General features: G+C 36.5%; 6 protein-coding genes and 3 long non-coding RNA genes across 10 annotated transcripts; 5 read left to right on the forward strand and 4 right to left on the reverse strand.

The window, feature by feature from the left end:
• Positions 1-770: 770 nt before the first annotated feature.
• LOC137410440 (collagen alpha-1(IV) chain-like) lies at positions 771-10,741 on the forward strand. Its single transcript, XM_068095857.1, has 7 exons — positions 771-791; positions 964-1,146; positions 2,632-2,713; positions 5,931-6,050; positions 6,255-6,401; positions 8,959-9,231; positions 10,394-10,741. Exons 2-7 carry the CDS (start codon positions 970-972, stop codon positions 10,594-10,596), a joined length of 1,002 nt encoding a protein of 333 aa, XP_067951958.1. The 5' UTR covers positions 771-791; positions 964-969; the 3' UTR covers positions 10,597-10,741.
• An 8,377-nt stretch (positions 10,742-19,118) lies between these two features.
• LOC137385409 (uncharacterized) lies at positions 19,119-32,740 on the reverse strand. The gene is made up of 7 exons (XM_068071861.1): positions 32,502-32,740; positions 30,902-31,095; positions 25,613-25,796; positions 24,069-24,211; positions 22,348-22,551; positions 21,167-21,287; positions 19,119-19,341 (listed from the first exon to the last, which is right to left on the reverse strand). The coding sequence occupies exons 1-7, from the start codon at positions 32,738-32,740 to the stop codon at positions 19,119-19,121; spliced, it is 1,308 nt and encodes a 435-aa protein (XP_067927962.1).
• Positions 32,741-34,716: 1,976 nt separating this feature from the next.
• LOC137408173 (uncharacterized) lies at positions 34,717-39,892 on the forward strand. The gene is made up of 4 exons (XM_068094576.1): positions 34,717-34,853; positions 37,653-37,898; positions 38,663-38,765; positions 39,508-39,892. Exons 1-4 carry the CDS (start codon positions 34,808-34,810, stop codon positions 39,623-39,625), a joined length of 513 nt encoding a protein of 170 aa, XP_067950677.1. The 5' UTR covers positions 34,717-34,807; the 3' UTR covers positions 39,626-39,892.
• A 9,148-nt stretch (positions 39,893-49,040) lies between these two features.
• On the reverse strand, positions 49,041-77,368 carry LOC137388743 (DNA replication factor Cdt1-like). Its single transcript, XM_068075201.1, has 12 exons — positions 77,231-77,368; positions 70,229-70,699; positions 66,855-67,094; positions 66,144-66,241; positions 64,532-64,726; positions 63,590-63,726; positions 61,131-61,258; positions 56,484-56,675; positions 52,849-53,037; positions 51,272-51,384; positions 51,072-51,160; positions 49,041-49,421 (listed from the first exon to the last, which is right to left on the reverse strand). The coding sequence occupies exons 1-12, from the start codon at positions 77,366-77,368 to the stop codon at positions 49,240-49,242; spliced, it is 2,172 nt and encodes a 723-aa protein (XP_067931302.1). The 3' UTR covers positions 49,041-49,239.
• A 1,288-nt stretch (positions 77,369-78,656) lies between these two features.
• Positions 78,657-86,137, reverse strand: LOC137410533 (uncharacterized). Its single transcript, XR_010981222.1, has 3 exons — positions 86,079-86,137; positions 80,087-80,206; positions 78,657-79,448 (listed from the first exon to the last, which is right to left on the reverse strand). It is a non-coding gene; the product is annotated as an uncharacterized lncRNA (long non-coding RNA).
• A 21,344-nt stretch (positions 86,138-107,481) lies between these two features.
• Positions 107,482-111,718, forward strand: LOC137410399 (uncharacterized). The gene is made up of 2 exons (XR_010981186.1): positions 107,482-107,597; positions 111,378-111,718. It is a non-coding gene; the product is annotated as an uncharacterized lncRNA (long non-coding RNA).
• A 350-nt stretch (positions 111,719-112,068) lies between these two features.
• Positions 112,069-113,831, reverse strand: LOC137410405 (uncharacterized). The gene is made up of 3 exons (XR_010981190.1): positions 113,700-113,831; positions 112,943-113,101; positions 112,069-112,244 (listed from the first exon to the last, which is right to left on the reverse strand). It is a non-coding gene; the product is annotated as an uncharacterized lncRNA (long non-coding RNA).
• A 138-nt stretch (positions 113,832-113,969) lies between these two features.
• LOC137402531 (uncharacterized) lies at positions 113,970-134,264 on the forward strand. 2 transcript variants are annotated; one of them, XM_068089040.1, is made up of 2 exons: positions 113,970-114,166; positions 132,719-134,264. In XM_068089040.1, exon 2 carries the CDS (start codon positions 132,719-132,721, stop codon positions 134,039-134,041), a length of 1,323 nt encoding a protein of 440 aa, XP_067945141.1. In that variant the 5' UTR covers positions 113,970-114,166; the 3' UTR covers positions 134,042-134,264. The 2 variants fall into 2 exon arrangements, with proteins under 2 accessions (XP_067945141.1, XP_067945133.1); XM_068089032.1 differs by lacking the exon at positions 113,970-114,166 and adding an exon at positions 125,283-125,421.
• LOC137410486 (uncharacterized) lies at positions 121,416-122,986 on the forward strand. The gene has a single exon (XM_068095909.1). The coding sequence runs from the start codon at positions 121,497-121,499 to the stop codon at positions 122,751-122,753; it is 1,257 nt and encodes a 418-aa protein (XP_067952010.1). The 5' UTR covers positions 121,416-121,496; the 3' UTR covers positions 122,754-122,986.
• Positions 134,265-144,179: the final 9,915 nt, after the last annotated feature.

A 144,179-nucleotide genomic window follows, 5' to 3' on the forward strand; every position in this document is an offset into this window, starting at 1 on the left:
ATGCCTAGTGATTAGTATTTAAAACAGCAGATCTCTGGTCATTGGTAGGTAAGACAGCAGATGTATTGTGATTGATAGGTAAAAATAAGATGTGTTTTAATGACTGATGTTTTCCGATCATCAAATTTCATCATTTCAGTTTTCCTTTTTAATTGTGTTGAAATGTCAAAAAATAAAGAACTATTTGGTAACAGTCAGGAGATGGAGAGAAATAAATTTAAGTTGAATATTGATTTTATGTAAAGTGTTGCAAATTGCAATATATGAATTGTACAAAATGTTTCATGTTTCCATCAAAACAGTAACAAATGTTTGACTGCTTTGTGATAGACTGTAACAGCTTGCTGTTATATAAATGCTCTAATAACTTACTCCAGAAACTAAATTGACAACTTTGATGAAATTGGGTTTTCTGAAATACTGTTTTTTTCTATATACTACCTCTTCATATTTATTTGTCTTTTATATTCAAGCCAGGTTTTATTACTGTAGTATCAGTAAATAAACACGCAGTTCTGAAAAAGATAACAGTTTTGTAAAGCCTCTAATTTTTATGAGAATTCTTCTAATTAAATTGTAGACTAGCTGACCTTGACAGGAAGTACAGCTAAGTAAACTCTAATCGGTCATATGATATCCTCTATGATCTGCTGACTTTAGTTAAGTAAAAGTAGGCGTGTCTATCTAACATCCCGTTGATGACGTAGTTAACACGCCAGTATAAATAACAGCAGCAAAGCAGAGCTTATCATTATCATCTGATAGAAAGTTTACAGACATTACACTATAAGGTAACAGTTTGTATTTCATATCTACTTGTATACAATGTTACTTTATTTATGTTCGTAGGAAATTCTCACCGGAAAAATACGGTTGAATTTTTGATATCAAAATTAGAGATTGCTATAATGTTAGTTTTAATGTATTAGTTTATGTGACTGTTCCTACATGAAACTGTTTCAGCAGAAAATGGTGGCACTGAAATTATTTTTACTGCTCTTCATGCTGAGCGCTGGTTGTCATGGCAACACTCTCAACAGTCTTGATAACAGGATGTTAGAACTAGAGGATCAGCTGAAGGTACACGAGGAGAACTGGAATAAAGCTTCAGCCCAACTTGTGTTACTAGAGAACTCTCTTGACACTGTAAGTTGTTCCTGATTTTCTCTAGACTCTGCAATCATGTCTGTTAGATATAACTTTTATCATGCTTCTCATAATTTTGAATTATAAAAGAATTTTAAGCTATGCTTTCACATAAATTTTTTTGAAGCAAACCAACTTATCATAGCTTTAAATCGGTTAATTAGAACCAGACAGTGGCACTAAGGCTAAAGAGACATAACATTAAAACCATATAAAGTTCTTTACTGAGCCAATGGAAAATTCCTTGGTATATATATCCTTGGAGAGTAGACTATAGAATCACCATGGTGATTATATGAAGATCCGTGTCGTAAATTAATTTCATAACTTCAATGTGTAATAGAGAACCTTTCTTTTTCTATTGTACACTAGAATAGCCTGTCTTGACAAGCTGTTGTTTTTGCGGAGTTGTCCCTCCGTCGAGCAACAACAGCTTGTCACAAGACATACTGCACCTGATGCATTGGCTGCCCTTATTGGGAGTTGTTCTCTTTTGTCTATGCGGCTTGGTCGCGATGTTATGGCGGTCGCTCCATTGGTAATCATAACGGATTTCACGCAAAAATTTATGTAGAAATACATAAAAGTACAACGTTTAACCAAAAACCAGTGTCTGTTTTAAACTTTAGCAAAACTTGAGAATAAAATAAATTGAAAATAAAATTCATAAGAACAAATAAAACTGACTGATACAAAAATAGAAATTAAACTGACTGAGCGCACTAATAACAACATTTTTAGTTGCTGTTGTTACCTAAGTTCTCAAGTTCTACTAAAGTTTACCGCAGAGACTGGTCGCTGGTTAAACGTTGTAATCTTATTTTTTTCTGCATACATTTTTGTGCAAAATTCGTTATGATTACCAATGGAGCGACCGACATAACATCGCAACCGAGCCGCATAGACAGAAGAGAACAACTCCCTATAAGTGCAGCTGATGCATCAGGTGCAGTACGTCTTGTGACAAGCTGTTGCTCGCCCGCTCGACGGAGGGACAACTCCGCAAAAACAACAGTTTGTCAAGACAGGCTAATTGTAAAGCTGTATTATTCTGTTTATGTACATGTATAGCTAATAGCTATCATAGCCCTTATCAGCATTTTTTGATAATTTCTATGTGTAGAATGTTGTTATCTTCTGTTATGAGTGTTAAGGCTATTTATCTTTTTGTTATAATAGCAGTTGTTTTGAATGTGCCAACTTTCACATGATAAAAAACTTATGTACATGTAAAAAACTATAGTATACATGTAAGTGCCTGTCAGTTTATAAGAGCCAGAAGAACAATATTATATATTGCCTTCTTTGTATGTTTCAACTCGTTATTTTTTATTATAAAATCATACAAACAAAATCGACACTGTTAAAGATTTATTTGTTAAAGTTGCTCAACTAAAATATTTATTTTAGTAAAACTCTGATTGACAACTAAGGAAATTTGCTTTTGTAAAAACTTGCTATTTAAAAGCCTACTAATAATTTTAGTACCTACATGGAGTTTCTGCGCATCCAAGTAATGAACTATCGGGTTCCGAAGGAGTTGATATCAACATAAATTTATCTAGAGGTGGGAACATGTCTTTATTTTTCTCTAGTTCCTACATAATTCTAACTTTAACTCATCCTATTTTTCATAGGTATTGTATTACTGAAAGATGAATAGCAGCAAAGAAACAAGCTGTAAATTATATACATTGTAACATACTATAATCTGCTATATTATAGCGATTATAGACAACTACACTATTTGATATTATATTGAACTATATGGCATAGTAAATAGAAAACATATTATACCATACTAAAGTATAATATAACAAGTTGTATGTATTCCCACAACCAAACACGAGCGAAGCGAGTGTTTGGGAGCTTCATGATAAATGCATATGTGCACACAACTCCTGAAAATTATTCATCAACGTCCATTCCAAACCCTTGTACCGAAATCTCATCAACCAATTTAACCATTTTTCTATGAAGTCGTTTAAGTATAATAACGATACAAATCACATATAAACCTATTTAAATATGTTACCAAGTCTTTGAAAAGTGTAGACCATATCCTAAAACTTACCCATCTGATTGGATAATACATAACTAAACAAATTAATTTGGCCTAAAATCACCATTAAAACCTGGCAAGCCTTCTTTAATCAAAATTAAGACTGGCCAACGAAACGCCGATAAAGTAATGCGACAAAGAGTAGAACCATTATGTCATGCGCATTTCACAAAAAAAACGTGCACATTTCATTAGTCTATGGCATTGTCCAACTGCCGGAGGTTTCTGTAATTAGTGTAGAAGTACCGAAAAATAATCATTTCTTTTTTGCTGCTTTTAAAGATAACTGACATTTTGGACATTTATAATGAGTACTTTAGTATTCCAAATGATGTTCAAAGCAGTGAAAGTAAAGGAAATGACGACTATATTTTTTTAACAATTCTTATAAGACTATTACAATAATTAATTATAAGAACAATTATTCGATTTTATAAGATTATTATGAGACTTAATTATAAGAACTAGAAATTCCCTGTCATACAGCTCACGACCAAAGTGATATTGGAAAAAAGAAAGGGTACTGATGGATGAGAAATCCAATATTATCAGTCAAATGGCACTGCAGCGCAATAGGATAACTGCAATGGTAGCTGTAACGTACTGGGTGTGGATGTTATTATATACAACAAACAGCAATAATGAAAGGAAAAGATTATAGGTTTATATTTTTCCCCCTGCAATAGGAGAAATGCAATATTGGCCAATATTAGAAGTAAAATGCACTTATATTATTAGAATAACCAATATTATTAATGCAGTAATAATAGAAAACCAATGCATAATTTTGTTTACATTTCAAAACGTTATAGCTAACGATATCAAGAAGTTGTGATATTTATATAGATTTTTAGAAAATCTATTTAACAAAACTATTTACAAACAATAATAACATTAACATATTACCTATCATCAATGTTGTTAGTGTGACTATTATGCTTCTATAGTCATCCAAACTTGTAATTAAATATTGTAATAATCTCATAAAAATTGTTAGATAAAAATATCTTTGTCATTTCGTTTACTTTCACTGCTTTAGACATCAGTTAGAATACCAAAGTACTCAAAAGTTTCCAAAGTGTCAGTTACTTTGAAATCGGCAAAAAAGAAATGATTTCTGTACTTCAACGTTAATTACAGAAACCTTCGACAATTCGACAATGCTATAGACTGGTGAAATGTGCCCGTTATTTTTCCTGAAATGCGCATGACTTAATGGTTCTATTTTCTGTCGCTCAGCGTTTCATTTGCCGGTCTTAACTTTTATTAAACCAAGCTTTTCAAGCGTTTTGTGATGAATTTCAGCCAAATTAATCTGTTTATTTGTGTATAATCCTATCAGATGGGTAAGTTTTAAAAGACTGTTGACAATTTACAGACTTGGTAACATATTTAACTAGGCTTATATGTGTTTTGTATCGTTATTGTACTTTAACGACTCTACGAAACGATGGTTAAGTTTGTTGACGAGATTTTGAAACAAGGGTTTGCGATGTTGTTGATGAATAATTTTCGTAAGTTGTGTGCACATGCATTTATCATAAAAACTCTCAAACTTCGCTCCGCTCGTTTGGTCATGGAATAATCATTCGAATTTACAAGATCGAACTCTATAGTGACCGATGGTGTGCAATATGTTACTGTTACTATTTTTTTAAATATTTTGTTGATGATACTATGGCTGTGCCTAATATCGCGGTACTGCCAAGCTGTTTTTAATATCTGTTTTTAAAATTAAGTAATAGGCCTTCATTTTCTTATAGATATACAGCTATTTTTTGACAACAAGCTAAAATCTGTTTAGATTTTTAAATTGAACATAATTTGTTTGCATATAAATACAAAAATCTAAATAAATATCACAACCTCTTGATATTGGTTGCTATGATGTTTTGCAATGTAAACTAAATTGTGCAATGGTTTTCGTTTCTCAAACTTTAACATCAGTTTTCTCATGACTATGTTTTCGCACTAATAGTAAACAAGCATTCAGTTTATTGACCATAAATCTGCTGTAATTAAGCTGGAACCAAACTTTTTTTGAAAATAACTGAGAATTTTCTCCTTCTGCTAATGTAGATAACTCTAAATCTCAGACACCCGACTTAAACATGGTTTTTTTGATCATGACCTATTTCTTCACCTTGGTTACAGATTGCTGTCAAAGCCATTCTACATTCAACACAACCAACTTTCAAACTGTGTATATTACACAGCAGCTTCCCATTTTACTTCTAATATTGCATTTCTCCTATTGCAGGGGAGAAATATAAACATATAATCTTTTCCTTTCATTATTGCTGTTTTTGTACATAATAACACCCAGTACATTACAGCTACTATTGCAGCTACCATTGCAGTTATCCTATTGCACCGCAGTGCCATTTGACTGCTAATATTGCATTTCTCAACCAGCAGTGCCCTTTATTTTTTCCAATATCACTTTGGTCATGGGCTGTATGACAGGGGAACTTTTAGCATATTGAATTATATTGCATAACTCCTAAGAAACCATGTATAAGCTATAGTTTTATAAAAATAGAATAATAGAAATTATCGACCAAAGATTATCTTTTTTACTTTTATTTTACCATTACTGTAGCCTTTTATTTCACAATTATCTTTTTTGAATCTCTTCAAATTATGAGATTTTTCTAATTGCACCAAATAAGACAACATAAATACATGTATATAACTATAATAATTAATATATAACCTGCAGAGAGTAAGAGTGGTGCTACCGGATCACCTGGACCTCAAGGGCTACCAGGACCTCAAGGACCACCAGGATCTCAAGGACCTACAGGTTTGCAAGGGTCACAGGGTCTTCCAGGAGAAGATGGTGAGACATAACAATTCTAAAACTAAAAGTAACTGACGATCTAAAAGAGCGGGCTAATTGATAGTGATTACTAAAGATGAAATGATGCATACTTCATTCATATTGATGTTCACTCTTAAGAATGTCCTGCAGTTGCTGTAGAACTATGGCTATACTGTAATTTTTCTAAATCTCCTACTACAGGTTTTAATCTTACTATTTAAGGTAAATCAGGAGCAGTAGGCGAACCTGGAGCAGCAGGACCACCAGGGACTCCTGGTATTAATGCCACTTCAGCTGAAAATGGAGGAGTCGTCTACACACGATGGGGAAGGACGACATGTGGTGACAATTCTACTCTTCTTTACAATGGTATGTTTTTTATTTATAGTCTTACCTCTCAAATGTAAAAACGCAATACACCAGTGTACATAATGTTGTTATATTTTATTGCAGATCATAACAACTAAATAGTTATGGTAGGTACTAATTTACAACAATTAAAAACACATTTTTTCATCGTGATATGCTGTTTAAGCGGTGTTTTTATAGCATCGTAACGAATTAATTTGTACTTATGGCTATAGTAGTTATATGGTAGCGGATTAACTTATACTTAGTGATTTTATATAAAAACTAGTGTCTTGAGATGCGAGTAAATTGACTTAAGAGCTCAGTCCCAGAACGCATCAAGCTCATATGTTGAGGTATGACTGTAATCTATAACAGTCAGAAGATAGTCTATTTGATGCAACTCCAGAGTAACACATAATTTCTTGTAATACCATCATGTTAAAAGTTCTGCCAGTAAAATGTATGAACTTGACAAACCACGTAAGCTGTTTAACACTAATAGAACAAAACATTATTGTTTAAATTTAATCCAACCATAATGCTCAAGTTAGCTATATGTAATGTAGAATTTCATAACATTCGGAAAAAACTCAAAGCCGAGTATTGTTAGAATTTTAAAGATGTTTAACAATACTTTATAAAAGTTATAGTAGTGATAGATGTTTATCAATACTTTATAATAGTTATAGTGGTGATAGATGTATATCAATACTTTATAATAGTTATAGTGGTGATAGATGTATATCAATACTTTATAATAGTTATAGTAGTGATAGTTGTATACCAATACTTTGTAATAGTTATAGTGGTGATAGATGTATAGCAATACTTTATAATAGTTATAGTGGTGATAGATGTATATCAAGACTTTATAATAGTTATAGTAGTGATAGTTGTATACCAATACTTTTGTAATATTTACAGTAGTGATAGATGTATATCAATACTTTATAATAGCTATAGTAGTGATAGTTGTATACCAATACTTTGTAATAGTTATAGTGGTGATAGTTGTATATCAATACTTTATAATAGGTATAGTAGTGACAGATGTATATCAACTCTTTATAATAGTTTTAGTGGTGATAGATGTATATCAATACTTTATAATATAGTCACTTTAGTCAAGCTATTAAAACAGTCGTTCACAATTTGTGAAGAATAATAACATATCTTCATAACCAAACTGTGTGAAAATTGGTGTTTCACAAGGTTTTAACATAAGCCCTCTGTTATTCATTATATTTATTTATGATCTGGTAAATTGTGCTCTATCACTAAACTGCTTGCTTTTTGATGGAGATACAACTGTTTTTAATACTGATTTTTTACGTTTTACAAACTGAATTAAAAGAAATTAAAGAATGGTGTTTGGCAAATAATCTTATTCTGAATAGTCAACAAATATTACTTGTAAAATTGAAAAATCTTCTGAAAAATTTGCTTGATTCATTTAGTTTAGTTTCTATATACAAAATGCTAATTTCTGTAAAAAGCCAGTCACAGTTTTTAGGAGTAGCAATTGATGATAACATATCAGTTCACAGCCATATAACAAAATTTAAAAGCAAATTACAATGTTTTACTTTTGATAATGTGAGAAGATACTTTGACACCAACACAATGGTTGACTGTATTATACATTTTTCTACCCTCACATGGATTATGGAATAGAGTTTTGAGGTCATGCTGGCTCAAAAATATTTGAAAAATTTTGGTTATTTCACAAGGAAGCTGGAAAGAGTATTTTTAAAAACGAACCAAAAGTATCAGTAATTAATAGCTTTTCTTCATTAAATATAATGCCTGTAAACATTTATTTAGAATTTCAGCTTGTTCTGCATTTCATGAAAATTTTAAAAAAAAAGTGGATTTTTAAAATATGTTAATTTATCACAGCTGCTGTACCAGATTAAAGACAAGCAGTGCTTTTAAGACACAATACATTAAAACTAGTAAAAGTCAAATATTTATGTTGTCCACTGCAGCTAAAATATTCAAGAAATACTTATTTGACTTTCATCACTTGGTTCGTAGCGTTATAAAAGTGAAGCTGGTGGAGTGCTTGTGGATGACCGGTGACAGTGGTGCTACTGGTGCTACTGGTGCTACTGGTGCTTGCTCATGACCGTGTCTGTTCTTCTGCAAACTGCTAGTTGGGCTGTCTTGCTGCTAGTCTTAAATTATCATACAGTCTCTTTTGCTATATGTTTGTATTTTGGTCTATTTCTATGTTTTATCTATGAATTACATGCAGTGAAACATCACATGCACACACGCTATCCTTGAGCAAAGATGACCAGATTTACTCATTCACAAAGGCTTAGATTTTGATCTAATCAATTTATGCGCTGATATACAACAGCTTCATTATGATTTACTTAGTATTCATGTATGATATTTTATACCATAGAATTATATTTTGGTCGGAGAGTCTGCCAACATCTGATCTTGTTGCTGACAGACTCTATGTGAACAGAAACATAGGAGGGAGAGGATTGATGAGTGTGGAGGTTCAGACTATTATTATTATTGCTATTATTGTTAATAATCTATAATATTGACTTCTGTTCAGGTTACACTGGAAATGGAAGGCATGACCAACCAGGAGGAGGAGTGAACTACCTGTGTATGCCCCACTCACCAGAGTACAACAGTCCAGGAACAGCCAGTGCTTCAGCGTTTATTGCTGGGGTAGAATATGAAACAGAATCATATGGTGTATTTCCCAGTAGCACAGATGATAAGGATGCTTCGTGTGCAAGATGCTACACTGGTAACCGACCCGCTCTGATGATGATCCCAGCCAAGAGAACCTGTCCTGATGACTGGACTACAGAATATGAAGGTATAGTTTAGTTATCTCTCTTGTACTTGTCATTTGTATTCTAATAATTTCTGCAACTGAGTGGATAACTCCTAATAATATCTTATTTAATAATTTGACAGTTTCATAATTTTTAGCATTATCATTTGTTTTCTGATAGAGCTGGCATTGTTAACTCGTCCGGTCTGGACCCACCGGGTCAGAAGTGCTCGGGTCGGGCCACCCAACCCGCGGGTCTTCTTATACGAAGACACGGGTAGGTTTATGGCTAAACGAGAGCGATTGTATATCGCTTTTTAAATGCGATTGAAGCAAAGTCGCTCTTAGTCCTAGCGCAGAACGACCAGGCAAAATAAGACAAGGTGAGTCAAGACTATGTTTTTACGTCTGCGACAATAGTATTTGGGCTATAGGTTTCGCAACGTTTTTCGGAAAGAAATAATCAACATGTCAACGGTCTATGAGTTAATGAATAAGCCAGTCACGAAAGGGAAATACCAAGTTATTTGTACAATATGCGAAAGCGAGTTGAGCTACAAAGACGGGTTTACCTCAATACTATTGAGGCATTTACAACAAAGGCATCCTGAGGAACTTAAAAGCGCGTCTAAGAACCTTCAATCCAGCAAATTTATTTTATTTTGGTTTTTCTCACTAATACCAGAAGTTTTAGGGAAGTGATGGATTTTTGCTTTCCAATATGCTGGGTTATCTATTTCTATATTTGTAAAGTATTTCATAACTAATCTCTTCTTGTTGATTATAACAGCAAAGTTGAAAATAAAATCTGGAATAAAAACACTCTAGCCAAAGTCATGCCATTAATCTATCACTCATTGAATAGCCTTGATCCACCAATGTCTAGCCATAAATTGTAGATTGCGTCTATAAACAAAACCACAAAATATAATGATTGATGTGATAATGGGTTCTTTTATCATAGGTTATTGATGTCACAACATTAGGCCGTAATAAAACTACATATTTCTTAACCTTAAATGAATAAAAAATCGCGGCGTGAGCTGACCCGACTCGATCTTGGCACTCAGTGCTGACCCTGAGTCTGGCCCGACCCTGCATTCCTTGATCTCGTTCCAGCTCTATTTTCTAAGCATCTCTAGCATAGATCATAGCAAAAACAGCCTGTTGTGACACATATGCATTGTCAATTCTTGTACCTCAGGCTACATCATGACTGATTACTTCAATCGAAACCACCAAACGACATTTGAATGTGTGGATGCTGAGCCTGAACATGAAGCAGGAGAAAGTGCTAACCGGCATGGTGGACACTTTTACTTTACCAGATCAGAATGTAGCAAAGGGTCCTACTGTCCACCATATGATGAGAATAAGGCTATTACTTGTGTTGTTTGTACCAAGTAACTGCTTTACACATTCTACATATGTAACAGCTCTATTAGATACACTTATTATAATCCTCACACATATTCTATCCTAGTAAATAATACTTTTATTGTTAACACTAATTTCAGTACAGTCAAATATAATAAAACAATATTTTGTCTCAGAGTCTTTTGTTTATTTGAAATGAAAGATTTAGTTAAAAACTAAAGTTGGTCAAAATGTGCCAAGCTATAGAGTAATACATTTAAACGTGTAAAGATCTTTTATAAATTTGCATTTATATAAAACTATAGGAACATGAAGAAATCTGAGGGTATGTCACATCTTTAATTCTATTCATATAAACACAAAACTTAAAATGTGAGCCGCAGAACTAAGTGCAAACATTTGTGTAAATATATTTACATACATATAATACATATACATGTATACAATTACAATACAGATTTGGCAGAACCATGTTGTAAGTTTATAAGCAAAGCAACCACCGAACATCAATTTTAAAAAACGACCTAAAAATATCATCAAATGATTATCCAACTCAGCCTCACATGAACTATGATTCAAAAGCTCAGCCAAACCATGCCAAAATGGCCTGGTGAATAAGTGGCCATAACTCCCAACTCGCAAACAATCATAGCAAAAACAACGATAGTGTAAATTTCAACTGACTCCAAAATTGCAACTGACTCCGTAATATCACATGGTACAAACCCTATTCAGCACCAATTTAATAAACAATTCTTAGCGTGGTTGAAAAGCCCTTTCCAACCAATCACCCTCTACACAAGTTGTTCAACAGAAACACTTTAAAGCATAGCTATTCATGCATGCAAAACATGATAGCTATTACAGATGTACGCAGTAAAAAACTCAACATGCAAAAACCCACAAATCAAAACACGAAAACACAATTGCAAAAAGCAAACTGCCGATATCAAGGAAATCATAATCTACCACACTACTGTGAACAACAAGCCACACAAATGTCAAAAATTTATATAGGCCTTTTCTCAACCGACTTCAAAACCAGATGCACTAATCACATGATTTAACCACAGAATTAAATAAAATCAAACAGAGCTACTCAAACAAATATGGAAGCTAAAAAACAAAAAAAAATATTAGCACTTGCTCAACTATACAACAACAAAACACGGCAAACTCTGAATATTTGAAAGTTCCTTGTAATATTGTAACAGTATTGTTGAATTTCAAAATTTTCAGAATTTTAAAATTATAATAGTTAAAAAAATAGGATGTAATGGTGAATGAAATCAGCTTTTAAACAAATTTGATTGATTAATCATAGGACCATAGCAGATTGGCTGAAGAGGCGCAAAGAAAACCACTAACACATTGTAGCACATCAAGGATCCATCAAGGACTCACCACCAGTGAAACAGATACCAATTGTAGAGTGCAGTTTATGAAGAACTGGGCAAGACTTAGACCTGAGATAATCCAAGTATTCTGGTTAAAGAAATTGACATTCTTGCGTGCTAGAATGAAAAAGCAGATTGAATGCCTGACAGAAGACTGTGACATCCAGAATAGCTGACAAACAGACAAACTATACTCGTGATGATGGACTCTAAGAACTACCGGAAAATAGCATGCTTGCCCACTACTTGCACACAGCTCAGGAGTGGTTGCAGACCAACTGGCAGAGCATATGAGTCAGCGTATGACCATTGCTCAGAACGGAATTGGACGCTGTAAAAAATGATAGCTGGACTTGCCTGTTTTATTACTAAAAACTGAACTGACTTGTCTGTAGCCAACAAGTGAGCAATATAGCAATATAACAGTTATTTAAACAAAAAAGCATAATAAACCATATAACAGCTATTTAAACTACAAACAGTTGAAAGAAAAATTCACACAATTACGTAAGGTCTAACTAGACAAAGCACACAGAAACTACTATGTAACCAACAGACGTGCCACCCAAGGAGCCAAGCACCAGTTGCTGGTAGATTAAACAGTCTGCCAAAGCAGCAGGAAAAAGCATACCGATGTGGCTCTGGTTTGCAATGACTGTAAAAAAAGCCTCTGAGTGCCTAAGTTTATACAAGTCTACCCTGCCCTTGTGTCATTCATCAAGATGGAAACCATCCCTTTTACATGGATCACATCAAGTAGTATGCAAAGAAAAAAAGGGACATTGACTTGAAATAACTAATAACTGCAACTAATAACTGCTGAGGCGTCTATGTCAGCCATGGAGGCTGCTTATCCTTTTATACTCTGTTCTTCTTTTTTCACTGTCTACTGTTGAGTTTTGAGCCCCACCTTCATCTTTCTTCCTAAGGTATAAAGTAGTCAGCAGCTTACTAGTTGCCATGTCTCTTTCCATGATGGCTTCCCCATTCTACTTTATTATGCCTGTTGGATACTTTGTCACCAGCATGCACAGAAACAAGTATTGACGGGATTTTGTTCCTGACATTAAGGTGGTTTCATAAGACCTGTCGAATGGGCTTCTTGTATTCGGTAATTACCTTGTGATGCCTTTCGGTTTCATGTTTGATGTTGCTTTGCAAAATCCCCAAGTACTCATGCCTTACTGCGATATATTTTATGGCACGGGTTGGCTTTTCTAAGCCAGCAGTGTGCGCAGTACAGCCTTTTTTGATGGTTAACTTTCCACATTTTTTAACATATATGTAGCTGAGGTGACACTTTCTCCGGACACCAAAACCTAACCAACATAATCAGCCGCGACCCAGACAAGAGCCATTAAATATATTTACAGAGTGACGAGAAAACTTGCAAAATTTATAAAAGTAGAGAACATGAAGTATAATAAAATCACTTGAAAATGGGTCAGTGTTGAAGACATCTTTGAAATTAACTAAATTTTTAGATCTTTGCAGCCATGTTAAACAGCTGTCGAATTTATTAATAACAGCGCTACAAAAACATTATACCTAGGTATCTGTTTATTTTGCTATCATATTCAGAGCAGCTTGTATCATTTTATTTACTTGTTATGGACTGGTGGGTGGTGACCAGCCAAGATTACAGAATGTTCCTCAACAATTCTTTCTAGTAAGCTTCCCATTAAGCTGACTGAGGATGGCTGACATACAGTAACACTTGAAGATATTCATCAGGTCAAGCAGGACCCGAGGTTCTACTATGATTGATACACTGATAGGAATATGCATTCATTCTAAAGATGGATAGTTTTAGTATAAAAAAGGAAAGCAGAGTAACCTGATAGAGAATACTGCTTCAACTGTTAGTTAACATTTAGCTAACATTTAAATAATATTTAGTTAACAGTCATTAGCATTTAGTTAACAGTTAGTTAACCTTTAGTTAACAGTTAGTTAACCTTTAGTTAACGGTTAGTGAACCATTAGTTGGCGGTTATTTAACATTTAGTTAACTTATAGTTCACAGTTAGTTAATATTTAGCTCACGATTATTTAACAGTTAGTTAAAAGTTAGTTAACAGCTAGTCAACAGTTGGTTAACAGTTAGTTAATCTTCAGTTAACAGTTAGTTAACAGAAGTAAATCAAACGTCATAAAAGTAAATTGAATCACAAACACAGTTATTATTGAGTTCTGCCTAATTTTTAGACATGCATTGCAGAGGAATTGGCATATTGCACTAACAACATCTGAAAAGTTACCAAAGTTTCCCATTAAATGAGTTTTTGTTTTGTTTTCATTAAGCAAGCTAGATGAACGCTTAGCGTTGCACGGGTTATAAAATAACTACCAGTGAATTTGGAAACTTACCTGGTAACATGATAACTTAACTAGTCTAATTATTTACGACTATGTAAGCAGCATATGAAGGCAGCTTAATAATCGTTACGGTGCGTGTAATGATCAAGCATGCTAGTTAATAACCAAAAGTATTTTTCCAAGCGCTTCAACCGTGAGTATTTAAGCAAAGTGTTGAATATGTGAACAATTATTCATATGGAAAAATAATAATATAGTTTAGCATGTCTGTCTGCAGACTTTAGGTTCCGAGTTCAAATTCAGTGCAAAGAACATTTCACTTTGCTAAAACCTTATCACTATAACTGGACACTCGACAGGCAGACCAACAGACAAATGACAAGCACTGATATAACATATATACAGTATACATAGATTTGACTATTGCAAGACTTGCACATGCAAACTTTACCCCTTTTACCTGCATTAAACACGAAAACAGCTCAACCTTTCAATTTTGCAACATTTGCATATGTGAAGCATTACATAATCAGCTATTAAGATGCCTAGTAGACAGCCTGTCAACATCCTATTGCACCAAGGGCAATCAAAAAGAACAACTCCCTAGGTGGTTTTGGCATAACTCCAATAATATTAGGGTATAATAGGTAGTATGTGTCACACCTCAACACAATAATATATAAAGTACTGCTAGTGAAATAGCCAACAACAACCAGACTGCAGCACACAAAGTCTGTACTCACGCTATTAATTGTCAACCCCTTTGAATATACAATGTACCTATAGTTCAACAGGCTCCAAACATGACACATTTAAAATGATATTATCAATTATTCATCAGATCAAAGGGTATTTATCTATGTATCCAATCAAACCTTACGAGACGATCTCTACGACGCTGCAACTCCATATTACACATTTAGTTTTCAATTTGCTGTGCTGGCAAGCCTACTCAAAGCCAAACTTTACCTTTGTTCTGTTCTCAACACCTTCTTGATTTTGGTAATAGGATTGTAGCAAACTCATGAAACGATATGAAGCTCCAAGTTAGACATCATGCAAGGCGTTGTGTAGACAGGGATGGAGTTTTATACATGCTTGCTGGCTATGAATAGGGCAAAACTCAGTCTTAATTTCACTTGATCTTCACCACTGAGTATGACTTGTAAAACATTAAAAAACTTGACGATGTGATTGCATCAAGTTGTAGTTTGTTTTAACAGAAGGCATCGATCTTTTCCTATCATTTGAAATTTTGTTTGTTGTTTTAAGTGATCTCACTGTCAAGATATTTGAAGATTAAAATCGACAAAAATTATTCGCGGTAAAAATGCTCAGAAAAAAGATGTACCCAGACTTTCCAAAAATAATGCATATAGTGAAACAGCTTGTCTCTATTTTTTCTATTCACATAAGCTATTGCCATAGAAGTCTAGTCCTACACGCCTCTATTGGCATATATTTTATTTTGTATTTGCTCATGATTGCTAGAATAAAACGTTAAATCTAGCTACAGGTACATTACTATAAATGTCACAAGCGCCTTAAATATGGGTAATTAAAAATTTGTCACATCAGTTTTCTCTAAATTTTTTGAAAGTGGAGCTGCTCTGTCCTGCAACTCATATATTTATATTTATTCACAATATAACTATTATCTACATGTAGAGCAATTAAAAGTATAACAAACTGGTTGAAATTTTTTGTGTGGCACACCATCATCATACTAATTTCAGAATGTCGCGCAGTACAGTGTTACGGTAATTTAAGACTGCGTGTTGACTGTATGTACACGCATTATTCCTCAGACTGTGTGACAGTGAATAATTGAACCTTCATCTTGGTGCAAAAATGTGCTTTTATTATATTGCAGTTTAGGTATGACTTACTGCAGGTACTTTTGGAGTTGATCCAATAGATTTCTTACAAATAATCTTTAAAAGCTCTCTTCGAAATGCGAATGTCTCTCCAGCATATACATTTCTTGTGCAAAAGCCTTGAGCTCCTTTAGAGTAATAGACTGTCATCTTCAGTTCCCCATCGCTATCTTTTATAAATAATTTTATAATAATTAAAATTTAAAGCCACTTATCAATTGTGTTATTCCAATTTCTGCATAAATTTAACTTTAATGTTGTACAAGCTGTAAAAGTTGTATCCCTGCTGAAGAGTAGTATGATTCATGCATAATTTTATTGTAGATACAGCTTGCCAGTCAGAACTTTTCTTCCCACATTCGTGTTGTGATCTATTACTGCTAGTTTGATTCTCGTAAAATATCCTGGGTACCAAAGTCTATTCGTTTTGGTGCATAACTTGATATGAAGCTGTGGAGGTTTTCTAAAGCACCAGTGTGTTGACCATGGTTCAACAGACGCAATGTGATTAGCAGTCTCGCTGGCCCTAACGTATCACAAAGAACTTTGTGCCCTGCACTTCTTTGAATCAACCATTTCACCTTTCTTTCCATTTCTCTGTAAACATATCAAACTATTCGTTGTTATTTTTCAGTATATTATAAATCTGCAAAGTTTTTGTTTATTCAAATGTCAACCAGCTGCAGAATATTTAACATTTGTGCAATCTCTGTTTAGTACTATGCAATAAATGACTACATCTTACTATGTCACAAACCAAAGGCATTGTAAGTAATATATAAAATATTATATTACAAATACAAAACAGCACAAATGCTAAAAATATAATGATGTAGGCTAATCACTTTAAGTGATCCGTAAATCCTATATTAGTAATGATAGCATGAATATAAAAATAATAATGCAATCCAAGTTTTATGATTATATTAGTCATATATTTTATGAACAATTAAGGCATTCCTGACAATTCAAACCAAACAGAAACTTCAAATTCTCTGACTAACTTTTACTCAGCTAGCCAAGTTAATTCAAGTGTCACCCAGTCATATCAAATCGTTGCTTTGTACTCATGTGCAGTAGTACATCTTTCTAATTATTATATTTATTAACTTATATTATAAAATAACTATATTTGTTATTAATATTCATTTAAAATTGTTTATTAATTACTTACAGTTGAAGTTTTCCTGCTTGATGATGCAATCTTGTTGTATGGTACAACGCCATTAGGGATAGAACTTTTCCCTCTTTCACCCTTAATCTTGTAGTTGTCCCAAAATGCTCCGAATAAAGCTGGCTCTCATGGAAGTGCCTAATGCACACGACCGCACTAGCAGGTAGTCTTCGAAAAGTTAAATTGGCATGCTTTGCCTTGGAAAGTCATAACTTTGCTAAATTTGGCGACTGAGACACAATAACTCTAAAAAGGGTTATGCCACGACTTGTAGTGTCAGATTCGTAACTAGCAAAGAAGCATCTACCCATTGTAATCAACTGATTGTGACTAAAAATATATCAAATGCGTTGGACGTTATTTTACTAAGGAATAGGTAAAAAAACTGTTACCGGAAACAGCTGCATTGAGAATCAGTGATGGTCTGAGGTGAATGGACCAAAATATATTTTCAACTTTGAACTTGCTAAACTAGTAAAAATATCTGCTAAAATTGTGTTTTCTTGTTCAATTAACATAGTATCATGTATTACCAATCATATAAAACAATCTTAAAACCACTGGTTCAGTTTCACTTTAAGTTACTAGCTTAAGTTACTCAAATTCATGAGGTAATTGTTTTTTTTACCTGTGCAGCGTTAGGCATTCAGCTAGTCCTCCTATATTTTGCAGTGTCTATTAAACCTAATATTTCAGAGACGGTGGGAGGTTTTTCAAAGTTTAATTTGTGCCCATCTCAGACGCACTTAACAGTCATCAAGAGGGTGCTTCACGAAGGGTCTTTCCAAGGATTTGGGTATTGTTTATCAGAAACAAGGCAAGCCTTTGTATGAATACACATATGCTGATTACACCAGTGATGGTGGTCGCCACTCAAAATCTGGAACTGCGTTCATACAGACTGATGGACCAGTCAGCTGGGGTAATAAGCGTCAGATGATCATAAACTCACTGACTGCTGAGTCTGAATGCATTGCTTTACTTGATGACGTGGTGGAGTGTGTATTGTTGCATCAGCTATTGGTGGATATCAGAGTTTGATCATGGATTGCCACAACCAATCTGCTCTCGTGATAGCAAGCAATGGTAAAACAAGTAAACATACCAAACACACTGAAGTGAAATACCATTATCTATAAGAGGCAATCATAAAAGATACCATTGTTATGAAATATTCCTGTTTTGTAAGAACTATAGCAAACATTCTCGTGAAACCGCTGTCCTGCGAGCGATTGGTATTTTTTAGATATATGTTAGGGCTAGCATAGTCTGGCCAAAATAGGTTAAATCTAGAGATGTGTTTTCTAATTTATGATCACTTGGTCGTTCTTTTTGTTTTGAATAAACATTTGAGCTGTGTGAGTATCGTACAAAGGCATTTTTATGTTTAGTCTGTTGAGATATTCTGAGTTGTCTACTCATGTATACAGTGTTTTACTTTTTTGTATCACACAATGCTTTGTGTGATGTTGTGCATTACTTTATGGCTAGAGGAGTTGCTTTAGAATAAAGTGCATCCAGCTCAAGGACAATGTAACAGGTATGTACCTACTGTATATGGCATGTTTGACACATTGATACTTGTGTGACAAGCTTAACAGGTGGACACACCGATAAACTGCATTAGGCGGGTTGTCTAAGAGCTCCTTCTTATTGCTATGTATGATTAAACTATTATTAATATGTTTTAGCTCTGATGTTATGAATCAAGAACTGATTAATTGGTTTAACAATATTATATTTTAATAAATTATATTGTATAGCAAAATCAGTAAAGCTTCAGTTTTACCAGAGTGGGTACTTGTACGCTGTAGTCATCACACGAAAGTTAGGGTTGGCATTTGGCAGCTGAAGCAAGTGCACATCTACTTCCCTGAATGACTCATTGTCAAATGTGCTCAAGTCAAAGGCAGTGAACCAGCGTTTCTTCTTAACATGGTAATATTCTACTCTCGGTACATAGAGGCGCTCATCTTCTAGTTGGTAGCCTCCAAACACATACACCCTTCTACCTGGAAGAGAGAGTGTTAATCTACATGCATCTCCTCAAATGCATTTAGTTCAGGAATTATCAACTGCTAAACTATTTTTAAGAGGACCTAAGGCTCGATCATGTTAACATTTTGAGTAAAAATTGAAGTTTAATCCGGTAAATAGATATAATATATCTATTTACCGGACTAAACCGGACTAAACTATTTACCGGACTAAACTGATCACAGCTCGTTTTTTCAATATTATTGAAAAAACAAGCTGTGATCATATGACATTTTTCAGTTAGCTTTCAATTACATGTATACACTTTCATTAGATGCGTCTATAAAGCATATTTATATCTATGTATTTGTACAAATTGCTCTACGAATATAAACTCTAACTTTTACAGAAACTTTTAAAAAGAAGAGAATTATATAGCAAAACCAAATACGGACTGAATATTATTGCAGCAAATCTTATTCTTTAGCCAAAAAAATAAATTACAGAATAATTGTTTAAAGTATGTTTAGCTCATAAAATGTGTGGATAAAAGTTTAAATAATACATGTATATTGCTACCATTTCTAATATGTATAATGGTGATGAATCTTTATACAGTTACTCGAAATATGCCCTCAAACACTTTATGGTAGGAGAATCATCTTAACTGACTTCTTGCTGTTCTGCATAAACTGGTTTGTTTAACAGACTTGCTGTGTGTATCTCATATTAGTCCTTCACTTAGTTTCAGTAAAAACTGTTCATTATGATTTTACCATTCAAAGTTTTATAAAAATTTAGTCTTTAGATTGGGTTTTTGTAACTAATAGGTAGGGCAGTCTAAAATAATCATTTTCACTTATTTTAAACAGAGAAATCTTATTGTTATCATAGTACCTCACAACTGACGTCATCAATACTAATAAGTGTGAATGCTTACAAAAATGATATTCAGTTCATAAAAACTATAATAGCATATTCAATAATTTTTAAATGTAGCAAATAAGAGAAGACAGCTACTGCGTTGAATAAAAACTTAGCTGAGGAACTTCCAATATGTATATAAGCTATAGGACCTGTTGTCTTTAGTAAAATTTAAATGCAGCAAAACTAAATTAAATTCAATTGTTTGAAGGCTCTAAAGGGAGCAGCAATATGTTAGCTGTCTAGTGCACAAAAATAGATTCAATTCTCAGGAAGGGCAGCATGTGATGACGGAAAAGATATCCAATCCTAAATTGCTCTCCCGTCTAAATCAACAAGGTAGGCTCGTCTGTACAGCCACCCAAACACAGGGTTAAAAAAGTCTATAAACTCTAATACTAAAGTAGAATGTAACAAAGAGAATAAATGTGTTGTATGAGAATTAGAGAGCTCTGCAGGAATTGATAGAGCTTCATGGCAGCATCAAAAAGTCTAAGTTCAAAAGATCAATGGCTGAAGCTTCAACTGCTTCCCTCTCCGAAAGTTCTTTTTATCAAAATCTTAAATTTTATATAACTTACAAAAATGAAGTCTAGTTTATTATTTATATTAATGAAAGCTTGGCAGAGATAAAAAAAAGTATTTTTATAAAAAATAGTACAAGTGAAAAAAGGTTAGATTTAACCTATCTTTTGCCTCAGCCTGAAGTTTGGTAAATAGAAGATACGGATGCTGATGACAAAAAATATGAATAAGAAGCTGCTTGTACTTCTTGTCATTTATAAATTTATGTTAGCATGAGAAAATAAATAGGTCATTATTGAAGCATGAACAATTTAGAGTTATCGTCTCATGAATACTTTATCCTAGCAATCTGGTAGCAGATAGTAATGCAACTGTAATACCAGTCATATTTTGCTATAATATTTGACTTACCAACATGTAGAGCCGTGGCACCTGCCCTTGCTCTCAACATTCTTTTTTCTGTAGCCATGGCCTTGTAGGGGTTTTTGTGTTTGAGGTAATTGTTGGCCACATCAATGCTGCATAGCCCTAGAGATTGTTCAGAAGAGTTGCTATAATAGTATATATCAGTAGCTAAAAAGTAACTTGACCAAGCCTGCCTATCTGTTTAGTAGTCTATAAGTATCTACTGAGTATTTACTGTATCTAATTTAGATAGAACATATGAAGCAAGTAGTAGTATGAAAATAATAATTCAATTAAATTCCTTAAATTAAATTGAATTAGATTCAATGATTCAAATCTTTTATAACAAGATTTAGCCAATGTAACAATAGACTGCAACAGACAACAATAGACCACAATAGACCACAATAGACCACAATAGACCACAATAGACCACAATAGACAACAATAGACAACAACAGACAACAATAGACAACAGTAGTCAACAATAGACCACAAATAGACCACAATAGACTTGAACTTAGTTCTTTTTACCGAAATAAAATCATTAAATAATTGTGAGTAAAAACTACATTCTTCCTGAAGTTACTTTTGGCAACCTTTCAACAGACTGACAATGTGTACAAAGAAAGAGATATACATGTTTATTTGTGTTTAAAATAGAATGCATAGTGGAAATTATAAAAACGTGTTATCAAAAACCAATCTCTGCTATCAACAGTTATTTAGTTGATATGCTAACAAACATAATTTATAGATAAATATCTTTAGCGATTCCTATTGGTAGGACATTTTATTATATATAGAGTCTAATTTTATATATAATACTATATTCTAACATATTATAGAGCTATCCTAAATTAGTTTGGAATTTTATTAGTTTTATTAGAGTTATTTTTGTTTAAAATGTAGAAAATTTTAAACAGAACTTATTCTAAATTATGATATTAACTTATTAATTATACTATATTCTAATTTTACTTTTTGATAAAAACGTTCTGTTTTTTGTTTAAAAATTGCATATTGCCACATTTTAAAACTTTATGAATGTCACAATCCTTTCTGAGTTTGTTTGTTCCTGTTATATGAGATTGTGATACAATGTCATGCGATAGTTACAGTTAATTACATAAGTTACTTTGTGATAAAATAATAAAAATGATTCAGTAATAATTTATTATACTTCTGGTAGTTCTTGTTATGTTCTTTGGTCCTTTCTTTTTGTGTTGTGAGTCTTCCGCTAACATCCTCAGATATGATGGTACAAATGGCTGCGTTTTACGTTGTTTCTTTTTCTCTTCCTCTTCTTCAACATCTGAATTGGGATCATCCAAGTCTAACTCATCAGTCAAAAGTTTTCCATCTTCAGTTGGTCCTTGCACTAAACCTGTACAGAGACTGTAGTTTATTATGTTCATACAGACATTTCTTATGTATGAGTGTAAATCTGTCTTATTTTTTTGTTCAATAATTTTGTAACTTTTTAGTTTTGATTATTATCATAAAGTATAAGCTGATAGATGAAGATACACTTGATATTGCTCTTCTACCGGTACCTTAACTAACACATGGCATAACTTTTTAACTCACAGCAAGTATCTGCAACAATTGCTATATTTCAAGGTTAACACGCTAACATTTCAAGGTTAACAAGTGGCTAATATTTCAACAAGTATAAAGAAAACCCTTACAATGAACATCAGTGATTATGACTAAGTGTTTTAACATAAGGTTTTGGCAAGCTTCGTGTTTGTATCAGTATTACTTAACATTTCCTAACGCCAGGCCTGTATTCCCTGTAGCGGCTGGGCGGCTGAGTCGCCCCATCTTTTTAGTAATTTTCGGCGGCTGAGTGTACTAAGAATCGCAGTCTAAGCTCATTCACTTGGAATTTCCAACTACTAATTATTAGCGCTAGAGCGCTAATTAGAGCGCTATTTTAGAAGGCTATTTGCGCTCTACCACAACTATGGATGCAGTGGAGAGGCTCGCTAATTAGAGCGCTATTTTAGAAGGCTATTTGCGCTCTACCACAACTATGGATGCAGTGGAGAGGCTCACTAATCTAGTAATGGTTTTGCCTGCCATTAATGCAGTGAGTGAGAGATCTTTTTCTGCATTGAAGCAAAACAAAACATTGATGAGGAGCACTATGGGGCAGGCTCGTCTAAATAATTTTCTAATACTACACATGTATAAATATGTTGACATAGATACAGAACCAGTTGTGAAAGATTTCTGCCATGGACACATTGACAGAACAAGAGCTATTGCAATAAAGAAGTAATATCTCTTGTTCTGTCAATGTCCCTAGCAGAAATCTGCAGTGTCATGAGTTTTATATCGTTCGTTGAATAAAGAAAAGGTTTTGCCAATCATGAACCATAAGCAATATATTTTTTTAGATTTTGATGCTTACAATTGATTGCATTTATGCATACTTTAAGGGTTGTTGATGCTTAAAAGATCCAGAGCTTCGAGACTGGGGGCTTACACCGCCCTCCCCCCCAACCTTCAGGTGTTCATAACTAGTCGCCTAACATTTGCGGCCCCAACTTGCAACCAGGGAATGCAGGCCTGCCTAAAGCTGCCTAATGCTACCTAACACTGCCAACACTATGTAACACTACCTAATACTTTCTAACATTGCCTAACATTACCTAACACTAACTAACACTACCTTTAAGTAGTGTTAGTTAGAACACAACCTAATACTACTCAACACTACGTAATATGGACTACCTAATACTCCTAACACCACCTGACATTACCTAACACTATCAAATATTACTTAACACTAGCTAACAACATCTAACAATACTCGATACTACCTAGAAAACTAACTTTTGTGCTTATAAGATAAGCAATTAATGTATAAGTTATGGTAGCACAAAGTAAATTTACCTCCAACAGTAAAGAGCTTTCCTTCAGCTGTAAACAAACAGGTCTGTTGAATTTTTCGGTTGAACACATGACCCCATTCATTGTACCAGTGGTGTTGAAATGTTTCCTTCTCTCCTACCATTCTGAACTCTCTTCTTAGTTCCCTAAGCATATACGTCTCTAAATGTATATTTCTCAAAGTTTGTCGTATGTAGGAATGTAGGATTGATTGTCTGGGGCTATAGATCTTCCTAAAGATCTTAAAATCTTGGAATAAATATTCCATACCAAAGAAGATTCGATTTCAGACCCTGCCGTTCACCAGTCTGACGCCTTACCCACTAGACTACAGAAATCAAATTGCTTGCTAGCCAATATAAGTCATTATATGAGAGCAAATACCTAACTGCTTTGCGCATGACACAGGTCATAGCATAGCGTCACGAGAAGCTGTTCGCTCACATTATTAAACTGGCTAATAGCGAGCAACTCTCACTACTTATCATTGTTTATAAAACAAAACACTTTTCTCATGATATGTAGTTTGAAAGTTAGAATGGCAAATGTTGTTATATGATAATTAAATGCAAATTAATTTTCTCTCTAAAGACTTTTCTATTACCGGGGCAACACCGGGTGGCACAGCTAGTCTTCTTATTAAAAGTTAAATAAATATAGTCAAAACCTGTTTAAGGTTTCAAATAAGCTACTGTAAATTGTGGTCAGTATCAAGTTCAACACAGATTGGTACAAAAGCCTTGCAGTCATATTGGCGCATTGTCTGTCACCTGAAAAGATGTATCAAATGTATTTCCTTATAGAAGTAGTTGCGGATGCATGAAAAGGCATTCCGATTCAATTACATATTATGAGCAGATAACTCTGCTTTACCTCATCTAATAAGAGTTATATGACTAGCACTACATACATCTTTGTCACTAATCATATCATCTTATGCTAGAGACATTGTTGACAAAGCCTTAATATTATAATCTAACTAATACTTTTATTTCAGTTTCATTGAGATAGATTTTTTGTTACATTGCTCTACGAAGAAAAAACATAAATATAATGATTGTAGTTTATTCACTCTTGAGTATGCAATGAACTGTTGATCTGAAAATCTTGCTTATACGGCTATTAGTTATGACCATATTTTACATAGAAACTGTACAGACTTGAACAAAGTTAGCAAAACAGAGTAATATTGTAATTGTGCAAATCTGTAATGTCTCTCTTGTAGCAATATACCAACAATATATTCTTCCAATTGTGAGTAGACATCGGTAAGGTGGAAGAACTCAAACTCTCTGCACTTTTATGATGTACTTAAACTTAATGGCTGTCCTTGACTAGGGGAGAACTGCCTTTAAAAAGGAACTAAACAATTCTGTAGCAGATGATGGATTAGGGCAAAATGGGTTCTTTAACGCCATCATTACCAGAATTTGTTTAATTAAAAGGAATTTCAATTTTATGTTTCATCTTTGCATAATAACCATCTACATGTATAATATTTGTAGGATCATCCCCGCTTTCAGTAGCTAGTAGCAACCAGTATTTACCATATGTTGTAATTATATGCAGAGTTGGGTCCATGTCCTCCACAGATGTAGAGCTTGTTGTTTAGAACTACGGAAGAGTGATGCTTGCGGGGCTCTGGTAGTCGCCCCTCAAAGGACCAAGTATCTATCAAGGGTTCATAGCTCTCTATCACATCTGTTGTTTCACCATCATTTGTTTCGCCACCTTTTAAATTATATGTCTATGTTTAATAAAGTCAATATTTTGTGTCAATTTATCAGCTCTTTGCTGCTTGTACCAGATTCATCAGTCATACAGTTATCAGTTTATACATCATTGGTCTTCGTTTATATGGCTATACTAGCGGAATACCCGATGTTGTTCGGGTATTAAAAATCTGCTTACAAAACAGTGACAGGTAATGTAGTTGTCTGCCACTTGCCATTAGCTTGGCACAATGCCAATGGATAATTTGAGTAAGCTAGTTAGTAAACTTATTAGTAAACTTACTAATAAGAGCCGTAAGAGCAAGCTTTAATGTAACATAGCGCGGTATGCCTATGTTCACCCACATAGCGACATACATTGCTTAATGTATCCATCAATCTCGCGTAGCTTAATTGGTAAGATATTTGTCAGGCGAACAAAACGTTTCGCGATGAAATCCAGCGTGAAATGGATATTTCATTCCTAAATTTTGATGGCTATAGCTGGACAAACCACAACACATACCCACAAACAGAGATTTATGTTTATAGATTCTGATAATCTCTGTATTGCAGTCTATTCTGTCTATCAATATTATTGTATACAGTGGAACCTCGGTTTTCAAATGACTTGCAGTTCGAACAAATCGGAGTCCGAACAAAAATTCAAGAAATTCTTGCTTCGCAGTTCGAACAAAAATCGGAGCTCGAATGCCGGTACGACGCATGAGTGCGTACGTGAGAGTGGGATGCTGAGCGGCGTACGGGTGTAGATCGCTCTCTCCGTGACCAACTGTTGTCGCATTGTCCGAGATTAAACAAGTGTGTAACAAATGGGCCGAGTTACAGAATTTCGTCGAACTCCATCACCCCGATAAAGCTGCAGCCACCAGAGTCATCAATGACTTTAACGACACTATCATGAACCACTTCCGAAAAGTGCTAAAAAGAAGGCAGAAGCAAGTGTCATTGGATAGATATTTTAAGAGAAAAGAACATCCTGTAGCCGAGTAAAAAATCCTATTCATAATTCTTTTCTTCATCCTTTTTTTATTTTTACATGTCCATGTTAGCGTAATATTTCGTATGGAAGATTACGACAACGCGAACGTATGATTAGCCTGGGTTACATTTATATTTATGTTATTTGTGTCTTTGCCATTTTGCTTAACATTTTCTGAGATATACATTGCTTTTTGTGTGTTGGTCAGCATTTTAATGTGCAATTTCATGCATAAAATAATGTATAAAATACTAAAAAGGTAAACATTCAGGGTGTTGGAACGGATTAAAACTTATATATATTAATTCTAATGGGAAAACCTGTTTCGGATCTCGAACAACTCGGTTTTCGACCAACCTTCTGGAACGGATTGTGTTCGAGAACCGAGGTTGCACTGTACTTGGTTATAATATCAGTTTTCTGATTCATCATTGCTAAGTACATAGTTCTAGACAGGCTGAAACAGTAGCTATCAGACAGCAAGTATAACTAACAAATGAACTTCACCGAGACTATAAGCATTCCCGTAGAATGTTGATATTAATGAGCGAAACAGAGACTCAGTGAAGATGTATGTGCAGTGCTTTAAAGTGATGAATTTTCAGGATATCATCTGAGTTGCAATGATCCCACTATCAAACACGAGCGAAGCGATTGTTTGGGAGATTTATAATAAATGCATATGCGCACAAAACTCCTGAAAAATTATCCGTCAACGGCAAATACCAAACCCTTGTACTTAAATCTAATCAACAAATTTAACCATTTTTGTGTAGAATCGTTTAAGTATAATAATGATACAAAACACATATAAACATATTTAAATATGTTACCATGTCTTTGAAAAGTTTCCGCAAAATCCTAAAACTAACTCATCTGATAGAATTATACATAAATAGACAGATTAATTTGGCCTAAAATACAATTAAAAATTTGACAAGCATTTTTTAATCAAAATTAGGACCGGCAAACGAAACGCCGATAAGGCTGTGTGACAGAGAGTAGAACTATTAAGTCGTCCGCATTTCACGAGAAAAACATGCACATTTCACCAGTCTATGACATTGTCCAATTGCTGAAGGTTTCTGTAATTAATGTAGAAGTACTGAAAAGTAATCGTTTCTTTTTTTGCCGATTCTACCGGACTCTGACATTTTGTACACTTATAATGAGTAATTTAGTATTCCAACTGATGTCCAAAGCAGTGAAAGTAAAGGAAATGACGATGATATTTTTCTAACGATTCTTATAAGATTATTACAATATTTAATTGTAAGAATCGTACACATTTCACCAATCTATGACATTGTCCAATTGACGAAGGTTTCTGTAATTAACGTAGAAGTACTGAAAAGTAATCGTTTCTTTTTTGCCGATTCTACCGGACTCTGATATTTTGGACACTTATAATGATTACTTTGGTATTCCAACTAATAACCAAAGCAGTGAAGTAAAGGAAATGACAATTATACTTTTCTAACGATTCTTATAAGATTATTGCAATATTTAATTGTAAGAATAATTATTCGATTTTATGAGATTATTATAATATTTAGTTATAAGAATAATCATTCGAATTTACAAGATCGAAGTATATAGTGACAATGCAATGTTTCTGTTATTATTTTTAGTTCTCCTACTGCACTACACTGCCATTTGACTGCTAATATTGCATTTCTCAACCGGCAGTACCCTTTCTTTTTCCATTATCACTTTGGTCGTGGGCTGTATGACAGGGGATTTTCTAGTAATATATATTTCAATGAGAGTCACGGACTCATGCCTTCATAAATAGCTGACACTCAAGAGAGCCTTTCTTCAGCTGTTACCATAATATATATATATTTATGTCTCTCACTGACAAGTATCTGAGGTTGGCAGCCTCCATCATGTGGCTGAGCAAAGGTAAGAAGAATCTAGTTTCTATCTACTAGAAGAAAGATCTATCAAACTACAGAAAAAATAATCTTAGATGCAGACTGTGTAAGGATGTACCAGATACCATCTAACACATCATCAGTGGATGCAAGCAGCTTGCCGGACATGCATACACTGAGCAGAATCACTATGTCACAGCTGCAGTGTACAGAAGTCTATGCGACGACTCTGGCCTCAATAAACCATATTTTTAGGCCATAATCATCGGCCTCTAGAGGTGGGAAGCACCAGAGAAGGTCAATGAAAATTACAGTGCTAAGCTTCTCTGGGACTTCCACAACCAGATCGACAAGCTGTCTTGGCAAACCAGCCAGATATTGTAGTGGCAGAAAAGGAGAACAAGAGAGTTACTATAATACATTTAGATATAGCAGTACCCAACGACTACAACATAGCCAGTAAAGAAATTCAAAAAGTAAAGTAATATCTCCCACTCAGAGCACGATTCTGGTAGTTGATGAACTCACAGAAAATTTTAAATGATTTTATCAGAAAGTGTCAGTAGTTTTTTATCATGTGTGGTTGTTTTTAATGTTTGAGGTGGTCTGATTGCCAAGATGTCTCAAGATTAAAATTGATCACGGTTAAAATGCTCAGACCAAACAAAAGTGCAATTATGATGTCTATAGTTGCAAGGAGGCAGACATAATAGTGATGCATATTGCAGTAACTTGCAACCGATATCAACCATTACAATGATAGACTAGTGACGTCATTTTGCTGGTATTTTTATTCTGAATACTTTAATCTCGAGCAAGTCTAGTTGATTTTAGTTTTGAAACATCTTGTCCATCAGATCACCTCAGGCGTCAAAAGCAATCTCTAATGATAGAAATATATTGATACCTTCTAATAAAAACTACAACAAACTTTGGTACGTTCATCTTTACCTGTTTAAAGTACAGTGGAACCTCAGTTCTCGAACATAATCCATTCCAGTTGTTCGAAATCCGAAACAAGTATTTCCATTAAAATTAATGTATGTAAAATTTAATCCGTTTCAAGCCAAGATAGTAACTTCGGTAAAGTATTTTTTTATCATTTTACACCATAAACTGCACTGTATATTTCATACTATAAATAAAAACGGGTAGATATAGATCGTGTTTATCTTTAATAAAAGATTTTCTATCTATGATGAAAACAGAGAGCAAAAAGTAAACATTTGGTATGTTTTGCTCTTAAAACATCGAAAACATTCTAGGTTAAGATACAATACCAAAAATTGCAGAAACTAATAATGACACAGCAAAAAATACAACAGATCAGTTACGTCAGCAATTGTGTGAAAAAGAAAATATAAACAGCAATGGCATGTTCACTTCACATCTTTGAAGGAGAATCCGCCTCCAAAACTATTTAAGGTAACTCGACTGAAAGAGTTGTCTCCTTAGCAAATCTTTTCGGTAGAGGGCCGTCGTCCCAAATGGTTCCTTCCTTTTTGTCAAGAACTTATGAAGTGTAACTTGCTTATCCCTTTGTTAACGAATAAAGAGATAAGCAAGTTCCCATGCTGTTTCCGGAGCTTTTCCAAACGTTTAATTCTAATGCGTATGCTCCGGTTTGGTCGAGAACCGAATTTATGTTCGAGATCCGAGACAAACAAATCTCAAAGTTTTTGCTCAAAAACCGAATTGGTCGAGAACCAAAGTGTTCGAGAATTGAGATTCCACTGTACTTATCATTATTTTTTTAGACGTAGTATGAGTTAAAGACAGCCCATTGTATTCTGATAGGAATGTCTGCCTCAGCATCTGACAGTTTCGATGTATGAGGTAAACATGGAAAAGTTTAGCCTCTTATGCCAGGGTTTAACTATAAAATACGTTCTCAATAAATTAATAAAATTGCTCTGCAGGTCATAAACATACAGCATGGTATTAAAAGTATTATTTTATACAGTACTATATGTATAAGAACCAAACTTCCATTCTACCTTCACCTCGTATTTTCCAATGATTTTGTGTCTCTAAAAACACCTTTACAGCTGCTTTTTTGAGCAGAAAATACCTTTAAAATAATTTTGACTGTTATTTTTAATGAAAACTTAGAATAATAGAGATTGATATCTGTTTCAAGTGTGTTGAAATCATTTGAGTTGAAGCTACTAAAATCACCCTTACAACTGATTTTGTGAGTAAAAAAGGTAATCTATAGCCTCTTCAAAGAGCTGTCCATCTCACCAGTAATTATGATGCGCCGATCCAGAATATTGATGGTAAAGAAAGCTTTTTGTCTTTTCATAAAGGAAAGATTACTCCACTTATCCTCTGTTGGATCATACTTCATCATCCTCGCTGTATACTTTCCTGTTTCCCTCTCTTTTCCACCCATTATGTACAATACATTTTTATACACGACAGCCCTGAAGTCCATCCTGAAAATACATGGTAAAACAATCAGCATGTTTAATATCTACTATCAATATCTGATAAAAAGCAGCTTGCTAATTTGATAAAAATGGTGTAGATAAGACAACTCATGGCTACTAATAAAGTTAAATGGTTATAAAACTAGAAGCTTTTTGTTACTTTTATGAGACTTCAACCTTGACCTACTGGTTGCAGACTAAAAGCTCTTACCTTGAGGCAGATTATTATAAGCTACATATTAGGATCTGCCTAAATAGCTGCATAATGTTCTCATTACATTGTAACAACTCTAGTTTCTGCTGCAGACCAGAATACTATGAAATAAATAATATTGATAGTAAAATAATTTCATTCCCAATATAAACATTCTATTAAACCTCCATTTTACAATAGGCCCTATTATACAAACCAACACCATTGTCTCAGAAGTTGTCCTCTCGCTGTATTTGCTGTTATTGTGTCATGATGCAAAATGCAAATAATTTTCAATAATTATTCCAAGGATATTAAAGCAGTAGACATGAGCTTTTGTTTGTATTTAGTCTACAACTTGATATATACTCTATTTAGTTTTATTTAATACCATCCCTTCTAGCAATGTTCCATTAATTTACATAACATCAATAATATCTGGTAAAAGATGTCTAGCAGCCATGTTAAACAGCTGTCAACTTTATTAATAAAAACGCTACAAAAAACATTATACTTAACATATCTGCCTGGTTTGTTTATCATATTTAGAGCAACTTGTATTCATTTATTAACTTGTTATGCACTGGTGGCTTGTGACCAGCCAAGATAACAGAAGGTTCCTCAGCAATTCCTTCTAGCACGCCTCCCACTAACCTGACTAAGGATGGCTGACACACTGGAACACTTGAAGATATTCGCCAGATCAAGCAGGACCCGGGGTGCTACTCTGATTGGTACACTAATATGAATATGGATTCATTTTAAAGATGGCTAGTTTTTAGTATAAGAAAAGAAAGCAGAGTAACCTGATAAAGAATACTGCTTCAACTGTTAGTTAACCTTTTGTTAACATTTAGTTAACAGTTAGTTAAGTTAGTTAATATTTAGTTAACAGTTAGTCAACAGTTAGTTTGTTTATGAATTACAAACTTTTGTATAGTTTGTTCTATAAATGCTATAATCTACTACTAGAATAGAAAACTGAAAACATTGCTGCCAGTCAATGGCTGTGTTTTAGATATTTTACAACAATGAGAGAAGCGAAAGTCTATTTTCATAAAAAGGCCTATACGGAAGTTATGTAGAGATTTTATAGCTGAAACGCTGCAGCTACTGTAACAGCTGTATATGTTGAGATTGAAAGCCTTTACTCTTTATATAATGCCAAACTAGGTCAAAGGTAGAATCACATTAGAAGTACAGCTGATAGGCAGCTTACCATCCTTTGAGTTTGGGCCACGTCACATGCTGTATGTGAGGCAGAATATACCCCTTGTACGGATGCAGAGAAAGGAAATGAGCTCGAATGCCTCCCGACTTCCTGTTTAATATAAATACATAACTTGTATCTCCTTCTTCTCCGGTCTCTTCCGGAATACGCGCAGTCTGTCGCAGCACCCGAGTACTTTCCAGCGTCTTTGCGAACATGCTCGCAAACTCTTTGTCACTGATATTCATAGCGAAGCTGTGATACGCTATACTAGACAGACACTTCAACTCACTGCACTGCTCACTTGCATCCTGTTGAGTCTCGGGTTCAAAGCCCTTCAATACTTTCAGTTCACACAGTTATTAACTCTATACTCGATATCTCTTCACGCACTCCGTGTTCAACCGATATCAAATGTTTTGTATTTTCTATTGAAGCTCTCATTTAGCTTTTTAGAAAAGGGTTTCAAATCATAGAGCATGCCAACCATTGACAGAGCTTTTGTTAAATGCATTGATTACACAGTTGAAGGAGTTTGAGATTGCGTACGATTGTGAAATGCCCTTGGAGACTGTTATGAACTGTTATGAACCGTTTGCTTTGAAGATATTAGGTCAGACAGGAGTGTAGTAAGGCATTGGCTGGCACTTCAGTTTAGTACACCAGTAGTTCTAGCAGTGTCTCAGTGAGTTGGTACTTCAGAGATTTTATATAAAGCAGTTATATACTAAACCACAAATAACTATGTCACTCAGCTCATCTTGTATCACTACTCTGATTGGTCCAGCAGGTGCCACTGTCATGCTACTCATATTGTATCACCAGGCTGATTGGTCCAGCAGGTGCCACTGTCACACTACTCATATTGTATCACCAGGCTGATTGGTCCAGCAGGTGCCACTGTCACACTACTCATATTGTATCAGTAGGCTGATTGGTACAGCAGGTGATGGGGTTGCATTCAACCAACTTTGTTTCACTAGCCTAGCTGGTTCAACAGGTGCTCATGTCAAACTGCAAATAGCAGCATTCGCTTGTCTACTAATAATTTTAAAAAGCTTTTAAACTTCTTTAATTGTTTGTTTTACAAACGTGCACATAGGTTTTTGATATTTACAGTGAAATCATAATAGCAATAATAATGACAGCTAAACTCAACTTGGAGCGTTTGTCTACCACAAAACCTTGAAGGTCTTATCTATAGCCTAGACACACACACCACAGCTATGTTAGGCATTACTATATTACACTTTTTTCCCTTCACTAGATCATTCCAATAGCTTGACTATAGTGAACCATAGATATAACAAACCATGGCTATAGCGAACCCGGGCTATAGTGGGCTATAGCTCTAGTAAACCAAAACTATGTTGAACTGATTTTAGACAATACGCTAGCATTTGATCTAGCCGAGCTCTACTGTATTCAGCCTCACAAAGCATTAAAAAATTTATTAAATCCTTTGGTCCAGCGACACAAGACGGTTGTTTACTGTTTGCGAAATAAGTTTCCCATGTCTATGCTCCTAGTAGCATATGAATGATAATTAAGCTATGATGCATAAAATTGATGTCTATGTTCCTGGCATAGCTCCTAGCTCGTCTCCACCTATCATACATAAATATCTCTATAGTTGATCCTGCTGTGTCTCAGCGTGTCATTGTCTCCACCTATCAGTCCACTGCTGATCAATATGATGTAATATCAAGACTATCAAACTGCTAGAGAGCCTTACAAATGCACTGAATCTCAGATGGTGTTAGTTGGTACTTACACTATATCAAATCAATTCATCTACTCAAAATAATACAAATAAGGTCTATGGACAGCAATTCATCTCCATTTATTCACTAGAGTTTATGTAGAGACTTACACATCATTAAAGGTTTGTATTCTTATGTGTTCAACTCTTAAATAGCCCAATAACAGTTTTTGCAGCTATAAATAAACCCTTATCTAATATCTAGTATCTTATATAATATTTGTATGATTAGGATTTAAATGAATTAAAAGCAAAATAAAATGACATGAATGATAGCTAGTAGTTTAACTAGAAGTGCTACAGACACAATTATAATGTATATGCAACAGTGATTCACCTGTTAAAATAATTGGAAACGATTCCCATTAGCATATATTTTAGCATAAGAGATTTTTCTGCAATTAATATTACTGCGTGACAACTCGAGCGAATTGATATATAATGTCATTTATGATCGTAGTGACATTTAGGAAGGATGGGCCAACATGTCAGAGTGATTGATGAAATCATTCGCATATAATAAATACTTTTACCAAAAGGAATAGATTCACTGATGAAAACCTGCAAGAAGATGGCTACAATTCTACAAGTGTATCTGGGTATGAATTTAAACTTGTTGACTTTACAGTGTTAAAATTATATTATACGGTATGTTTATTACTTTATTTATAGATGTATTATTCATTATTTATTACGTATTTAATTGACGGTAAGACAGATCAAATTTTTTCTGATATCGGCTCTGCAAAAAAGTAGTGGAATACTAGAACATACCTTTGTTCAATCAAACAACTGGAGTTATCTCCCATGTGTGTCACAACAGTCAGTTTGGTAAAAAATTTTCTGGAATTTGTTTGAAGTTAGCATTTATAAGAGAGCATTTATAAGAGAGCATGCAGTGAATTAATATTAATGGTAATTTAATAATATAATGCTATAATAACAATAATGCTATAATATTAATAGCAATATTTTTGCTGCTGTGTCTATAATCACTGACAGATAAAAGTATCCCTATTAGCTAAATATATAAAAATAATTAAATATTGTGCTGTCGTGTAACTGCCGTTAAAACCTAGCAAATTTATAGGTGAGCACTTACGATAAAAAAGTTTTTTCAAGTTAAAACCAAATTTACAGCCAAAGTCTAATATTTACAATAATATTTATTATAACAGAAATGTATTATGCTATGTGTTATAATGTTATGTGTTATGCTATGTGTTATAGTGTTATGTGTTATGCTATGCTACGTGTTATGTGTTATGCTATGCTTTAGATCTTTACTATAACACGTACGTGTTATGCTGTGTTATGTGTTATTCCGTTATGTGTTATGCTATGCTTTGTGTTATAGTAAAGACTGTAGTAATTAGTTTCACTGGAGTAATTATTTTACCCAATGTATTTTACTCAAATTCATTGATTAAAATAATTACCCAATAAATTTGAGTAACTTAAGCTAGTAAAGCTAGGAACATACATGTATTATAAAAAGAACCATGTCCTATATCTAAGGCCAGCTTGTGACATTACGTTACGCGTAATGGTCTATAACACAATCCTGAACTTACAGCGTGCTATTATTTTTGCAAACTATGCATAAGTATTTGCCCTACTATTCCATAGTATAGCAAGGAAAGAGTAGTGTTTTAGATTAGTTTGTCAAATGTACACTTAACGGTTACGAGTTTAAATGCAGTGTGAAGAGGATTTTTGCTCCTAGAACTTCATCTATAAGCTACAATTGGACAGACGAATGACAGACAGACAAACACTGAAATTTATGTACAGTCAAACATGGATAACTCGAACTTCACGGGACCGAGCAAGAGTGTTCGAATTATCAGAGCGTTCAAGTTATCAGAGCACTGTCACAAGTCCATGTATTTACTTATTTATTAGTAGATACATGTACATATACAAACTATAATATAAATCAAAAGCACAAATGGCTTGTTTCAAATTAAATGCTTCTAATGTAAAGTTTAAAACGTTTTTATCAAAAAGTATAGAGATTTTTCTATCACTTGAGATTGGTTTGTTGTTTGAGATGATGTTATTGCCAGGACGTTTTTCAGATTGACATTGGCAAAACTTGATCGTTGTTGAAATGCTCAAAAGAAAAGACATATTTTTCTTTTGAGCGTTTTACCCACGATCAATTTTGTCGATTTTTCTTGAAGTTTATGCAAAGATAACTTTACTTTACCTGGGATTCGTTAAGAGCAACACTCCGAGGCAGTTCAATTAAAAGTTTTACGAGGTTTTACGGTACATTCTATATCACTCACGCTTTTTGAATGGATACTTATTGAATGTACACACGTATTCTGTGTTTAGGTCAAATGATGAATAGTTTTTTTTAGCTAAGACAACGTATACGTTTAATTACCACAATTTTTAAGACGTTTTAAACATTCAACATTCCGACGTTGATTGAACACGGAATCAACGTCGGAAAACTATTCGTCACGGGCTAGCCGGGTCACGCACTCAAAGATTTTCGCCACGCACATACAAAACAGCATGCTGTTTTTGTTTTAAATGTGCGTGGCGAAAATCCTTGTGCGCGTGACCCGGCTAGCCCGTGCTACTCATCGTATAGCAGTATAAATCAAATTTCACCAAACCTTTAGAAAAGTCGTTGACAGAAATATTTTGCCGATGGTGGTAATAACGACGCTTATGAATTACGAAAAGATGAGGTTTACCTCTATGGCTTTGAAAAAAGTGATTTTCTAAAGCGATAACAACCGTTTCGGTATCCGTTGGGCAAAAAAACAGTTCGAATTAACAGTGTTGAGTTCGAGTTATCTATAGTAATTTATCATTACGTGGGAACGGACCAAAGAAACCGTTCGAATTAACCATGTGTTCGAGCTATCCGTGGGCGAGTTATCCATGTTTGACTGTATGTGGATAGCCGTGTCTGTCCATTTGTCTGCCTGAAGCCACAGTTGGATGTTGGCAAAAAAATATTGCTTTGCACGGGAATCGAACCTGGCCTAGCAGCCAAGCACACTATCATCTGCTCTACTGTACAGATACTTATTACACCTGCTGATCTCTCACTGCACACGGGACTTCTAGGGTACTAGTTGATATTACAGTTAGTTACCTCTAAGCATTGTATAATAATTATTTCTAATTGTAAACTCTGACAAAGAGTAAATATCAGGAGTAAATATTAATTATTAGTTGGCAAAATAATCAATTTTATCAGAATTATGGTTTTTAAAACTGGCAGCATTTATATGGCATATGCTGTCTTCTAGACAAACATTCATGAGTTGATTTCAGTTTCTTCTTAATACTATTAAACAAACAATTCAACATTTTCAGTTGTCAGAAAGTGCAAAAGTTGTTAAAATGTAATTATCGTCTTTTATTCTCAGTTATCCTATCATGTGTGGTGAGCTGCTCAGCCCAAGTAAGCAACAACGGGATGACATTCTTTGATGTGTTTCAATCATTTCTCATGTGTCCGGCTGGTTTGCCACAAGTTGCCTGCCTTGTCAACCCATGCCAAGTAGAAACCTGTGTTGACCACAAACAAGCCCGATGTAGGGATGACTCCTGCACTTCTTGTGAAAATCACTTCATTGACCCCTTTTCGAGACAAAGACTGCCGAGTTTTCAATGTGAGTAGGTCTTTATTACTTGTTTCTATGTTATCAACAACGAGTTTAATAGAAATAGTTTTAATAGAAATGTTTGTCTCAAAGAGTTTTTCTACAAGGTAAAACCTCCTAATGTTCTAGGAAGTATAGGCAAGATGTAAATTCATACCATTTTGATTGGCCAGCCTTATTTCCTTGTTATTACATTGTAAGGCATCACGATTTTTTTGGTTTACATTTTGAGCAAACCAAGTTGCTCTAAAAACATTTTTAGACTTTTTTGCTTTTTCAGTCCATCTGATAAAACAACAAAGTCTGATTTTCTTATAGTTTAAAAAATTGGATTTTCCGTCGCGTGTAGCTCAGCTAAAATGATAATTGCTACAACTGTTTGAAATTTCAGAACTTCTCATCTCATCATTTTATGCTGTAGGAATGACCATCCAAATAAATCAGAGCTAATATACAGAATTAGGCTCGAACCTTAGACTGATTTTGCCTTAATTGCCACACTTACAATGTCAGGCATCATGAAATTTATCCTTTTTACATTGCCTATATTTATATAGATAGAGTCTGACACTATGTGTACTTTTAGAGTTCCAAAAAATCTATAAAGCAATTTATAAATGGTTTATTTAATTATTTATTATAATCAGACGCAGCCAAAGCCTAATCAAGTTGCTAACGCCTAGAGGCGGACAACAACGCCTAATTTGTAAAATGTTTATACGTTGATCTGACATGTTGCTTTTTAAGGGTGACAAATTGACATCCTATTGCAGGTGATTGTCCAGTGGTGGATAGAGTACAGTGCTACATAAACCCATGCCAGAATTACCAATGCAAAAGCGGAGACCCTCTCGTTAGAGCCTTTGCTAGATGCGAGTAAGGACAACTCCTATAATTTGTAAAGAATATACCGTAAAGACTCTATTTGAATGCCACCTTTAATTGAATACCACTTCTAATAGAACACCACTATAAGAGAAAGGTGGAAAATACGGCAACAGGGCGCTCAATTAGAGGTTTTACCGTATCTACGTATTAATTAAGTTTCCTCTTTGTTTCAGCTCTGTACACAGCTATCACTGAGTTTCCATGCTTTGAATGGATTCGGAGTTTACCTCTGCCCATGAATTTAGACCTTACTTTTTTGATGATTCAGAGTTGCATTTTATCGATTTTTCTGAGACTAGTGATGAATTCCTCAAAACAGCTTTTTAAAGTAGATGCGCTTTAAGGCCATGGTCGCTTTTCAGCTCACGCTTCGAACACTTGTTGCGGTAACTCAGCCGCAATGCCTGATCAATTTTCATTTGTTCTCCTTTTTGCTGCCCTTTATATTACAGCACAGCAACAAAGTGTCAGGCAATAGCAAGTGGCAAGCAACTCTCGTAATTTCTCATTGTTTATAAGCTGATTTTTATTACCAGGGCAACGCTGGTAGCACAGCTAGTATATATATAAAGAAGATCAATAAAAATATATGTAAGGAAATTAATTGAAGGAAATAAATATAGGGAAAAAGTAAAAGAAATTAATAAAAAAGATAATAAAGCAAAGTAGTGCAACGGTAAAAACTGATAAAGTATGATACTTTATGATCTCCTATAAACAACTTTTACAGATCATATCCATGCCGTGAGTGCAACAGGAAATGGTTCATTGACAGACGACAAGGAAGTGCTGATGTCACTGTACTTTGTGAACCTGCCACATTCTCCCACATTCCCATCTTTGGTTAAACATCGAAGCTGTTGACTTGCTTACACAAATACTACAATAATTCTGTAGCAAAGATGACCTACTATACAGTAGTTATATTTCTAGCATGATTTTACTAAAGGATATCAACAGTTTGGTGCAACATTTCCTACAGAGTTGGTATACATTGCTTCATTTCACAAATATTAATTAGAGCTTAATGGTAGATCTGAACTTTTCATATTTTAAGTGTTGGTCATAAAAGTGTTTTTTAATACAGATAAGTAAATAAAAGACCATGTGACTTTATAATTCATTAGATTATAAAAGCATTTCATTACTTATCTTGCTAGTTCAATAATAATAATAGATACATGCAGATACATACAGATACATACAGCAGGTAGAAAGTACATACAACGAGTACATACAGCAGCAGGTGCATGCGCAGGTTTATTTACTTGCTGTTTGTACCTGTATATATATAGGTACAAACCTATATATACATGCATATAGGTATATATACATGCATATAGGTATATATACATGTATATACTTATATATCTATAGGTAAAAGGTTGTAAGGTATACATATATACCTTACAATATATATATATTGATCAAAGATATATATATCTAGATATAGACATATCTAGATATATATATATAGATATATATATTGGCCGTTAGGAAACCTAACGGCCAATACAGAGTCGCTAATCATGGCAGCCCAGGAGCAAGTGCTCCCAACAAGGCAACTCCAAACGAAAATCTATCACACTAGAGACGATCCTAGATGCAGACTGTGCAAAGATGCACCTGAGACCATCCAACACATCATCAGTGGATGCAAGCAGCTAGCAGGAAATGCATACACTGAGCGGCATAATCATCTCGCAGGTGTTGTGTATAAAAGTCTATGTGATGAGTATGGTCTTAATAAACCACAACACTGGTGGGAAACTCCTGGTAAGGTCAATGGAAATGATCACGCTAAGATCCTCTGGGACTTCTACATCCGGACTGACAAGCATGTCCTAGCAAACCAACCAGATATAGTGGTGGTGGACAAGGAGAACAAGAGAGCTACTATAATAGATATAGCAGTACTCAATGACTACAATATAGCCAGCAAAGAAAAAGAAAAGGTAGAGAAATATCTCCCTCTTGGAGAAGAGATTGAAAAATGCTGGGATGTAAGAACAACTGTAATCCCAGTAGTCATTGGGGCACTGGGCGCAATAACACCGGCACATAAAATGTGGCTTGCCCAAATACCAACAGCAATCAACTCAGGTGAGTTGCAGAAAAGTGCGCTACTGGGAACAGCTAAGATCTTGAGGCGAGTGCTCAGACCTCCAGATCTCTGGTAGGATAGGAGACCTGAGTTAGAGCAGAAATTACCACCCATATGGGTTAATCGGGGTGAGGAAACAATTTTTATACGTATATATTATATATATATATATATATTATATATGTATGTATATACATATGTATATGTATGTTTATATACGATGCTTATATACGATGCTTATAAAGAGTTAAGCATAGAAAATTGCCATTTTAGAGAGCTATAACGAGCTAGCTAAGATGGGGCAACAAGAGGTTGCTGTACAATGGCAAATGTCCCAGCCACTTCTCTGTGAAATTTTAAAAAATTGAACAAGTCTTGAGATGGAAATTCAAATTAAAAAAAAACCCAAATTAGTTGCACACAAGAATACTTATTGGAAAAGACACTGAAGTCGAATACGCTATGATATTGGGTTTTCTAATGTTTGAGAAGTTGATGCTCAAGTAAATGGACCCCTAATGTGCCTAAAAGCTAAAACATTTAGCCAAACAGATGAAAAAACGCACTTTGTAGCGACTGATGGTTGTTTTCATTGATAGAAGAAATGGGAAAATATTGTTTACAAACATGTACAGTACATAGGAAACATTGTTTACAAACATGTACAGTACATAGGAAACATTGTTTACAAACATGTACAGTACATAGGAAACATTGGTTACAAACATGTACAGTACATAGGAAACACTGTTTACAAACATGTACAGTACATAGGAAACATTGTTTACAAACATGTACAGTACATAGGAAACATTGTTTACAAACATGTACAGTACATAGGAAACACTGTTTACAAACATGTACAGTACATAAGAAACACTGTTTACAAACATGTACAGTACATAGGAAACACTGTTTACAAACATGTACAGTACATAGGAAACACTGTTTACAAACATGTACAGTACATAGGAAACATTGTTTACAAACATGTACAGTACATAAGAAACAGTTTACAAACATGTACAGTACATAGGAAAAATTGTTTACAAACATGTACAGTACATAGGAAACATTGTTTACAAACATGTACAGTACATAGGAAACACTGTTTACAAACATGTACAGTACATAGGAAACATTGTTTACAAACATGTACAGTACATAGGAAACATTGTTTACAAACATGTACAGTACATAGGAAACATTGTTTACAAACATGTACAGTACATAGGAAACATTGTTTACAAACATGTACAGTACATAGGAAACACTGTTTACAAACATGTACAGTACATGGGAAACATTGTTTACAAACATGTACAGTACATAGGAAACATTGTTTACAAACATGTACAGTACATAGGAAACATTGTTTACAAACATGTACAGTACATAAGAAACAGTTTACAAACATGTACAGTACATAGGAAAAATTGTTTACAAACATGTACAGTACATAGGAAACATTGTTTACAAACATGTACAGTACATAGGAAACACTGTTTACAAACATGTACAGTACATAGGAAACATTGTTTACAAACATGTACAGTACATAGGAAACATTGTTTACAAACATGTACAGTACATAGGAAACATTGTTTACAAACATGTACAGTACATAGGAAACATTGTTTACAAACATGTACAGTACATAGGAAACACTGTTTACAAACATGTACAGTACATAGGAAACATTGTTTACAAACATGTACAGTACATAGGAAACATTGTTTACAAACATGTACAGTACATAGGAAACATTGTTTACAAACATGTACAGTACACGGGAAACAGAACAATGCAGATATTCCAGCAGCAGCATCATGGCTGGAATTTTCAAAAATAATTGCGGATTATCCTCCTGATGATGTGTGCAATGCCGATGAAACTCATTTATTCTATCGAGCATTACCTGAGCATACAAATATTTTTAAAATGAGACTGTGCGTGGGTGCTAAGTGTCAAAGTATCATGTATCTGTACCTTGTTGTGTAAACATGTCAGGTGAGAAGCAGAGGCTTTTAGTGATAGGAAAAAGCCACAACCCAAAGGCATTAAGGCATTTGTTTCAAAGGCATTAAAAATTGCCTGTGGATTATTGCTCAAACATGTGGATGACCAGTGTCATATTCCAAGAGCGGTTCATGAAGTAGGATAATCAGCTGACAGAAAATATTGCTCTCCTTGTTGACAACTGCACAGCACATGCTGTTATTGTCACCTTAAATAACATGAAGTTGATCTTTCGGCCACCCAATGCAACATTTCTCTTACAGCCTTTGGACAAGGAATTATTTGGTCACTAAAAGCTCATTACAGAGAAAAATGGGTGCTACAGAGAAAAGTGGTAGTTGTGTACCACTACAACCACAACAATAGAAGACATCGTTGCTAAAAAAAGAAGTGCCATGACCCAAACCAACTTCTAGGAGTGGATGGCAATCTCCAGGTGGCTGCAGAGTTAACGGAGGCCACGTCTGCGAGGCAGTTACACAGGCTAAGGAAAATAAAGTAGGCACTGACTATGAAGTAGGAGGAAGATCAATCAGCAGTACACATTTCAACAAATAAGAAAATGTGGAAAGCTTTTCACATGTTATGGTTTGGAGTGCAAAACAAAGTATCTTTATTTGAACAGTTTTTTATTTGAACTGCACTACGAATATGAAATATTTATTGATGATTTGCTGCAAAAGACATGATGCAGCCAAAGCTGTGTCTGTTGTAAGTTTCATTGTTTATTAAACACATAATTTCATGTAACTTTATTTTTGCGACGCCTAATGAACGTTGAAATGGCAATTTTTATTTTTTGGTTCATGCTATAAATTGGTTATTGTTATCATTTTTGGTGTTCACAATAGTGATCACATTAAGCGGTGTCTACTGTAGCATGTTACTTGTTAGGCAGTCTAATGTCAACCATACGTATCTACTATAATTTACGAACTCAAGCTAACATGTCGTTCAATTAATTTGTTAGTTTAAAAAGCAACCGATGCCTATAATAGTCAATATTAACATTCATTCTAAATTTCTGGTCAAAATCGTTGAAGCCTGACAAGTGTTAAATCTCCTTAGTTCTTTGGAAGCTGCAACCCTCATTACCTCTTCTATATTTGCTTTTACAGACATCATGTAGGCTGGGTCAGTCACTACAATTCTTTACATCTGCTAGCGCAGTTGTCCCAGAAGCTATATGCAGATGTGGGGCACCATATTTAGCCATACAGAATACAAAGAATCCCATACACATGTATTACTCTAATGAGCAGTTGCCATTTTGTAACTGTCTTTGCAAATCATGCGAATATGAAACCATATTAAATATCATATCAAAACAACTTTAATGATGACATTGTTGTGATAAGACTAGTCCATTTCATTTTGCATGATTTTAATCTGCAATGTCTAACATGTTGACATGATTGTGTAATGAGCTGAAAACTCCTATTTGGGTTCACAGTATCTGACCTCATGTCAATTTGGGGCAATTTAAAAAAGAACTTTGATTTAACAGCAACATTAGGCGTTGTATCTTTTCACATGTTACTGTCCTCTGGCACATAGAAATCACTGTATCTTTGATCTTTGCCGGATACAATGATGTAGAGGCCTCTTGTAAGCTTTCCAACCGAGGGGTTATGGTCCTGAGTCAATCCTAACAACCAAGGGGTTATGGTCCTGAGTCAATTCTAACAACCAAAGGGTTATGGTCTTGAGTCAATTCTAATAACCAAAGGGTTATGGCCCTGAGTCAATCTTAACAACCAAGGGGTTATGGTCCTGAGTCAATTCTAATAACCAAAGGGTTATGGTCCTGAGTCAATCTTAACAAGCAAGGGGTTATGGTCCTGAGTCAATTCTAACAACCAAAGGGTTATGGTCCTGAGTCAATTCTAATAACCAAAGGGTTATGGTCCTGAGTCAATCTTAACAACCAAGGGGTTGTGGTCCTGAGTCAATCCTAACAACCAAGAGGTTATGGTCCTGAGTCAATCCTAACAACCAAGGGGTTATGGTCCTGAGTCAATCCTAACAACCAAATGGGTTATGGTCCTGAGTCAATCCTAACAACCAAAGGGTTATGGTCGTGAGTCAATCCTAACAACTAAAGGGTTATGGTCTTGAGTCAATCCTAACAACCAAGGGGTTATGGTCCTGAGTCAATCCTAACAACCAAGGGGTTATGGTCCTGAGTCAATCCTAACAACCAAGGGGTTTATGGTCCTGAGTCAATCCTAACAACCAAGGGGTTATGGTCCTGAGTCAATCCTAACAACCAAGGGGTTATGGTCCTGAGTCAATCCTAACAACCAAGGGGTTATGGTCCTGAGTCAATCCTAACAACCAAGGGGTTATGGTTCTGAGTCAATCCTAACAACCAAGGGGTTACGGTCCTGAGTCAATCCTAACAACCAAAGGGCTTATGGTCCTGAGTCAATCCTAACAACCAAGGGGTTATGGTCATAAGTCAATCCTAACAACCAAGGGGTTATGGTCCTGAGTCAATCCTAACAACCAAGAGGTTATGGTCCTGAGTAAACCCTAACAACCAAGGGGTTATGGTCCTGAGTCAATCCTAACAACCAAGGGGTTATGGTCCTGAGTCAATCCTAACAACCAAGGGGTTACGGTCCTGAGTCAATCCTAACAACCAAGGGGTTATGGTCCTGAGTCAATCCTAACAACCAAGGGGTTATGGTCCTGAGTCAATCCTAACAACCAAGAGGGTATGGTCCTGAGTCAATCCTAACAACCAAGGGGTTATGGTCCTGAGTCAATCCTAACAACCAAGGGGTTATGGTCCTGAGTCAATCCTAACAACCAAGAGGGTATGGTCCTGAGTCAATCCTAACAACCAAGGGGTTTATGGTCCTGAGTCAATCCTAACAACCAAGGGGTTATGGTCCTGAGTCAATCCTAACAACCAAGGGGTTATGGTCCTGAGTCAATCCTAACAACCAAGGGGTTTATGGTCCTGAGTCAATCCTAACAACCAAGGGGTTATGGTCCTGAGTCAATCCTAACAACCAAGGGGTTATGGTCCTGAGTCAATCCTAACAACCAAGGGGTTATGGTTCTGAGTCAATCCTAACAACCAAAGGGGTTATGGTCCTGAGTCAATCCTAACAACCAAGGGGTTATGGTCCTGAGTCAATCCTAACAACCAAGGGGTTTATGGTCCTGAGTCAATCCTAACAACCAAGGGGTTATGGTCCTGAGTCAATCCTAACAACCAAGGGGTTATGGTCCTGAGTCAATCCTAACAACCAAGGGGTTATGGTCCTGAGTTAATCCTAACAACCAAGGGGTTATGGTCCTGAGTCAATCCTAACAACCAAGGGGTTATGGTTCTGAGTCAATCCTAACAACCAAGGGGTTATGGTCCTGAGTCAATCCTAACAACCAAGGGGTTTATGGTCCTGAGTCAATCCTAACAACCAAGGGGTTATGGTCCTGAGTCAATCCTAACAACCAAGGGGTTATGGTCCTGAGTCAATCCTAACAACCAAAGGGGTTATGGTCCTGAGTCAATCCTAACAACCAAGGGGTTATGGTCATAAGTCAATCCTAACAACCAAGGGGTTATGGTCCTGAGTCAATCCTAACAACCGAGGGGTTATGGTCCTGAGTCAATCCTAACAACCAAGGGGTTATGGTCCTGAGTCAATCCTAACAACCAAAGGGCTTATGGTCCTGAGTCAATCCTAACAACCAAGGGGTTATGGTCATAAGTCAATCCTAACAACCAAGGGGTTATGGTCCTGAGTCAATCCTAACAACCAAGAGGTTATGGTCCTGAGTCAACCCTAACAACCAAGGGGTTATGGTCCTGAGTCAATCCTAACAATCAAGGGGTTATGGTCCTGAGTCAATCCTAACAACCAAGGGGTTACGGTCCTGAGTCAATCCTAACAACCAAGGGGTTATGGTCCTGAGTCAATCCTAACAACCAAGGGGTTATGGTCCTGAGTCAATCCTAACAACCAAGAGGGTATGGTCCTGAGTCAATCCTAACAACCAAGGGGTTTATGGTCCTGAGTCAATCCTAACAACCAAGGGGTTATGGTCCTGAGTCAATCCTAACAACCAAGGGGTTATGGTCCTGAGTCAATCCTAACAACCAAGGGGTTTATGGTCCTGAGTCAATCCTAACAACCAAGGGGTTATGGTCCTGAGTCAATCCTAACAACCAAGGGGTTTATGGTCCTGAGTCAATCCTAACAACCAAGGGGTTATGGTCCTGAGTCAATCCTAACAACCGAGGGGTTATGGTCCTGAGTCAATCCTAACAACCAAGGGGTTATGGTCCTGAGTTAATCCTAACAACCAAGGGGTTATGGTCCTGAGTCAATCCTAACAACCAAGGGGTTATGGTTCTGAGTCAATCCTAACAACCAAGGGGTTATGGTCCTGAGTCAATCCTAACAACCAAAGGGGTTATGGCCCTGAGTCAATCCTAACAACCAAGGGGTTATGGTCATAAGTCAATCCTAACAACCAAGGGGTTATGGTCCTGAGTCAATCCTAACAACCAAGGGGTTATGGTCCTGAGTCAATCCTAACAATCAAGGGGTTATGGTCCTGAGTCAATCCTAACAACCGAGGGGTTATGGTCCTGAGTCAATCCTAACAACCAAGGGGTTATGGTCCTGAGTTAATCCTAACAACCAAGGGGTTATGGTCCTGAGTCAATCCTAACAACCAAGGGGTTATGGTCCTGAGTCAATCCTAACAACCAAGAGGGTATGGTCCTGAGTCAATCCTAACAACCAAGGGGTTTATGGTCCTGAGTCAATCCTAACAACCAAGGGGTTATGGTCCTGAGTCAATCCTAACAACCAAAGGGTTATGGTCTTGAGTCAATTCTAATAACCAAGGGGTTATGGTCTTGAGTCAATCCTAACAACCAAGGGGTTATGGTCCTGAGTCAATCCTAACAACCAAGGGGTTATGGTCCTGAGTCAATCCTAACAACCAAGGGGTTATGGTCCTGAGTCAATCCTAACAACTAAGGGGTTATGGTCCTGAGTCAAACCTAACAACCAAGGGGTTATGGTCCTGAGTCGATTATAACCTTCTTTTGCCTTTAACTTAATTTCCATTAAATTCTCAAAGAACTTAGAAATTGCTCACTTCTTTTTTGCGAACGCTATTCACAACTTTTTTATTATCGTCTCCGGTCTTCTTTAAATTTTAGCAACTAAAACTTATGCAGGAAATGTGGGCAGACAATAAGCCTGACGCAAGTGATTGAATAAGCTGTAAAATGTCGATTACATACACTTTCTTTAGTGAGAAGGATGTGAATATTACGCTATCCACACTTGCTGTGCTAACCACACCGCAAATAAAGTTCTTATATATCGCTAAACAAGTAGTACTTCCTCTGTAAGCATTGCTATCTGATAGCACGGTTTTATGCTCGATCGTGTCAATTCCTCCATGCTACAGCACCTCTTCTCCCCGTCCTCCGATAAGGTGTAAGGTACCCAGCCAACCGACTGCTAATCTTGTTACATTGTTATTGATTAGCAACCAAACAATTGTGAGCAGAGGTAATAGGAGCACAACTCCAACTGAACATGGCCATTCTGGAGAATTAATTGCTATTTTGTAAAAATGTTACACTTACTCTCAAGGTGAACAGATGTTTTAAAGCAAGTGTGTAGCAGTTGATAAAACCATCCCCTAACAATATGTGTATAATATATAATGCTCTCTATTAATTTTATTGCAAGTGCTTAACAGTAAATAAAATCTGTCAAATAAAGTTGTCAGAGGATCACTATTTCCATTGAAATTTTATTAAAACAAAAATTACAGATATGAGCACTGCTTCACCTTCCTTAACAGTCACCCGATTACAGATACAAATACTGCTTCACCTTCCTTAACAGTCACCCGATTACAGATACAAATACTGCTTCACCTTCCTTAACAGTCACCCGATTACAGATACAAATACTGCTTCACCTTCCTTAACAGTCACCCGATTACAGGTACTGTGTCACCTTTCATATGACTCACCTCATTTTCCTTAGCGATTTCAAACACTACAATATATTTGCTAAGTTGTGATCTGACATGTTATATGCTTTGACTGCAGTAAATGGTTTGCTTTCATAATACTTGTATATAATTTAAAATGAAGTATATCTATTGAGATTATAAAACTTATAAAATGAATGTAATTGGGATGGTTTAAAATCATATTAAAGACCAAATATAAATACGCAGATGCTATAGATACAATTCTGTACATCGTAAACCAATCATTTTCAAGGTTAAAGATGAAAAGATTATAAAAAGGTGTGAAAGAGATACATACACTAGTGTGATATGAAATCACACCATCACATCAGGTATCAGATATTGTTTCTGCCTGAGCAGCTCCTTCAGTCTCTCATTCAACTGTGAAAGTTCAGTCTGTCGGTTTATTTTAATGTATTTACCTGTCGATATGGAAACACGAGATATCCAATCAGGAAGACACTCCAACAGATAGTCCACATGCTTCTCTACCGAACCTAAAGGACATCCTCATTGTTATAATTTACATGCAATTAATCCTGTCTTACAGCTCTGTAACTTACAAAATCGAATTTTTGTTCATGGAATTGAAAACAAAGCAAATCAGTGACTTTTAACAAAAAGACCCATGGACAACTTTGCCCTCTCCTACGGTTGGTCTCTAATCATAAAATACAAATTACCATAGCTAAACAACAATATCTCATAGCGTACTTTGTTAGCTGACAGACACATATCTGCTAACAATATTTAATCTAAGGACTTTATACCTCGCAGAATACAGAGAATGTACTGGCCTAAAGTTATTTACTTACGTGCCCTGCATCCATCTTATTCTCAAACATTGGCATTGCGAAAGCAAAACATCTTTTACTCAAGAATTATTTGCAATTCTATTGTTCATACTAGTATGTTTGCCAGTGCCATGCACTGTGAGAGATCGTAATGAGTAATCAGTACATGTATAATTATCCAATGACTGAGTATTAGCTAGAGTTGCCCCAATTTTGGTATCGGAATTGGTATCGGTGCCGATATGAGTGTTAAGTATTTGAATCGGTATCGGCCGATCTTTCCTTAAAAATCTGAAACTTCCGATATTTTTTACAGATCAACTATTTAGCATAAAACCGTATTTTAGCCTGCTACACTAATAAAAATCATCAGCTGCAAGTTCCTTACGTTTACCTAATGAATTTCAGGCCTGCCACACAATTTATTTCATGTCTATAGCCTGATCAACACAGCTGAGGAACCTTTTTGCTTTAGTCAGGACGTAATCATAAAGTGTGGTATTTCCCAATTACAGCGATAAGATTTATTGCAGCCAATCACGAACAAGATAACAAAGATGAGAGACAAGAATGCGGTGTAATATGTCTATTTACTAGCATTACGAAAAATCGTCGAGCGGGGCAAGCAAAACAACAGCTTGTCACAATACGCACTGCACCTGATGCATCAGCTGCACAGAAAGGGAGTTGTTCTCTCACGTCTATACGGCTTGGCTGCGATGTTGTCGGTCGCTTCATTGGTAATCAAAACGGATTTAGCGCAAAAATTTATGTAGAAAAATATAAAATAAAACCTCTTAACCAGAGCCCAGTCTCTGCGGTAAACTTTAGTAGAACCTAAGAACTTAGGCAACAACAGCAACTAAACATGTCGTTTTTGTGCGCTCAGTCAGTTTTATTTGTTCGTATTGATTTTATTTTTAATTTATTTTATTCTTAAGTTCTACTAAAGTTTACCGCAGAGACTGGTCTCTGGTTAAACGTCTCTATCTTATTTTTTAAAATAAATTTTTGCGCAAAATCCATTATGATTACCAATGGAGCCACCGACTTAACATCGCAGCCAAGTCGCATAGACGGAAGAGAACAACTCCCTTTCAGTGCAGCTGATGCATCAGGTGCAGTGCATATTGTGACAAGCTGTTGTTTTGCTCAGCCCGCTCGACAACTCCGCAAAAACAACAGTTTGTCAAGACAGGCTAGGGCATCTCTAGGGGTAGCACGCTTATTTTTTAATCCAACACCCCGAGTTCGATTCCCGTGTGGAGAAATCTTTTTCCCTAACACAGTTATTATTATAGTAAAGATTAGTCTAATATTTTAGCCGAAAAATAAAAGAAGAAAAATACCGACCTTGACTAATAGATGACTTATAGCTGTCGGTCAGTTTTACAATTACGCTATCTTCTCCTAGCGCTGCCTTCTTTTCAGTGATGAAATGTCTGTTTCAGGCTAAGGAGCAAACCAACTGAAGAACTAATTAAATTTAAATCAAACCAACAATACTAGTGCCTTCTCCCCAGTCATATAATAATGTACGACGTAAAGGATACGACCTGAGAATTTTAATCATTTCGGGAAGTCGACCCAATATTGCAATTTCTTGTTCTGTTGTCTCATCCCTCAACATTGCTGCCTTCGCCTTCAGAGATTCCTTGGCTCTGATCTAGACAGAATCAAAGAAAAATGGTTTTATAAAATTTAGTAGAAATTTTCAAAATAAAATTTTTCAGGCCTCATGGACACATGAAAACTGCCAACCATTTTCATAGGGTGCATCCCTACATTGGTACCTCAGGGTCAATCAAAGTCTCCATGATTCATCGATTGGTTTTTTTTATAGCAACACTCAAAATATGTGAAAATAGTAAAATTTGACCACAAAATTTGAAAACCTGGCCTTGCAAACAATTCACCAATGCACAAAATCAGAAGTCTTAGAAAAATTCAGCAACTATCAGATGTATCTGGTAATTCTCAACTAGAAGGGATTCAAGTCTTATAGCGAACTGTGAGGTAAAATCATTTAAATTCAAGTGCAAATGTAAGCAACTTATTAGCACAAGGTAATACCTTAAAAGAACATATCAATTACAATTCTGTAATAATACAATTCTATAATAATAAAATTTGATAATAATATAATTCTATAGTTGGTTTACAACTATATAATAAGAGCTTAAATTGTATGCAAACTTGCATATCTTCCTCTCTAATGTTAAGGAATTCGGTGGCATACAAATCTCTCTGTCAGTATAAAAACGCCTCTATGATTCCATCTTCAAAGGAATAATAACTCTCATAGTATCTTCAAAACATGAAAATACGGTAAATATTGTTATTAGTCAGCAGTCTGAAAGTAAGGAGATTACAAAACTAGTACTCAATAGGTATAATATTGAACAAGGAATACGAGATTAAAACTACCACAAAACCCATGCAGCCACCTTGCCATGGTTTGGAATATTTGTGCTTATATTTGTTGTGCGTCATGATCTCTCATGCAATCATGATGTTCAGGCACGCTAGTAGAAAGCAATAAAAGATTTGCCGGTTTAATAATTATGTCTACAACTATTCCATAGTATCTATCAGCAAAACTGGTTAGATAAAGTAGCGGTTCTATCAGCAAAACTGGAGTTTCCAAGCTTAATTCCAGCGTGGAGTGGTTTTTTATTAGCATATATGTCTCAGTTGCCATCATGCCTACAGGCAACAACAACTGATACATGTATGTCTCAGTTGCCATCATGCCTACTGGCAACAACAACTGATACATGTATGTCTCAGTTGCCATCATGCCTACAGGCAACAACAACTGATACATGTATGTCTCAGTTGCCATCATGCCTACAGGCAACAACAACTGATACATGTATGTCTCAGTTGCCATCATGCCTACTGGCAACAACAACTGATACATGTATGTCTCAGTTGCCATCATGCCTACAGGCAACAACAACTGATACATGTATGTCTCAGTTGCCATCATGCCTACAGGCAACAACAACTGAAACATATATGTCTCAGCTGCCATCATGCCTACAGGCAACAAAACTGATACATATATGTCTCAGTTGCCATGCCTACAGGCAACAACAACTGATACCAAAAAAGAGCAATGACTTACTCGGTCAAGCAAAGCTGATGAAATTCCTGCCGTCTTGTTCAAAGCAGAGGAATTCGCATCGAGAGTTGGCTTGATGCCAGCGGCAGCCTTCTTAACATTTAACTTGTTCTCTTCTGCTGTCTTTTTCAGATTTCGTAGATTATTTGCCTTTTCTGTGGCATCGGCCACCTTGAGCAGAGCCTGCTCCACCTAAATGAGACAAAATGCACCTGCAACAATAAACCCAGGTGATTCGGAAGAAAGTGCTCAATTTAGATTACCGGTATATCTACTCTGACACACGGACACACTACGTCTGACACACTAGGAGTTGCCTTATTACCTGTTAATAGGTTCTGTATACAGTTGAGCAGATACTAGTAGCAAATGTTCAGAACAAACAAATAATCATGATACCAAGGAAGTTCACTTTAGGGCAGACAACAAGTTTGTCTGCATAGGATGTAAAACCATGAGTGGTAGTGAGTCAATACTAGGGAGGACTAGATGGTGTAGCGATGAGTTCGCTGTCGACTGTGTGAGCGAATGTAAAACCAGAACTGTTAGTGGGACAGAACTAGTGATGACTAGTCATTTTAACAGACCGTGGTGTCGACAGTGACCTTTGTGTCAACAGTGACCGTGGTGTCTACAGTGACCGCGGTGTCGACAGTGACCTTAGTGTCAGCAGTGACTGTGGTATGGACAGTGACCTTGGTGTCAACAGTGACCGTGGTGTCGACAGTGACCAAGGTGTCTACAATGACCGTGGTGTCTACAGTGACCGTGGTGTCTACAGTGACCTGTGGTGTCTACAGTGACCCGTGGTGTCTACAGTGACCGTGGTGTCGACAGTGACCTTAGTTTCGACAGTGTCTGTGGTGTCGACAGTGACCTTGGTGTCAACAGTGACCTTGGTGTCCGCAGCGCAATAGAAAATATAAAACTTGAGCTATTTTCATGCCACTTTAAGAATACCAATGTGTCCAGTGATAGATCATCATGTGTGCCGATAAAGCACAGATATAACTACCTGCACATCTATTCTGAAACACCAGAAGGCGGTTGATCGGTGCAGGTGTTAGACTGTTAGTATTCGAGGCTAAATGCAGCGAGTTCGAATCCCACTTATAACAATCTTTTATCTCAACCTCCAACTGTGGCTTCAGACAAATGGACAGACAGACATGGCTCATTATAACAGAGCAGGTGAAAGCCCGGCGTTTCACGAGTAATAAATAAGTCTTCACACAGTAAATTTATTTTTATTTAACATGCAAAGCATTAACCATTCTAACTTTCCAATTTCATATCATGAGAAAAGTGTTTTATACAGTTTAAATAAATTATAAGAAAAATAAAAAACTGTAAAGGTTTTCAAATGTGAAATAATTAGCAATTACTGGCTGCATAAAGTCTGTTTTGCAATGATTACAATGAAAAGTGATTTGGTAATGATACAATTAATGCGAACTGAGAAAACCAAACAAACATCCTGAATATGTTGAATCAATGATAAAAAATTGTGCATAGAAGTGTGTGTATAGAAAAGGTTACTGTTCCAGCAGAAGCTATCCATCAAAACTTTGAATACGACGACAACGGTACCTCTCGACTCTGGTACAAACGAAAAAATGAGATACCGGACTGTCTTTGTCTGACAATACAGAAAGAGAATGTAGAGGCAATTCCTACTTGAGATAATACAACTGTCCACGTGAAAAGTATTTAGCCTTTACAGATTTAATGATCGAATCATAGGAAAAACCAGAAACAGGAGTGTAAAGGTTCGGCCACACGTAACGAATTATTCGTTCAATCTGACCGAATCCACGAATTTCACAGAATTCACAGATTTATTCTGCCGAATATCATAGATTCGTCTGAGCTGTGCATGCACACCGAATTCGTTAACGAAACGCTTTTAATTGGCTAACCAATTTTTTTAGCGAGCACAGTTCTAGTAGCTTTGACAAGTGGTATAGTCCAAGACACGTACGACGACCCACAATAAAAGTATGACCGCGATATGACTTGATACATATGATGCAACGATCTATATGCGCTATTGTTGGTTCTCTCTCGTTGGTTCACCATGACAGGAACTTCCCATCGTGTATCCAGAATTTTCTTTTAGATGTTTTAGAAACTATGAATTATTTCTTTTTCAATAATAATAATTTCTTTTTATGCAGCAAAAGCTCCGTCGCAAAAACAGTCGCTATCTCTAGCGCATATAGGCAGTTGCATCGTATGTTTCAAGCCATATCGCGGTCATACTTTTATTGTGTGTCGTCGTACGTGTCTTGGACTATACCACTTGTCAAAGCTACTAGAATCGTGCTCGCTAAAAAAAATTGGTTAGCCAATTAAACGCGTTTCGTTAACGAATTCGGTGTGCATGCGCAGCTCAGACGAATCTTTGATATTCGGCAGAATAAATCTGTGAATTCTGTGAAATTCGTGGATTCGGTCAGATTGAACGAATAATTCGTTACGTGTGGCCGGACCTTAACGGCACATTTGAAAATGACAAGCACACATTTAGCGTGAGCAATCGGGATAAGGATAAATAACGAGTTGAGAATGTTACAAATGGCTTAGCCTAGCATTTATAAGCAGACTGTGACTTGAATGCCACGAGTTAAACGAAATACATTGTTCATTAGATTTTAATAGCTATGCTGGACAGACCAATGACAACAAACTGAGATAATTATATATATGGATTAGCTTTAAGAGATAGACTTGTGTTGAATTGCTGCAGTGACATTTGCTTGCTTAACGATAACAAATGTTTGTCCAGACAAAACATGAGAGTATACAATGTAGGAATTGACACTGTCCAACAAAGCTAAATTTTATGAATATTTTCATGCTCATATAAGTGAAAGCAGTAACAACAAGCAGACAATCTCTTCAGCAATAATGCTTGTCTCTGTTTTTATAAACTGCATGAGAAATTAAGTTTTCAAGAATTATTAAATGAATGGATGTTTGACAATATATGAGAATGAGTGAAAGGAATCCTCATGGAACTTTAAAAAATAATCAAAGGTTTCATATTCTATGGTTTTAAATGAGTAAATATTAAACCTTTTTTATAGCATAGAAGCTCATTATCTTAATAAAAGATCGCTAGGAGTTATTCTACCTGAAGGACGTCTCTGTGTTTGTCAGCATCCATACTAATCCAATGTTATGAGGAGTTGTCCTATCTACGGGGTTACATGGCATCCCTACAACTCTAATTTAGTAACTACTAAGATGATAAGAATATTTCTGTAAGACACCTTAAAATAACCCAAAAGAAGTGGCGCCAATGTCAAGGCAGAACTCCGAGAGCCAACCTGCCTGCCTAGCACAGATCAACACAAGCCTATTTAATATTTCAAGTTGAAGAGAATGTTCATGTTTATTGCGCAATATTGTGTTGCAGTAAGTCATGAAGTTATTTAATTGCATAAAATTAGCTTCCTGAATTGTTGAAAACAATAATTCACCAGCTCTCTAAGAAGAATTCTCTGATAGAAAGTTCTTTGTTAGCTTACAGTTCCACGGTTTCTCGATAAGTCAAACAATTCAACTTTTTCTGTCCATATTATTTGAACTTTACCAACCATGGAAAGGGTCAAAAGGAAAAGTGAATCTCATACCTTGCGTGGAACTTTTCCCCGAGCTTTACTCAGCACATCTTTAGCTGTAATGAGCTCCTTCTCCGCCTCAGGTGCCTCTGGAAGAGGAGAAGGTTGCACCTCCGGCACCTCCTCCAGCAAGAACTTGGGATGCCACCGGGTCAGCTTCTGAGAATCGACTTTGACTGCTGGTTTTAGCTTCTCCAAAAAGCTCTGTAAACATTAAAGTTATTTAAAAAATCATATATAAACTGTAGTGATACATTTATTAGAGATAACAATGCACTTCTAAACATTGAGAATTCAACAATATCAACACATATCCTACACACCAGTTTCAGAAATATAAAATGCTGAGTATCACATTAAACTTTTTATTTGTTGTATTATGATTCCGCAATCCATAATTTTGATAACTTTCAACAAACGGCACCACCACCAAACATAGTAAAGACATACATTTAACATAAAACAAATGATTGAATTACCAAAAACCGTGGCAGTTAAATATGAGTTATTATCGCCGGAGCAACTCAATAAACAAAGGAAAGCCTTAAATATGCACCATACAACTACAGTGCACCCTCAAAATGCGATTACCCTGATATAAGATTTCTTTCTCTTACGAAGTGGAACATTATGATTTTTTACCTCACCATACAAATCTTAGTTCACCATACGAAATCAACAAAATTTTTTGGCCCAGCGCAAGTCTGGCAGTCGATATGCTTATTGCATGCGTCAAAATAACAAAGACACCGAAAAGCCGTTCGCCGAAAATATTTTCACAATGCTTGAAAAAGACACGATGATCGGTTTCTATCAATTTAGCAATCCTCGTGTCTAAAACGGTAATATTTTCCCTTGAAAAAGTAGCAAAGTTGGAGTTGCAATCCCTTCCTACAGAAGGTCTAGTGGTGAGACAACTTCCATTAACTTGCTAACAAAAACCCACATTACGAAAATAACATCGTTCGGGTTTTCTTGCCGAATTAGGTTGAAAAACGTTTTAAAGAGGCCCGCTAAAGGCTATAGTGAAAGCGAAGATAAAAACTGATGAGTGATAAAATTTCGTTGATAAAACATTGAAATTCAATGAAATAGTTAAAAATACATACTGAAACTTAGCCTTTAAGTGTGAGTGTTTTGTAAGCTGAACTTATTTGAAGTGAAATCAAAGGTTTTGTTATATGTACGTCTATCATGAAGGTAAGAAATCTCTACGGTACGCAATGCACAGCGCATTGCAACGTTACATTTAAATTCAGATCATAACCAATAAATACATTAAATACAATATAGTTACTTTAGGTAACTATAGTTGCTAAGGTTAACATACTATTTTGTCACTAACTTTTAATATGTACAGTACTTATATAAAACTTTGACGATTTTTCCCAGGGGATGTTTGCATTATATAATTACTATGGTTTTTATGCCCCTACATGCGATTTTTTCCCTTTACGATGCCAACCGTGGAACGGATCAAAATTGTATCCTGAGGGTGTATATCGTAATTGTCCAAATACAGTCATACCCCGACATATGAGTGTTCCAACAGACGAGGAATTTGAGATACGAGCAAAATTTTACCTTGAGATACGAGAAAAATTTGTGATACGAGCATAAAAGACAGTTTCTATGAGAGTATAAGAAACTTTACAAATACAAATAACGGCTTTACAAATACAGTAATGCTCTATGAGTCTGCAGTACTCGTAGAGCATTACTTATGTACGAGTGCAGGTCAGGTCCTTTACAAATACAGTAATGCTCTACGAGTCTGCAGTACTCGTAGAGCATTACTTATGTACGAGTGCAGGTCAGGTCCTTTAAAAATACAGTAATGCTCTATGAGTCTGCAGTACTCGTAGAGCATTACTTATGTACGAGTGCAGGTCAGGTCCTTTAAAAATACAGTAATGCTCTATGAGTCTGCAGTACTCGTAGAGCATTACTTATGTACGAGTGCAGGTCAGGTCCTTTTCGTCTGATCAAAAAGAATTTTAAAAAACCTGCTAAAGGTGAAGATGAAAGCGAGTTGAAACGCGAGGCACAAACACCCATGCCAGATATAGGTAACAAAAAATTAACAATAAGACAGAATTAGAATTAAGTTTAGCGTAAGACTAGATAAATGCCCGAGGTTGCACGGGTAATAAAAAGGTTTCTGCATAGAAAATTCATTTTTAATCAGGATATACATTTACTGTTCTAACTTTTAATTGAAGGTATATGTTTATTTCTGTGTGTTCCCGGGAAATGCATAATTCAAATATTCGAAAGCTCGAAGCATAGCTAAATCAGATTGTTGTAAAACATTTCTTACTTCTTATGCTACACATTTGCTCATGATTTAAAATAGCTTATAAACAGTGGCAGGTGATGTAGTTGCCATTGGCTAAGTTTCTTTACCCAATGAATTTGAGTAACTTAAGCTAGTAATTTAAGCTAATATTTTCATATTTACTATAATAACAGCCGTGTCTGTCTGAAGCAAGTTTAGAGCATTAGGAAAAAAGATTGCACCTCACAGGAATTGAACCTCACAGGAATTGAACCGCACATTTGGACGCACAGATGTGAAGCCAAGCGCACTACCAACCACTAAGCCATGCAACCACGCTTCGGAATAATTGTGCATATAATCATTAGACATCATGATCTCTCACGTGGCGCACTCGACTGCACGCCTGCGTATTTTAACCAAGCACTATTAAGTGGACACACAAACGATAACAGACAGACAAAAGGCCCTTACACACTATCGTTCAAATCAACGTTTAGCTGTGCGATGGACTACAACGATTAACTGTTTTTACGTCATCACCAACGATAAGGTGTACACACTATGAGCCGATAAGCTGTAGATGATCACTAAACAAGAACCAATTAGAAATTACGAAATTGCATTCGTGATTTCGTGGGTCCTTTTGTTATCGTTAATTATCTAATTATGCGATTCATCACGAGCATAGTTCTTTGCCATGCTTGCGATTATGAATTGGCACAAATCTTCATCAGACCTGTGTTCCCTGGGGCGGCTGGCCGACTGAGCCGCCCCAACTTTTTAAGATTTTTCGGCAGCTAAGTACAGTCAAACTCGAATAACTCGCCCTCGGAATAAATGTAAAATTTTATCTCGAACACTTGGTTAACTCGAACGGATTTGTTTGGTCCGTTCCCAAGCGAAAATAAATTGCTTTAGAATACTCGACCTCAACATCATTAACTCGAACAGATATATGCCCAACGGCTACGGGGACGGTTTTTATCGCTATCACTTTATTTCAAGCCATGGAGATAAACATCAACTTTTAGTAGTTCTTATGCGTCATTATCATCATCGGCAAAATGTTCTTGTTAACGACTTTTATAAAGGTTTGCAAAAGGTGAAGTTTTACCAAACATCCGCTTGGCAATGGCCCATCGAAAGCGTGGAAACCTTCAGATGAACTTAAAATAAAATTGGCAAAATTGATCTTTGTTGAAACGCTCAAAAGAAAAATGTTTTTTTTTTCTGAGCGTTTTCACTGCGGTCAAGTTTAGCATATTTTAATCTGAAAACGTCCTAGCAGTCACATCACCTAAAACAAACAAATCTCAAATACCGGTAATAAAAAAATATTTAAACTTTTCGATAAATTTTTTTAAAACTTTACATTAGAGGCCCGGTTGAGGCCCTACATGAAAGAAACCTGTTGAGGGGAGCTTACACCGCCCCCTCAAAACCCCCAGATGTTCATAACTAGTCGCCTAACATTTGCCGCCCCAACATGCAACTAGGGAATACAGGCCTGATCTTCATAACTGTTGAAATTGTATCCGATACAGTCAACAAACAGCCAATCAAGATGCTAATAATTGCGATCATTGGTGTCAAAGTTCAACACATTGAAGGTCCATCGCATCATCGCTAGCAACAATTGCGTTGGCCGCTCATCGCAAAATAACGTCATAGCAGTCCATCCAACGTTGCGGTCTATTGCATCGCTAATAATCAATTTGAGCGATTGTGTGTACGGGCCTAAACGCCTGTTTCAGAGGTAAGATCTCCATACAGTACTGCACATGTTACATTTTATTGGAGATAATCACTAGGTAGACATTTGCTACCTTGTGAGCGTAGGTGATGAATTAGAACAATTAAAAACGCGTTTTTAATTTTTTAATCCCGTTTTTTATATGTAAAAATAAATTTTCTGTCCAAAGACCTTTTTACTACCGGGCATTCAGCAGTATAACTACATTTATAATCAAACTATTATTTCTGACCTAACAGTAACAGTAGCAAAATTAACATGAATTAAAAACCTTAGAATGCATTCTAAACAAGTCTGACGCAACAATTGAAGCACTTCAGTTGCATTATTCAATGAGCCAATTATGTAAGCTCGGCGATCGCTGACATGTTTAACATGTAACCACATAATGTGAATAGAATCGGCAATATTAACCTTCAACCCATTTTATTAAAAACAATTTTGAGCCGAGTTATGATTTTAATTGGACTGTTCCTAAAAATATCAATTTTTCAGTTATAAAACAAATCAATTTGCCATTTTAATTAGTTTAAAATTCTAGGCTGATAGCTCTGCTAGTTTCAAATTTGTACACGCCTTATCAAAGTTGATAGCGCTCAAGTTACAAGCAGGCAACGCCGCTAACCTGGTGATGAGACTTCACGATGTCAAACAGACGTCTCCTGAAGCTCTCTTTTCTCCTTATAACTTCTCCGCTGCCAAAGACTGGCCGGCCATCTTTCCTCTTTGCCACCTGAACTGCCTTCTCTGGAACTGAAATTCATGTAAATTTCATTTGGTATTGTTTAGATCCAACAGCGCTGCTTCGAGTACAATCCTATGGAGTTGTGACATCTTAACTTGGAGCACTACCTTCCCTTGGTTAAAAGTTGACTTGCAACAAAATTCACATTACAGTTATTTGGTATCAAAATATTCACCATGCCTTAGTCTGCTGTAATATAGGTGCAAAATATGAGAAAATGTGATTACAAGCTCTTAAAAGCTCAAAAACGGACAATTAATCCCAGCCATCACGAAAACGCTATAGGTTGGAATCCCTTTCCAAAACGGCTCAAATGGGATGTAGTTTAACACGATGGCTTCTGTTTATACTTTCATGCAACCTCATTCGTCGAAATATTTTCACAAATATACACATTCACGGGTATATTCAATAAAACCATGTCTATTGTCCTTACGCGTCTATTTCATCATTATTGTAATACTGTCACTTTGAGCACTGATATTGTAAAACCTACCGCAAAAATACGTTTAATTTTTCAACCTTAGCTCAAAGGAGTCCATATCATCCTCTGATCAACATGACGAGCCTATTGGTCGCCTGTGATAGTCGAAAAAAGCTGCAGAAATTGTTCGTGCTATTTGGCAGGAAGTATGGGTCACATGATCAGATTACGACTAGATGATTAGACCAAACTGAAATGAAACTGTAAAGTAGCTAGCATCTATATTTGATAAGGGCTTTCCGGTAGAACACGAAAAGTTTGTCATTAACTAGTGCTACGAGACGTTTTATATATAGAGCCTTTTATTGGCCTTTCATTTTACGTGATAACAGCACATGTCAAAACAATAACCAAGTCGAGTTGAGTATGTCGTCGAAATAAAGGGATTCCAAACTACGACGTTTTCGTGATGGTTGGGATTAACTGTTCGTTTTTTAGCTTTTAAGAGCTTGTAATCACATTTCCACATATTTGGCACCTACAACACAACAGAGTAAGACATGGTGAGCCTTTTGTGATACCAAATAACTGTAATGTGAATTTTGTTGCAAGCCAACCTTTATGATGAGCAGAAACTGTACATGATAAAAGTACAATAGTGCTCTTTGAGCCCTGCAAAATTAGTGTCTTTGTGTCACTGAAGTTTTAAACCTGCAAGCTACCAAAAGCAAAAAATTTCATCTGGCTCTGCACACCGCCTTTTATCTCATGCATAAATAATTACCATTATTTTACATGGAAGAAAACTAAGTTTGATAATACAACCATAAACTGATCACGTCAGTTATTACATCATGTCGGTTATTACATCACGTCGGTTATTACATCACGTCGGTTATTACATCACGTCGGTTATTACATCACGTCGGTTATTACATCACGTCGGTTATTACATCACGTCAGTTATTACATCACGCCAGTTATTACATCACGTCGGTTATTACATCACGTCAGTCATTACATCACATCGGTTATTACATCACGTCGGTTATTACATCACGTCGGTTATTACATCACATCGGTTATTACATCACATCAGTTATTACATCATGTCAGTTATTACATCATGTCAGTTATTACATCATGTCAGTTATTACACCAAGTCAGTTATTACATCATGTTAGTTATTACATCATGTCAATTATCGCATCATGTCAGTTATTACATCATGCCAGTTATTACATCATGTCAGTTATTGCATCATGTCAGTTATTACATCACATCAGTTATTGCATCATGTCAGTTATTGCATCATGTCAGTTATTACATCACATCAGTTATTGCATCATGTCGGTTATTACACCATGTCAGTTATTGTCAATGTATTAGAGCAGAGGTTCTTTACCTTGTTGGAGGTACTGAGCCCTATAGCTGTCCTATGTACACTCATAGCGCTATTTATCATTGGAAAAATATAATTTATAATATCACTGTAATAATATTATACTATGATATATATTATCATAATATATATGATAATATAGCGATTGCTGGCTTCACCAAAGATCTAATAGTTGTGCCAAAACCCAAGGTTTCATTCGGACACAGGTTAAGAACAACTGCACTAGAGCAAATAGGATATGTTGCATGGTGTTTGGCAGTAAATCTGCCAAATCACAACAGCAATCTTCCCTTAGAACTACCTCTAAGCATGTTCACCGCAATCAACCGGAATTGTTACCTTTAACAAAAGTCGGTGACAGATGAATAAGAAAACATGCTTGATAAATGATACATTGACTACATGAAAGTCACAAAGTAAAAAAATGATGGCTTCACAACCTGAGACGTGAAACAGTCAGATAGAGGGATATCTTGAGGCGTGAAACAGTCAGACAGAAGGATATTGGATTACCTTCAAGAATGGGTTCGACTGTCAACTGATATTTCTTGCTCTTGAGTCCCGCCTCAACAATACCCACTTCCTGTCGCAGCTCGTACGACTCCGGGAAAACCGACTTGATTTGACCAAGATGCTTTGGCTCAAAATTTCTGAAAATTTCAGCAAAAAATCCAACCGGAACAAATAGTTAATGACATCAATACTGACTAATATGTCTTAGCTGATACCAGGGTAGCATTGACCATGATAATCACAAATATCATTGAAACACAGTATTACAATCAAAAGCATAAACTTTGGTCCGTACAGTTGTTATTTTTCATGGCATATGAAAATGAAGAGAAACATTGTTTTCCTTCCAACAGCAAATAAACTCATTCAAATAGCAAGTATAATTCGAAAGACTATAACTCAGCCTTGAATACGAACTATTGGCAGTATCTTCACAAAAAAGTCATTTGCCTTACCAGAGCATCAGATACCATGTGACAATACGTCTATATCATAACATTAGCCTAGAGCATCAGATACCATGTAACAATATGTCTATATCATAACATTAGCCTAGAGCATTCACATTGGATACCAAGTGACAATATGTCTATATCATAACATTAGCCGAGAGCATTCACATTGGATACCATGTGACAATATGTCTATATCATAACATTAGCCGAGAGCATTCACATTGGATACCATGTGACAATATGTCTATATCATAACATTAGCCGAGAGCATTCACATCAGATACCATGTAACAATATGTCTATAAATTGTCATATCATAAAATAAGTATGCTATTTTATAGGTACAAAATCTAAACTTTCTGTATGAATATATATATGCGAAGATCTCGCATCGTTCCAGAAAGTTCACATGGGCTGCGAGATAGGCCAGCTACCACACAAGCAAGGCATGCAAAATGAGTCATATAACTTGATAGAGCAAGCATACTTGCGTAGCATTTCCTGTACTGCTCTCTTCAGTTTGTCAAATGTGCATCGTTCCACCCGGTTGTACATTATACTGATGATTGTGTCGGTGCCTTTAAACATGTCCTCCAGAATTTTGTACTTGTATGGCAGAGTCAGCGTTGCCGGAATCTTTACTGATAAGTCTTTATACTTCACATAAGCTGGAGTGGAACAACTACAAACGTGCCAATAGGATTTCACCTGGTATTGTTAATACAGTCAAACTAGGATAACTCACCCTCGGATAGCTCGAACACATGGTTAACTCGAACGGATTTGTTTGATCCGTTCCCACGCAATGATAAATTGCTTTAGATAACTCAACCTCAACTTGGTTAACTCGAACAGTTTTTTTCCCAACGGCTACTGCGACGGTTGTTATCGATTTACAATATCACTTTATTCCAAGCCATAGAGATAAACCTAGTGCTGCATGATAGCGATATAATTCGATATGACGATATATTTCAGTGGATGATTTTATATTGGGTCAGTTTTCAAATCGATATGAATATCGAAGCCGATATTTTATCGAAATATCGGCTTAGTTTATTTTGCAAAACTGGAGTCGTCCATGCTCCTTATTGTAAAGAGGGGACAACTCTTGTTTTTCAACCGATATTAACCAATATCTTTTTATATCATTCGTGTTTAAGCCTAACACTATATATCGAAAGGAAACAACTCCAATGTTCGATATTTTTCGATATATTTAGAGACCGAATAATCAAATGTACATGCAAAGATATCGTGCAACACTAGATAAACCTCAACCTTTAGTAGTTTTTAGAAGTCGTTATTACCACCATCGGCAAAATATTTTTGTTAACGACTTTTCTAAAGGTTTGCAAAAATATCCAATTTTACCAAACATCCGCTTAGCAATGGCCCTCCGAAAGCAAGGAAAAGTGAGCTAACCTTCGAATAAACTTAAAGAAAAATCGGCAAACTTGATCTTGGTTAAAACACTCAAAAGAAAAAGATGTCTATTCTTCTGAGCATTTCAACAGCGATCAAGTTTTGTCAATTTTAATCTGAAAACGTCCTGGCAATCACATAACCTAAAACAACAAACCGATCTCAAGTGAAAGAAAAGTCTCTATGCTTTTTGATGAAATTTTTTTTAAACTTTACATTAGAAGCCTTTTAATTTGCAACAAGCCATCTATGCATTTGATTTATATATAGTTTGTATATGTACATTTATCTACTAATAAATACATGGACTTGTGACAGTGCTCTGATAACTTGAACGCTCTGATAACTCGAATACTTTCGTTCGGTCTCGTGAAGTTTGAGTTATCCGAGTTTGCCTGTACATGTATCTCACTCCACCATTTTCGACCCTACAAGTTCTCGTGTTATCCTACATAGCAATACTTGCTACTCAAGCTAGTTTTGCTCTATAATAGCAACACAGATAAGAAGATCTTTATGGTGCATAGGAGTGGATTCCAATTAATGCAGGTTGTATTGTCACCCCAACCTCAAATCCAAATCCTTCTCAACAACAACTTTTCACGCTGTTTAAATGAGGCAGCCATAAAATTAAACTATGAATTAATCTTCCCTCTTAGCATTAAAAACCAAACCTTTTATTTGATGCCTCTGCAGACTCACTGACCGGTGTGGAGTTGTTTTTCTTCTCCTTTATTTTGGCTTTTATATTTCGTACACTCCGGAGACAAGCCTGCAAAAATTAACTAAAACATAAAGAAGGATGCCAACAAATGTAAAACACGTGAAACTTTGAAGATTGTATTGGTTATACACTCTAAAAAAAGGTAATCAGCCAATGAAATATGCATGACGACAAGGTTCAAAAGGTCAAAGCGCATGGGTGGTTAACAGCGCCTACGAGGTTGTGAGCTAGAGGATGATAGAGCACCGGATAGTAGTCAAATGACCTTCCTAAAACCGCGCAGACTGACCATAAAACTTGGGATCCATTGTGCCATGAACACAACTTGGGCTGGGATGGCACACTTTAGTCTATTTACAATAGTGCAATATCCAAGTTGTCTTGACATGTACAAAAAGTGTTGCAAGTGCCTCAGCAATTCGCACAACCTCCCCAGTGTTTCTCAAAATAACAATAGCCATTGGTTACTTATGATATATTCAATATGTCAACAAAATCATGAGCTCATTATTCTAAAGCTATTAAACTGGTAGAAATATGGAATAGAGTTGACCTTTACATATTTTCCTCAATTCTAAATCAAGCCATTTCTACTCAAGCTCGTATTACAAGCACAGGGTTCATCAATGGCTCTGAACTAAGTAATGAAACGGAAGCCAACCTTGAGATCTGACAGTTTGCCACACTTGCTTAGTTTCGCTTTCAATTCTGCAGTATCTCGACAAGATGCATCAGGTTTGTTCACATCTGGTCTTGTCGTGTCAGATGTAATTACTTCAGCTTTGATTGCATTAGGTCTGATACTATCAGGTCCGGGTGTATTAGGAGTTACTGAGTTGTGTTCAGTTCTATCGGATTTGACTTTATGAGATTGCGATGTCGCCATCTTGCACGGCATATTCTACAGAAGCAAGTGCTACCTGGATGATATCAACAAAATTTCCTCATTTCATTGACCTATATATGCTATCACAGCCAAATTTTCTGTCAGTAGTGTACAAGGTATTAACATTATACATTAAACCACAATTATTTTCAAACACCATCGACTGTAGCTTACAGCACACAACTCATTAGCTGAAAGTAACACCCTGAGATAAGATAGTTGATTATATCATACAATGTAAATCATGGCCATAATGACACTGCTCAATTTAACTTTCATGTGGCAATCAATTTAATTTAATAAACTTTTACATAACCACAGCATCTGTAATTCTAAATAAAACAATATATATCATGACAAAATTGTTTGAAAACAGTTATAAAAACACATCTTCAAAAAACCATGGACCTTAAATGTACAAATTTGAATAAAACTGCCGTTAATTCAGTATTTTTATGTAATGTTTTGAGTTAAAAAATCGAACTTCTGCAAATTCACTTTTGTAGACGTTGGACTTCAGTTTTAGTTGTGTCCGAATACACCTATAATAGATATCTAAGTCTATGATAGATGTGTAAGGAAGGCTTGACCAGTCAAAGGATCTTTTTGAAACAAGTTCAAAATATTTGACCAGCATCTGGCAGGTAAAGCGGTGTTTAGACTAGCGTGATAAGTTCAAGAATGCATTTTTAAAGCATTATTAAAGGTAGGTAGCACTCTTGCGTTGAAGTGGTCTGTGTAAAAACTTTCTGCTGCTGAATTGTACATAATACAGAAATAATTATTTATTTTCATCCTCAAAACCAGTCTTTAATATATCGCTAATCAGGTCATCACAAACCTGTAGAAAGCATTTCAATAAAATAAACTTATGAACTTTACTTGTGTTGGCCTTATTGGTTGTCAAGAAGGTGCTATCATTCAACCCCCAAAAAAACACTCACAGAATGTAGCCTATTTTGCATTTGAGTTTATTAACTCTTTCGTTACCGTAAGCCGATGTATCGGCTTTCGCGGTAATATAAGTACAGACCACAAGCCGATGTATCGGCTTATCGATAGGGTTTCACTTTTCTTTTCATCACGAAGCCCACACATAAGCTAGACCAATCAAATTTTGTCTCCATTGAAACAACCTTGTTGCCAATCATTTACTATCCATAGAATATTTTTTTGGCTAGACATTTCCAACAATTTGCGGTGATAAAAGTACCAACTGTGAAACGATATATTGGCTTATCAATAGGGTTTCACTTTTCTTTTCATTACGAAACCCACACATTAGCTAGACCAATCAAGTTTTGTCTCCAGTGAAACAACCTTGTTGCCAATCACGTGCACCTGAAAGAAAGATTTTTGGTTCAACGATTCTATTTCTCATTATTGTTCAAGACGGGAAAACCAGATCGTTATTGTCATGACAAGGAAAAACACACCGCGTTCGTTCAACGCAAATAAAATGTTGGAGATTGTACGAGAGTGGAGTTCACTTTATACTTATCTTGTAGAGAATTTTGTTTTGAATAAAATGCATTTTACGGTAAAACGATATCTGTTTTTATTCTCGAGATCTTGCTTAAAGAGTAGAGAAAGCATAATATTATTGTGCTTTATTATTTATCTTGAGGTGTTGACTGATGTTCTAAAAAAAAGAATCAAGGAGATTGACCAACAATAAGCTGAGATATAGCCAGCCAAACACAGGTCTACCAAAAAACATAAGTGTTTTGGTAATCATCAATATATGACGTATGAAATCGACTTGTGTGCCATTGGTCAATTAAGCCAACTAATGCGCTCTCCTATAACAATCACGGCGTTTTAATTGGTTTAATCCCTGGAAGTATAGAACAATCAAATTGGGCCTAACAATCATTGCTCTGAGAATTCCGAACCAGTCCCTCTGAAGTGTAGATTAGTTTTAGAATAAAATAATTACACGCATCTATTATTTCGCAACATTCTGCTATCACTTTCTACAAATTATATTAGTTACATCATTTATTCTATACGCAATTATATTATTATTTTGTATAATATGCATTATGATTATTATATTAATCATAAAAAATAATCATAGATAAGATTATAGATCAATAGAAAAATCAAATCAAAAGTTATCGTTTTCTTTTCTTACAGCAAGAGCAGCATGATCAAGTTATACTTTTTAAGATTATGACTGTAGTGAACTTACAGTCTGTTAATAGTGACGATAATCATGAAAATCAACTGAATGCTGCAGTAGATACACAATAGAAAAATGATGAATGAACAAAAATTCACATTCCCATTTCTTATTCTAAATGAACTGCAATCCCGGATGTCGCATATAGACTATAAACGTGCCGTTCGTTGAACAGAGGATCTTCAGAGCATATCCGTGGCTATCGAGTTAAAATTTGAAGCACAATAGTCAAAGTCTGCTCTTCTGTTTTGAAAAATCACGGCGACAGGTTGTGGGCAAATGCCTTTACCACACAATGTTTGCTTGATTTTCCTGAGAAACCAGAGCCAGTCTGTAAATTATTTACTATAGCGAGAAGCGTTTCACATCTCGTAGCCTAAACAATCATTATATGTAACGGCGGTAAGGGTGCGCAACTCCGGCACATGAAGATTAAATCGATTTCATACGTCACAGTTTTCGGGATTTTCGAAGGGTTTTCCTCCGATTCTTTATTAGGTAGACCTGTGTTTGGCTGGCTATATCTCAGCTTCTAGTGGGTCAATCTCCTTGATTCTTTTTTAGAACATCAGTCAACACCTCAAGATAACTAATAAAGCATAATAATATTATGCTTTCTCTATTCTTTAAATACTAGCGGTATATTGGTTTTTTTTAAAACTCGTTTCAATTAATTCGGGCAGAATATTTCCTCAGTAAGATTTTAATGCTCACTGAAAGAGTTAAAGCTCACTGAAATCCATGCAAACATCGTTTCAATGCACAAAGACAAGCACAATGCATAAGTTGATAATTCATCATACCTACATTCCAGGAATTAGGAAGACTGCATGAAAAATCGCGAGAACCTTATTGAGATTCTCAAACATAAATGTAGTTCCTCGAATAATGATATTTGTGCGCTGTATTCCGCACCCAACATATTAAGTACAATAAATACCATGACATACATATATATACATACCTTTATTATAGGTGCGGAAGGTATTTCAACTCTAGGCTTCAATTGCTCTGAAGATGGCATGTCCAATTTTCTAAGCGCTACGATTTTCTTGTTTACATCAGAGCTAATTATTTCTGTTTCCGGAGTCCCATCACCTGGGGCTCGCTTTCTTTTTGTTGGAATTATTTGTTGTTTAGAGGAACGCTTGGTCGGTGTAGATCTAGGGCTTGCTTGAGTATCATAAGCTTTTACCATGGAGTCACAATCTGAAGGCACGATGGCATTTACTTTAAAGTCAAAGTGTGGCTCGGATAGATTTAAGCTTGAATCATCTTTGGGAGTAATGCTGCATTCACCTTTGTCGTTCAAGCATTGCAATGAATCAGAAAGAGTTAATTGTGTTCCAAAGTTTGTTTTCCGAGATTTTCGAGTTGAGGATTTGACTGCTGCTCTGGAACTCTTTTTTGGTCGTTTCGCACTGCTCGCCTCACTCTATGAACCAACAATAAGGAATTTGTAAGAACAATGCAAAAATAATCGGAGACTTTCTCTCATTTATGCGATTCATGCAATATGGTACAAAACATTTCTCCTCTTTTAGCTATTTTTTTTAGATAAATCATTGTACAAATAATAACTCTATCATTTGGCATGGCACTAGATACCACAGCATCAGAAATATTTTCACTTTTCTTGTAATTGTGGCATATAAATGGCACATGATCGCAGGGTTAATGCTATCAAGGGCGGCAACAATAATTTTTATTTAAATTAAAAAGAGACACATTGCTATGCGTTATTTAAATAAACTTAACTCAAGTATTCTATATAACAAACTGCACGGCATCTGTAAAAGATTGTAGTTAACATTATAGCTTTGTACAACAATTCGTGCACTTTCTATGGCTATTGATATCTGCGACCCCTCATGCAAAAGGAATGATAATATTTGGTGCTGATGTTTTGGCTACAATGTTTTTGCACATAAATTAAGCACCGTTTCTTAACCTGCACAGTCTCGTGTAATACTCCATGGCATCCCATGTTTCTTGAAAACTAGGGGCAACCTTTTATACATCGTCGTAATAAGATAAATGTAGATAAATGATAGATACTTCAATAAGCTCGTATTCTGAATGCTGAAGGCTTCTGGTTACTGATGAACAAATTTATAGATATTATGAAAACAAATTATAAATTATCAACTATTTTGAATTTTTATGTACACTTTTCCCCGAAAAGAAAAAATACTAAAAATGAGATTTACATTTTGTTTTCGGAATGTTCTTTAGTTTGTACTCCAGACTTGAACTGATTAACTCAATTTTTAAAAAAGTAGCAGCGCAGCACAACACAAACTATTAATAAAGAATGACTTTTAGTTAACTTTCTTAATAAAAAGGGAAAACTAGAAAGAGTTGGAAGCCATATGAGCAGCAAAAATAGTAAATAAACACCAGCATGAGGAGCATCATGTCCAGGAATAGCGACGCAAAATTTGTTTATAACATGTCACACAGTTGCATTGCTTGCGACCATCTAGTGCTTGCAACACACACGTTGAAGTTTTTTGTTGTCCTGAGTGCACATGGTGGTAGTAAAAACTTTTAACGACTCCTATGACTAAGCCCTGATAGGATAGTTGATGGTCCGATCATTTTGTTGTCAGAATTCATAGCTACCGTGATGACATAATCTCGACCTTCTGTTTCTGTAGAGGTAGGTGATAGTATCATAGACGTCAAAATCCTATGTAGCCTAATACCCTACAGGATGAATTTATTCAAATTAAATTTCGCGAAAATTGCCATTTCATGCATATTCGCGGATTAATTTATTTACGGTTGAAAACTGTCACTCTCTATGAAGAGTTAACTCTATTACGTCTACCAATAGAGTTAACCCTACGCATGCGTGCATTGCGTGTTTCGTTTTCTATTACCCTACAGGATGAATTTATTCGCTGAGTTATTTTTCGCGAAAATTGTCTTTTCATGCACATTCGCGGATGAATTTATTCGCGGCTGAAAACTGCCACTCTCTAGAAAAAGTTAACTCTATTGCGGCTAGCAATATATATTTCTACGCATGCGCACACCGCGTGTTCCGGTTTATATTTAGCTTACAACTGCGAGGCGATCATGCTATTCTACGGTAAACAATTTTTGCTGCGTCCAGAGGTTTTCACGAATATTCATCACTTCGGAGGCCTTTGATAAGCCAACAACTTGTGGTAAGTAATGAGTTTTTTACATTTACTAAATTAGTTCAATTTTAATTTGGTTTTTCGGTAAAACGCAATACTAATTTTTTCCATCCTACTGCTTCATTATTTGTTTTAGTGTGAGAGAGAGATTTTTCATCATACACCGAAGAACAATGATTGCAAGGGTGGTAGATGTCATTCTTAGAAGATCACCAATCATTCAGGGAGGTCTGGAAATTGAGGTAGAAGTGACCACAGCTACTTACGAGAAGAATATATCTGTTTTTAAAAAAGGAACGAAAACGCCTTTACGAGCACAAATCTTTGGCCAACCGGCAGAACTTTGCAATGGTAAGCCACGAGGAGAGTTCTGATGATAACTTCCTTACTAGCCATGTAGCAGCGAGAGAATCGCCTTCAACACATACCCAAGACAGTGACAGCGACAGAGTTGCTATTACCAAAATAACTAGTCAGAAAGCACCATTACACACTAGTATTCACATATCAAGAGTACCAGTTTAATTTTATTGCTAGACAACCGCTATATGGACTAAACTGTTTATATTTACTCCATTCATCGTTTGTAAAATTTTATGTATTTGAAATATTTTATTTGTACACTCAAGTTTGTAATAAATTATAATACATCTATACATGAAATAAAATATATAATTTAATCATGTTTGCTACAGCGATATCAAGGAGTTTTTGTCGATGAAGGGGTCTAGGTTGACTGGTTGCCTCTCTGCCAATATTCCTGCCTTGATGAATATTATTACTACTTGTCTCTAGTTTTTATAGTCAATCTGCAGTAAACACAAAAAAAAATATTAACGGGTGTTGAGGAAGTACAAAAACAATAGCTGAAGTATTTGATGAAAGCGATGAGTTTTTAAACAAAAGAATTAACTAATGCAGTTGATTATGGAAAAACGTATCTGCACTGCAAATCAAATACATACCATAATGTCCAGATCAGAATCATGATCGTCCTTAACTTCGGTATTAGATATTGATGGAGTTGATTCTAATGTAAAAAGACTAGGAGAGCTTTTTGGCTATGCTGAAGCCATGACGAATAACTTGTAAAAACCTTGAATAATTTTGTAAAGTTTGACACAATGGCAATAAAGCTCGAAGCCTGGCGATGATTTTAAAGAAGTTTTGGAACTCGGCTACGTTTAGTACTTTTGCCTTGCGGCTATTTTCGCGATGACGCCATTCTGCATATCTTGTGACAACCTCGAATAATTTTGTAAATAAATGTGATGCATTGCCAATGGTGTTAGCTCAAAGCTCAGACAATGATTTTAAAAATGTTTTGGAACTCAATTACGTTTATTATTTACATTAAAAACTAGGCTAGCGACTAGTTTTAAATGTGATGCAGTAGTTATTCTTTCTTGTGATTAAAAATAGAACTAATTATTCACTGAATTTAATAATTCGCAAGATTGACTGTTTGCGAAATCGCGAATTTTTATGACTAACGAATATTTTCATCCTGTAGGGTATAGCTTAGAACTACAGGTGGATCGTGCTAAGCTATAAATTTTTTGCTGCATTCAGAGGTTTTTACGAATATTCATCGATTTGGAGGCCTTTGATGAACCAACAATTTGTGGTAAATAATGAGTTTTTTCAAAACCATTTACTAAATTAGTTGAATTTTACTTTGGTTCTTCGGTAAAACGCAATATTTATTTTTCCATCCCTACCGCTTCATTATTTGTTTTAGTGTGAGAGAGAGATTTTTCATCATACACGCAAGCACAATGACTGCAAGGGTGGTATATGTCATTCTTAGAAGATCACCAATCATTCAGGGAGGTCTGGAAATTGAGGTAGAAGTGACCGCAGCTACTTACGAGGAGAATAAATCTGTTTTAAAAAAGGAACAAAAACGCCTTTACGAGCACAAATCTTTGGCCAACCGGCAGAACTTTGCAATGGTAAGCCACGAGGAGAGTTCTGATGATAACTTCCTTACCAGCCATGTAGTAGCGAGAGAATCGCCTTTAACATCTACCCAAAACAGTGACAGCGATATAGAGCTGCTATTACCAAAATAACTAGTCAGAAAGCATCATTACACGCTAGTATTCACTTATCAAAAGTATCAGTTTAATTTTATTGCTTTAGACAACCGCCATATAGACTAAACTGTTTGTATTTACTCCATTCATCATTTGTAAAATTTTATTTGAAATATTTTATTTGTACACTCAAGTTTGTAATAAATTATAATATATTTATACATGAAATAAAATATATAATTTAATCATGTTTGCTGTAGCGATATCAAGGAGTTGTTGTCAATGAAGGGGTCTAGGTTGACTGGTTGCTTCTCCGCCAATATTCCTGCCTTGATGAATATTACTACTTGTCTCTAGTTTTCGTAATCGGAGTAGGTTGTTTCATTCTCAATCTGCAGTAGACACAAAAAAGAAAAAATATTAATAAGTCTTAAGGAAGTACAAAAACAATAGCTGAAGTAGTTAATGAAAGCGATCAACTTTTAAACAAAATAATTAACTAATGCAGTTAATTATGGAAAAACGTATCTGCACTGCAAATCAAATACATACCATAATGTCCAGATCAGAATCATGATCGTCCTCAACATCGGTAGTAGAGATTGATAGAGTTGATTTCGATGTAAAAAGACAAGAGATTTTTTTGCGATGACGAAGCCATACCAAATAACTTGTGAAAACCTTGAATAATTTTGTAGTTTGATGCAATGGCAATAAAACTCGAAGCCGGCGATGATTTTAAAGAAGTTTTGGAACTCGGCTACGTTTAGTACTTCTGCCTAGCGGCTATTTTTGCGATGAAACCATTCTGCAGATCTTGTGACAACCTTGAATAATTTTGTAAAGAAATGTGATGCATTGGCAATGGTGTTAGCTGAAAGCCCAGGCAATGATTTTAAAAATGTTTTGGAACTCAACTACGTTTAGTATTTATATTAAAAACTAGCCTAGCAGCTAGTTTTTAATTTGATGCAGTAGTTATTCTCCCTTGTGATTACAAATAGAACTAATTATTCACGGAATTAAATAATTTGCAGAATTGACTGTTCGCGAAATCGCGAATTTTTATAACCAACGAATATTTTCATCCTGTAGGGTATATATACAGTGAAACTCCGCTAACTCGACCTTCACGGGACCGAGAGAAAGTGTTCGAGTTATCAGAGCGTTCAAGTTATGAGAACACTGTCACAAGTGCATGTATTATTGTATTTATCAGTACATATACAAACTATATATAAATCAAAAGCATTGATTGCTTGTTGCAAGTTAAGGGACCTCTCACGTAATGTTTTAACAATTTTTATCAGAAAGTGTAAATATTTTCCTTTTATTACTTGAGATTCGTTTGTTTGTTTTAGGTGATGTGACTGCCAGGACGTTTTCAGATTAAAATAGGCAAAACCTGATCACAGTTGAAACTCTCAGAAAAAAAGACATTTTTCTTTTGAGCGTTTTAACAAAAACCAGTTTTGCCGATTTTTCTTGAAGTTTATCTGAAGGTTACCTCGCTTCTCCTTGCTTGCGGATGGCTATCCTCAAGCGGATGTTTGGTAAAATTTGATTTTTTTGGTAACCTATAGAAAAGTTGTTAACGAAAACATTTTGCCGATAGTGGTAATAATGACGCCTAAGAACTACTAAAAGTTATTGTTTATCTCTATGGCATAGAATAAAGTGATATTATAAAGCGATAACAACCGTCTCGGTAGCTGTTGGGCAAAAAAACTGTTCGAGTTAACCAAGTTATGGTTGAGTTATCTAAAGCAATTTATCATTGCGTGGGAACGGACCAAACAAATCTATTCGAGTTAACCATGTGTTCGAGATATCCGAGGACGAGTTATCCGAGTTTCACTGTATATAAGTATATCAGTTTCAATTTAAAAAGCTACGAAGAATGTGCAGAAATGTCAAAAAATAACACGAACGCGATTCTAAAATGGGAAACGTTACAAGGCCAAGATATAACGCCATATACATCGTATGTAACAAAAGCTGTATTACTCCATGAAAACCATCAATCACCGCCTACCAACTTAATAACAAGCACTACTGCTGTTCTTGCCTTACCTAAGCTATCACAGTACTTTACCTGCCTCACTGCTCATTCAATACTCGGCGATAACTGCCCTAAATATCTCAGCTATAGCTTTCAAACTGTAAACCATGGTCACAAAACCAGGACCAGATTTAAATTACCTAGTGCCATAAACCACAACAAACTCAACAGTAACCTGCTAAATTCATTTAATAACTTCTGCACTCATTTAAGAACTCTTCCTCTGCAATATTTTAAAACAAAACTCAAACTACACCTACTATCCTCTGACCAATAATACCATTCACCATATAGCCTTACCTATTTTAACATTACACGTTGTTTGCATAACTAAAATTTTGTATTCTTAGGTATGCATAACTATTTTCACAGAGCTATTATCTAACCACTTTTTGTTTAAAAAATACTCATATCAATCCTCAAGCTTGCGTTTTGCATATTTTATGCATTCAGTTCCAACATTATAATATTAGTTAGACTATTCACTAGTTTTTTAGTTAGACTATAGTTTTTTGTGTTCGTTTTATTTTTTTGTTGTACACTGCTTTTTTAATTAGTTTACTTGCTGCGGTACCTTGTGGAAAACATATTGTAAAATATGACTATTGATTACCACAATAAAGATTGCTCATATATATATGTAGTCTGAAAATGTTTGGCCAAATGAGGCAAATCTAGTCTGAAACAAATTCAGTTCTAAAAAACAATCAGTTTACCACATTGGTGATAGTTTGATGAGGCTTTTTAAACACTTCAGTCAGATCTGAGAGTTTTTGGCGCTTCGATCGGTGGGCTTCGCTAACTCTTTTCCTACTGACAAAGAAATCCGTAACTTTCGTATTTAGCCCCGCCATAGCTGATCGACATTGGCGCCATAAGCACGTTGTTTTTAATCTAATGTTTTTTGGGAAGCCCGAAGTGAAGCCCTGTGTTGTTGTGCTCAAATGATACTCTCAAGCTACGAATAGTTTAATTATTGTCTTCACATTTTACGAATAACCAATGAGGTTTACGACATTTGCAGTTTTCCGTAAACGTACTAAAAGCTTTAGACAAAAAGACTGAAAATTGAATTAACTGGAAAGTACAGTCTAGTTCTCATCAGAAAAGTCTTGCGGTCGCAGAATGCGGTGTATACGGTATAAGCTGGTGTGTAATCGAGTTTTGAGATATTATGTAGCCTAATGATGTTTAAGGCAATGGTGAGACAAGTCAAGGAAAGTGATGCTTTTGCCATGGTATTAAAGCTATCAGATTAACAGCTTGATTGGCTTCTCGGTGCTATGCCATATAAGCTATACGGCAACTCACGGATCGGTTTATTCTACAGTGTCGTATCAAGGAATGTACCTGCACGTTATTTAACATGGCGTCGTAGGCAGGATACTGTGTTGTTACATTAATTAATTGAGGGGTGTTATTATACTGTGTTGTTCTAATATATCGTTGAGGGTTGGTAATATGGGTGCCAGAGATTACGCCTACAAGTGATTTTGCCTACAGGAGATTACGCCTACAAGTGATTTTGCCTACAGGAGATTACGTCTACAAGTGATTTTGCCTACAGGAGATTACGTCTACAAGTGATTTTGCCTACAGGAGATTACGTCTACAAGCTGATAGACTATGCCTACGATCCAGGATATTGCCCCTACTTTAATTCTGTGAATTGTGATGCAGAAAATTACGAATGGCACGATGAATGCATGTTTTGAACGTGTGTTGATGTATTTTATTATGTAAATTATTTTTTATATCAAATCCTTTAATCATCCATATATCAAATCCTTGCAAATATATACATTTAATTCGAGTTGATTATTGGAAACCATGGTGATTTAACAGCCGTTTATTTGCAACAAACCGTGTTATTGAAGTTAAAACCACATTTTTATTGAATTATTAAGCAAAAAACAAGCGTATGTATTTTTGAAGTTGTTACTCTTATACATACAGACACATGTCAATAACTGAGTATTTCTATGTTATCAGCAGCCCATCACTAAAAGTGATCAATGGTTGTTGGTCAATATATCATTTCATAACTTTGGAGTTGTTTTTTATCTCCTATTGCATACCATTATGTTTCACTTTTACATGGAGCCTCCCTCACAGCCAGTTGAGATCACCCTTGGGTACATATGCATATATACAGAGTAAATTACAAATACAAGTTATATGATTTACAATAGTGTCATCCATCATAAATGAGCAAAAGAAGGCTCTCATAAAAATTTGATTTTTCTGCATATAACCTGTTATTTCACTTTGATACAAAAGAAATTATTTACTAAACAATATTGTTTTAGCAAGAAAAAATATGACATATAAAGGAGCCAACTCTAAATTAACAAAAAGACCACAAAACAATTAAGCACGTTTGATAAAATTATGCTAAAGTGGCCATAGCTTCAACCACATTGTAATGCTGTAATAAATATCTTTGAAATGAAGTAAAAACCCATTTCTCAATCTCCTTGCATGGCTACTATAACTGCTCCTTCTCTTTAGCTTTGCTATATAATAAGCATACATTAAAAGACTATTTCGAAGTGAATATCATTTAGACTTATACAAAATTACTCACTTTTGTATAATTTGGAGGAATTGGGCTACTTTTGTACACACAACAGTTCATATGCTAAGTACACATTCTTGCAGTATTTTTACTTGCTGAAGTTTTCCTATTTCATCAATTGAATCAATAGATAGATTATAAGTTTAGGATTGATTCTGCAAAAAAATACAAACATCCAGTTACAGATTTATTTGCTCCATTTTCTCATTCATCACATATAAGCACCATCATGTCAGTGATACATCTTGAAATGGTAGTATCTGTACTTGTACTAGTATTTGTTCAATAACGTATGTATCGTCATATCACCCTATCTTCTGACTGTCATCATTCTTTCTCAATCGACTTTCAATGTTCTACAAAGTAGAGTAGAAGGTCATGAAAAAGCAATATGTTTTTTGAGAATATTAGAAAGTATGATAATGCAATTTACTTTCTCTAGCTCGATACATCAGAAACCCAACACTGAGCGGATAAGAAAATTTGCACAGAGAACAAATGCAAGATTTTGCAAGATTTTTGCAAGATACAGAACAAGTCAACTTAAGCTAGGTTATAGGTATAATATTCTAAAATGTTCAAACAGTAATATAATGATTAAACTTTTGCTTCATATTTTGTGAGCCAAAAGCCCTGCTAATCATTGTATGAGCTAGTTTAGCCTGTTTAGACTAGCTTTAAGAAAGGAGTCGAGTGTTCAACAACAGCAAAACTCTAACAGACAACTCCCAAATCGCTTGTTGAGAGAGTCTAGAGCTATTTTTGTGCCTGCTACATATTGCATAAAATGATGCTTGGTAGGCTAAGAAACGAGGTATTAAGGGACTCCATGCGAGTGCCGAGAAAGTGGCCGAAGATGAACTGACAACTTAGCTGATAACACAAAGCCTCAACAGCTACACAAGACAAAGCTCCCATGCTGCAACAAGATTTATGCTCTCTTGAATCTTGAGCCAAAATTTGGCACATGAAATTTAATCCACAAAAGTATTACCATCTCTCTATTGGCAAGTCGTCTTTGCCGATAGATACAAATAACTTTCTCATCTTATATGATCACCATCTTCAAAGTGTGACTTCTAATCCTTATTTTGTGGTAGAGCTGCAGAATGATCTGAAATTTAATCAACATATTTTTAAAATTGAATCCGAGGAAGAGCAATTAATCGGCATGCTTACAATGGTTCTGAAAGATGCAGATCAAAAGACAAGAAAGATAGCTGATACTTCACAAGTTAGACCTGGTCCTGAGTATGGCTGCATGGTTTGGGACCTTTACCTTACAAAGGATATTACTTTACTAAAGTGAACTCAAAACGCTGCACTGAGATTTTTGTATAGACAAAAAAGCAGAGTTAGTTTTCTTCAACTATGAGAAATTAATTATTTTGAAACCTTGAAAGACAGATGAGTTAACTTTGTCATAATGTTTTTAGTAAAATTCTGGGTGGTGATAGTGACTTATTGATCAGGACCAATATCAATATATCAATATTGACATTGGTCCCATTCGCTACCTGAGACTTGTAATTTAGATGTTGCGTACAAAGCTACATACATAGAAAATGGTAGCGTACAGCCTGCTACACGGTATTGGCGTTTCATAATTTACAGTTTTAGACTAATTGTACTGCTCAGAGGATGAAATTTTTAATGTAATGTTACTTATCACAATTAGCCATCCCAAGACAAACAGTTTTAACTCATGATTCAACCTTTTGATCAATCAACCTTGCTTGCAACACAAAATAATAAAACCACTACATAATTATATGTAATATATATTATGTATATGGTATAATATACCAAAGATATAATATTACTACTACTATGTATATATTAGCAATGCATAAGACATTGCTAAAACAATGTTTTACAAAGCAAGCTAAAACAAAGCAATGCGTAAAACATTAAAAGTGACCAGAAGAATGGAACAATTTAGTTATAAAACAACTATTTATTTTTTTGTTATTTATTCGCAAATAATCATATTATTCTGTCTCATTCATTTACCCACACTCGTTTGACTATTAAATTACTATAAGCAGACAGACCAATGCCCAATATATCGAAGTATTAATACTAGTTCACCGTTAGTTGCAGACTATTAATTAATTACAAACTATCAATAAATAATAATTCGTAGTACAACGAATGGTACTACCACCCTAAGGTGGTGATGATTTTATCAGACTCAAAGCATCTACCAAAGCTTTGAGATTTTAAGCACACATCTTAGCGTTCTTGTGGCTCCGAACAGCCACCAGTACTAATAGTAGCAGTGGTAGTAATCGTTAATGTTGTATCTTATTAGGATCTGAATTAGCTTTATGGTTTACACATGTTTATTGTTCCCTTCATGGACGAACACCGATCACCCTAAATCTCGTGATTAATGAGAACCAAACATTGAACAGATAGGGAAGATAACTCTAATATACAACAACTCTTCCCCATCTCAATAAAAATCTAGATACAGCTGATTACTTGATTGTCGAATTCGCAAAGAAAAAATAATACTCTATAATAATGAATATCTGGGTAATAGTAATATTAAACTTCTTCAATCAGTCTCTTAGGTGGCTGCCGCTCTCGGTTAGATTGTCGGATAGCTGTAGGCGTAGGTAGGGATATGCGAGGAGTGGTAGGAGAAATCGCGGATGCCGCGCCACCAACACCAGGCAGCGCCCCTCCAGGCGGGCCGGGCGCAGCCGGACATCCCACAGACTCGCCTCGATCCGACACACTTTCCGGATCTACAACAAGCGGCGGATTTGGGTCAATCACATTCAAAGGTGCCTGGAACTCTTCAAACTGAGTATCAACCAGCCTTGGTTTAAGCTGGTCAAAGTGTCTTTTCCATATTTTATTATTGACCTCTATACTATATAGTAATTGCCCTTCTCTTGACCTAACCCTGCCTTCTAGCCACTTTGTACTACCTACATAGCTACGTGCCCAGACTAATTCCCCGGTTTGAAATCTGATAGGTTTTCTACCTCCACCCCTTGTAACGTAATGATCTTCAAAGGTTGGTCTAATCATATTTAACTTGGTAGTGAGCTCCCTTCCCATGAATCGTAGAGCGGGCGACTCCCCGGTGCCTATGTGCGGACAATTTCTATAAGCTAGTAAGAATCTATCTAAACACAATTGTATACTATCAGTTGGATTCTCTTCCATACACAACTGTAAGCCATGTTTGATTGTTTTTACGAAACGCTCTGCCTGCCCATTCGTAGCTGGATGATAAGGAGCAGATCTAGTATGCTTGACCCCATTCGATTGTAAAAACTGTTGAAACTCATAAGACACAAACTGCGGCCCATTATCGGATACCAACTCTTGGATCAAACCGTATCTCGACATATAGTTAGCAAGCATTCCGATCGTACTAGTAGACGTAGTGCTAGTGGTTAAATATACTTCTGGCCATTTAGAGTACGCGTCTACTATTATCAGCAGCATTGTTCCTTTGATTGGTCCCGCATAGTCAATGTGAACTCTTTGCATAGCTTTTTTAGCTGGTAACCACGGGTGAACTTCAACTTTTGGCGGATCTCCCCCCAGTGACTGACAAAGTGGGCATGCTTTGCAACATAACTCTATGTCTCGATCAAAACCAGGCCACCATATAAACGAGCGTCCTAAAGCCTTCATTTTACTCATGCCTAAATGACCCTGATGGAGCTCCTCTAATAGTTTAGCCCTGAGCTTCTCTGGAACTATTACTCGTAACCCCCACATTAACACTCCTCCTACTAGAGACATTTCGCTTTTCTTAGCTATGAAAGGTTTCATTGATTCAGATGATGCTTTTTCTAAACCACCCTCCCGTAACCTACCTACTACTTCTGACAATACCACATCTGTACGAGTGGCTACTGCAACTTGTTCAGAATTAACCGGTAAACTTGCTGCTCGGAATACATAAGCTACTTCCTCCTTTTCAGACTGATCATTATCACCTTTCTCAGCTGGATATCTAGACAGAAAATCTGCTGGATTTTGTTCACTTCGACAACACTCAATCTGATAGTTAAACCCAGATAATTTTAAGGCCCATCGTTGTAATCTCTCTGCTGCCATGACTGGTATGCCAGCTTTGGATCCAAATATTATGCTTAATGGCTGGTTGTCAGTGACTAGTGTAAATGTACGCCCAAAGATAAAATAATAAAAGCGCTCAACTCCAAAAACTATGGCCAAAGCTTCCCTTTCTAGCTGAGGGTAGTTTCGCTCAGCTTTCGACAAAACTCTACTAGCAAACTGAATCGGCTGACACTGACCATCAGCTGACCTATGGGACAAAACCGCGGCTACTCCATCTCTAGAGGCATCACAAGTAAGTACAACCGGTTTGTTTGGATCAAAATGAATCAGAAACTCACTAGTAATCAACAACTTCTTAGACGTTTCAAACGCTTTCTGCGCTTCTAAACCCCAGACTGGCGAATCAACAGCGACCTTCAATAACTCTGTTAGCGGCTTCACCACTTCTGAAAATCTCGGAATGAATTTTCTATAGAAACCCAGCATGCCTAGATACGACCTCAACTTTTTGTCATCCTTAGGTACACTGGTATCAACGATACTTTCTACCTTACTAGGGACAGGCTTTACACCTTTCTCATCAATTATATGACCTAGGTATTGCACCGAAAGCTGCATGAACTTACACTTACGCTTGTTCAGTCTCAACCCAAACTGTTCTAGTCTATCCATTACGGCATCAAGGTTTATATTATGCTCAAGCTTAGAAGTACCGGAAACTAAAATGTCATCATAGTAGACTTGAACCCCTGGTAATCCATTTAAAACTTGCTCCATCGCATGCTGCCAGATAGCAGGAGCCGTCTTGATACCGAAGGCCAAACGTTTAAATCTAAACAAACCTTTGCATGTAGCTATAGTTAACAAGTCCCTGTACTGCTCATCTACTACCATCTGGTTGTAGGCAGCTGATAAATCTAGTGTTGTAAACAGCTTACTACCCGACAGTTTGGACAGAATGTCATCCATGTGTATCTGGGGAGGGGACAACTCTTGTAAACATGAGTTAATAGTGGGTTTAAAATTACCGCATAGCCTAAGACTACCATTTTCTTTCACTACTGGTACTACCCCTGACGCCCACTCACTAAATTCTACAGGCTCGACTATTCCTTCTTTTACTAGCCGGTCTAACTCGACTTCAACCGATTCTTTTAGTGCAAGTGGTATCCTATATGCTTTCTCCCTAACTGGCTTACTACCCTCTTTCAAATACAACTTAGCTGTTATGTTTTTCAGGGTCCCTAAACCAGGCTGGAATAACTCAGTGTGACGAGCCAACACCTCATCCAATGACAGACCGTCTCCACCACCTACCTTGCCAATCCCTCCAGCGTGTAAAACCGATGACCAGTCTATAGGAAGCCGTCGCATCCAGTCCCGCCCCAGAAGAACACATCTAGCACCAGTGACCACATACAACCACAGATTCCCCGACCATCCGGCATAGCGCACCTCTGCCCACAGCCTTCCTTTGCAGGCTACCGATTCACCTGTAAAACTATAAAAGTTCTTATTAGATGGTTGTAAAACTAAATGTTTAAATTTAGTGTCATACACATAATCAGGGATTAGAGTGGTAGAGCATCCGGTATCAACTTCCATGTTTAGCTCTACTTGATTTATTTCACAGGTAACAGTTATTGGATGGCCATGTTTAGGTAAGCTTTCAGTTGCGTGTACTACCTCCGAAGTAAGATATACAGGATTCTCTCCATCTTCATCATCTCCGGATTCTCCGCTTCGATGGTTGGACGGGCCAGTACTGTCTACGGTTTTTACACTGCTGCCGTTCTCCTGGTTAGGTTTCTTCTTCTGGTCATTCTGGCGGCATACGGGTTTTATATGACCTTTCTTATGGCATTGATGACATTCCGCGTCCTTAAAAGGGCAGTTATTGGCCAGATGGGTCCTTCGGCCACATCGGTAGCAGGACTTGTTACCTTGTGGTGAAAAGTTTCGTTGGACTACCTGCGCAACGACCTCTTTATTGGCACCCAGTTCGCGATGCTTTTCATTAGACCGAGTTTGGCTGGCCTGATTGAATATCATCATTTGTTCACGTGCCGCTTCGTGAGCTCTAGCATCAGCTTTGGCTTGATCAAATGTCAGCGCTGCATTTCGAAACAATTTCTCTCGCAACCGTTCATCATAACATCCATAGACCAGCTGATCTCTAAGATGTTCGTTGCGTGTATTGTCAGCAAAACCGCAATCTTGAATTAGTCCAGTGATTCGTACTAGATATGCATCAACAGACTCTTCCATTTCCTGTTTGGCTGATCGAAATTTGAAACGTTCTATAAGCACATTTGCTCGTGGTTGAAAGTGATTATCAAATCTCACTAAGATTTGATTAAGTGTTTCTCCGTGGTCCTCCGCCAAATCAAATGTATTATATATGCGAAGCAATTCAGGACCTCCCAGTGTCAGAAGGATTGCTTGCTTTCTAGCTTCAGCATCATCAGGAATACCTGATGCAATGAGGTACAGCTTCAGTTGCTGTTTAAAAGTTCTCCAGTTTTCCAGAGTGGGAGGTTTTCCCATTACACACAGTAGTGTAGGAGCTTTAATTCCCATCTCTGCCATTGTGCTATTACTGCTAATCCCATCCAATCGTCGCCAATTTGTTGTATCTTATTAGGATCTGAATTAGCTTTATGGTTTACACATGTTTATTGTTCCCTTCATGGACGAACACCGATCACCCTAAATCTCGTGATTAATGAGAACCAAACATTGAACAGATAGGGAAGATAACTCTAATATACAACAGTTAAGAAAGCCAATATAGGAAAGGAGATAATAAATTGTTAAATTGATAATAAATTGACACTTCCACGATTTTCGTTCTGATTGATAGATGACTTTAATCAATAGTATGTTTTTCAATCAATGTAAAGTGAAAACACTATTATTGCATTACTTTTTACCATGTTTTTTACATTTTTTCTTCAACAATCAATGGTATGCACCATCTCCATAATTGTAGACGTAATCTCCAGGAAGTGTAGACGTAACCTCCAGGAAGTGTAGACGTAACCTCCAGGAAGTGTAGGCGAAACCTCTTGTAGCCGAATCTTCTTGTAGGCGTAATCTCTGTAACCCGCTGTCTAGCAGCCATAATCGCACACAACTATGACAACCACTTTTGACACACCTAACAATTAACACCTCGAGGAATCACTATAGCACTACTACGATAATGCTACTTCACTACCTATACAACGTGGCAACCCAAATCTATAAATAACAATCACCTACCCGAACAACGCTACGACACAATAGCGTTAGTAATTAATATTACCGGGTTGCAACTAGACAGCTAGATGTTGGTGTTTTCCCTAAGTTGAGGCTAGATAGTGGAAACGTCTCTAGTTCTTTTAAGTCTTGGCTTAGTGGGTTTGCGGTTGCGTGGGAGCTTACTTCGTTCCGTATGGATAATACTGAAGGTGGGGTCCCAATCTTTGCGGGGAGGACTAAGCTGTTAGTTTTACTGGGCGCTATCGGTAGAAGAGGAATGAAGTTACTGAGAAGCTTAGGGTTTGATATTGTGAGCCAAGCAGCTGATGCTTATCAAACGGCTTTAAATCTTTTGAGATGTCATTATGAGAGGGAGGAAAGTGTGTTTGTGAGAACGATGAAGTTTGTTACTGTCTCACAGGCTTTAGGGGAAGAAGAGAGAGAATACTTGGTGAAAGTGGAAAAGTTGAGTATAGTTATGGATTTCGGTGATGGTAATGATGATTTAAGGCAGCGTTTTTGTGTAGCTTTAGCAGTGAATGGTTTGTGTGATTCCGGTGCCAGAAAAGGCCTAATGCAAGAGACTGACTTAATTTGGGAGCAGTTATCTAATAGATTGAAAGCTAGACATTTAGCTAGAGAATCAGAATCTATTATCAGTGGTGCTAAGAGAGATATCAAGGTGGAATCTAGTGACAGTAGTTTTCTTGCACCTGTTTGCCGCGTTTCTAGAAAGATTGAGAAATCTCATGATGAGCGTTCTAGTTATAGGCTGCCTAGGAGAGATAGTTCAGGTAGTGCTAGATCTGACACCTTTTCACCTGGGTGGAGAGGTAGGCAAAGTTATAAAAGGTCATCACCTAGACGATATAATTCCCCTGCTAGAAGTATTATTTGCTTTGCTTGTAACAGGGAAGGACATCAAGTTAGGGATTGCTCGAGTGCTAGGTGCTATGTTTTTTCAAAGAGGTCACATTTCTAAGGATTGTCCTCGCAACAAGTGTATTGAAAGACGAGAGTGTAGACGTGATTGTAAGAGATATAGCAGCAGTGGTAGTAGTAGAAGCCCATCAGGGGATAGGTACAAGTCTAGTAGACAAAGTAGGAGTTTTAGAAAAAGTCCACATAGAGTGAGATTCACCAAAAGCAATAAAGATGGGCTATGTAGTAGTGACATTAAACAAGTTTTAAAAGTAAATGGGAAAAATGTTGAGTTTACACTCGATACAGGAGCAGAAGTTTCTACGGTAACAGAAGAGACTAGTAAAATGCTTGGTCTGAGTTTGAGTAAACCTGAACGTAGTATATATAGCGCAGATGAATCTTCTCTATCTGTAGCTGGAATTTGTAAAGTTGAAATCAGAAGCACTTTTAGGTCAGTCGACAATTCCGTGTATGTTTTAACAGGTTCTAGGAAAAATCTTTTAGAATTACATGAGTTACATCAGCTAAAATTGCTTGACATTAATAGTATGTGCGAAGATGATTTTGACCAAAAGGAGTTTCCTGACGTTTTTCATGGTTTTAAAATGAACTTGAAGGAAAATATGGAACCTAAGCGTTTATTAACACCCAAACCAATGGTGTCTGGTCTTAAGGATCAAGCTGAAAGAGAATTAGACATAATGTCAGCTAGTGAATCAATTTCTCGTTCTGGTGCTAGTTATGCCGGTGTAGTAAAGAACAGTGGAAAAGTTCAGAAAGCCTCTATATTGAACAAAGTGAATGAGTTTTTAGACGAAATAGAAAGCGACAGCTTTTTGGATGAGAATAAATTTGAGGAGAAAAGGAAAAATATTAGGTTAAGGAGAGAGAGGTTACAGCGCAGGTTTGAGGAGCAGATTAGGGAGTTAGAGAAGGAGGAAATGGAATTGAGTGAGGAGTATGAGAGCTTTGTCGCCCTCCAAGGCGTCTTAGCTGAAATGGCCAAGGTGAAAGCCCATTTGCCCGCTAGATTTGCGAAGGCTAGGCCCGCGGTGGACAGCGTTTCTGCCGGCGCCCATGCTTAAGCAGAGAAGGCTGCTGGATTTGGCTCTTGTAATCCAAGCCTGGATGGCGATTCCAGGGAGGAAAGCTTGAGTGCGAAGAAGGCCAGGGTGGAACCTGTAGGCGTTGCTAAAAGCTCCCTAGAGGAGTCTTTTGAGACCCCAGGTTTATAAAAGCAGCAAGCCTGTCAGTACGACAGATGCCTGCACTGGTCAAGAGGAGTCCAAGACCCTTGACCTAGCTGCAGAGGAAGAGTCCTTGGGAAGCGAAGGAGATGATAGAGTATTTGGGATAAAAGGAAAATTGTAGTTTTGATCTTGGAAGTTTGTAACTTGATTGGAAAGAACAATATATGAAATTAGGATCTTCTGAGGTGGCTTTTTCCTAGGAAAGGGGGCATGGTGTGTAATCGAGTTTTGAGGTATTATGTAGCCTAATGATGTCTAAGGCAATGGTGAGACAAGTCAAGGTAAGTGATGCCTTTGCCATGGTATTAAAGCTATCAGATTAACAGCTTGATTGGCTTCTCGGTGCTATGACATATAAGCTATACTGCAACTCAAGGATCGGTTTATTCTACAGTGTCGTATTAAGGTATGTACCTGCACGTTATTTAACATAAGCAAAAATCCTTTCCAATCAGAAAAGTCTCGAAACAACCTGCTTTATTCTTTCTCATGATTTATGGACGGTTGGGCGACAGTCAATAGGGCGACAGACACTTAGGCGACACTTTCGGTTCGAAAGGCGACAACTTCAGACGGAAGGGCGACACAGCGGACACACAGGCGACAATTCTGGACATTGAGGCAACAATTCTGAGGGCAGGATTAATTCAAAATATCAAGTCCTGTTATGGCCTGTTATGTTGTTGTGAATTAGTAGTGAACACTAACAAGATGCCAACTTTATTGATGCCCAGATCGGAATTCTTGCATTAGTATATTTTTCACGCATTGCTCCACCTTATTTCCTTGGCATCTATTACCTGCTTATATCCTCATTAATCTGATTACATTATTCTTTTACACACAGTAGAATTTCATATTGTATTATTGAATGTACCCAATATTTATTCAATTGAGATGGTTATTATTAAAAAAAACTGCTGAGATTAATCTGTATTTAATCGTCCAACTATTCTTCTGTTCATCCTTTTCCACAAATTTAACTCTAGAGTTTGTCAACTCCACACACTCAGAAGTCATTTAGCCAGTCACTATTTTCTTTTTCACTTCCTTCCTTGAATGCTTGGAAAAACTGGCAAGTTGCTTATCAGTGTGGCAAGAGTCTGAGATTCTTTACCGCCTAATTTATAACATCATAGAGGTACCAACTTTTTTAACCCCTTTGAAGCGATGCATTCTTGAGTCACTAGCATACCGCTGTTGATGAGTCATTATACTATCTTTGGCTCATGTATCATGTATTAGGATCCTCAGTAGTAGCTCTCAAATTAATGTATATTCTTGTTCTGATTGCAGTATGAAAATAAATACATACATATGAGTTTAGCTTGATACATTTTAATAAATTTGCTTTTTGGTATATTTATACAAATAGTAAAGCTGATTTTTATCATATATAACTTTCAAAAATACGTATATCAATAGTTTGCAGCATTAATTTTTTTTACAATGCTTTTATTCTGATTGATACTATGTAGATAAACCCATCTAGCGATAGAACTTCTCTTTCCTATCTAGAATGACAAGATCAGGTTCACGGTTATAAATTGGCAACTGAATATTACTTTCTGCTAATTCTAAAACTTAAATGAAAAGATAATTTGAATTACAGGAGTATAATTATACACAGTGACTCGCAGGTACTCGAATGCACTTGCACTTCCAATCATACACAAAAATAATTGCAGGAAATTCCCTACACCACTATTTAATAAAGTTGTCATTAAAGTTCAAGCTGATGGCTGTCTATGTAATATTTTCCTATGTTTTCTGAAGTCTGTCCTTTGTTAAAATAGTCGTTTATAAAAAAGATTCACAGTGCGTGTTAAAATGCAAAATATAGTATATGATGTGGCACGTGGCAGCATTAACCTGCAACTGAGTATATATCACAAAGGTCTTTGAGGTGTTGATCACTCCTCATTATCTCAAACTACAGGTTGTGTGTGCCATCGGGATCTGTGACAAGAGTAAATCGGTCAAATATCTCAAGTGACTCTAAAGGTAACATGGCATCAGGACCGGTTGATTTCTATGCTTTAGAATGGATCATTTCTCCATAAGCTTTCTGTGATGCTGTTTAGTCTTCTTGCAACAAGCTGCAGAAGTTAGTAAAATATGGATATATCTTAGACACCTATGTCAGAAAAATCCTTCATTCTTCATACTCAAATAAAATCGTGACAAACATACATCAGTGTGAACCGCCTATTGAGTCTGCATTGTAATGACATTGAATTATTATCATAATTGTAAAGAAACAAGGATAAGGAAATCATTATTTCCACAAGTGAATGAGAAATCACAATAGGGAATTGTTTTTTCATCTCACACAAAGAGCAAACTTCTCCCAGCTACTGTGAATTTCGACGATCGAAACCATAAAACTATTTCTTCTCGAGGTAAGATAACTCTAAAGTTTCAACAATCAGAGACAAGATTGTCGACATTTCAGCCGAGAACGTGACTTTTCGAACAGTTTTGAACAAACGTTCTGATACAAAAACAAGTTTTGGTGTTTTAATTGAATAAGCTAGATGCATTTTTAGAAACAAAACCTTAATGTTTTGTTAACTGTCTAGGCTAGCATAATCAGAGAAATCTCACCAATGGCGTTTAAAAATTCATGTTGCTATTTCGATTTATAAAAACGTTTGTGAAAAAACAATAACACTGTTGTAGTAGATGTCTACCCTCGTTCACATATACACGTGTATTGTATCCGCATTATCACAGTAGGATTATATATTAGGTTATTTGGAAAAATATATCATTCACACTTGCTTCCGGGCAGAACAACACGAGGTTGTTAATGACTTAATAAGAAAATCTATCGAACGCATCTAGTCTAGTGGCCGTGCTAAATCAATCTTACTACATGGTGGCAGCGAGAGGAGGTCTTCAGCAATGTTATGGGAGACAGTGAGCATAGCGAAGAAGAAGATGCCGCTCCTGTGGTACATAAACATTACTCAATTCCAAGACTGAATCCACCGGACAAATTTGACTTCAGTGACCCAGGACAATGGACTAGGTGGAAAGCCAGATGGCTCAGGTATCGGGAGGCAAGTAGATTATGTGAGCAAAGGGACAGAAAACAGATTAACACCCTTGTTTACACGTTAGGTCCTCAAGCAAAAGATATCATCTTAGCCAAAGCTATCCCGGAGGATACACACGACAATCTAATTAATGCTTTCGATACATATTTTGGTGTTCGCACTAATACGATAGTAGAACGCGCGAAATTCAACAAGCTTGCTCAAGGCAACGATGGCATGGACGTATTTATCAATAAGCTGTATAGACAAGCTGAATATTGCAACTACGGTGCATTGAGAGAAGAACTCATCCGCGATAGATTGGTTGTTGGCGTTACTGATGATTCGCTGAGCAACAAACTACAATCAGAATTAGATTTGACTCTCAACGCTGCTGTAGACATTTGCAGAAGATATGAATCAGCAAAGCAGGCACAGACGGTAGTGAGACCTGGCATTGAAGGTTCATCGGCGTCAGTAGACAGCGTTAAACATTTGAAAAGCCGTAGATCTATGAAAGCGACTGTCAAGAATGCTAGGCCCATAACGACTGATGCTGCTAGTTATAGCCCTAATTCAGCCAGTAAACCGAAAGCCTGTCACAGGTGTGGAAAAGGCTTCCACCCGAAATCATCATGCCCAGCTATCAAATCTGTCTGTAACCACTGCCGGATGATCGGACATTGGAAATCGGTATGCAGACAATTATCTAAGGTTTCAGAAGTTCAAGTAGCTGAAAATATCTTGACACCACATTTCCTAGGTGAGGTCAAGCCGGTAAAAGTAGACAATCGCAGCTGGTCGGTGAGAATAAATATCACTTTCAACAACTGTCCCGAGGTCGTAAGTGTTTTTAAACTCGATACAGGTGCTGCTGTATCTGTATGCAGTGTAGATTCTTTCGGAGGTAACATTTATAAACTGTCTAAACCCGACAAGCAACTTGTAGGACCCGGTAACACTCACTTACCTGTACTAGGTTATGCCAATGCTAAGATGCGCATTGACAACCGACACATTGTTGAGAAAGTTTATATAGTTTCTGATCAGAACACTAACCTGTTAAGCAAGGATGCCTGTATTTCTTTAGGATTGGTTACTTGTGATGTAAATCATGTATTCAATGTTAACACTGTTTCTGGTGATGTTGTAGGAAAACATAATTTTAAATCTGAATACCCTGATGTTTTTTGTGGTTTAGGCAAGCTCGCAGATCCATACACGATACAGATACGAGACAATGCGAAACCAGTAGCGTTGCATATCCCGTACGAAGTATCGATGCCCCGTTTGCGGATCGTAAAGAAGCAGCTGGACGATATAGAACGAAAGGAGGTCATTTCAAAGGTGACCGTACCTACAGACTGGTGTGCGGGTATGGTCCAGGTTCCGAAGGCAGACCAAAATTAGATCCGAATTTGTGCCGACCTTACAAATTTAAACAAGGCCGTACGGCGTGACACATATCCAAGTACGTCAGTCGATAGCTCGCTTGCTAAGATATCAGGTGCAAAGTTAATGAGCAAGCTTGATGCAAACTCGGGCTATTATCAAATTCCGCTATCTGACGAATCCCGGCTACTTACGACATTCGTGACTCCTTTTGGGCGTTATTGCTACAATAGGGTTCCATTCGGACTAGTCAGCGCCGGCGACATCTTTTAACGGTGTATATATAACATTCTCGAAGGTCTTGACGGTGTTGTCTGTCACATGGACGACTTATTAGTATACAGCTCTGTCAGCGAACAGGAGCATGATGATCGTGTCTGCAAAGTGCTCCAACGCCTGAGGGCGGCCGGCATGACACTTAATGCAGAGAAATGTTGCTTCAGCCAACGCTCCACGAAATTTTTAGGTCATTTGGTAGATGCAGAAGGCGTGAGACCCGATCCCGATCGTATCAGAAATAATCAAAATCTCGCTGACCCAACAAATATAACTGAACTACAATCACTCTTAGGTACCGTGAATCAGTTGGAAAAGTTCTCGCCACGCATCACTGAATTGACGATACCACTTCGTGCTGTCCTCAAGTCGCCACATTGGGTCTGGGACGTTGCCCAAAAGCAAGCCGTGTCTGACATTAAGTGTGAATTGTCAAAGGCTCCGTGTTTAGCATGGTACAGCATCGACAAACCAATAATCGTAATGTGTGACGCTTCCAATCAGGGTCTAGGAGCAGTTTTGCTACAAGTGCAATCCGATGGCTCCCGAAGGCTAGTAGCATGTAAATTCCGATCTTTAACCGAAACCGAACAGCGCTGGTCACCTATAGAGAAAGAGGCACTAGGTATAGCGTGGTCATGTGCTAAGTTCGATAGATACATTCTTGGCCATCAGGACGTGACAGTCGAAACTGATCACAAGCCGCTAGTGCCCATATTTAATTCGAAGGCGGTAAACGATCTTACGATTCGCATTCAAAGACAAAGGTTACATGCAATTAAGTACACTTTTGTGACTAAAGACATACCGGGAAAGTCGAATTATGTGGCAGATCTGCTTTCACGCCGACCAGTAGGTAGACCAGACATCGAGGACAAGAAGCTCGCCGATGAAATTGAGGTGTACACTATATCGTTTCTATCGCAACTACCAGCGACGGACCGCAGGCTTAACGAGATTAAACACGCACAGCTGGAGGATACAACATGTAGGCAAATCAGGCAATACGTGCGACATGGTTGGCCATTTTACTTATCAGACTTGCAGACGAACCTGAAGCCATATTGGCAAGTTCAAGGAGATCTGAGTCTGGTGGACAATGTTCTCATGTATATGGACCGTTTGGTAATACCTCTTCCGATGCTCGCAGACATTCTTTCTAGATTGCATTGCGGCCATCAGGGCATCACAAAATGCAGAGAGAGAGCCCGCCAGTCAGTCTGGTGGCCAGGCATTTCTTCCGAGATTTCCGAAATGATAAAGTCATGTAGAACATGCCAAACATACTCTAGCAAAAGGACTGAACCGTTGCAACCGTCAATCTTCCCCGACCGCCCATGGCAGCGTGTAGCCACCGACATGTTTCATTGGCAAAGCAAAGACTATGTACTAGTTATAGACTATTATTCTAGGTACATAGAAGTGATAAAGCTAGATCGAACCGATAGCGACTCCGTGATCAACGCACTGAAGTCCGTATTCGCTCGTCACGGTATTCCACAGTCTGTCATATCTGACAATGGCCCGCAGTACGCTAGCCAACAGTTCAAGAGGTTTGCTGAAGAATACAATTTCGTCAGCATAACCAGCTCACCGAGATTTTCACAAGCTAATGGAGAAGCAGAGCGTGCCGTGCTCACTGTTAAAAATCTGTTACACAAATCATCCGACCCGTATAGAGCGCTACTAGCGTATAGGAACACGCCCATACAGAACGGTTATTCTCCTGCCGAACTACTTATGGGACGCCGTTTAAGATCGGACATACCCGTTGATCCGAAGTCACTCCTACCGAATCCTCCTGACATGGAGATAGTCAGGTCGAAAGAACAGGATTACAAATCCTGCATGAAGAGAAACTTTGACAGCCGCCACAGAGCGAAAGAGTTATCTCCGTTATCGCAAGGTGATGACGTGTACATTAGGGATCTCGACAGAGCAGGCGTTGTTACCAAAAACCTTCCAGGACGCTCGCATGAAGTACACACACCGAACGGCAGCGTACGTCACAACCGTCAAGCTCTCTGCCGATTGTCACCGAACAATCAGGACACTGTCGAACCGAGCACTCTCCCACTAGTCGAGCGTGAGGCCGGATCCAACACTGATGCAGTACGACAACCTATGTCAATTTCTGACAATCAGCCACCAGTACTACGCCGCAGCACTCGCATACGTAGACCTGTAAAGCGCATGGATCTGTGAGCAGCCGATAATTCATTCGTTGCTAGGTCTTGTACATTTATACTCACTCTTGTTATTTTTAGTTTACGGCTTATATGTTTGCTCCGTTCGGCATAGTTTGTAATGCCTTCTTTCTGTATGCCCAATCCACATATGCCTTACCTACTTCTTATTTTGTATTAAGGGAGATGTTGTAGTAGTTGTCTTCCCTCGTTCACATATACACGTGTATTGTATCCGCATTATCACAGTAGGATTATATATTAGGTTATGTGGAAAAATATATCATTCACTCTTGCTTTCGGGCAGAACAACACGAGATTGTTAATGACTTAATAAGAAAATCTATCGAACGCATCTAGTCTAGTGGCCGTGCTAAATCAATCTTACTACAAACACTGTCAAGGCTACATTTCAAAAATATACGTAAGCATTGCACACGATGACAGCTTGTCATAGTTTGTCAGTACATTACCTTGCCTTCAACCTAACAGCAAATTTGTCGCCTTTCAGTCTGGAATTGTCGCCGGTTTGTCTGCCGTGTCGCCTTTCCGTCTGAAGTTGTCGCCCTTCAAACCGAAAGTGTCGCCTAAGTGTCTGTCGCCCTAGTGACTGTCGACCAAAAGTCCAGTTACCTTTCTCACTCCCATCTTGCGTGTAGTTGATCGAGGAATTAATAAATAATCATGCTGTATTTAGAATATTGCATCATCTTCATATCGCCACAAGCTCAATGTTGAGGTGAGTAGACGCTGAGTGGAGCCTTGTTGTAAATTGATGAAACAACAACCAGTAAATCTCTAGCCTGTATAGAAACCTCGGTTTGGTTTGTGTACAGGCTAGTTTACTACAAAAAGAACACAAGGTTTAGCAACAGCTTTTATTGAATTATGTGTTATTTTCCGTGATGGGCTGATTTCGTTCTGGGTGCTCTACTTGTTTATTGGGCCTATTGATCAGGGGAATTATTTTATTACAAAATATTTGCATTAATATCCCAAACGCCCATCCTTCTTTTGCCTTATTAATATTATCACATGTTGTGTGACAAGCTGATTTTGGTGGCAAACTTTCAATTGTGACTGCTAACAGGTTGACTCGAATCCCAGCTAATCAATGATCAGGACACGCCTAGCCAAAAACAAGGAATAAGATTATTCCTAGCCAAAATGAGTAGGCCTACAATGTAACAGTATTTATACCCTTCACAACACTACTGATAGCATAGGTCAGCAGATATGAAGCGGTCTTGATGTTTCTTAGTAGTAGTCAGAGCCAATTACCGGTATTAGTTCCTAAACTACTCTTACAGTAACCTTATATTCCAAACTACGGCGTTTTCATGATGGTTGCAATTAACTGTTCGTTTTTGAGCTTTTAAGAGCTTGTAATCACATTTCCACAATTTTGCACCTACAACACAGCAGAGTGAGACATGGTGAACCTTTTGATACCAAATAACTGTAATGTGAATTTTGTTGCGAGTAAACCTTTAACGTCACAGGAAGCTGGTAGCTCTTTTTAGTACGCTTACTCAAATTATACATTGGCAATGTGCCAGGCTAAAAGCAAGTGGCGGGCAACTCTCATTACCTCTAATTGTTTATATATATGCTGTTTTTTAATACCCGGGCAACGCCGGATAGCACAGCTAGTAAATATATATATATAAACTAGCTATACTACCCGGTGTTGCCCGGGTAATAAAAAAGTCTTTGGACAGAAAATTTATTTGTATTTAATATATAATAGAGAACTTGTGAAATTTCTGAAAGCAAAAAATATTAACTTGCAACATATTCATTATGTAAGTGATGGATTTGCATCGCAAATCAAAAATCGGTTAACAGTGCAGAACTTGATTGGCCATAGGGAAGAAATTGGGTATGCCAGCTGACTGGAGTTTTTGTGAGACATCACATGGCAAAGGTGCAGTAGATGGTGTTGGGAAGCATCAAACAACAGGTTCTAATGACAGTGTATCGAGGATGCTACGTCGTAAACTCGGCAAAGTCATTTGCAGAAGCTGCAACAATAATAACTTCCAAATCAGTAAAACCAATGAAGAGTTTATACATCTCAAAAAATATGATCACTAAAACAGTTAAGATCTGCAAAGAACGCTGGTCCACTGCACCTCCAATTCATGGCATTCAATCTTGCCATCAGATAGCAATTAAAGAAGATGGTGATGTTACTTTGGTGGAATAGTGTTCTTCCACTTGGCAGCCAGCTCCAACCACAATGAGCAGCGAACCTAATCAAAAGGTAACCACAGGAGATACTTCACCAACATTGACTCAGTTCTTATGACAAAGGCTGGTTGCATTGGCCTATGACTCTGAAGTCAGCTTTGGAGAAATTCTCACAGGGGAAGCTAATGAAGGTAGCTGCACTATAAAGTACATACACTGTGCACGCGAGCAGTTCATGTGGCCAAACCTCGACGACATAAGAACCACCCTCAGGAATTATCTTCTTAAAGTATTTCCAGTGATTGTACTAGCAGCAACTACCAGGTCACTGAGATACTTTGTCATAAAAAATGAGGCAATAATAATGGCATATGTTTTTTTTAAAAATGGTTTACTGCATGAAAGTCTGACAATCTTTAAGTTATATGTGTTTTATGTTTAAATAAAATAAATGCAATATATAGTAATTTTAAACTTTTGGTTGGTTTAACACAAGTATATTCAATGTTACAACTACAACTCATAACAATTTGTGATCTTACAACCACAAAACATAGAAAAATGCTTAATTTTTTATGTTATTTTCGTCTCGTGCGTCACAGCCCCAAAGGTAGCCTGTCTTGACAAACTGTTGTTTTTTTCGGAATTGTCCCCCGTCGAGCGGGCGAGCAACAACAGCTTATCACAAGACGTACTGCACCTGATGCATCAGCTGCACTTATAGAAAGTTGTACTCTTCCGTCTATGCGGCTTGGTTGCGATGTTATGTCGGTTGCTCCATTGGTAATCATAACGGAATTCGCTCAAAAATTTATGTAGAAAATTTAAGATAAGAACGTTTAACTAGCGACCCGTCTCTGCAGTAAACTAGTAGAATTTGAAAATTTAGGCTACAACAGCAACTAAACATGTCGTTATTTGTGCGCTCAGTCAGTTTTATTTCTATTTTTGTATCAGCAATGATATACAGCCCCCAAGGATAGCCGACGGCTATCACAAGGGCGGGGTTTAATGATGGAGCTCTGTCAGGATTGTGCTAGCCAAACACAACTCTCGCGGGGCGATCGCGTTGCCTTGTTAGGTTTTGGAAAACACGACTCGCTGTTATCGTTTCATTACCTCATTCAGTCAGTAGACTCCGCGGCTCACAATAGCAAACCTTGAATTTCTACAATGTAGGGGTGATACCTAATCAAAATAATGGATCCATGCAAAATAAAACATTTTAAATTACCTACTTTTAGTAATTTTTAAATTGGAAAAAGTCGTGATGTATGCTTAAAGTTCAATATAATTTACCCGAAATTACCCGAACAACGGTCTTTTTTTCCTAGTTTTTGATTAATATTTTGCCACCCCTAATATAAAATGACAAAGTCTTTCATCGTTCTCACATTGTTTTACCTGGCCAATAAGATGGGACAGCATGCAAAGTTGTGCAGTGTAGTTTTTATACTCAAAATTCAAATACAAAACCAAATTTGAGCTATTTTACGATTGTGACTATTAATATCACAAATGCTTGCGAATGGCAACGAACTGATCATAATGGTGGCAATATTGGGATACTATATTTATTTGACAATAAAATGAATTCAACAGATAAGTGAAATAACGACTATAGTTCATAATATTTGTAAATTTACAAGGGGCTTTATTCAGCATATTTGTTTGTTCGGATGCCGTGTTCGGGTTCATCCCAACAAAGCTCCATCATTAAACCCCGCCCATATGAGAGCCGTCGGCTATCCTTGGGGGGGCTGTATATCATTGGTATCAGTCAGTTTTATTTGTTCTTATTGATTTTATTTTCAGTTTATTTTCTTAAGTTTTACTAAAGTTTATCACAGAGACTGGTCTTCGGTTAAACGTTGTAATCTTGTTTTTTTTCTACATAAATTTTTGCGTGAAATCCGTTATGATTACCAATGGAGCGTCCGACATAACATCGCAGCCAAGCCGCGTAGACGGAAGAGAACAACTCCCTATAAGTGCAGCTGATGCATCAGGTGCAGTACGTCTTGTGACAAGCTGTTGTTGCTCGCCCACTCGACGGGGGACAACTCCGCAAAACCACAGTTTGTCAAGACAGGCTTTTTTTTCTCATGACCAAATTAATTTCTGCTGAAAATAATCAGGCCTAATATGTATATGTATGATAGGCCTATATGTAAATTTTGAAGTGCCATCGTAGTTATAGGGCTAGCAACAGTGACCAGGACTAATTATAGATGCTAATGATATTCTGTTTTGTGCTTACAGATAAATCCAGATTATAGCCAGATCCTGCATTCAAATCCCTGTTTGTGTGAAGATGATATTGACCCTTGCCTGATGATCAGTAAACAGTAGCCTGATGTAGTCACTCAGGAATGACACCTTATCCAGCGTTCAGAAAGATTTGATTCCTAATGCGCAGTATGGCACAGAGAGATATGCTCAAGTCCTCCACATGTCTGAACAACATCATTGGGTGTCTGTTACGAATATTGGAGCTTCATATGAAACAGTAAAGTTTCAGCTTGAAAGTCGCTATTCCTCACAGCACTAAAGGCACCATAGCCAGTAAGTAAAATAAAGGAATGCTTCTTTAATATACATAATAGCTAATAATTATTCGCCATTTTTATTATGTTTTAAATAATTTTCGGGCACTGTCCAGTATAATTTTTTGGTCTGGGTAACATGTATCATTTCATTTATCTCAACCATATTTCTCTGAAAATTTCTCAGAGATTTTTACTTTCACAAAGTTGAATGTCATACGAAAGCCATTGTTAAAACCAATTCTACCACTGGTTTGTGTAGAAAAAATGTTTCACTACTTTACGATGGTTCTTTGAAGGCTTAGAAAAACATGCAGGCAGTGAGTTGGTAGCGGTGGTTGAAACGGTTCAAGTACAAAACGGCCCTACCGATTGTGGGGCCTCCCCCCCACCGATTGTGGGCCCCTCCTCCCTCCACCCATCGATTGTAGTTTATTTGCAGTTATGTACTTGGGTGAAACGTGATTTGAAACTAACCTTTGCAAACTGCATTCGATCAGCAGAAACTCAGGGCACTTGTTGTGACCTGCCTCCAGTAGGATGAATGGACCCAGCTCACTCGATTACAACTGCCACCAAAGGTCAGATGGATTAGGGCCCACACCATTTGTGACAAGGTAAGAAATTGTTGATACTCATGTGGGAATAATCACATGAATTCTTGCCTACATCAACAAACCCCTTGGTACAGATAACACAATTCACAAAACACGCCGGGTGTGTTTCAATTAGCCTCCAATCAACAAAGCCTCCATCTCCTTTTTTCTGCTCATTAAAACTGAGTGGAAGGGCTGTTTCAAATTTCAATTGGACTTCCCCTCTTTGAAGATATAGTTGCACCAAAGTTTAGTTGATTCTATCACAAAGTACTGGTATCATGCTATCATTTGCTATGGTTTTTAATGTTTGAGGTGGCCTGACTGCTAAGATGTTTCAAGACTTTATCGCTGTTAAAATGCTCAGAAAAAAATATGTGCCCAGACTTGCCCAAAATGATGTATTGTATATAGTGAGACAGCTTGTCGCTATCTCTCGTATTCACATATTCACATCGGCTATTGTGATAAAAGTCTAGTCCTACGCGGCTCTATTGGCATATATTTTATTTTGTATTTGCTCATGGTTGCTAGAATAAAAATTTAAATCTAGCTACAGGTACATTATTATAAATGTGTCAAATAAGGATAATTAAAAAATTTTCTTATTAGTTTTCTCTAAAATTAATGGTGTGTAGACATCTGAGTACTGAATCCGATTCTGCCAGTCTACGGTAATTAGGTCGGCGAGTTAACTTATTTCATTGAGGACTTTATATCAGCGAAGTTCTCAGTTGATACCCACACCGGAAACTAGTAACTAGATAAAATAAACAAGCTGCATCTTTGAAAAGATTCTGTTTGAATATATATATATATATATGGTGAAACCAACTGCATCCCTAAAAAGGTCATGTATAGTTTACGTTATTTAGTTATTATTAGTATCAATTTGTAGAAAAAAATTTACTGGTCACATTTGATAATAAAGCCATTCTTGCACCTGGTTGGCAATTTGTGGCGTGGACTCATCTGTTTTCACTTGGTAGTGTGAGCATAAATTTTTTTGAGTAGCTCTTAATATTTGGTCCATTGGAATTGGGCCGCGCTATGTAAAAGTACCTGTAAATACAGCTCTGATCAGACAAGATTTTGACGCAGGTGGCAACAGGGCTATGATGTATTCAATATGTTTTGCAAATTATGTTTTGCATTATCTTCAACATAATTATTTTATTATATAATTTTTACAAGCCAAGAAATTTTAAAATCTCAGCAAAAGGTTTCCATTAAAAACATCCGTCCAAGCCGCGGCCACTCATATAGTTTCAGCTCATATAATAGTACAAATTAATCGACTGCAGTAAACTCAAACTCTGTGTGCATCGTATCTGGATATTCTTCTCCATCTTCGGTTCTAAGAGATGTAGTGAAGTGGATTTAGGTTAGTAGTTTAAAAGGGGTTGTTTGATCCTTGACTTTCTGCTTTAAAGGGATCGCAACTCCCAATTTGTTGCTGTTTTTAGTAAGGGAAACATACCACTTCCTTTGGGTCTTGACAAGTAGAAATGACCAGAGAGATGCAATTGTCCAGCTGGTGCACTGATGCTGGTACAATCTGAGATGCTGGTGCAATCGGAGAGATTGTCAGCCTAGTTGCTTATTGGATATGATGCTTGCTGGTGCACTGTGTTGCTGGTGCACTGTGTTGCTGGTGCACTGTGTTGCTGGTGCACTGTGTTGCTGGTGCACTGTGTTGCTGGTGCACTGTGTTGCTGGTGCACTGTGTTGCTGGTGCACTGTGTTGCTGGTGCACTGTGTTGCTGGTGCACTGTGTTGCTGGTGCACTGTGTTGCTGGTGCACTGTGTTGCTGGTGCACTGTGTTGCTGGTGCACTGTGTTGCTGGTGCACTGTGTTGCTGGTGCAATCTGTGTGCTGGTTCAATATGTGTGCTAGTAAAATGTGTTTGCTGGTGCAATGCAGGTGAAGTGGAGCTAGTTGATGTTCGTAGAAAGATCCAGTGAAGGTTACAGTATGTTTTGTATTGTGCACAAGAATGAACATATCCATACAGGCAGCAGGTAGTTATATCTTAGAGGGCGGGCCTTAGCAAGCTCAACCAGATTAAAGAGAATAGCTAGGTACATAAGAGTTTGTAATAAAAAACAGGCCCGCCCTCAACATATGGTTAGATAATGGCTACACATGTAATGACTATGCATACAGAAACAAGGAATAATTATGGATACAAAAATAATTGGTTATTTGTATCAGTCCACATCAGTAGCTCTCACTATGTTGTATATGCAGGTTGTTAGTGATCACCACTCTGCTCTTGTAAGTCCTTCTGGGTATGTCCAAATACCAATGATCTGTAGGTGCATGATTTTCTGTCTTTACATTTTATGTTGTACATCTCATATTCCTGCAGCCTTCCAGATGGTTTCTGACGCTCCGCATCTGGGTACTTGGATAATAACAAAATATTAAACTTATTATGATTAATTAACTTATTGAATTTCGCTTGGAGGTGATATGAAATTTAGTAAATATTATCAGCAATAAAAGTACAATTAGCTATAAAACTTATCATGGTAGTGTCGTGTCGGTAGTTATAAAAAGGCTACTCTCAATGGACCTTGTTTTATAAGGTCTGTAATCTCCTGCACCTCTGCAACACACTTGAGGCCAGTATGAGAAACAAAATGTTACATATCATGGTTTGTGCAGCACACATTCATGTCTCTCTTTCCCCGTGTATGGCATATTCCACACTGACACCACTGCTGGTGCCAAATAAACATCCTGTAATCAAAAAAACAAATTGACGTTTTAACGTGCATCTACTAAAACCTTTCAATTTGGGAGTTAGATTGAGAGTGCAAAATTCCAAACTGAGCAAATGTTTAACAAAAGCATAAATACACCAAGCCAACACTTCTGCGAGTTAATGATCAGCATTGATCAATGCGGTTTTCTCACTTTCTACGAGTGAGCAGTGAACATAAATTTTAATCATAAATCTAATTTACTAGCTAAAACTTCCAAAAAAAATTTGAGACAATTATTATAGCTAGGTGAAACAATGAAAAAGTTATGAAACGATGATTGGTTTGGTGATAGCAAAAACTTATAATTGTTGAGAGAGCTAAATTCAACAAACTGACACAAGGTAGTGATTCTATAGATGTGTTTATTCACAATCTATATTGCCAAGCGAGTTTTGTGATTATAGAGAACTACGGGAAGAGCTAATACGTGACAGATTAGTAGTGGGCGTTACCGAAGACAAGTTGAGTGAAAAACTACAAGCCGATGCGGATCTGACGCTAGCTGACGCAGTGATGATAGCTAGACGCTTTGAATCAGCTAAACAAGCACAGTCAGTAGTCAGGGGATCAGCTGTAGATGTACATGCCAAAAGATTCAGTTCACAACAGCCACAACATAGCCGAAAGAATGACACATCTAGCTCAAACCGAAACTCTTACTTAAAAGGACACAAATCATCGAATACTGGTAATGTTAGACACAGGCCGACAACCCAAGGACAGGCCAATAGCTTTGACAACACTTCTGCAAATAATAGGGTTGCCTCATCTATCCCTAAAGACCGATGTCAACGCTGTGGAAAAGCCCCACATTCCAGAGACTCCTGCCCAGCATTGAAATCTACATGTACTGCATGTGGCAAGAGAGGCCATTGGAAGCAAATGGGCTTCTCTGGAAAATCTGTGACTGAAGTCGAGCTGTTTACTGGAGAAATCAAGAACAGCGATAGAAATGGTAGTAAATCATGGATGGCCAAACTAGCCATTGACATACAGGGACATACCGATACAGCAACATTTAAACTAGATTCTGGTGCTGCAGCAACTGTGTGTGGACCAAATGCTATATCCGATCCATTGCAGCCCAATACTAAGAGACTAAGAGGTCCTGGTAACTTAGAAATACCCTGTATTGGTCAAACTGATGCAATTCTTACACATGGTAACAAATCTATATCAGAAACAATTTACGTTGTGCATAACAGGGGTCTCAACCTGTCCAGAAAAAAAATCCAAGCAAATACTTCACATTTCTTTGGTAAGGAACTTCTTACCTGAGTTCAAAAGCTTTATTGGTATGAGGGCTTTCAACTTGATGAAGAACAGAAAGTGAGTGGGATGTAGCACTTAATGACCTATGAACAATAAGAACAATCGCTATACAGGCAAAGAAATTTAGGAACTGTGCAATCTGTTATAGTCCATTGTAGCTTTTTTGCAACGTTTCAACAATTCATCTTTATTGTCAATTTCCGTGGCTGGAGATCGTTCGTTTACCTTCATTTGTAGGATCGCATTTATTGTCTCTATAGCAAGACTATTGCGTACTGGTGTGTGTACAGCCTTTAATAGACTAAATAGCCTTTCAGTACCTACGTTGCTATTGGAAAAAGCTAGAATGTAGCTCATGGCTAACTGCACAGCTGGATACTTCTCTGCCATGTGAATCCAGAACGGTATACAATCCTTAGCTGTGTCAAACTCATCACAAAGCATCATCCTCAGCTGTGTTTTAAGGTCTTCTGGCACTGGTGCTCCTATCAGCTTACACAGATCAATAAATAGTTTAATGATATTGCGATTCTCAGAAATGGTTTGTGGGTTGAGGACACTGAAGGCTTTTAGTAGGTCAACTGGAAAGGTGGTTCGGAGCTTGGTAAAAATGCAAGTATCCAATCCTTGCAGTAATTTAGTACCTTGTGTTCGGTCTCGGTGTCTTCATCATAGATACGTTCCAATTCTATCCTACAATCAGTACTGATGGCAAACTCTGATGGTTCTAGGAAATTACTCAAATCAATCTGGGAGAGATCATGTCACAGATACAGTCGAATCTTTTCTGGAGGGAGAATGCGACCCAGTAAGTCCTTGATCAGAGACAGGGTTGCCTCATAACCTCTATCAAGTATAAACTGCTCATTCTGGAAGAGTACATTGTACTTGTCAACAGTTTTCAGCGTATCACTCAAAAAGAACAGCAGTGGCTTTGTCACCGGGTCAGTGAGGATCTCTTTTATATTCTTTGCCTTTCCTCGCTTCTCGGCCTCCTTACAATCTATGAAGTACTTCATTATGGGTTCATAGAATACCAGCAGCCGTTCTAGACAGGGCCTTATTGACAACCAGCGAGTAGAACAATGCTTTAGCATCCTCTTATATTCAAGATCTGGGTATGCTGCAAAATAGCTTTCAGCTCTTCTGTTCTGGGCATGCTGTTGTCAAAGTGGTAATGAATATCTACCAAAAGGTCGTCTACGGAAAATGGTAGAGCTTGACCGGCCTCTTTAACACAGAGATTGCAGAGATGACAAATACAACCCATGTCTACCACATTTGGATTTTGGTCTCTAATGAGTCTTATCACACCTTTGTGTTTGCCTTTCATCACATTGCAATTGTCGCTCTGGAAGGCAACAACATTAGACCATATTATCACACCATGAGTTTTGAAGAATGAGTCCACGAGCTTGAATATGCCATTAGCAGAGGCATCTGAGCATTTGACCAGCTGAACAAACCTTGTGGAATTTGTCTTGGTAGGTTCATCATATAAGGATGCCAGAATTGCTAATACCTTTTCACTAGAATTGTTGCTTTCGTCGATCATAAGAGCAAAAGGCTTAAGCTTCAGCTCTGCAATGACCTGAGTATTATAATCATTTCCAATGCACTTTGTGATTTGTGCCACTTTAGTAGCTCCACACATCATTAACTTGGCTATCTTGCTGTCAGAGCATACAGATTTTAATCCCCTGTAAAATGTATAACATTGTACAGTATGTAGTCTATTATTGTTAGAATAATATTCCATCAATACTACAAGTGAAAAAGAAAATATATTATGAAAAATAATAAGCTACCTAGACTATATACAACTCGTGAGGAAAGAATCACTGTCATGTAAGAGTGCTTACTAACTACTCTCAGTTAAACTGTGTTGTACCTACCTAGCAACCTCAGCACAAGCAACAAAGCTGACATTCTTCATGGTAAGCATTTGAATTAGCATGACCTCGGATTCTATTACATTGTTATCTTCTTTGTTTTTCAAGCCATACGTATCCAAATAACTCTGCTTTTTATTTCGTTCCACTGCCTTGATATGTTTGGTGGTATTGGTATGTTTCCTAGAATCTTTGGCTCCCCCTCTTCGAATGTTAATAACTGATCGGCATTCCAAACAACACAGTTCATATTCAGAGTGCTTTTTAAACGTGTTTAGACAACTTTCATTGAGCTCAGCAAGTAAATTGGCAGATGCTTTGCTGCCAGCAAGCTTCTTAGGTTTTTTAGATGGTGGGGCAGCCTCAACAACAACCCCTTCTTCACTATCGCTGCTGACCGCTAAGGGAGAAGCAGCAGCCATTTTTCTGCACACTAAGTTGCTTTGTAGATAACATGCATGTTACGCATGATAGATTTCATCTTACGTTGAGCATTAATTCTGCTGCATGTATTTCTCAGACTAGCTTTAGCTTGCGATCATAAAAAATGAGCATTTAGCGTATGCCAAAGACGTAAGATTTCATTTGAAATGTGTGATTATTACTATATATAACTATCGATTCAACAACGAGTTACCCACATTCGTATCATACGGGTATATTATGATTAAACCTTCATGATTCACCCTTTATCAGTTACAGAAGTTAGGTTATAAAATTTAGCGATTCAAATAATCATTTCTCTTTCTTTGTCAAAGACAAAGACGTCTTGCTAATTAATTAAACTTCTTTAAATAAAATTTTTAAGAATTTCTATCTCTTTTAACACAGGGATTAAACTGATAAGAAATTTAAACAAGAAAATCCGAGTAAGTGGTTGAAAAATCCTAGCAGATTACAAGGAATCCGAGCATAAACCTTTATTGGACAAAATCCGTCCAAGTGACTGCTTTTGAACTTCAAATCCGACCAATTCGGATTAAATCCGAGTAGTTGAGACCCCTGCATAATCAAGATGTGAACCTATTGAGCAAATTTGCATGTCAAAGTCTTGGTTTGCTTGCCTGTAATGTTGATAATGTTGATAATTTTGTTGATAAAAGACTTTTTCAGGGTCTAGGAGCTGTAAAGACTGAATGTGAGATCAGACTGACTGACGATGCCAAACTGTACAGTATATTCGTGCCACGAGCCGTACCCTTTTCATTACTTGACAAAACTAAATTAGAGTTAGAGCGTATGAAATCTTTAGGCGTTATTGTAGAAGCGAAACAGCCTACGGAATGGTGTGCACCGATGGTTGTTGTACCTAAACAGGACAGTGTTCGTATCTGTACAGACTTTACACAGCTAAATAAGTACGTACGACGTGAAGTTTTTCCCATGGCAACCGTCGAGGACAGTCTGTCAAAACTTAATGGTGGTCACATATTTTCAAAACTAGATGCCAACTGCGGATTTTGGCAAATACCATTGTCTGCCAAATCCCAACATCTCACCACTTTCTTGACACCATTTGGACGTTTCTACAACCGTAAATTGCCATTTGGACTAAAATCAGCTCCAGAGATATTCTGCAGAGAAATGACAAAAATATTAGAAGGTATCGCAGGTGTCGTAGTACATATGGATGATGTATTAGTGATGGGTAATGACGAGAGAGCATAACTCCCGTTTATTGCAAGTGCTACGCCGCATGCACGACGCTGGTCTAACGTTAAATCATGCCAAGTGTGCTCTAAAGAAAACGTCAGTAGAGTATTTAAGGTATCGCATTGACGCTAGTGTTATTCACGCAGGTGAAAGAATATCTGCATTGCTTGACTTTCCGACACCAACTTGTGTACGTGATGTTAGGAGCTTCCTAGGCATAGTCAACCAATATGGCAAGTTTAGTTCTGCTGTAGCGCATATCAGCCAACCGCTCCGAGAGCTCTTGTGCAAAAAGAGTTGTTGGATATGGAATGATTCCCAGCAAAAAGCGTTTGATCGTCTCCAAGAGGAGTTTAAATCTACACCGATTCTTGCCCCGTATGACCCAAATAAAGAGACATATTTGTCAACGGATGCGTCCGACTACGGGTTAGGAGCTGTCTTCAGTCAGAAACAGTCAGTTGGCACTCGTCGACTAGTAGCTGCCGCAAGCCGATCTCTGTCTGAAACTGACCGTAAATATGCCGTAATAGAGAAGGAGGCATTGGGAGTTACTTGGGCTGCAGAAAGGTTTGCTCGATATATCATTGGTATACTTGACCTTACTATAGAGACCGACCACAAACCTTTAGTGTCACTGCTTGGAGATCAGGAAATCAGTTAACTGCCAGCTCGAATACAATGATTCAGGCTAAGACTAATACGTTTCAAATATCAGATAAAGCATATTCTCGGTAAGGAGAATGTTTCTGCTGATGCAGTGTCAAGATACCTGTGCGCCATTCCCACAGAGAATGATACTCTATTTGTAGAAGAAGTAGACACGTATTCTCGTCGAGCTATGCTCATGCCAAGCACAATATGCATGTCGAAAAGCTTAGGCTGTCTCAAGAAGTGGACGAAGTGATGTGCCAGGTCAAGAAGTATGTAAACTCTGGGTGGCCACACTATTTGTCAAGTATCGATTCCATAATCAAACCATACTTTGAAAGCAGAGGGTATATTACGCTGTGCAATGATTTGTTGACTTATCAAAACCGCATAATTATTCCACAAACAGAACGTCTGGAAACTTTAGCCAACCCGCATGAAGGGCATTTAGGATTAAATAAATGTACCGAGAGAGCACGTTGATGTGCTTGGTGGCCAAACATGGCACAAGAGATAGAGGAAATGATTAAAAACTGCAGGGTATGTAAAGAGACCGCTCCTGTCACTAAAGAACCTTTACTACCTACGGCCACTCCTAGCCGACCATGGCAGATAGTAGGCACCGACTTATTTTATCACAATAGAAAGCCTTATCTACTCGTGACTGACTACTACTCTCGATACCCAGAGGTAGCCCTACTACCCAATGAAAGCAGCAAAAGTGTAATCAACCAGATGAAAAGCATTTTTGCCAGGCACGGAGTACCCGAAATGGTTCTGTCTGATAATGGACCACAATATTCTTCACAAGATTTTAGAGACTTTGCAAAAACCTACAAGTTTCAAAGTGTGACTTCATCGCCTATGTATCCCAGAGCCAACGGTGCTGCAAAACGAATGGTTAAGACTATAAATCCATATTCAGAAATCTGGAGATTTGTACCTAGGACTTCTAGCTTATTGTACATCACCGATACATGGAGGAAGATCGCCCGTTGAGTTGCTAATGAACCGTAGGCAGCTTCGTACACAGGTTGCTCAAATTCACTATCACACAACCAGCCAGGTAGATCACAAAGCGTTCCAGTCTGTCAATGAGGAATACAAGGTGAAAATAAAAGAGCGACATGACCGATCACAACAGGTTAAAGAGTTGCCTACCCTACAAAAAGGTAGCCCCGTATTTGTACGTGATTTACAACGATATGGACAAGTGAAGGAGGTGTTACCTAACCGCACGTACATAGTATCTGCAGGTAGCGAGATTCGCCGAAACCGAGCAGCACTTATTGACTCTCCACCCAATGCTGACAATTCAATACCTGACAATCCGGATTTACACATTTCTCTGTCAAGTTGTGCCCAAAGTATGGATAGCACGCCTACCACTTCGAGACCTCGTCGTACAATCAGACCGCCACGTCAACTGATTGAAGAATGCTAGGCATCGCCAGTCAGTCAGATTATAGCTTTTATATGTTATTCATTCTGTAGCTAGTTGCTTACAGTACTCAGTGCATTTCCCTTGCTAGTCATATTAGTTATATCACTTTGTTACTCATGTTTGGTTTTACTCATTTCAAAGGCATTATCTGTTTTACTCATTGCTTCAAACATACTTAGGAAAGGAGATGTGCTATATTCGTGTTATGTTACACTGCATTGTATAATACTAGGAGCTGTGTACCTCCGGTTTTTGTGTTAAAGGACGTCATGAAAATACAGACAGTTGCGCTCGTTACAGCGGCAATGGCTACTTCTTTATTATCATTGTTCACATGCAGAATAAATAGTCTCCTACCATCTAACTAGTAACAACTACACACTGATGATTGGCTAAAGAAGAGATCTTACATTTATTGCTCGCGAACTCTTTTCATATACGCTCACTGTGTATGTTACGAATAGAGCACCCGCTTGAATCTGAACGTTTCAAAAAATGATCTCATTCAAACGCTTAAATCTCTGGACAGGACGTCTACAAAGACAAAATTGTTGTCAAACTAGCTGATGTTGTAGCCTTATATCGGTCTTAATTTCATTTGAATGACTTCAGTAGTGCAATCACATCTTTAAAAACTTGTAAACACACTGCATTGGTTTACGAAAAAGTTTACAGCTGGTCTTGAAATGCTGCTATCAGTTTTAGTGGTACAGACGATAAGCAAATAGTGGGACTTTTCCACTCATTGAACTATCCATCTCACTGGCAGGTGGCATTTTATTATTCATAGCAAATAGTCAAACCACCGAGAAAATATTTTGAAGATGATGATGAAAGGTATATATATAAGTAATTTTATTTCCGTACTTTTTGTTAACAAGCCAACCTATGTTCATTTTAGTTATTCTGCACATGTCAAAGGCCTCATGATGACGACATCGATTTGGACACGCTGGTAGAGAGATGGTATTGTGTGTCAGTTGCCATGAGTGGTTTTGTTGTCGGTGCATTATTATAAAACCCACAGATTTTGAGCCTTTCACCACTGCTGTTGCTCACCGCTGCTGTGGCAAGGTAGAAAGGGTGATCCTCTAGGTTAGGTTTTTTATTTACATGATGCAAGATTTATGTTATGGCATATGTGTAAGCTTGTTCTATGTGGTCATGCTGAAGTTTTATATCTGCTTGTATTAACCGGTATTGTTTCTGTTTATATTTTGTAATATATCATATGTACAATGAGAGAGGAACTTTTCTGTTTCCATTATGGCCAATTAGCACCATAAGCCATCAACGTGGTATATTAAATGTTTTTCCTGTGCTTCTAGTATATACGTCTACACATTGAGCGATCATCAAATACTTGTTTATAGATTTATTGATAATTTAATATATTTTGAGCTTTCTATGAGTTAGGTAGTATATATAATATAATGGGATATAACACAGATCTTCTATCAGTTACGCTGGCCTGGCATGCATATTCTATTTCAAAGCAATTAATTTTGCAAATTATGCACATGAGCAAACAAAAAAGACGTTAAAAAAAGGTTAAGTTTGAGATACTGTACAATAAAAAGATTTAGTTGTTGATAATGGATATCATAGGTCACTGGTGCTCACTCAACCTGTTGTTCGGCTCATGGGCCACAATGTCTCATCTGTAACTTTCAAGGAGCACAATTCTGACTATTCTTTTCATTGCTAATCTGGCAGGGTGATTCATCTTTATCGTGTCACTGATGAGATGATCTGAATTGATCTCTTCCTACAACACAGTTGAATAGATATTTTATATGACACAACAAAGCATGAATTTATTGAGTGAAGCAGATACAAAGATAGAAACAACATAAGTAGCAATTCATTACCTATATTAACAAAATGCAAATTATAATTTAGGTTAAAAAAAATGGACAAGTCCGATACACATAGACAATTAGCATTGCTATTGACATCTATCATGAGTGCAGTACGTCATCCCCCTAGCGTGAGTGCAGCTCATCATCACCTTATGATGAGTGCAGTACGTCATCCCCTTACACACGACGATACCGCTATGTCACTCACATTGTCTTAGTATTGCAGTTTTTTCTGTTGCTATCTTGGCCATGTTGACATAACATTATTTTCAAACCAACAATCGTACTTGGGATGTTTTTGACAAAATGCCTTTTGCAAAAAAAACTTCTTTGCAAGACAGCAAGTTTATAGAAGCAAAGTTTATATATATATAGCGTGATCTTTCAAGGGTTCAATGAATCATACGCTGTTAGTAGCTAAAAAAGAAACCTAGTGTAACATCACTAGGCGAAAACAAAAAGATGTTCAATTACGCTCGTGATACATGCAATAAAATCTGTCACTCATGACTCAAGGCTAGCCAAGGTAGGCCTGATTGAACAATATATATGTGTACGTATACATGTTAACAAACTTGCAAGGAACCACAGTTTCAGAGCGTACCAGCTTGGAGTGGAACAGTAAAGCTCTTGTCTTGCTGCTTGACATATTTCACCATGTGTCTCAGCTCATATTCTTTTATATATTCTGGAAGATCCCTCAATTGCTTAATAGTGTTTACATCATAGCATAAATTGTAATGGTGTAGCCACCATTTTTAAGCTGTAAACAAACAGCAAGGTTACTGTAACAGTAGTTTCTGAACTAATACCGGTAATTGGCTCTGACTACTACTAAGAAACATCAAGACCGCTTCATATCTGCTGACTTATGCCATCAGTGATGTTGTGAAGGGTATAAATACTGCTACATTGTAGGCCTACTCATTTTGGCTAGGAATAATCTTATTCCTTGCTTTTGGCTAGGCCTGTCCTGATTATTGATTAGCTGGGATTCGAGCTAACCTGTGAGCAATCACAATCAAAATTTTACCACCACAATCAGCCTGTCACAAAACAAGTGATAATATTAATAAGGCAAAAGAAGGATGGGCGTTTGAGATATTAACGCAAAATGTTTCGTAATAAAATAATTCCTGTGATCAATAGGCCCAATAAACAAGTAGAACAGCCAAAAGAGATCAGGCCATCATAAAAGATAACACAAAGTTCAATAAAAATTGTTGCTGAACTTTGTGTTCTTTTCTGTGATCAATGGACTAGCCTGTCTACAAGCTAAACTTGGGTTTATATACAGGCTAGCGATGTACTGGTTGTTGTTTCATCAATTTACAACCAGGCTCTACTCAGCAACTACTCACCTTAGGTTTGGGCTGGTAGCAAAATGAAGATGATACAATATTCTAAATAAACCATGGCTATTTATTACTTTCTCAATCGAATACACGCAAGATGGGAATGAGGAAGAATAAAGCGGTTTGCTTCGAGACTTGTCTGATAGGAAATGATTTTTATACCGTATATACCGTATCCTGCGACCGCAAGACTTTTAAGATAGGAACTCATTTCAAAGCGGAAATTAGGCTTTTCCGCGATAACTCGAGCAGAGTCGCGCAGGTGTAGTACGAGTATCGTACGAGTATGGTACGAGGACGAGCAACCGGTGTTAAATATATGTACTGGTGTGTGCAGGAAACATTGAAGGCTTGTGCAGTTTTGCTGATACTTTCAAACTAAGCAGTATTAGGACAGTAACCTAACAGAGAAATCATATTGACGTCGTTCTAAAGCCCTTCAAAGTTTGTACATTCGGCACATATTCAGTAAGGTCGGTGTTGCTTCTTTTGCCATGTTTTTTGAATCCATACAACCGGCACATTAAGGCATTATGTATAAAGGAGTGCGATTGTATTTTTAATAGCAAATAAAGTTTATTGTAATAGACTCACGGTTTTAATTTTGGCACACTGAAAAGTTTGATATAGCGTGTAGGTACTTTATTCACTCAAAAAGCCTGTCCATTTTTCAAGCATCGTCAAGGAAATGACAAAAACATTTTAGCAATGACTAATAAATTTGGAAAAAGACAACAAAAAATTGAGTTCTCTCTTGTTGGGCGTAGAGGCTGTATTTCAGGGAATGTTCAGTTCTGCACACTATGTACACTTAAGCAGAGTGTAATCGGCTAGTTTCAACTTCTTCTTGTTTGATCTAGCAGGTTGTATCACAGGAAGCATTGAGCTCAGTGCACTCTGTTATGTGAAGCAAAGAATTACTTAGATAATAAATTATCAGGTTATTAAAGGTGAGAGCTATCTCCTCCTTTATTATGATAACCCTTTCAGTTTTAGTGAGACACATATGTCCCAGTGGCTCATAACTGCATTCCAATGGTACTAATTTGTCTCATCTAATATTGTAATTACGCTCACATGGTAATTTAACAGCCTTACCATTACGAGGAAGTTAAAACACTACCATAGCTACTGAAATATTTTCCTTTTTCAACTATGAGTGATCTGTCTCTTACCAATCTTCAGTATAAGTGCACTTCAATGAGAACGATCAACGTACATGTGAGCACATTTAAACAGTTTCTAAATAATAAATCCACTATTTCAATCATTTACAAGTCTTTGCCAGGAATTGCTAGTTTATAGCATTTTCTGTGCGTGCTTTTATAGATGGGTCTCATATGTTCCATTAGAATTTCCCACCGGGACATATGTATGTATATCATTGGTAATAGCATTTCAGTGGGGAATAGTTTTGAATACCATAAAAACATGCAATGAGAAATGGTTTGGATATATGAACTTCACAGGAAGTCTCAGAAATAGTGGAAGAAAGTATTTGGTCGTATCTTGATGCTTTGTGTCGTAAATCTTCGCATGCTACATAATGATATGCGCAGCAGAAAACATTATTCATGTACTCTATGATAGAGTTGACAAAGGACTTGGCACAGAAAGGACTAGCAGAAAACCCACAAAAAGGTGGAACAAAAAAAGCAGGTCATCTGGAAAGGCAAAAATCATGGGCATACACACTCATTCACCGGTTTAATGTATTAATTGTAGATATTGTAATTGACGTGTGGAGCAACAAAAGGAGACGCGAACAAACACCGTCTGCAATACTTCTGATGTACCATTATGCAAAAATTGTTTTACAACTTATCATCAGTTAATTCTTGTAATATAATTGAAATAAACTCAGTAACAGAGTCAGTATGTGTCATAATATTTCCTTTTTGTTAATTCTATTGGAATGTATGTGTCTCCGATTAATATTCCAATGGGACAAATATTTACCATGACAAAAATTATAAATTTTTAAAAAATTTTAAAAATATCCTTGTTCGTCGTCAATAATTATCCCATCAACTTACCTTTTTATCTCCGAGTTAGACAGCATGATCAAAAAACTAGGAACTGAAAGGGCTAAGATTTTACTTCACCAGTGATAACAGTGGAATAAGTTTTTCTTTAGTAGTTCATGCGACCCCAAAGATAGCCACATGCACATGCCAAGCAAGACTAAAAAGCCCAAAGCTGCCAGATTGCAAATAAGTAGAAGAAAAAGAGATACAGTAACACCCATCATTCAGGTTCTCCAACACGTCCAAAGTCGCACATCAATCTATCTTTACACACAGAACAGTATTTTATGGGACAGTCGATCTAGACCCAATCGTTAGCTATGAGGTAATTGTGGAATATTGAATGTGGTATGTAGAATATTGATGGAAAAATATTGCAATCAAGACTAGCTCTGAAAGGACCAGCTATGCTAAAAACGTTGGTAACTTATGTGTGGACATTTTAGATTAATTTCGATTGCTATATGGGCTAACCACTATAGCTACTAACAGCCAATTACGAAAATGGAAACTAACCCTAACAAGAGCATTCAGTTTCAGGAAAAATGGGATAGCTCTTGTTCTAAAAGCATACTCCAACTTAATGAAGAAGCAACATTACTACTATGCAAAACATGGATGTCATCTACAGCTACCTCTTAATGGCTCTTGACACGGCATTCACCAGGAAAAATATGCGCAAGAACTAAAATGGCAAATTAAGTTAAAGACCTAAGAGTTTAAAAAATTCACAAAAATGCCGGATAAGTTTTTCACCATGCGAATAAACACTCGGCAGCTGGTAGAATCACACAAGCAATCTGCCACTACACAAAAGTAATTTTTGAGTGACTTGGCTACAAGTAGGGGACCTCAGAATCAAAAATATGCTTGCTGGTTATAATAAAACATGTTGATATTTCACAAGGCTGCAAAAAGAAAGTCACAGAAACGACCTTCTTCAGCTATCATGATCCTTGGTAACCTTAACCGATCCTGAAGGTAGTATGCAAATCGGTTTTTGAAATGGTTGGAGGCTACTTTGCATCACGTACAGCCACAAGTGAGGAAAATGAAAGTAAGCTTTTTCGTTGATAGCACCTACTCCCGGTTTGTAATCTCTAAAAGAATTTAAAAACTACCCATGTCAGCTCACAACTAACTGTTACCTATTAAAGCCGGGATGTGCTTGCGAACGGACTATGAATCCACTTGGAGTAGTCGACCAGTGTCACATTAAAAATGGACAATGGAATTTTAGTGGTTGGCTTCATCATAACTGAAATAGACTGCTAATTGTTATTGGGCTTCGACTTGTTCCAAAACTTCAAATGTCAAATTAATTTTACCTGTTTTATTTTTTATTTTACCTGCAATTATTTTTGGAAACCTTTACAAGTCAATGTCCAGGTTAAATATACCGCTTTTCTGTCGCCTTAATGTGGGAAACTAATCCAAACCAGTTTGTATTGTACTTGGAGACATGGCACAGTGTTTGTGAAACATACCGGTATGTTGAGTTTCTGGACTTGGTGATCACCTGATCACCCTGATCTATTTTTGTGACAGAAATTGCCCTAGGGGAGAATGGTGCTGTAAAACAAGAAATCAGTAATGATAACTTGTGGGATTAGCTCTAAAAAATTTGCCTCGCTTTGCAGAGTCGGCCGTCATGGGCTTCAAAAGCTCATTTGTACCCAGGCTGACCTGTAAAATCTTAAAAAGATAGCTTTTTGGTGTTCTAGTTGAGCTAACTGCTCATCTGACAAACCATTTAAATTATTTCTGCATGCTATTATTTATTAAAATTCAAGAATATTTTGCGTATTTATCAGAATATTGGAGGGATTTATCCAATTGATTTACTTACTATTAGAAATTTAGGTATGTGACACTTTTCAGTGTTCATACTTTTCTTTATTAAGTCATTAAATATTTGTTACTTATTAAACGGTGAATGTGGATTACAGCCATCCTAAAGTTTTGTTCTTTGTTATGTATGTGTAGTTTTTATGCGTTTTTAATGCTGCCTATTTTGTTGTATAACTAGGCTATTTATTAGGCCTTAATTAGGCTACAATAGGCCCTTTATTCACTTGTAAGCTTATATAAGTAATTTTATGTTCTCAAAAAGCTTGTCTAATTTTTGAACATTGTCAATGATATAATAGTACATTAGTACATCATAGCAAGGGCTCTCATATTCCAATAAAAACACGCAAGCAAAAGGTTGGCTCTAGCAGGTTACATTTTAGCTAATATTGGGTTCAGCCGCACTCCGTTGGTTTCAGCAGCGTATAACAAGCTGGTTTTAGCTCTCGTCTGTTGGAGTCAGCCTGTTGTATCACAAAAAATAATAGGTTTGATGCACTCAGTTGGCTACAGTAGAGAATAGTCATATGATAAATTACCAAGCGTTGAAGTGGAAGTTGTCCTATCCTTTTTATTTTGGAAAGTTACCTAACACTCAGTGCGAAAATTGCTTTATTAGACCATACTCCAATAATGACAGACAACCTGCACATAGGTGGTTGCTAAGACTGTCCTTGGTCTATGTTTAGCACCCTGATTTTAGTTGTTATTTGCAAGAATATATGGTTGAGCTCTGGTAATATTGGTAGCATTTCATTTGATTTCCCGTTTACCTTTTGCTGTTATTAGTCTGACTAAACCTAGTTGTGAACAATGAACTGCTTGTTTATTGGAGAGCCGACAACCGTTTTGCCTCGAAGGCGCTAACCTGGTAGTGACTGTAAAAGTCATTCCTTATATGTAATGAAATATTCAATATATAACTCAGCAACACATTCATAGCAGTAAGGTCTAATTTACTGGTGTTCTGTAAGCTTTTAAGATGGAAAGGAGTATCATATCAGATAGAAGAAAATGACAAAATATGCCTCTGAGAAATTTGAATCGTTTTTGAAACACCTGCCACCATAAAATTAAATCACAGTAACCTTCTTTATTGTGTAGCTTTAACTAACCTGCTGTATCGCAGGTTTTTGGTGGCCTTCCTTTAGATATGTATAGCAATACAGTCGGTCTAATTGCTAAAGCTCTTTATGGATTATACATTGTGGCAATCGAGAGTTGTCCCCTTTCTCTTATATCTGTAAATGTGACTTTTCACTACAAACCCAGTTAATCCCAAACAGGAATATTGAGAGCGGTCCAAGCTCATTATAAAACGTAGGTAACTGGCTTAAAATAGTGAGACTGAAGTTAAAAGCCCACGAAGAAAGCTTACATTCATCCGCTTCCTATTTACAAAACTCATTCAATATGCACAAAATCAGATACGAATGTGGAGCATACAGTTTATTAAAATGTAAGCCTAGTGATGAACTGGTTGATGTCAGCGTGTCAAAGTAGACTCTCTTCCAACAATAGCTTTATACCGCTTCTCAACTATTGAATTTCATCATCTTTCCTTCTTTTACAAAAAATCGTTCATAAGTAATTTGTATCATTTGGCTATCCTGGTGCTGGTTAGCTCAAGAACATTATTTTAGCATTGATTTTATCGCTTTGATTCTCATCCTTTTCTCACTTCTCCGTTCAGCTCTCAATAATCTCTTACATGTTTCAATATTTTGCATACAATTTACGATACAAGTATGTCGCATGTAGAAGGACATGTACTTGTCTTTACATGTATATAACAAATGCAGAAGTTTAAGATGTGGTTTAATTGTTTTGAAGTATTAAATTTATACTTCATGCTTAAAATATTATATGTAGTTTTTATTTCACAGAAATCCCATTTCACGGGTAGGTCAGGAATGTAACACCTCACTAAGTAGGAGGTATTACTGCCGTGTAACAAGCAAATTATGTAATGGTGTTCTACTTTGTGGTGCAGTTGCCCAAATAATAGTTAATGATAAAATAGCTATTACCCTATCTATTAGTGTACAAAGTGATCAGCATCTTCCAGGGAGAACACAACTTCTACCATCACATTCAGTAACGCGTTGTTCGGGGCTTTGCTGCTATTTTTAACCGTGTCCGCTATAGTTGCTATGAAGGTAACTTAATTTTCACTGGAGGGATAAGTGTTAAGAGTAAATTCTGTATTTCTATTGTGTTTATTTGTATTTTGTGTTCATTAACAAATTACAATAATGTTTATGTGGCAAACCTTTTAGATATGGAATAAAATGGCTCAGCTAAGTGGTATCTATGAGTATCCATACTTCTAACTGGCTGTGGTGTATTTACAATTCTCAATCTTTTTTGTTCATAACAATTGAATTAATGAGCCTTTTCAAAGAAGGTAGCAGTGAATAAGCATTGAAAAGAATACTCGACAAGCAATAGAAAGAAATCAAAGGCGGCTCTCATTATACATGTAAGTTTTTACTTGCAGCTAGCACAAAAACATTTTTGTTTATCCTTTACACATCATTAGTTGATCAGACTCGATAACTGAGGGATCACATGCTACGGGCTGATAGTGAATATGCTATAGATTTATCGCAAGGCCAACATGTTGAGCTAAGTGTAAGAGGCCGGTTGATCAAATGTTAAGTCACCAACGACTTTGCATCTTGTCTAAATCAATAATAGCTGGAGCTCTGCTGTTAAGTTTCAAGTTAATCTCATTTGTCGTGCTAAATTTGTCAGTAAGGTAAAAAACATCTAATTGAACTTTTCTTATTTTTTCTGAGTTCTTCATGAATTGACTTTCTTTCGACCTCTCAAACTTTAAATGTTTTATAGGAACTTGGAGGTCAGTGCCCAACTGTTTTCCGCGAATATTTCTGCTGTATTACAATAAACAAACTTTGTTCTGTTTAAATTGTAATAATGGTTCAAGTTGTAATGAACACAAACTTGGGTTGTATTTAATAACACTGTCTTGGCTAACACTGTCTTGGCTAACACTGTCTTGGCTAACACTGTCTTGGCTAACACTGTCTTGGCTAACACTGTCTTGGCTAACACTGTCGTGGCTAACACTGTCTTGGCTAACACTGTCTTGGCTAACACTGTCTTGGCTAACACTGTCTTGGCTAACACTGTCTTGGCTAACACTGTCTTGGCTAACACTGTCTTGGCTAACACTGTCTTGGCTAACACTGTCTTGGCTAACACTGTCTTGGCTAACACTTTCTTGGCTAACACTGTCTTGGCTAACACTGTCTTGGCTAACACTGTCTTGGCTAACACTGTCTTGGCTAACACTGTCTTGGCTAACACTTTCTTGGCTAACACTGTCTTGGCTAACACTGTCTTGGCTAACACTGTCTTGGCTAACGCTGTCTTGGCTATTATGTTACATGATGGAGAGTAAAACAAGAGTGGTCAAGATTAAAAAACATCTAATAAATTTATAGATTGATTTTATGCGATGTTTGTGTTTAGTCATTATGTATTCAACTGATTGATGTAGGGTTTTAATAAATAAATTTCTTGTTTCAATCTACTAACTAAAAGCCAGAGATGCATCAGACTCCCAATATGGTGTCATTTCTTTATCAACTTTTCGAGAGGCACTCATTATTCTTAGCTCATTCCATAAATATCACTCAAATAAAGAATCAATCAAAACAAAAGCAGTGAGCTATATTCCAACAAAGCTTTTGGAAAGCACAGCAGTTGTCAACAAAGCCCTTGGCAACAGTGCGGCTTTCAATGAAAGTAAAGAGTTATCAGAGCCCATGATTTGGAGAGGAAGTTTTTTGCAGTCAATGATGCAGGATTGTGTTTGTGCATAGCTGAGGGAAGTAATCTGCAGCACGTTTGTATGTCAGCAAAACGGTATAGGAAGAAGTACTAACAAGTCTGACCAATGAATCTTGTTACAAATTTAGCTGTTACATCAAATTACTCTACAGGCAAGCAGAAAAAAGGGCGCCAGCTGATCGGAGTCAACGGAAATTGGTATGACGTTTCATCTTTTATTAAACATCATCCTGGTGGACAGATTATAGAGAGGTTTATCGGAAAAGATGCCTCTTCGGTATTTCACGCCTTTCACAAGCCATCAGTGTTACAGAGTAGAAAGCCTGTATCAGCAGTACAAGCAGATCAAGATGAGATGAGTCAAGACTTTCTACTACTTGGAAATTTTTTTGAAAAGTCTGGCTATTATGAAATTGATGTTCAATGGTATCTTATGAAGATCAGCATGACATTCGCCATGCTTTTGGCATCTTTCACATGTGTGATTTGCTTGCAAGACTCTCAATGGAAGTATGCTGGCGCTGTAGCTCTCGCAGGATTTTGGCAGCAGAGTGGATTTTTAATGCATGATGCGGAACACAATCTTATTACAAAGGATCGGCATGTAGATTCCTGGCTAGGCACTATATTTGCTACTGTATGCTTTGGAGTAAATGGACTCTGGTGGAGAAATGAGCATTTTGTTCATCACGCTCTCACAGCATGTGTCGACTACGAAACCGATTTCTTTGATCCGCAAATGAAGGAATATATTTGGACACAGAACAAAAAACTCTGGCCTTTCTTTTTCACTCGACTTCAGTATTATTGCATCAAAATTCAGCATTGGACATTCATACCAGTATGTATATTCATTGGAAGGATAGGAATCATGATCGACTCAATGATGGACATAAAGCGATCTCGAGAGCTCATCGCGTTTAGTCTGCACTGGATGTGGGTTTGGTTACTGCTATCTTGGCTTCCGAATTATCAACAAAGATTGGCATTTTATGCTGTAGCAGCCTTTTTGCAAGGCATTCTCCATATTCAGTTACTAATTAGCCACTACTCAAAAAGTTTCCATTATTTGAAGGAGTTAGGATCTAATGTCTCTTGGTATCAGATGCAAGTAGAAAGTAACATAGATATTATTAATCCATGGTGGATGGATTGGTTCCACGGTGGACTCAATTTTCATCTAGTTCATCATTTGTATCCTCGTATGCCCCGCTATAAATTTCGAGCAGCAACTCCATATGTTAAGGAGCTCTGCATGAAATATGGCCTTGAATATGATAGTTGTGGCTGGCTGGAGGCTATCTACAGAACTCTCTGCCACCTTAAATTGCAGTCTCAACATTTTTCACTAGACCCTAGGTAATTGACCTTAATTTACTTGATAGTATTATCTGCATGTTTCGCTTCATATTGTTTGGGCTTCCTTTTATCTTTCTTCATGGTGTCTGCTGTGATTGCATTGGTTAAATAAATGAGTATTGAATAGCTATAAGTTCTTTATATTAATCTGAATAAGTTTATGATTGTTGTAGTCCTGATTAAATATATTTAATAGTCATTATAGTAATAACTGCCTTTGTAAGCGCTCTGTCTAGCTGGTAATGACAGTGATGCATATATTTGATTAGTGTTAATGTTAGTCGAGTTACAAAAGGTAAAGATGATCCACCATGTTGCCTTATCCCGTAAATGCTTGAGATTTTATGGCATTGTGTATGTGGAGCGATAGCCGCACAGCCACGGAAGCAAAGCTTCCTATGTAAAGACTAATTAATACACTTAGTTAATACAGAATACTAAATTTCAAGTGAACTGATTGCATAAAATACAGTTATTCCCATTAAAAAGTTAACAATTTTGAGTTGACATGCATTAGCTTGTTCTTTAATGGAGCTTTATTATTTTAACAAATATGTGAGCTGTTGAAAATCTAGTTTTTCAATTGTGAGTATGACCAAAAATCATCAATGAAACTGCCTTACACCCTAAGATCAATTTAATGCACTATTTTGACTATTTTCTTGAGAAGGTACATTCACGATGCATTTGTTTTGGAGCATTCTAGAAAAAAATTTTCCAAAAGAGCAGTAGGTTGCTCACACAAGTCTGGAGGGCCTCTAAGCATTCTTTGTAACATATTGCTGAAATCTTTGAATGTGGCTCTTCTGGAGCTAAAATTGCTAGTGTAAAGTGTTCCCTAGCATTGTAGCCTATAAATTATGAAACATACAATTCGGTATGAGCCTAAGAGACTATCAGTTCAATTATTTTAAACAAGCCAATAGCAGTGTGTGGAACACCCATTTACTGATACTAAATATAAATGGGCCCATGCTTGTGCTGAGAGTGCTATTGCATCTGGTATTGGAACCTTCACAATAAATGCATGCAAAAGGAGCCGTCTAATTAAACAGTAATAAAAGATCCTTTCATTTTACAACAAAAAAATGCAAGCTAGCAAACACTAGGCTAATAAACGTTGATAAATATTGCGCTGAAAGTAAAAATGTTTGCTTTTAGGAGCATAGTACAGGTTGATCAAACTATGGTTAACTACAGTGGAAAGATTTTAACATCAGTAGAGGTTTTTAGCATCAGCACTCTGTTGCCAAATTAGTTTTTAAATTTTATCAGCATAACATTGTGTTATTTTGGAGCATTTTTTGATATGGTAATTTTTGCTTGCTGTTTGCCAAAAGCTTAACACTATTTGGTTAATTGCGTTTTTATATTTTGCTGAAAGACTTACAGTGTATCGAAAACATGCATTTCATGACCATCCTTTCACATTCTAGCTTCAATCAAAAGTTATATTGTTTCTTAGTACAGCTTATAATTTTAAACTTTTAAATACCAACATACGCAGAAATAACAGATAGGTCAAATAAAGTATCAATTATTAATAAAAAATAAAATATAACCTTATGTTATGTTATTGCTGATAAGTATGTAAACACACTGGAAACATTATTGAAAAAGACCAACTTTGATAAATGTACACATATATGTACACATTTGTCAATTTTTTACGATGGTCAATTTTGGGCTCGCAATAACAATCGCATCACACATGCAAGTCTACACAACTTACAAAATTCAAATCGCAATGTTACTCGTGGACATGTCTTGTGAAAATGATCGGCAGGTTAAATCTTAGATTGTTAGACTGTCAACTAGATAGTTTAATAGTCAAGTACGTAACTTGCAACTAGGGAGTTGATTACACCTTGGATAGCCTGCATCTGTTGTACAAAACATGGCCATACTGAAAACTGATAAACTTATTGCTTTAGATGCTTGTTAGATTACATTTGCATTGGCAGCTAGACCCATCATTGATCAGGTATTCAAGCAACTAATATGCAAATAATATGCCAAATTAGCTTATTTCAAGGGTTACATGTAGATTTTATACGTCGTTGTAGTTTTCGGTCACCAAAATTTTGTAGGAGCTGCTGTCAATGCTTTTTAGTTCCTAATATTCTTTGGGTAAAACAACAAGTTCAAAGGTTAGTTTTTAGATTTTTGGTTGGAATGCATAGGCAGAATTTGATACGTTCTTGTCTAGACTGGGTCATAGTCAACGTTACAAAAGCAAAGGGTTGAAGTCAGCTGGTTGACCTCATTGTCAAGTGGTTGTAATAATTCCCCATTGAAGTTAGATAGGCAACTGTAGGCCTACATCTAGCATACTGTAAAGGAAATGACACATGATGTGTTCATTACAGCGTGTGATGTGAAACATGCTAAAGCCTGTAGTACTGAAAAGCAATGAGTTATCTATGGGAAGAAATGGAAACAAGTTATGTATTAGTTTAACAGACTTCCTTGGTTCTGCTCTGATTCACTTAGTTTTTGTTGGCCGTTTGCATCATTTTCAGTTCCTCATCAAGTAGGCAGTCATAATTGATCAATCTCCATTGGAGTAGCATTCAGTCCAACAGTCATACTGAGTCAATCGAACTTGTTTATTATTACCATTCATTTTTTCATTCAGAAAGCTTTGGATTTACTTGAATGACTGGTACAAGGTTCGTATAATTATAGCACTTGCAAAAGATTACTGGGGTGATCTAATTTTGGTTTATTACTGACAACTTTCAATACTGTTGGGCCAGTTTATATAACAATCATTTATTATACCCTCGAACATTTCTCATCTTTGGCAGGTTAGTCTCACCGTCATCCCTGGTTGCACACAGGACAGATTGTAATCTGATTATGCTTTTTGGAAAGTTTACCACAGTATCAGATAAAACACGAATGGCAAGCATTGAAGTCTGGTCTGCTGTGTATCAGTTTTCTCAGTGCTTTCAGTTAAACTAAAGAATGATAGAAAGCTTTATCTCCTACTCCATAACAAGCACAGATAGCTAATTTTGTTTTTGGTGCATGTTTTTCTGTTGTATTTTTCTTTGCTACTCAAAGCATCTATTGATCTTTATTGCAGCTGTAGTAGTTACATGTACATGAGGAAAAATAAGTTTTTTAACTTTGTTGATATTTCCTCTCTAAAAAAACTCCAGCATTGTAATATATTTTTGTTAAACCGTTTATTGCAAATTTGAAAGTACGCGAGAGGCAAATTTGATTTGTCAAGTCAATGACGACTTTCTAAAGAATATAACACATTATAATCTATAAAAAATCAACATTAGAGTACCACAACTAGTTTCCGCCAACTTTGCAGTCTAAAATTACAGGGACACATACAGTGGACCGGGAGTTATGGCATCCCTGTCTTACAATTTTCACCTTACGATGTGGAACACGAAGTTTTTTTGGCCATTCGTTACAGTATTTTTCCCACCATATGACATCAACATGTCTCCGAAATTTAAATTTGAACAACATCGCTCGGTAATTTTTGTCGAATTAGTTTGGAATAAAGTTTCAAGCTATAAGATTGGCGAAAAGTACCAACAAATAATAACAGCACCAAACAGATAATGACAGCACCAAACAAATAATAAAAATTAAGAGGACAAAATTTAAGTTTAGTAAGATATTAAAACTTGGCTTCAAGTGTGTGCGTTTTTCATAAGCTAAATTCATTTAAGACAAGTTCAAATTTTCTGTTGAGTAACGTCACAAAAGTTTAGTGTACCAAACACATTGCTGTAAAGTCTCTCTCAGACCCTCGTTAGCATACATCTGTCTAGAAGTTAAGAACTCTCTACAGTACTGTACATGGGAATGTTAAATTTTATTACAGATCATAGCCACTGAATAGGTACCTAACTATAGTTGCTATACTATGTTATTACTGATTTTTAATATGTACAGTAAAAATATATAATTTTGATGGTTTTTTGGGGGAATGTGGTTAAAGTAGATAACTGCTATAGGTTAATATGCCCCTCCACGCTAAATTTTTGCCATTCAATCACAGTACCAGAACTTTAATGTCAAGTGGCAGGGTGCACTGTAATAGCAATATAGTGATTTTCCTGGTTTTACTGCTACAAACACGTCTTTGGCGAGTTTTTAGTCAGGTGACAAGCTCTTTATGGCAAGTTGATTGGGATGTCATCTTGCAAGCTTAACAGGTTATATGCCAAATGAGATCACTTACAACTATGAAGTAGAATATTATAACTTTCCCTCAGCAAACTGGGTAGATTGAACAAAAAAACTCGAACAGTTTAATCGATCCTACCTGTCTGAATTACGGTTTTGTTTATTTATAACAATATCTATTGTTTGTTAACATTTTATCAATGATATACGATACTTTTACCAATGTTTTTGAATGAAGCCTTTTCTTTCTATAGAACGCCAAAAACTGCTATCATTCTAAATAGGTAATAGTATAAAATGTAATAAACATTTAGATTGGGGTTTGGGTTTGAGCATCATAGCAGTCATTGTTCTGTACTTCATACTTCTCAATCCTCTGTGGAATTTGGGAAAGGACTTACAAAAGCTATCTAATAATGCCTTGTTATCTAAACATGGTAGATGGATTGCTTCAACTTCATAAAAAGGGTTTTATTATGGTTATGCGACAGTGCCTAACGAATGGTTATAACAGTATCCTGTGAGATTTCTTCTATTGTAGTGTTTCGCATCTATAAAAGTATAAAATAAAAATTCCAAAAATGCATTTGTTAGTGATAATCAGCAAAGGAATTCATAGTTTGTGATGTACACTGAATCATTGCCACAGCAATAACAGCAGTTTATGTAGCAGATAAGTGCAGCTGGGTAGAACTTTGTAGAATTTTGTAGAAACCAGTACTTACAGACATGATTTCTCCGACATTTGCTAATGTCATTTTGGCTCAGATGTCGCCTAGCTAAACACTGAACAATCTTTGAGCTATCTATAGCTGAACATGGGCGCAATAACAAAATATGAATTAACTAGGTTTTTGGCTGACAAAGTTTAGATTACATCAGTCATCTTCTGAAGGAATAGTTTTCCGGAATTCCCCTAACAGCGAATCACATTGCAGCTTAGTAAATCAGTGTTGTTTTAAAGCAGGTGTTTTTAGATAAAAAGATTAATTAAGCAAGCTACAAGTGATTTCTGAAGGTGAGGAGAATGTGGCTTGCTAATTATTAAGGTATCATGCATTGATACGCTTGTGTATAAAGACTTGATCCTAACATTTTAGAATAACCATTTAATTAAGATAATAGTAATAACAAATATAATACAATACAAATATAATACAATACAAATATAATACAATACAAATATAATACAATACAAATATAATACAATACAAATATAATACAATACAAATATAATACAATACAAATATAGTATAATTTTTTTACTATACTAAGAGCCGTATCCATCTGGCTGTCTGAAGCCATTAGGAAAAAATGTTTCACTCGGGAATCAAACTCGGATGATCAGCTTAGCAACCAGGCACACTACCAACTGCATCACTTGACCACTTTGTTATATTGGGTAATAATTATTCAAATACTTATTACACCTTATGATATCTAGCAGGGTATTGCCAGGGTAGCAAATAATATAATTCATGACAATTAAGATTGTCAAGCTAAGTCATAAGATGTCAGGCTTTGTTAGGAAACTCAAGCCTCGGTTGTCCAACAACCAATGAATTTGGGTATGCGGAAACATTGTTTACATATCTGGTCGACACATGCAATAAAAATATTTGTATGAATAATACACATACGAATAATAAGAAATAATTGAAGAATAACATTTGTTTATAATTGAGTGCATTGTGCTACAATGTATGCAAAGCTATTAACATAATCTATTGTGTTTCAAAACTTGTTAGATTGTTCTAACAAAGCATCGGTGACAAATGCACCAATGCTTTGGATCTATCGTATCAGTTATTCTTGAATAGAGCTAGTTTTTTAGTAGCAAATTGCGCTTATTCACATGACATAACTGGAACCTTAGAGAGAAATATTCAGATGAGGCTACTCCGAGACTGACACACAGTCGATAACAAAAACTTACACATTTCACCGAATGTTGAAGAAGGTGCCTCTCCATGGGTCAAAAATGTATTTTGTACGAGGTGACATTTTTTATAAGAAATAACTGCTGGTGATTCTATACAGCTATAATTAAAGTGCCAATAGAGATCGCTCACAGCTATGAAGTAGATTGTTATAACCTTACCTCAGCAAACTATGAGGTAGATGGAATAAATAATCTCAAACAATTCAATCGCTCCTGCATGTCAGAATTACGATTCGTCTTTGTTCATTTAAAGCAATATCTATGGTTTGTCAATATTCCATCAAAAACATTTGATACTTTTACCAATGTTTTTGAACAAAACCGTTTTTGTTTCCATAAAATGCCAAAAATCGCTGTCATTCAGAATAGGTATTAGTATAAAATGTAATAAAAATTTGGATTGGAGTTAGAGCATTACAGCTGTCATTGCTCTGTACTTCACACTTCTCAATCCTCTGTGGCATTTGGGAAAGGACTCACAAGAGCTATCTAATCTCTTGTTATCTAAACATGAGCCTTCTTGGAAAATGATTTTATTCGGATTATGTGACAGCGCCTAACAGATGGTTGTTAACTTGTTGTTATTAATGGTTGTTATTAACGGTTGTTGTTAACGGTCAAAACTGCATCTATTTGATATGATAATTACGCCAAAATTGAAGGTATAAAAAAAAACACTTCCAATCACATCCCATGTTGTATGGCTATCAATGGTACATATCTATATATGCACACTGTCTGCTAGTTAGTCTGTTAGTTCCGTTATTATGTTAGTCTTTCTATGAAGGGTAGATAATCAAATAAAACAATCCATTGGTGAGGAGAAGAGAACTTCGCCTGGAAACAAATTCTTCAATTGATTTCTCATAGTGAAGACATCACGTAAACGGTAATTTAAATGTTTGGTACATGATATTCTCATAGCGAAGACATCACGTAAACAGGAATTTAAATGTTTGGTACATTATTACCTATAAAAAGATCAATTTGACTTGCTCTAGACACCATAACTTGGATAGAGCCTTGATAAATGGATTTGAGAGGAGTTTGTGTTAGTCAAAAAGTAAAACCAAATTAAACATTTTGGAACCCTTGGAAGAAGAAAGCTTCACTTTTTCAGCAATTTATTTAAAGGAAAAGTAGGGGTCATCAGCAGGATTTCCCTATGGAGTTCATGGCTCATCGTCATTGTCATTTGCTATCACACAGCGTGAGCTCCTTCGTGTTGATTAACTGTATCAAATTTCTGATAACATAAAATCATGATGGTATATTAGTATATCGTAGCAAGGATTACACAAAAAATAATGTGTGTGAGAGGACGAGAAATTTGTCAAGTAAAATACTGTAGGCTCCATTGCAGGTGTGCTGTTTATATGAATCATTCTAACATTAAATTTATCATATATGTAAGTAACGTTATTTAGAAAAAAGATGCTTTTAAAGAAAAAAAAGCAACGCTGTTCAGTTTTCAATGTGTCAAAAAGACAGTCTATACATTTTGCGAGAATGATTCAAATGACAGATTTTTTATTAAAGCTTCAGAGTTGTGTCCTCTTGGAAGGATTTCAAAACTAGTATGTGTGAACTAACGGTCTTGCTGTTAATTCATATATGATATGCTCATTATATTTAGTAGTCTACAATTACTAAATATCTGAAACCACCTTCCATTGGGCTCAATTTGTGATTCGCCGCAATAGCTAAAATGATGTATAGCTATCGCAGTATTTCTATACATGAATAAATTTGGCATCGCTTAAAACTGATCAATTGATAGTTTTTAACTAATAATTTTTTACGTATAATTTGAATAAACATTTTAGTTTTCCTAGTTTTAGCCAATTTAAAAAAGTAAAAATATATTTCAAGTTTTTGTTATAAAAGCTTTTATGCACATTTACATCTGTAAAGTTGTCTAGTTAACAGCATTTGAACATACATGTATGTTGCAACAAACCAAGTCAAAAAGGACAGATTTAAATCTAGTTTTAGCAAGAATCGGAAGCTAGACAAGTTTTATAAAGATAACAAAAACAAGTCGTACATCTTTGAAAGCTAGCTTGCATATAACTCACATCTAGCATTTGATTTTTAGCTGTTTTGCTTTTTTTCATGATGTCTTAGCCACTAATAATTGCTTTGTGTTTTTTTAAACTAATATTGTTTCAAATATCACTGGTAAGTATCTTAAATAGTATTCACGAAATAAGTGAGATAAAACAATGGCGTCATTTTCTTATCTCACCATTTGAATGATGACATCAGGCACTGACGGCACTGACCTTTGTCTGTACCATTGCTTGTTACTAAGCCATCGAGTTAAAATAGGATGCATTCTAAATTTTATGAAATCAAAATTAAAAGTAAGCTAATAACACTACTTGTTCCGCTGTGTTGTGAACAAGAATTTTTGCCACCAATCTACAGATAAGCATCGTATGAATAAATTGTCAATTGTTGGCTCGGCTGTTGCGCTAACATACCATAGTGCAGGTAGAGTTTCCCAGCTAACATACTATAGTGCAGGTAGAGTTTCCCATAACAATCTGAAGTTTGTGTTTAGCCAAAGTTGTGTTAAGGTCCGGCCACACGTAACGAATTATTCGTTCAATCTGACCGAATCCACGAATTTCACAGAATTCACAGATCTATTCTGCCGAATATCATAGATTCGTCTGAGCTGTGCATGCACACCGAATTCATTACCGAAACGCGTTTAATTGGCTAACCAATTTTTTTAGCGAGCACGATTCTATTAGCTTTGACAAGTGATATAGTCCAAGACACGTACGACGACCCACAATAAAAGTTTCACCGCGATATGACTTGATACATACGACGCAACTGCCTATATGCGCTATTGTTGGTTCTCTCTCGTTGGTTCACCATGACAGGAACTTCTCATCGTGTATCCAGAATTTTTTTTAGATATTTTAGAAGTTATGAATTATTTCTTTTTCAATAATAATAATTTCTTTTTATGCAGCAAAAGCTCCGTCACAAAAACAGTCGCTATCTCTAGCGCATATAGGCAGTTGCATCGTATGTATCAAGTCATATCACGGTGATACTTTTATTGTGTGTCGTCGTACGTGTCTTGGACTATATCACTTGTCAAAGCTAATAGAATCGTGCTCGCTAAAAAAATTGGTTAGCCAATTAAACGCGTTTCGGTAACGAATTCGGTGTGCATGCACAGCTCAGACGAATCTATGATATTCGGCAGAATAGATCTGTGAATTCTGTGAAATTCGTGGATTCGGTCAGATTGAACGAATAATTCGTTACGTGTGGCCGGACCTTTACACACAACGACAGATGTTTGTATGTTCAAGTGTTGCATAACCAGTGACTCTAGCTGTTTAATATTAGTCTTATTATTCTGATGCTGCCGAGTACAATCAGCAGCAAACATGGTGGCTTTGTTTAGTATCGCATCAAAGGCTGCCTCAGGTAATTAGCTGATCATCATTAATTAGTCTAGCTCTTGTCTTCCTCAGATATTCACCTAATCTAGACATACATGTACAGTAGGGTAATGGTTAGCATGAAAATGATGCTGTGGCAGGCCATATATTAGCCTAGGCTAATTATGACGGCTGCTTTGAAATACAATGTGTACTCAGTCAACTCGAGACCTGTTATAGAATGATCAGCCATAAAAAGTTATTGGTTTATTAGCATGAGGTATGCGTTGCTTTTGTATCCCACTCAATATTGCGTATTTACATCCTTAACAACTGTTGGCTGGCAAGCAAAACTAAACAAATATGCGTGCGCTTAAGCGCCAAGCTGGTCCATTTCGGAAATACAGTAACCGTCACACATGTCGTACACGCCAATAGAGTTTAAAGGTCTTGTAGATGGATCTGAACACATTTTACAAGTCAACAGATAAAGCTCTCAAGTGTACAGATGATTCAACCATTTCTAGTCAGCGTGAAGAAGACGAAGGCAGCAAGCCAAAGGTGAATCAGGAAAAAGAGTTGATCGGAATCGACGGTTACTGGTATGACGTTACTAACTTCATTCCGTACCATCCAGGTGGAGACGTGATCAGGGAGTTTGTAGGAAAAGATGCTTCAGCAGTATTTCATGCCTTCCACAAACAAACAGTGTTGAAACATCGTAAGCCGTATGGAACTATAGAAGTAGCTAAGCAAGATCATAGTAAAATCGGTCAGGCGTTCACAGATCTGCGTATATTCTTTGAAAAAGAAGGCTATTTTGAAACTGACCACTTTTGGTATGCTAAAAAATTTTTCATAACATTTGTTCTCTTTGTTATATGCCTGTATTGTTCAATCGTGCATGCTGATTCCAACGTTCGATATGTTGGAGCATTTGCTCTGGCAGCTTTCTGGCAGCAATGCGGATTCTTCATGCATGACTTTGAGCATGACCAACTCACGCACAACCGACACGTAGACAAATGGTTTGGTTCCTTTTTTGGAACAGTCTGCTTTGGTATCAGTGGAGGCTGGTGGAGAAAAGAACATTTTATTCACCATGCGCTGACTATCTGTGTAAGTCCATCTAAGAAGTTTGCTGACCCTCAGATGCATGAGCCAGTTATTTGGGCACAACATGAAAAACTTTGGCCTTTTTATCAATCTAGACTTGCTTACTGCTGCATTAAGATACAACATTTCACATTCATTCCGCTATGTGTAATCGCAGGCCGCCTTGCTATCATAGTAGCATCACTTGCAAGGGAACGCGACCTTATCGAGTTTACTGCATTTCTACTTCACTGCACATGGGTGACTCTCTTACTATCTAACTTTCCATCTGCTAAAGATATGGCCATTTTTTACGCAATCGCTGCGATAATTCAAGGGGTGTTGCACATTCAACTTTTGATTAGCCACTATGCCAAGGATTATCATGATCTTGAAGATGTTGGAATGAATCTCAACTGGTATCAAATGCAAGTTGAAAGCAATATTGACATCATCACACCACTCTGGCTTGACTGGTTCCATGGTGGACTCAACTTCCATTTAGTTCATCATTTGTATCCTCGAATGCCTCGACATAATTTTCGAAAAGCAACTGAGTATGTAAAGCAAGTATGTGATGAACACGGACTAATCTATGACCACTGTGGGTGGTTTGAGGCTGTCACACGCACTCTTCATCAGCTGAAACATTCGAGTGAACACTTTTCGCTCGATCCTCGATAGTATCCCTTCATTTCAATTATGTTTGCAACTTTTCAATGCATTCTCGCTCTTCCTTGCTCAAAGTTTAGCGATAGCTGATAGTTTTTTTTCATATGTTTTCTATACAATACAATTTTCCCAAGAAGTCTGGTCAGGTGCATTTTAGCAACGCGTTTTGCTATCAATTATAATGTCAACACCTAAATCGAAATTTTTTATATCTTTGTTTACTTAATAAACAATATGGCTGCTTGTGGATAAGGGATAGGTTGGTATGGTGAGTCTGACATGCAAATAACGCTGCAAAGTGCAGTTGATAACAAATTGGGTCATTGATGCTAAACTGTACAATAGCCGCTAGGTGTGTAACATCACGATTACAATATTGTGTAACCGGCTCAGATAAGGACATTTGTCACTCTTCTTGTTTAACTGCAGTTGATTCTTTAGAGATTGCAACCAATTTTTCCTGAATTGGTAGAACCCACCCGCAAGAGGCTAAATGTAGCTTTTAAGCACTATAGCACATATCCAAATAAGAATTTGAATAACTACAAAGTTTTCCCCCAGAGGAATAAACCTAAAGGCTAGTTTGATAACTTCAGTGTGACAACGAAGTTCTACTGCGAAGGTTTCTAAAGTAAAATATTGATCAATCTTTTGTCACACGCTCTAGCGTTCTGTTGACATATGAGTATTAACTTGCTTTTGTATGATTAGTAAAAGTGGTCTCCCACATTCTTATTAGAAATGGCACATGTGTAGCTAACCTCTATGGCGATTATAAGAAACTCTTCCTTCAAACCTGTCTATTTTCAATTTGAAATGTAATAGGTTGTTGATCGTTGGTCTGTTGCAATTTCTGGTTTATAATAGAACACTGGCAATAAAAATGATTTAATTTCAGTAAGAGAAGTTATAGCAGTTATAGTTATACATTTGGGTTAAGAATCAATGGAATTATGGGCATCATATTGAGTGGGTAGCTGATAAGAATTTAACACCCACTGAAGGTGTGCACAAAATCATAAGTTATGCATAACTTTCCTTCTATGAGGAGGGAACATTTATCCTAGATGCTCATCGTGGCATGACACTGGCCGAGGATTTACCTAGTAGTTTTCCATATCCAAGGTTAGAGTAACATATCATTTCACATAGTGACCAAGCACTGACATGTAGATTTGGCAGAAATAAAATGATCATAATTATATATGTTTCTTAGAAGATGCTTGCCCAAAAGAAGTTGCTAATTTTTTGCAGCATTGATTACTCTAATGTTGTGACATGAATTTGTTAAAACATTTTAGCAAATTAAAAGGTTTGGTATCATCTTTTGTTGCTGAGCAGTTTGTTATTTTTACATTTGCTAAGTCTGACAAACAAGCTGACTTCTACACTAGTTTTGCTTTTCAAAGGTACGAACCAAATCTGATAAACTCCTTTCTGGTTGACTTTTCAGTTTAAATTGCTACAGTGGTCCGCGGTTTAATAGCTTATTTTTGCAAAATATTCACTGTACCCAAGTTTTTGGATTTACCAAAATCATCAAGTTCTGAAAATTAAATAAGAAATTCGTAACAACCAATTCATCTGTTGAGAGTTAACTGCACGTTATATTTGGTCTATAGCTGAAAACTGGATAGAAAATATTTGCTAGTTAAATCCTGATTCTAGATTATATTTTCCTTTTTTGTTCAAAATGTTGATAATCTGGTATGTTGTGTTATCTGTTATATTTATATTTATGACATGATATAACCTTGTTTGCAGTTACATCTATTTTGTTCAACTAGAGCTGGGCTACCTAGTTCAACGCCTATAAGCAACTATTATAGTCACAAACAAGTTCACTACAGGTTTGATTCAATTATTATTGAATATTCTTATCGCCAAACGGCTTTCTAGGGTAGACACAGTTTTTCCAACATCTTTCACAACTTAGGTAACTGTTGCGCCGATAAGTATCTTATACTTGACACTGTTGTTGATCACTGATGTGTTTTTGCTATGAAGCATGTTACTGATTATATGTGTTGATATGTTGTTTAGAATCTCATATATTAGCATTTGCACAACTGCCTGATGAAAGATACGATTTTATGAAAAGCTCTATAATCTCAATTTAGTTCTTACACAAAACTCAAAGACAAACACCAAATCAAAAGTAGCGCAAACTGCATTTCTTGTAATCACCAACAATAACCCCCCCCCCTCCCCCGCTGATTGACATAGTTATTATAGTGTGGCCATTTCTATTCATCACTCTTTTAGTTTTTTTGTACTTGGTTTTTGACTGAGGCAGAAAGCACCGGGTATCGGTGAACGATGGCTGTTCCACATTGGCAAAGGCAAAAAGTAAGTAAATCACACTTCTCCAATCTTTTGTGTAAACAATTGAATCACAGAGTTTTCCAGAGATGCGACTGAAAGTAACATCTCCGCAACACCGTTCCCCAATTGATGCACATCACCTCAATGAAATGTTGTGTGCTAGTGCAATAAGAAGACAAGTTGACATGCACTATTGAGCATTGACTATAAGGCATCCTTTAGAAAAAATGCATGCACTAGTCCTGATATTAAAATAGCATCAGTAGTGAGTTTACATCTAAATTAGTTGCCCTTTTCTTTAAAGCATAGTAGAAACTTGGCTTATCTTTAGGGTCTTCTTGAAGTGCTTTCAAACTAGTGAGAATGACTTTATAGCCCGTTAAAGCATCGATATGCTGCTGTTATGGTTGTGGAAGTGAATCAAAACTGGCCCACTATAAAACATTAGTTAATAAGAATAATACCCTGAAGTATACAGATATGTTATCAGTGCAATTTTTAGAACTAGTGGTGTCTAGTTATCCATACAACATGAGGTTTTAATACTCAATGTTATCAAGAATTGCTTCAGCAATTTCGTTTTTTGGATAATAAAATAAGCTCGACTTCAGTAATAACGATATGGTCTTGATATTAATATTGTACCTGTACTTTGTACAAACTGTTCTGTCATCAATGCTGCTGCTAGCTGAACAGACAATATATCACTTCTAACTGGTAGACTACATCTCCAAATAGCAAGTTGAGACAATGCATACAACGCATATATATATTTCATTCTACAAGTTATAAATTTGCAGTTGAATTATTTTTAACGCAGTTGCAGTAAAAAAAAACAATGTTAAAAATTCGACTGAAGCTACATGCTATCCTCTATGCAGGCTAGTTAGGATTCTATAAGCCATCTCAAAGCTGAATAAACTACATATTCAATGCACTGTTTATCAATTCATATTAAACAGATTCCTTGAATGAACCAAAGAACGTCAATTTGGTCAAACACAATTGGCTGACGATTACTCAGTTATTCAAAACAAAACTCCAATACCCAATGCGTAAGTGAATCTTGATTTCATTTCAGATTGTTATAGTTTCACATTGAAACAACCTTGGCACAAAACCTTTCTCAAGTGTTTTGATTTGTTTAGGTGTAACAAGCTGTTAGATTCTGCTCCTCAAAAATAGCTGATGTTGTTATAATCAGTTACAGGTTCTGATATACGACTTGATACCCAACAATAGATCATAGTCTAAAGTGTGATGTAATGTCACTATGTGATATAATGGCAGAATGCCCTCTCATCACATAAAAGAATGAAAAAAAGACGCCCCTTGCAGTCCATCATTTTATTACAAGTCAAAATGATTTGTAACATTGCAAAGTGCGTGGTGGAGAAGCCGGTTTAAATTTGGTTATAAAGCATTTAGGAGTGTACACTTGCTTAACTCTATTGTTTTACACTGAATTCTAAAGTTCTTTGAGATGGATTTTTTGATGTTCAGCTATGTGATAGAACAGTTCCAGGTTTTTCAAGGTTACTAAACCGGCCAACAATTGCCGCATGATTAAAATATTACAAATATGGATAAATCGAACTACCCATCAAGAAAATTTTCAGGAATTCAGTACAAGTTTATAATTCCTAAAGGTTTATGATATAAAAGTGACTGCTTTGGAATGGCTACCCTAATGTATAAATAATAATTTGTATATATTATATACAATGATATATTGTTGACATTGAGTGTTCTCTCTGCAGTGATGATATGTAGATTGTGTTTTGCGATCAGCATTTGAATGTGATGGACATTCTTTCATTAAGACTCTACGATGCAATGAATATATCAGACATTCTTATATCCAATCTTCTGTCAAAAGACTCCCCTATATTATTAGATTACCAACTATTGAAACGCTTTTGTTTGAGTCACGATATAATTACTGATTTCAGCTCTCATTTTTGGTTTTGCCATTTCACGAAAAACATAATTATGTCAATGATTACTAATTCTAATACAAAGTTTTACATTCATGCAGACAAGTATCAATATCACAACTTACTGAATTTGGCACATACAGTAACACATTGACTTTTGATCACCACTACATACAAATTTTTCAGCGTGTGAGGTAAAGTTTTAGCAAATATTTCCAACATATGACACTGAATGTTCTTCATGCATTACAGGTTTTTTAAGTAAAAGTAAAAAGCGTAAAAAAATTCAAAAATATATAAAACATAAAATAATAAAAAGAAAAATAAATCAAGTACATATACAATATATTTAGTGTAATTTAGAGAAAGTTACGACACATATTTCTATCGTTCACTTTTCCACTGAACTTGTGTTTAAGTTAAAGTACAAAGAAATGGTTCTTTTTACTGCTTTATTAATTTAGTTTTTAAATATAATTTAGGTTTTCACAATTAATTTTTTAAATTTTACATAATACATTTGTTCTAATACTATGTGTAGTTAATTGAAATATTGATCGCTGTTTTTTGGTCTCTTGAACAAATTAAATAAAACGCAACATAATTCGTATAAGAATATTTTCTTTCATATGATGGGTTCGAAGGATATATTTAAGTGAATCAACTTAGTTTTCTGAGGTCGAACTAAGCCAGGATTGGCAATAGAGAACTATAGCTCTAGTGAACTATGGCTATAGTTACCTATGGCTATAGTTTTAGTTAAAACTGATAACATTTTTATCAATTAGTGGCAATAGTTATAATTATACATTTACTCCTGTAAGTTATAGCCAGTGGAAATGTGACTCTTCTGCCCACTTGTGTTATAACCCCTTTCTCTTCAGACCTGCTCACTGTGTCACCATTATTTTCACTGATCAATAGAAAGCTGTGGCTGCATAGGCACATGCTTCTGACTGTATTGACACTTACTCCATCATCTCAGTGTTTGTATACAGCTCTTTTTGCATTCTCCGTGTCTTATTAGCCAAATCAATATTAAATACGAAAGTCCGATCAAGATTCTGACAAATAAACTATGATCTTTAAAAAGTTGCATCATATATGTTAGCAACCACCTGATTGTACATGTCAGAACAGGTCCTGGTAATGGTCCTATCCATCAATAATCGCTAAAAGCACACCAGATTCAGATATTTTGTATTGAATGTTTCATTGTTTCTTTTCTTACAAAAGATAAAATACCGTATATTTATTAGTATGTACAGTATTTAATTTTATGATGCTATTTAAAATTTATGAAACTCATAAACTTATTTATGAAAAAGAAATAATTTTTATCGTTGTAAATGAGAATTTTACACATATTATTTACATCCTTTTTAAAACAAAAAAATTGTTCACCTAATCTATCAGCAAAAGTTTTCAGGCGTGAATAAAAGTCATTTACTATGATTACAATTCAGTAAATGTTCATATGTTCGTGGTAGAAATTTTTACTTTATCGTGTTTGCATGTGTGGTAGGCTAAGACACTATTTGCATGCTAAATGGTAGATTTATAAAAGTTATCTGAAGCTTAAAATTTATATAAGAAGAGATCCAGACAACTAACTTCAATATACATGATACTGATACCAAGATCAGTTGTATCTTTAATATAGATTAGAGTATATATTATCAACTTGAATATAGATTAAATTATCTATAATACATTGGTCTATCGGAGATGTCAGGACTCGCCCTATAAACATGCCACTAGGAACTAATGTGGTAACAACTATATTCTAATATGACAACAAAAAGCTTGATTTCTTGGAAATGAGGTGCTTGTAAAATGTGTTCAGAATGACAACAAAGCTTGGAATATTTCAAAAGATTGTGTAATTTTTTAGTCTCCCCAGACTACAATACTAGGTAAGACAATTCGGTAGTGCTTCATCTGCACTCAAAATAGTGCGGGTAAAGCACTACACATGGAATGGCTTTCAAAAATGGAAAAAACTATTCCATCTAAAACATTTTAATGTCAAAACGCACAATTTACAAGTAACTAGCAATTGTCTTACATAAGACACAAAATAATTTTTACTACAAATAGCTACTAGCTTTGACTATTCGCGTATTTTATACATATTGGCTCTCCTAGTTATGCTTCCTCAAACATTAACAACAGAAAATCCTGAATGTTTTGTTTTAAATAAACATCAAAAACAATTAGTAAACCAGCGGTCACAGAAGGCCTTACTCCGCCTTAGGAACTGCAGTATTGTGTCTGAAACTGGCATAATCAATAAAACATGCACTCAGAAGCCGAGTACAATGTTGAGTGAAGAATTAGGATTATGGTGTAACCAGCCGGTTATTCGCTTATGTTTATTATAACAATGTTACAGATAATGGTGCCTATACAGTTTTTCAGTCTGGTAATTTTTGAAAGACCAGAAGGCGTTGGAAATGTGCGATACATCGACAAAATTCAAAATTAGATGTTACAGGCCAGTTTAATATTTCCTTGTTATACAGACTAGTGTGCTGGCAATTTCGTGAGAGAGCATCATGTGTAATAATTATGTGCATAATTATTCTTAGCTATGTAAATAAAGGTGATCGAGTGGCGCAAAATATATGGCGTTGGCTTGAAGTCCAAATATTTAGTTAGGTTTAGTTCCGTGCTGTGCATTTAGCGTGGCTTCGGATGGACTGACACGGCTCTTATTATAGTAAACTCATCATAGAAAGAGGTTTGTTGTACCTCTCAAGTTAACATTTGCAAAGCTTTTGACAAAAAGCCTCACAGCCCAGTTTTCGTCAGCCGACCACCATTTTGCTCCAGGGGGGCCTCTCGCAACTTTCATCCCCAAGAGCTCGATGAAAAAAAGCACTTTTCAAGGGGTGTTTTTGGTGGCCAGACACACTAGAATGTTTTCATAAAAAAGGGTATGATTTGTTAGCTTGGTGCAGTCGATAGGAGCCAAACCTGTCTCATTGAGTTCCACACAGTGGAAAGGGGTATTCATGGGCCTAAAACGGGGCAATTAGTCTGTGATGATGAAGTGATAAGGGGTAGTTTTTTATTAATGTGTAAGTCAGTGGAAAGGGTGCATTTTATAACATCTCAGACTAGCCCTTGTGGATGAATAGAAAAGAGTGAAACCCCTGGGCCTTTTGCTTGCCATAATTATGTTTAAAGATGACTGACTTGGAAACACCAGAAGTGTGACCGGATTGATAGAAACTATTCAAATAATCCACATCAGGTAATAGATATTGCATTCAATATGTTCAATTAGAAGATGAAAATTTGTAGGTAGCCTGTAATTGTTCTCCGGTGACGATGACAGATTGCTTCACGGTATGTCTCACCAAATGACAACGGGTGCGTGTCAACTCTGCTTGACATTAACAAGGAGCTCACGAGCAGCTCGTGCATGCGATTACACTCTAGTAACTTTCCACAAGGAAGTGGTACAGCCATTGAAATGTGTTTCACACAAGTGTGCTATGCTCTCAGTGGCCGCGGTTTCATTACCAATGCAGCTTGGCTAAAAGAAAAACCATGATAACTTTTTAGTGAAACGCAAACATCTAGGCTGTTAATATCATAGGAGTAAGTATAGTAAGTTATTCCATGCACTGGTCCTGTAATCCTAATTTATTAATATGTATGGTAATAGATTGACAGCCTTCTTGCTCGTGTCTAAATTGGATTCTTATCATGAGATTCTGGTTTTCAGACACAGCTTACACCGTTGCAACAATATCATGCTACTATAACATTACTATTGTAACTGTAGATCTATTGTCATGGATTGTGTATATACATGTACGTCTAACATCTCTTGGGAGTCAACAAAATTGAATGATTTATCAATTAAATACAGAATGTTTTATCACTTTACCCAGAATAATCATTTGCAGAGCTAAAAAACCAGACATCGAAGTCATAGAGTTATCAGTAGTGGTAAAAAGATCATTATCATGTGTGTGAAATCATGTGTTTTTAGCTAAACAATTCTCAATGATGGGATGAATGGGGACATCACAAAAAGGTTTGCCTAGATGAACTTAGCTCGTGATAAGATTTTTGTATGGTTTTCATTCACAATTCGTAATGGAGTCGGGTGAGTACAGTTTCGCAGTGAGTCAAGCGTGGCTTCAATGTCTCGTTTTACAACATCGGTGCTTTGAAAATGTGTAATCAGCAACTTTGATAGCATTCCGTGCAGTTTGTTGCAATCAAGTCCATTTAAGCCTTTCTATTATCAGTGACACAATGCATTGCACAAATATCATACCGGCGACTCTATCTGCAAGCCAATTGAGCACAATGGGTTATTTACTTTAGGTAAGTGTAGGGGCTTTATCAAAAACTGTATTGAACTTCTAATGAAAACAATGCAAATAGCATCAGCATAATGCAAATTAGCACCAGCGGCTGGATAAAATCAATTTAAGTTAACCTTGAACTTTCCACATACACGATGTTGAATTATTAAATATGTTAAGGGATCGATTAAATTAATTTCAAACAACAACTCTTTGGAGTGAAAGGTCAAAAGAATGTTGGGGTACTTGGGCAACGGTTGGCGAGAGTGTTCCCAGCGTCGAGATAAAAACCAGAAATAGGCGCTAGTCTTTTATATTGGACTAAGCAGCTATTGGACAGCGCTGCTTGAACCACATAAAATGGATGGTTTTTAAATCTTACCACAGGAAATAGTTCAAGTCACAAGTAACCAGTTGACCGAACAAATGGTGAAACTCTGGTTAAAAGCTAGATGACTAAAGCATATAAAGCATCCTGTATAAGTTTCCTTGTATTAAGGTTATAAGCGAGGAACCCAGCTAAAGGGGCACGACTTTACATTAGTCCAGAGATTTGAGATTAGGATATATTTTAGGCCCTGTACTCGATCTGATAGATTTCCTATTCAAGTTATTAGTGCAGCAGCAGGATTCATAAAATCTCGTAACTAGAGGTAACCTTGCGTCAGGCTAAACTAATATGACTTCCTAAGATGAGTAACAACGTCCAAGGAGATATGCCGGTGAGAATGATCTATTCATATATAGTTATAAAAATTAAGATAGCTGTGTTGAATGGCATTAAAATTTGTTTTAAAAGAGTGGCAGGTCTAAATATCAGTTCTATTCATTCCCATAAGTTATTGAATTCTGTCTTCGTTAAATTCTAAATCACTGTCAATAGACTAGTCTTGTCTACCTTCAGCAGTCAAACAATTAACCTGGTCTCTAAATAACAGACACTATAAATTGTTAACCAAATCGGCCTGTTTCCTCGAGCTAGAATGCAGACCAGAGAAAAATGGATGATGGCATCATTGTAGTGACTTATGACTCATCTGCTAACAAAATACGTGTACATGCTATATTTACAAGCACATCATAATTCCATATATTTACACTACCCGATGTTAATCATTACATCGGGTAGTGTAAATTACATCTTGTGGCGTACCTCAGGGCTCGGTGCTAGGCCCGACTTTATTCTTAATTTACATAAATGATCTTTGTGATTGTTTAACTCATCTAACTCCTATATTGTATGCTGATGATACCAATTTGTTTATGAGTTCAAAGAACCTAAACGACGATTTACCTAAAGTCCAATCTGATCTTGAAAAACTAGCTGATTGGTGTCAAACGAACAAATTAACCATTAACTTTGACAAAACCTGTTTTACTGTTTTTAAAAATTACCAGAGCAAAATTAAATTTGATCAGCCTATTCTTTTTAATAACACTTTTATTAAAGCAATTGATGAAGTCAAATTTCTTGGAGTGTCAATTGATAAAAATTTGAACTGGTCTTCCCACGCTCGTAAGCTTTTATTAGATTTACGGCCTATATCAGGCATCTTTTAC

Source organism: Watersipora subatra, chromosome 1 (genome assembly GCF_963576615.1).
Source record: "Watersipora subatra chromosome 1, tzWatSuba1.1, whole genome shotgun sequence".
NCBI classification, from domain to species: domain Eukaryota; kingdom Metazoa; phylum Bryozoa; class Gymnolaemata; order Cheilostomatida; family Watersiporidae; genus Watersipora; species Watersipora subatra.

Bases quoted from the DNA above. Each gene is read 5' to 3' on its own strand.
- LOC137385409 (XM_068071861.1), bottom strand. From the start codon at position 32,740: ATGAATATCAGTGACAAAGAGTTTGCGAGCATGTTCGCAAAGACGCTG. The intron at 25,797-30,901 runs GTGAGATGGACA...ATAATTTAAAAG, and splicing joins TCGGCGCATCATAATTACTG to GTGGCGAAACAAATGATGGT. The intron at 22,552-24,068 runs GTAAATTTACTT...GTCTCTGTACAG, and splicing joins AAAGCTCTTTACTGTTGGAG to GTTTAGTGCAAGGACCAACT.
- LOC137410440 (XM_068095857.1), top strand. From the start codon at position 970: ATGGTGGCACTGAAATTATTTTTACTGCTCTTCATGCTGAGCGCTGGT. The intron at 2,714-5,930 runs GTGGGAACATGT...TATAACCTGCAG, and splicing joins CAACATAAATTTATCTAGAG to AGAGTAAGAGTGGTGCTACC. The intron at 6,402-8,958 runs GTATGTTTTTTA...ACTTCTGTTCAG, and splicing joins TTCTACTCTTCTTTACAATG to GTTACACTGGAAATGGAAGG.
- LOC137410486 (XM_068095909.1), top strand. From the start codon at position 121,497: ATGAATCTTGTTACAAATTTAGCTGTTACATCAAATTACTCTACAGGC.
- LOC137408173 (XM_068094576.1), top strand. From the start codon at position 34,808: ATGAAAACCTGCAAGAAGATGGCTACAATTCTACAAGTGTATCTGG. The intron at 37,899-38,662 runs GTGAGTAGGTCT...ATCCTATTGCAG, and splicing joins AAGACTGCCGAGTTTTCAAT to GTGATTGTCCAGTGGTGGAT. The intron at 38,766-39,507 runs GTAAGGACAACT...CAACTTTTACAG, and splicing joins AGAGCCTTTGCTAGATGCGA to ATCATATCCATGCCGTGAGT.
- LOC137402531 (XM_068089040.1), top strand. From the start codon at position 132,719: ATGGATCTGAACACATTTTACAAGTCAACAGATAAAGCTCTCAAGTGT.
- LOC137388743 (XM_068075201.1), bottom strand. From the start codon at position 77,368: ATGGCGGGGCTAAATACGAAAGTTACGGATTTCTTTGTCAGTAGGAAA. The intron at 67,095-70,228 runs GTATGTATATAT...TTGCTTCTGTAG, and splicing joins CTTCCGCACCTATAATAAAG to AATATGCCGTGCAAGATGGC. The intron at 53,038-56,483 runs GTATGAGATTCA...TGTCTCATTTAG, and splicing joins GGGGAAAAGTTCCACGCAAG to GTGGAGCAGGCTCTGCTCAA.